At 42.2% G+C, this 144179-nt stretch overlaps 1 protein-coding gene and 1 long non-coding RNA gene across 4 annotated transcripts; one reads left to right on the forward strand and one right to left on the reverse strand.

The window, feature by feature from the left end:
• Positions 1-26713: 26713 nt before the first annotated feature.
• On the reverse strand, positions 26714-113313 carry KIAA1217 (KIAA1217 ortholog). 3 transcript variants are annotated; one of them, XM_023758583.1, is made up of 3 exons: positions 113199-113313; positions 103616-103899; positions 26714-26734 (listed from the first exon to the last, which is right to left on the reverse strand). In XM_023758583.1, exons 1-3 carry the CDS (start codon positions 113266-113268, stop codon positions 26732-26734), a joined length of 357 nt encoding a protein of 118 aa, XP_023614351.1. In that variant the 5' UTR covers positions 113269-113313; the 3' UTR covers positions 26714-26731. The 3 variants fall into 3 exon arrangements, with proteins under 3 accessions (XP_023614351.1, XP_023614350.1, XP_023614349.1); XM_023758582.1 differs by lacking the exon at positions 26714-26734 and adding an exon at positions 90736-91184; XM_023758581.1 differs by lacking the exon at positions 26714-26734 and adding an exon at positions 101009-101221.
• Positions 112569-118741, forward strand: LOC106698061. The gene is made up of 3 exons (XR_002830602.1): positions 112569-113223; positions 115827-115923; positions 118035-118741. It is a non-coding gene; the product is annotated as an uncharacterized LOC106698061 (long non-coding RNA).
• Positions 118742-144179: the final 25438 nt, after the last annotated feature.

Consider the following 144179-nt stretch of genomic DNA (forward strand, 5'->3'; position numbering starts at 1 on the left):
TTATAAATGAGGATTTATTTGAATGGCCAAAAATTGGGTGACAAATGTCCAAAAGGAGGGAAAACTATATTAAATAACAGAATTGCAATCATTACGTCACAGAAATCTGTGTTAATTAAGAGATACATAAAAAAGAGATAATATTCAAATAAAAGAAGTTGAGATAGAGAGGAAGGAATGGAGGAGATGATTATTGAGAAGCTACTATGGATATCAGATACCTGTCAGGTTCTTTCACGGGCAGTATTTTATTCAATCCACATATTAACACTAAGAAAAATATGCTATCTTCAATTTTACAGATAAGATCACCAAGCTTCAAAAACCTGCTTAAAAGGGCTGGTTCAGCCCTGGCCAGGGAGGCTCAGTTGGTTGGAGCGCTGTCCCATACACCAAAAGGTTGTAGCTTCGAATCCCGGTCAGGGCACATACCCAGGTTGTGGGTTCAATCCCTGGTTGGGGCTTGTGTGGAAGGCAATAGATTGGTTTTTCTCTCTTATATCGATGTTTCTCGCTTTTTTCTCTCCATTCCTTTCTCTAAAATTAATAAAAAAATATAACATAAAAAAGTCTTGTTCAGGCATAAATCTGTATCTAAATGTGAGTCACTGGATTCAGTTTCCTTCTATGCAAATGGAACTTATTCTAGAAACATTAGTATATATTCTTCTATATGTCCTTCTATAAGACAGTTTCAACATGATTTAACATGTTAAGATGAAATTATTCTTTCTTAAGAGTCATCTGTACTATAAGGATCAATTCTGTTTAAATTCCATAACCACAAGAACAAAGAAAAAGAAAGTAAACTTAAAATGCCTTAAATTGAGACTGCTTAAAAAAATATGTATTACTTCTAGAATCGGGAGAAAACATAAATTTATATTATATGAAAAGAAAATCCATTTCAGCCGAACCGGTTTGGCTCAGTGGATAGAGCATCGGCCTGGGGACTCAAGGGTCCCAGGTTCGATTCCGGTCAAGGGCATGTACCTTGGTTGTGGGCACATCCCCAGTGGGGGGTGTGCAGGAGGCAGCTGATCGATGTTTCTCTCTCATCGATGTTTCTGGCTCTCTATCCCTCTCCCTTCTTCTCTGTAGAGAATCAATAAAATATTAAAAAAAAATCCATTTCAAATAAATTTTATGTAGATAGAGAATATCTTGAACCTCAAGGTCAAAATTATAAAATACACTCAACATCTCAAAAACTTGACAGCTGCCTCTGTTTGAAGGATTAGATTTAGCCCAGCTCAAAAGCATGAATAATTTCATGAGGGCTTTCCAGCATGTCCACATTCTACAGGACTGGAGGAAGAGTATCTGTCAGTCCTCTAGAAGGAAGGGGCCGTTGATGTAATTTGTTTCAGGGCCATTTAGGTGTGACCTTCCAGGACTGGGGACTTGGGCTGAGGAGGATGCGTAAGGTCCAGATCCTCCAGAATGGGCTGTTAAATACTCGGAGAGGAACAGACAAAGACCCTGTACTTCAAACACTAGAAAAACCTGGAAGGCACCCTGAAGGAAGTCCTGATGGAAAATTTCACACAGTGGGACAGACGACTCCTGATTTCTGGTAACAAAAGGACTCGAGCATTGAGTTAGGCGAGTAGAACACTGAGACCCTTATGAAGGGCAGGGCATTTGCTGGCTGCCTTCCAGACTACAAATTCACTTCAGCTACATTTAGAAAACATGTTGAGAGATTACAATGTGCTGTCCATTGCTGAAAATGGTAAAAAATCTATGAAAAAGGCAAATGCAAAAACGTTAAGTCTGCAGATGAACAAACTGCTACGTGTCACGCGCTCACAAAGTGAGGTGTACATGGGCCTCCAGTCCAAGGTGCTGAGCCATAGGTCTTGAGAGAAATAATGTGCACACAGCATCAATTTTCCAGACCCCTCTCACGCGTCAGTACGGCATCCCATCAGTATTAGGAAGTCTTTGGTTTCTAATACTGAGCTAAACCTTCTTAGCTCATAAGGTTTCTTATGAGCTAAGAAATAGCTCATAAATCTTTCAAAAATACATTATTTGTAAATATACTTTTAAATTACCAAATCAAATGAATTAGTATAAAAAATGATTAGAATGCCACCACTACCCACCAAAACAACACTATGAAATCTCCCAGAGTTTGGCCCAGAGATAACGACCAGTAAGTCCCAGGTTTTACAAGTGTATTAAGCACTCGTGACAATGTCACCAGTTACTGCTTGGTCATTCAACAATGCTGAAGTAACAGCTGGAAAAGAATCAAGGTGAGGCAGTGCTTACACTGAGGATACTTATGCTGAGACAGGTGGCATGGGACTTCTATGGCAGACTTCTGTCTATATAAGTAACCACCATCATTTAAAAATAATTATTTGATATTGTGGTAAAATACATAACACAAAATTTACCATTTTAACCATTTTGACTATGTAGTGCTGACATTAAATTCATTTAACAATAGTTACAATAATGTGTAACTATAACCACCATCCTTTTAATCTTTTCCAAATGAAATTCTGTACCCATTAAGCAATAATGCCCCACTCCCATCTCTCCCTCGTCCCTAGCAACTGCCATTCTGCTTTCTGCACCTATGAATTTAACGACTCTAGAAACCTCATTAAGTGAAATCATGCAATATCTGTCCTTTTGTGACTGGCTTATTTCACTTAGAAATAATGTCTTCAAGGTTCTTCCTATTGTAGCATGTGTCAGAATTTCCTTCCTTTTTAAGGCTGAATAATATCCCATTATACCAGTGATGGCGAGCCTATGACACGCGTGTCAGAGGTGACACGCGAACTCATTTTTTGGTTGATTTTTCTTTGTTAAATGGCATTTAAATATATAAAATAAATATCAAAAAATATAAGTCTTTGTTTTACTATGGTTGCAAATATAAAAAAATTTCTATATGTGACATGGCACCAGAGTTAAGTTAGGGTTTTTCAAAATGCTGACACGCCGAGCTCAAAAGGTTCGCCATCACTGCATTATACAGTTATATATGTCATAGTTTATTTATCCAATCACCCAGAGGCAAACACTTGGGTTGATTCCATCTTTTGGCGATTGTGAATAATGCTGCTGTGAACATGGGTGCACCGAAAACTCTGACTCCCTGCTTCCACTTGTCTGGGGTGTATACCCAGAAGCAGGTTTGCTACATCATATGGTAATTATGTTCAATTTTTTGAGATATTCCATCTCATATTCTACAGCACCTGTACCATTTTACATTCCCATCAGCAATGCACCGGGGTTCCAATGTCTCCGCATCCCCATCAGCACTGCTGTGCTTGCACAAGTGCGCTGCCTCCCTTCCTCTCTCCCAGTGGCCACCCTAATGAGTGTGAGGTACTATCTGATGATGGTTTTGAAAAATTTGAATATTTTTTCAAAGCATTTCTAAGCAAGCAACTCTGTTGAGGTCATAACAGAGTCTGACCTGTTTTTAATCAAAACTTCCCTAGGCCTTTATATTTAAATATGGATAGCACAGCAAACATCTGTGGTCGCCTACCATGAGCCAGGTTCTTGGTAAATCAACACAGACTCAGTGCTAAACAGGATGGGATCATGGTACTTATGGTCTATGTTGTACAGGGTGAATCAAGCACAGGAATCCACACTTAGGGTCTTTCAGGCTAAGCACAAGATTAGGAGGTCTGCACCCAGTCCAAAGGGAAACAGCTACACTCAGCAATGCTAGTTTGGTAGAAAAGGCATTTGCCAGGTATAATTTTTAAATAGAGTTAGCCAGAGGCAAAACTGGACAGTAGAAAGTATTTTGAATTTTGTGTCTAAACTCCATGTTCTTCCTGCTCATTTTCTTGCTAGAGCCTTATCACCATGGAGCCAGGTGCCCCATGAAGATACCAGTTAAAATGTACAATGTAATGGATTTTAGTGTATTCACATGGTTGTACAACTATCATGACAGTCAATTTTAGAACATTTTATCATCCTACAATGAAACTCTATGCCCATTAGCACTCACTTCCCATCTTTCCCTAACTTCCTCAGCCCTAGGCAACCAACAGTCTACTTTCTAGACTATAGTTTGACTTATTTTGGACTCTTCATATAAGTGGAATCATATGTGGTCCTCTGTGATTGGCTTTTTTTCAATTAGCATAATGTTTTCAAAATATATCCACACTATAGCATATATCAGTACCTTTTTCCTTTTTTAAAAAATATTTTTTTATTGATATCAGAGAGGAAGGTAGAGGGGGTGATAGAAACATCAATGATGAGAGAGAATCACTGATTGGTGGCCTCCTGCACCCCCCTACTGGGGATGGGGAATTGAACCTATGACATCCTGGTTCATAAGTTGATGCTCAATCATTGAGCCACACCGGCCCAGCAATACCTTATTCCTTTTTATTGCCAAATATTCCATTGTATAGATGTACCACATTTTGTTCATCCATTCATTAGTTGATGAACATTTGGATTATTTCCATTTTGGGGTAATTATGAAAAATGTTGCTATTAACACTCATGTACAAGTTTTGGGGTGGATTTCATTTGCATATTAAGAGAAGATGAGTAGAGAAGAAGATCTTAGATTCAAATGACGCACAATTCCAGTAGTGGGATTTCAACAAAATACCCAAGATTGGGGAACACATTTCAATGACATTCTAGCCTCCAACAAATCTTTCTAAAAATGCCAACTTCCTAAGCCTTCAACCTTCTATGTCATAGTTCTGTCAATATTATCATTCATTCTACAAATATTATAACTGTGTGCCAGATAATGTGTTAGAACTGAAAGCACAATAACGAACAAGATAGACATGGTCTATTAATAGAGCTGAGAGGCACCAAGGAGACTAAGGAAGCAAATATTTTGAAAACTTAAAAACACCACCACAAAGGAATTACCTGGTAATTAGAAGAGAGCTGAACATATAGTTGTTGTGCGAAGAGGAAAGTGCCACTTAAAGCTTTATTTATAAAAGACCCTGTCCTTTAAAACAAATTCAGATCTTGATATATAGTTGAGATGAGAGGGTACATCTCCTTCCAGGTCTACTTCATGTCCAAACTCAAACACTTTAATAAAAGTACGAAATGTACTCCTCCCTAAAACATAATTGCTCATCATTTTAAAGATCTCTAGGAAAGCAGCACACATCTTTCTTCACTACCTTATCTCAGTATTTAATAAGGGGCACACTGTTTTCCTTTAAATTTATTTCAAATCCTTTATTTTGGTATGCATTTGCCCTCTTAGTTTGTCATAAAAAGAAATATAGATGTGTTTTTGGGAGTCATTCAGACACTTAACATTAATAACTTATCACAACATTTTTCCACACTATATTCAACTTTTGTTGTGCCTGGAAACCTTATTTTTCCCAACCTATTAACCATCTTTATGACTCTTTTCGATGTCTCCAGCCACAGTTTTATTTGTACAGATAAGATTAGATCCTTGGTTACCTAAGGCCTTAAGACCTGAAAAAATACAAGTTACTTTGTTACTTGACCTTGTAGGTTGGTTCTGCGCTTTATACCTACAAGGCCTTCTTGTAACTCTATTTAGAGGGCATCTGGTCCAGAAAGGTCCAACTTATATGGTTCAGAAAGAAATCATCTCAATACTGCTTTTGGGAAAAAATGCTATTAGCAAACAAACTCAAAACATATGTCTTCTGAGCATGAATTCAAATTATGATCATGCTCCTTATATATAACAATATAAGTATTCTCTTATCCTCTACCTGTCTGCCCTTGACATTACCTTCTACTATCTTGTTTTCAATGGTGCCGCCAAATGGCCACAATTATTCTGACCTAAATCCCTCCCTTCTCTCTATCCCCATCATTTTCTGTGTTTCTTGCACATCTTCCAGGAACATTTTGAATAAGCACTGGATCTAGCACTGATCACCTTAGAACATTTCTTTTGTATGTATGACCCATTTCGCCCACTTTGCTATGAACACTAATTTCTAATTAAACTTTCAAAGTGCTCCCATGAGGTTACCCCTCGAAGAGTTAAATAGTGAAAAGGAATTACTTGTTTGAGGTCCCATGGTGTGACCTCTGTCAGCTTTCCTGGAGAAACACTGTCAGCTTTCCTGAAATCAGACTCGTTCACTTCTCCCACTTTCCGTCAATCTACTATGTCACAGAGAGACCACGTCAGTCTGACAGAACTTGCTTTTTCAAACCATATGGGCCCACCTGCTACCTTTCAGCCTGAAAGTTGTTTTCGAATCAGTTTTGTGATATCTGCTACTTCCCCCCACACCATCCCCATTTTCTTTCAGGTCATAAAAACTTTCAGATTTGTCATTTCAAGGTCACCCTTTCTCCGTGTTACATAGAAATGGCATGGTGCTTCATTTCCAGCTCCATATTCTCACGATGACTGGTGTTCTGTGAGGCCATCATTCTAAACAACTCCTGTTGACCCTGGAACAACATGGTTGCTAGAGGCACCGACCTTTGCACCGTGGAAAATTCCTGTATAGGTATAACTTTTGACTCCGCGAAAACTTAACTACTAGTAGCCTACTGCTGACCGGGAGCCTTACCGATAACACACATAACTTTTCTATGTTATGCATTAGATACTGTATTTTATAATAAAGCAAGTAGAGAAAAGAAAATGTTATTAAGAAAATCAAAAGGAAGAAAAACTACATTTACAGTATTAATTGAAAAAACCCCACACATTTAAGTGGACTCGTGCAGTTCAAATCCTTGTTCAACAGTCTCTTGTACTTCAGTACCCGTGGGTGCCTACAGATGTTAATACAAGCAGTCTACTGAAACAGCCTTCGGCAGCTCTCCTAATAATCTTGCTTCCTTCCCCTACTCCCAGACTCTTTTAAAACAAAGAAGTTTTGCTTTTGGGGGGAAAAATAGACAAGTTGACCTATTGCTGTCATTTAAAACCAACTCCCTCCTCTACTAAACAGAGAAACGACATTTCCCCGTCCTGCTGCGTCTGATGTATTTAAAGAATATTTCCCTTGATGTGTTTTGAAAGTTGCTTCTCATTTCCTGCTCGAGCTTTCCTGACTTTGCTCTGCGGCTCTTTCTTTGTACTCCTCCTTGGCCCTCTGCCATCCCCTGCTCAGTTGCAGCATTCTTGTTCGGGCTCAGCTATTCAAGTAGTTCTTTGTTCATGCTGTTGGGTTTCCTCCTACCTTCCCTACCTTAGAATGGCCTCCTATTGTTTCCTTTAACTGAATTTCATTAAAGCAGCCCTCTGGGCTCTCAGGTCTTCTTCTATTCAATGGTGGTGGTGCTAACTTCCCTTAAATACCTGAAATTCACTTTCACAAAATCAACTTTATTAGTACTGCTGATTTGTATTTATTTTTTAATATATTTTTATTGATTTCAGAAAGGAAAGGAGAAGGAGAGAGAGATAGAAACATCAATGATGAGAGAGAATCACTGATTGGCTGCCTCTTGCACGTCCCTACTGGGCATAGAGCCCACAACCCGGGCATGTGCCCTTGACTGGAATCGAACCTGGGACCCTTTAGTCCGCAGGCTGATACTGTATCCACTGAGCCAAACCAGCTAGGGCAATTCTGCTGATTTTTAGCCAGTGAAGAGCCTAAGAAATACTAGCATTGCTCACAATTAGATACGGATCTAATTTCGTTATTTGGAATAGTTAACTTCAAATAGGTCAGCCACCTTCATTGATCCTTCCACGCTCTCCTCCAAAAGGATCCTGCTGTTTCTCTGTAGATTTGTGTGGTTTATAAGGCAGACGAGGGCCATGAGATCCCTGACACCACCTAGGTCTTCAAATTGATCAGATGGTCAGAAAGCCTGTGCCCGGCTTCTCTTAAATGAGAGGTCTATGTCAAATTCCCAGAAAAGATTCCCTCTGCCTTTTCTACAGTTTTCCTTCTGAAATGACAAACTTTCTGTCTGAGGATCTCCTTTGATGTCTTCTTAAATCACAAAGAGAATTGTGCAAATGATAACATAACCTTACTTTTCAAGCCTCCACCTATTCTTAAACAGGCCACATTTTAAAATTCTTAGATAAGTTATACATTAGACATGTCCAGCAAGGTCTAAGTCAGGAAGAGAAATTTATTTGCCCCCATTTTCCCTTATTTATGATATTTTAGGGAAACCAATAAGTCAGTACTCGCTTAGTGCATTTGCACAGCCTCTTGACATTATGATTTCTTTGCTTATGGTAGATTCTCCAAAACGGGTCAAGTTCCTTATGGCAATCTACTGATGATCAAACATAACACAGTAATTACTAACTTTCTCCTAGTAACTAAAATAGAAATACCCTGGCATCTCTATCAATAGAGCTGTTTCACTGCTCATTGGCCCAGGTTAGGTCCCAATCAGGGAGCTCCAGGTCGCACACAGAGATGTGACTAGCATTTAGCCTTCAGAATAGGGTGCACCATGATAACATGTGGCAGAGGAAGAACATCAGGTCCCAGAATCCGGGGACTGAAGGAATTAATGGCATGTAGGTTTATGACTACACTCTCCAGAACTAGCGTTTGAACCCTGGCCCTGCCATTTGTTAGCTCGGTTTTGGGCAAGTCATATAAATCCTCTGTGCCTCTACTTCCTCAGTAGCTAAATGGAAATGAAAACAACGTTACACATCTCAAAGGCTATTGAGAGGCATTACACATGTAAAGCACATGGGACTCAATGAGCAATTCGTAAATTTACACAGACAGGGGAGTTTACAGCAACTAACAAAATAGTAAAAATACTTAAAAATCACGTAGGTAACCAAATTTTGGGAGAGATTATTAAGACATCTCACATAATATGCCACGATTGGTCTGGATGCCACAGTGAGGCTAACCTGTTGAACGAACATTTCTGAAAAATATGCATCTGGCATCTTACCATGCCTTGTGAAGAGAGCACCCATGAAAAGTTTTATAAAATGCTGACAATTTCCGGGCTAGTTCTCACCAAAAGAGAAGCGACACCAACTTGGGAGACTACAACTAATTTGCATCCATCCCAATAAAATGTGATGAGTTTGCCTTTTCATCTTATCTTCAAAAAATAAAAATAAAAAAACAGATCAAAACCAAATACTTTATGTTGTCTATTTAAAATACCAAGAAGCAAGTATAATCCAATGAAAGGAAAACTAAAAATAGTAAGCATAAAACATTTCCAATGCAATTTACCACCTTTCTCTGCTTAAATTATTAAGAATCATTTACAAACCATCAGTTGTTTTATATCGATCTCTTAGTTACATCAAAACACCTGTCTACCTCAACTGTATCTTTCCTAGGTGTAAGAGTCTTAAGGGCCAATATTAATTCACATAATTGTGAAAGGGTCCAAAAGCAATTTAGATTTTCATTCCTCATTGGAAAATAAGAATGCCTCAATCCTTTGAGTGGGTAGCCCAGCTGAGAAAATGCAAAAGCATAAAAGTAGAAAAATCCATTTTAGTTTGAGATAATACATGATGACAAATCAAAAAGCATGACATTTAATAACATAGCACCGTTCACACCTATTTGATTTTGGTAACCATGCCCTTCACACCTTTAGCTTTGAGAAATGTTCGAACACACTGGAAAAAAATGAATTATGTAACTACAATGCCTGCGTTATGAAGAACTTTTGTCCATTTCTCTCAAACTAGGCTACTACAGGTATTGTCTTTCATGAGCTAGACCAAAGTATTCTGTGATCAAAATTTAATAATAGCACTCTCTGTAATTCTTATGAGGTGAGGGGGTAAAGGAGAAAGTATACATTTTGTGATTTAAAGTTTTCTCCTATCTGATATTAATTTTCAGTTCCTGGTGAAATGAACGATCCTAGGAGATGCAATGAGTAACATGACAGCCTGCAGGAATCTTTACAACTTAGAACATGGGAAAGCATCAACACAGGTACTCCAGTGATGCAAGAATTTGATGAAAAGGATAAAGAAGTAAAAACTGAATATAAAGTAAGGTTCCTTTACTTTCCCTGGTCCCTGAAGCCCTCATAAGGACACTTTCTCCCAGACAGTCCTGGAACTTGCTGAAATAGAAACACTAATCCCAACAAGAACTTAACAGGACAGGTTGTGATGCCTTCAACTGGCATACCCACACTTACAATAGTCTCTTGCTGGGGCTCAGGTCTGAGTTATTCATAATATCATAAATGTGAAAAGATTGTAATGTCTCATAATAATAATTTTATACATTTAAAAAATTAACACAAAGATCTTACAGCCATTAAAAAAATGGCAAGACATTAAGAAATAGAAACCTTTCGCCAAAACCGGTTTGGCTCAGTGGATAGAGCGTCAGCCTGCGGACTGAAAGGTCCCGGGTTCGATTCCGGTCAAGGGCATGTACCTGGGTTTCGGGCACATCTCCTAGTAGGAGATGTGCAGGAGGCGGCTGATCGATGTTTCTCTCTCATCGATGTTTCTAACTCTCTATCTCTCTCCCTTCTCTCTCTGTAAAAAAATCAATAAAATTATATTTTTAAAAAAACTCCATAAAAGTTATTAAAAAAAAAGAAATAGAAACTTTTAAATATGGTTATGAATGGGAAGACATTTCAGTCTATCTGTGGATAAATTTTTTAAAAAAAATATATTCTATTGATTTTTTACAGAGAGGAAGGGAGAGGGATAGAGAGTTAGAAACATCGATGAGAGAGAAACATCCATCAGCTGCCTCCTGCACACCTCCCACTGGGGATGTGCCCGCAACCAAGGTACATGCCCTTGACCGGAATCGAACCTGGGACCCTCCAGTCTGCAGGCCGACACTCTATGTAGGACAAGATTTTTTAAAATACTTTCTGAGTTTTCCATAATGGTTGTGATTTACTTTAAAATATATATATTTCTAGAAGATTCAATATTAATCCTTACTTTTGTGATTTACTTTTATTCAGTAAAAAAAAAAATGAAAATTTTAAAAAGGACAATTTTTTTGTGTGGAAAATCTATTAAAAAACAGCTGAGCTTTTAAAAAATTATATTAACCTCAAATTTAATAAAAGCTGATAAACAACAACAAGCTTCTATAATCTTTCAAATTCTGACACAGCCTATTAAATAAAAACTATGCTCCCAAGTTTCCCCCTGGTATGAGAGTTTGCCTATTAGACCTATTAGACCCATCCTCCCCTCCTCCACACCTATGTGCTCTCAGCACAGTGGTCTATATAGGGCATAGTTTCATCAATGGTCAGATTGAAGGCTTAAAGGTTAAACCAGCCAAAAACACTTACCCAGCACTCCCTTTCCAATGCTTCCTTGCCCTCATGTGGATCTATCCTTCATTCCCAATCCATCTTCCACATGTGCTCACTGTCCTCCACACCCAGCTCAGGTTCCGTGTCCAGCTTTATGATCAATTCCTTGCAAATATTTCCATTGGCCTGGGTCTTCTCTTCTGCCATTGTGCCAACTTGGCAATCAACCCAGGTTCAACCTAACTAACCATTTGCAGTGAGCAGCTAAAATTGCTGGAAGGAAAAAGCCTACACAACTTTGCCTAATGGTCTTACCTTAAATTCATTACCATGAATCTCAAACTAGCACTCAACTCTGCTAAATGATTCTTCTACACTTTCTTTGTTATTTCCCTTTTTAAGTTTTCTGGAATGACAATCTATTGTTCACATTTTCTTCTCTCCTCCAACTCCCTCTTCCTTCTTACTCTCAGCTGCTCACCTCCTTTCAATTGTCATTAGCACACAAGAACCACCTCATTCCCTCACCCTCAAATCCACCAAACTGAGGTGACCACATATGCATTTCCTACTCTTAGGATGGAAAAGTTGTCTCTGCTCCTGAGGCCCCTTTCACTGTGTGCTAAATCCCAGTCCTTTGGCTCCTTAATGTTTTCTCTCTTACATGCGTCCTTTTCTGTTCTCTAGATCATTCTCACAGCATACTGGCTTGCCTTGATATTGCTGAGCTTGAAAACAAAAATGATAGTTTTATCATTTACGTTTCCCTTTAACTATATAATGCAATGACACACACACACACACACACACACACACACACACACACACACCCCTACATATAATAGATGAAGTAAAACCAAGAAGTTTTAGCTGTTATGAAAATGACCTATCCATTAGCTCCTTTAACTTAGTAGTTCTAAGTACATGAAAACCAAGCAATTTTCAGGAAATTACTTAGCTGGGGAATATGCTATTTCTTTAACAAAGTAACACATAAATGGAACAAGATTGCATACAGAATGAACAAAATTTAAAACAAAAATGTGAGTCTAATTATTTGGTATTCACAAAGGAGGTTTTTCCTTACAAATTCATTAGCATGATCATTTTGGGAGAGTAGCTTCTCTCTCAAATGCATCGATGCCATGATGGGTGAATCTTCTGAGAAGGAGGCAGGATAAGTCACTGTGGGGGTGGGGTGGGGTGGGGGGCGGGGGAAGGGGTCTAAGAAGAAGGCACAATGGTGTTTTCAACCTCTTGAACAGGCCTGGGATCTGTTCCTGCCTGCCCTCCTGGGTTGCCTGGGAGAGAGGTTGTCCTGAAAGATGCTAGCACTCATAGTGGGCATTACAAGAAAATTGAAGCAATAGCCCACGACTTATGAAAGAAAGAAAGAAACACCAACACTCCAAACAGGGACTAAGGGGAATAAGTTCAGATTAATTCTTATGCTATCTCCTCAGGGAATAATATTCACTGCCAGGAAAAATCCATTTTGTTAATAAAAGGATCGCTAAAATTTAGAGCCAATTTTTCAGTAACATGTAAATTTTGTATAACAAATTATACAAATAACACCTGTTATCTACCCACTTATATTTCTAGGGTTTTCTCGAGCCAGGTACCAATGAAAAATCCAAAAGAGAGTGTCAGGGAAAGCGGTAGGCAACTTACCCTTGTCACTGAAAGTCATCATTGTAAATCCAGCAATGCAACCACCCAGAATGGGCAAGGGACTTAACCAGTGCACACTCTCCCACTTGTAAGCTCAAATAATTCTATGAACCCTGATTTCAGGAACAAGAGCGTAAAATTTAGTCCTATAGAATCGAAGCCAAATAACATAAACTCAAACAAGAAAATGGTCCAGGATAGAAAGACTACAAAATATTGAAATTGAATTTAGGAGACAAACTGGCAAATTGGCATATGTCTTCATTTTCTTCTCTTCAACACTCTGCCAATGTGAACATACATGTCCATCCATACCCACGTGCAAGGCAACCTTCACCCCATTACTTGCTACTCTGATTCCCTCACTCTGCATCAAGAGTGTAATTTTCTCTAATCTTGTAGCCAGACCAAACAAATCACTGAATTATAGTACCAACTGACTGCTTGTAATTAGCCTTTTCTGAGAGGTTTAAGAGAATCCATCCATTCTGTGGTGTAAAAGTCAGTTGATAAGGAGGCTGGATGCTGAGTTGTTAAATATATAAGGTGTTGGCTGGGAGCCCCGTGTTCTTTCTGGGGCCTCACCTGTAGCTTGAAGGGCTGAGACCAAGATGAACTTCCTGCTCTCATTCTTGGGTGCCCACCCAGGAACCACACATCCTTTGTTCTCATCCGATCTTGCATCCATATATTCCCCTTAAAAATTCCCAATTTATCCATAGTAACTCCAGGGACTACTGCCAGCAGAGTTAGCTGAACTGCCACACCTGCCCGAGCTTTCCTCCTTGAAATCAAAAGTGCTAAGCTCCAAATCAGAAGGAAAAAAAAATCCCCAACACAAAAAGCTGCCTCCAAAGAACGTGCAAAATCATTGTCCCACACGCCCCTAATGAGGAGATGTTGAAAAAATGAACACAAGTCAGAACACTGGGCTTCAATTTAAATTTACTGCTGATTGCTAGGTGGCTTTGGCATTGTTCTTTGGTGAATGAAAATGAGAATTCCCAGCATTATTTCACATTGAGAAGGTGGCCAGAGACCAGCACCTGATGGTCACCTGCTTACACCTTCCCCAACACAAGTTCTGCATCACCGGTATCTGAGGGCTCAAGCTCATGGTCACGCAGAAAGCAAGCAAGCTCTTTCAAGCAGTCTCTGAATAAAAGCAAGTATAAGCATTATTATGAACACATGAAAATCTTCGGTACCTATCCAAGATATTATTAGCACTATAGCAGGACAAGTTTGCAAGACTTGACAAGACCAGCATACAAACAAGTATTGACATCACCTTTTTTAAAAAAATAGGGTCTAAGACATGGAATGAAGATTACTGAAGAAGCATGACTACAACATAAGCAACTATTGAGCCATAGCTTGGGAAGACAAATCCAAAATTCTTACTAATACAGCACTCCCACCCTGCACTCAACCTTCTATCCACATTTTCTCCATATTTATAGTGGCTCCTGAACCTAAGATCTAATGCTTAACTTTGTAGCATTTTATTATTTTTAATAAAATTTATTTACATTTTATTATTAAAATAATTATTCCTTCTTTGGTTTTGGAATTACGAATTGGTATTCATAATTCTAACATTAACTAAGGCACATGAACTCTCGAATACTAAGGAAGAAATATGACACTCTAATTAGACACACAACCAAAAGAAGACATTGTCATTTGACGATCTTAATGCCACATAAATTTTCCTTCCTGAGGAAAAGATTCAGTCCGTCAATCCTTTTCCCTTCCCAGCACAGCTGGTTTTAAAGTGGCATTATAAAGCAGATGGAACTCTAACAAGCAAAAGCCAGGGGGCTGATTAGATTGTTTGCAATCTGCACTTCACAAATAGAGAACCATCACCGAAAAGTAAAGGTCACTCAAAATGAATTGTAGTCCATAAAGGGCATGGGTAGAGACACCGGGGCTACTAGCTATTATTGATTCCGCAAAATTCTCTGATAAAGGAGAACGCGGGATTGTCAGGGATTTCTCTTGGCACAGACAGACGGATGGACTCAATTGGGCTCGGCGTGTCCTGTTAGGTGAGCCCCTGAAGCATGCATAAAACTCTCGGTGCATGTGTAGACATTGAATTGAAACATCGGTCGCTCCATTAATCTAATGTTCAATAGTTGTTTCTGAGCCAGGAGAAGTATGGGCTCATGGGGAAATGAAAGGGTTGACGTCTTCCTCACAAAGAAAGAGGAAGAATCCCTTTTAAGCCACGTCACCAAGTCACATTCTTAAGCATCTAGGAACATGGTTGTATTCAGTCACCAGTCGCTGGGATAAAAGTGTATGAATGAATATGGTCTATTCATTCTGTGCTTTCCTTTTATCTCTGCCTCACTCCAAGCAGGAAGAAGATGTGTGTCCACTATCTTGCAGACTCTCTAGAGCAGTGGTTCTCAACCTTCCTAATGCCGCGACCCTTTAATACAGTTCCTCATGTTGTGGTGACCCCCAATTTCATTGTTACAAATTGAACATAATTAAAGCATAGTGATTAATCACAAAAACAATATGTAATTACATATGTTTTCCGATGGTCTTAGGCAACCCCTGTGAAAGGGTCGTTCCACCCCCAAAGAGGTCGCGACCCACAGGTTGAGAACCGCTGCTCTAGAGCAACCAGCGAGGTGAGACCCAGGACAGATGGTGCTTCTTCTGTCTTCTCTCCATGACAGACATCACCCCCTCTGTGTGTTTAGAAGGACAGTAACCTAGACGTGATTGAAATACCCTTCATGCCCACATGCACAAATAATTCATCATGCCTACAACTGGGTTGACATCTTCCTCACAAATAAAGAGGAAGAATCCCCTGTAAGCCTAGTCACCAAGTCACATTCTTAAGCATCTAGGGAGTGCTCCTTGGTCAAGGCAGTGGTCAGAGTCTTCTTCTCTGCTGGAGGGAGTTCACCTGCCATCCTCTCTCCTTCCTGGTGCTCAGCTCTCCCCTCCTGCCACCTGGCAGCGTGGGCCTCCCACTGCTGGTTGTACCACTTGGGTCCAACCTCTCCAGAGATCACCCCTGCTGACTAGACTAGAATCATCACAGCTTGGCGCCTGCTGCATACTAACTGGAATGGAAGGAATGTCTGTGGTGCAGCCCACTCCTCTGTTATTTTCGTTTTTTTTCAATTGAAGTAAAATAAACATTATATAAAATTACTACCCTAACCATGTTTAAATGTACAGGTCAGTGGTATAAAAGTACATTCACACTGTTGTGCAACTGTCACCCCCATCCATTTCCAGAATTCTTTCCATGTTGCAAAACTAAAATTCTATACCCATTAAATAACTACTCCCCCTGTCCCCAGCCCCTGGTGGCCACCATTCTACTTCTATGTCTATGAATTTGACTACTACTCTAGGTACCTCAGAGAGGTGGAGTCCTGCAGAATTTGTCCTTTTGTAATTAGCTTATAGGACTTTGAGTAATATACTCAAGATTCATCCATGTTGTAGTATGTGACAGGATTGGTTCCCTTCCTTCTTAGGTTGAATACTATTCCATTGCATGGACAGACCATAATTTATGTATCTATTCTTCCATTGATAGGCCCGTGGATAGCTTTCAACTCTTCGCTATCATGAATAATCCTGCCATGAACATGAGTGTACACATATGTCTTTGAGTTCCTGCTTTCAATTCTTTTTGGTATATATTGAGAAATTGCTGGGTCATAGAATAATTCTATTTTTAATTTTTTGAGCAACTGTCATCTGTTTTCTAGTAGTGGCCATACCATTTACTCAGTAGTTTTTAAGATGAGTCTAGGTGACTCTGATGAGAATGAGAAGGTAAATAACCAATGCTGAGCCCATTAGAACCATCTCCATCCCATTAAATCAATTAATGACGACTGCTACAGAAAGCTGTTTTGTTTATACACAGTAAAAATAGTTGTATTTTCTCTGTCATCAGGCAGCTCTGGTTATTCTGATAAATGGTTCGGTGCTGTGGTGCAATGAAAACTGCCCTGAGGAAGTACTTATAGTTTAATATGAGAACTCCTGAAGATAATACTTTAGCCGAAAAGGAACAACAAGTATAAATCATGATTAGGAGAATGTAAAAATTAACTTTATGCTTCTGAGTCATACTTCAAAAATAGCCTAAGATCTACATTCTTAATTGTACACAATAGACTGAGGAGAAAGTAATCAGCATGGAGCATGCAATGTATACCTGTGATTAGCCAACTCTATGTCTGATTTATGGCTTTTGGGTAGATGGGTACTAATTTATTTTTCCTTTGCAGGTCTCCATGCATAAAGTGTAATTACAAATTTGTTTGCATTTTCTGTGGTGCAGAATTAAAAACATAAACTTCTTGTAAACTTGGAATAGAATGCTTTCTTGTCCTTTATTTTTTCCTCATAATAAAAATAGTGCCAAATAGTGTTTCATCCATATCATAAGCCCACTGGTTCCAGCCACATGGTTCTCAAAATCACTCATTGTACCTGATGGAATAACTAGTGATGATAGTAATTGCAAAAAATCTGTAGTTTTATATATTTAATTTCTCTACCCTTTTGTTTTGTCACCTTGCTATATCAAAATATGGACTTTAGTTGTCACACAGAAACATTTTACCTGAATGTACAGTTAACAAAGCTGGATATATGACTCTTCTTGCAGGCAAATTAATTTCAATAAATACCAAGAGAAAGTGCTTTGGCAAAGACTCATGGTTTTACTGCTGACTGGAAAGACTATGGCTTTGAATTGAAGCAGGGCTTCCCACCATCAGCTGAGGCCCCTTTAAAGGACCAGTGGCAGGGATCTTGATCTTGTCCAAGCGCTGTGCTAATAAGGCTCACATCAGAAGTCCCACCCCGCTGCACTCACCTGTGCTATTCTCAGGCCCTCCCCATTATGGCTGCAGCCCAGACTGTATCCGCAAATTCCAAACATGCATGTTCTTTTTTTTTAATATATATATTTTTTATTTCAGAGAGGAAAGGAGAGGGAGAGAGAGAGAAACGTCAATGATGAGAGAGAATCATTGATCGGCTGCCTCCTGCATGCCCCCTACTGGAGATCGAGCCCACAAGTAGGCATGTGCCCTGACCAGGAATTGAACCATGACCTCCTGGTTCACAAGTCCATGTTCAATCACTGAGACACACTAGCTGAGCAAACATACATATTCTAAATGCTTGTCAATATACATGTACATTCCAAAAAAGAATTCCAAGTTGTTACCTCACCTCCAATATTCCAAAACTTAATTTCTTATTTCCTCCACCAAACCTATTGTCAATTTGACTTCCAGCAATGTTGACTTCCAGCAATGTATTTTTTAATCCTCACCACCCCTCCTTCCCATCCACCCCCTTCATGGAACTCTCTTGAAGCATAATATAATGATTTTTTCCCCTGTCATATTATAAAAATCAAATCAAATACAGACAGATTAAAGTTGTTGTCACAAATTATGGGTTTATAGTTTTTCAGGGGAAATGTTTTAACTTCTTTCATGTCTTCTCATTTAGACAAAGCAGTCAAGACAGGGTAGAAAAAGTACCCAGCATGGTGATAAAGATGTTTTTATAAGGAAAGTTCTCCTTGATTTAAGAAAAAACATTGCCTCTAATGAAACATTGTGTTGGCAGAAATGTCATTAAAATGCATCTTGACATGGCAAGGCCGTCCTGTAACAGTAACCTTGAGCCGGGCTCTGTCCCAGGGAGTGATGAGTCCGGCCTCGCCCAAATAGCTGAGTTTGTGGGTGGCTTCAAAGGCCAGTGTGACATTTGGCCTTCTAAAGTAAAAACCAAATGTAGGAAATGTGGGGGAAAACAAAAACATCCATTTTATCTATTTTCCCCTGAGAGCATATGTACCTTAGAGTAAAAGACAGACACTGACTACCACTGTGCAAAAAACTTTGCAAACTCTCTTTTTTCACTTATTTCTCATAATTAAAGCTGGAAACCACCACAGGAAGTTCTTTCCTCTATTATTTCTTTTTTTTGTTGTTGGCTATATCTGCTCTATTGAATAAAGATGTCATTTCACCACACATCGTAATATTTATAGCTCTGTCCTCCTAAGATACCAAGGCAATGTGATTTTTCTCTCAAAGAGTGGAGCTTGTTATTCACAGAGAGCAGTTGATTTGGCATAAAAAGAAGCCAAATGGGGCTCATTCCCATGGGGCCCCGGACTCCAGCTGAGGGAACGCTATCACCAGCCCTCACATACCTAGATGTCCGCAGCCCCGGAGAAAACTCAGCATTCTACAGAAAACAAAGAGCTGATGCAAAAAATAATTGACAGCTCAGAGAAAGCCCATGAAATATCTGGTTAATATTAAAAACTAGGAAGCATTACAATTTGAATGCATTTGTCTAACTGAAAAACAAGTCCACACTATGAGATGTACAATGAAGGCAGCAAAAAAGAAACTCAAAATCGGGGCTTTTTGGACAAGCAAGAAATGTGATATAAAAACACATTTGACAAAAGCACAACACAGTTAAATGTATTTATACTTCTCAGTTTATTCTCTCCAGCCGATGTATACATTTTTGGGCAATGAACAAGTGGAAAACCTATAGGCTGACTTATATATTATAGTATTTTTGGTATATGAATTTCCCCACCCGGTCAATGTTTATAATAATTTATAATTCCAGCATTTGCTAGACTACACAATCGTACCAGCCCCCCGAGACACTCAGAATAAACAGAACCTGATTTTTCCAACACTATTACTAAAAATAAAAGGACCACACAGTGAGTATCTCTCATTATCACAGACACCATTTGAACAGGCAACTTTCTTTAAATTCATCCCATTCAAAAGCCTTAGGAAAATTAGCAATTCTCCCTAGAAGCCCACAGAATGCTGGAGCCAGAAGCGATATGCAGGCACCTAGTCCCTGGCTTGGAAATATATTGTTTTTTAAAAATTGGAGCTGGCCTGACAGATGAAAGCAGTGACACTCTGGCTGAAGGAAGGGTGGGAAGCTGGGGGACAGGGAAGGTTGGGGTATCTGGCGCCTAAGCTTGCTCTCTGCACCAGTCTGCAAGAAGACAGCGCCCCCAAAGCCGGTGAGACCCATTCCAAAGCCATTTTGGAGGTCCTTTCCCTGGAGAGCAGGTATGGAGTTGGCTTGGCATGGAAACAGGGTATTTGGGGAAGGAGTCCACTCTGCACTGTCAAGTAGGTTCAAGAACATTTTGAATGTCAACCGCTTAATATTTTGAAATGTAATGCTGACGTTATGGTCAAATCCATTACCCCACGCAGAGTGAGAATTCATTCTGGTTTGACCAGGACTTTCCCATTTTAAACACTGGAATTCCCATGTCCCGGGAACTCCCTCTGTGCTGGCAAACTGGGACAGGACAATTCATTCCCCCCCCCACCCCACACACACACACACTACAAAATAGCACCTGCTGGCAGCTGATCTCACTCTGATGGGACTCAAAGAGCAGTAACCCAGCAACCAATGGAGAGCCAGGATGAAGAGTGCCTTCGGGGTAACACAGCACCCAGCAGGGGACAGGAACTGGGCGTCTCCCACACCATCAGGACGTATATGCACTTATGGAAAGCAGCAGCTGAAGGTGCTCTGGACTGGGCTTACACTTGTCCTTAGAAAGGAATACCTAAAGTGCTTAAAAAAGAGTTTTCAGCTCTTTGGGTAACTACAACAATAAAAGCATAATATGCTAATTAGACCCGACAGCCTAATGACCTTGCCGGACGACCTTCCGACCTTCTGGATGAAGCCAGGGCTGCAAGGGCCCAGGCAAGCAGGAATTCGTGCATCGGGCCTCTAGTTCTTTTTATAATCGTAATCATATCAGATCCCCCCTACTATTAGATAATACTAAGGTAAACTTCCTTCCAGTTACTGTTTAAATGATCGTAAGTTAAAATCATCATAAATAACAAAACGTGGCAAGTATAAGCTGATACCGCTTCCCTGTTCACATTTTTAAAATATTTAGGTCCCATTCTGACAACAGACAAAATTACAAACATTCCTAAGGCTCAGAGCCCGGTGGCAGAGCCCAGTGGCAGAGCGGGCTGATCCGCTGTGCCAACGAGGCCTCCTGGGCACAGGAGTGAGTCTGCCCTTTGCAAACAGGAAAGAGCAGTTTTCATGAGTAGACAAAGCTCCACCTCCTTCCTTTCAGATGGTCTCCAACACAGACAGCCGCTCTCACAAAGCAGCATACATTTGGTCCTGAGCTTCTATTGCCTATAACCAGGAAGCGGAAGACAAAAGGCAGAGAAAATTCCCATTTGTCCTGAGACCCTGTGAAACTCTTGAGCTAGTTTTCACCTTTGAAAAAAACACACAAACATACTCTGGGCCGACAATTTCATCTCCCTTTCTTTCAATGTAAGTAGCACCGATTTTCTGCAGTTATCTTTAACATCAGGACCTGAGGGGCTCCTGGTTGCTTCGCACCACCTTCTCCTCTTGTTAAGTTTCCTGCATGTCACCCCCTTTTCTACCACCCCCCTTTCTCTGCTCAGCCATCCAGCGATGCTCAGGGCATTGCTGTGTCCCGTGAAGACATGCTGCGCTAGAGAGCACCAAGACTAGATGGAGAGCCACCCAAGCCAGAGGAAGGCGTGGGTTCCTGGGTGAACAATGGCTTTATTTTGTAGCTGGTAGAGCTCATCAAATATCACATCTGAACCTCCATCAACAACCAAGGGACCTAAATGGAGCTGTAGGATGGCTCCTCATGCCACACACAGGCACATGTCTGTGCGCACAGCACCTGCTTACACGCTGCCCTGGTCAGATTGTACAACTCTGCGGAGCCTAAGAGTTAATTCCCCCGCAAAATGGTCTACAGCCATCCCCACCTGAGTCTTCACCGTGTTGTCAAAATGCTTAGGTCTTTGGCAGAAATGTTACCACAGATTAACGGGGCTAGTCCTCTGCAAAGCCATGCAAATGGCTCTCTTCATTTTATAATGTGTAAATAGAACTATGGAAGGAATTGCATAAGGGCTATCAAGGCAATAAGGATTTATTTTTAAATGAAATAATGGGTGTCTTTGAAGCTCTCTTGAATAGGATCCGTTGTCTTTCAGGGTGAATAAGGTTGGCTCCCTCGTTCCCAAGGACACGCACTAAACCCATGACCAGAAGTTCTAAAAATCGACACTCAGCTCTAATGTCATGGCCTATAACCTTTAGCCTGTCAGCACTTCCAAGCTGTGCACTGTCACTGGGTGGGAAAACACCTATCCGCAGGATCCTCTCTGACAAAGGGGTTGCACCAGCTTTCTGCAGATCTCAAAACAGTCCAAACAAACACATTTCTGCAGGTGGTATCCTGAAGAAGCAAAACAATCATTATCTAAAACCAGCCCCCTCTGTAGGAGGCTCCAAAGCCCGAAGGCTTTAACAACACAACCCACTGATATTTCCACAGCCACCCTCCCTTTCCTCTTAATTAGACTGTTGATGGGCCTGGGCTTAATATAATGGGCTCCTCTGAAAACAGCCACTCGGCTCATTTGGAAGTAAGAACATGTAATAATCACCAGGCTACTCTTCCTCAGCTCACCAATGAGAGCGTGCTGTCCCGCATTTATGTCAGAGCTTGTCAACAAACAACTACAACTTCACTGTCAGCTCTGCTCAGGTTCCCTAAAAATCTACAACAAAACTGCAAAATATGTCCCCCTCTCCTGTTGGTTTTCATCAGGAGTTACCGGGAGGAGATCACGGGGAAGAGGGAAGGATAGATTTCCCTTCATATGTTGTTCAACTAAAAAAATCTTTCTCCAGTTTCCACCCAATTCCTCCTGTCTCCGCTGCTGAACAAAGCTCAGGTGTCATCTGTCAAGTCCCTCTCTTTTCTAGTCTACAAGGAGCCCCTGCCCGTCCCAACTGCATTTCTTTTTCACCTTCAGAGAGTGAAAGGACTTTTTCTTTTTTTCTGGAAGACCTTTTTTATCCAGATGACAAAAAAGTCCCCAAATGATTTGCAACACTCTGACCCTAGATCCCAGGCGTCTCTTATGAGATATCAGGAACCCTAACTGAAACTTCAAGGCCATCACTGCAGGATCACCCAGTATGGGATCAGTTATAGGTAATAAGGAAGAAATTGTTACAGAGCGCTGAAACTGTGGACTAAAAAAAGTAACACAGTCAGCATCTTTGATTCATTCAGAGAGCAGCTCCCTAATGCTCCCTGCCTTTATCACTGTTTCCCCACCACACATAAGAGAGCACACAGTAGATACCCAAACACCTGCTGAGTCGTTCAAGCAATATTTACTACTTGACTGCTGTGTGCAAGGCAAGGTCTGAAGCTCAAAGACCAGTTCAACTAAGACCCTCTCACTGCCCTCAAGATGTTTAGACAACAATAGAGTATCTGGCAAAAGACAGGTTCCTTTCTTACCTTTTCAAATATAAACCAGTCTCACTCACTCTCCCAGTTGTCACAGGGCACAGGCTATGATCTAATATGTGATCCTGGGCTATACGGTGCATACAGAGTACAGAGCTCTGAATTTGGGGTCACTATAGATCACTCCAGAGAATCTGGGATCCTGGATTGCTGGAAAAGGGAAAATAGCAATTTCATATTTCAAGGAGACCCTTGCTCAAACTTTAAGTAATTGCCCTCTGAATATTTGCCAATATTCAATTACATGTCTGCAAGGGTATTTTCTGAATGAGATTATCATTTGAATCAGTGCACTGAGTAAAGCAGATTGCCCTCCCTAATATGGGTGGGCCTCATCCAATCAGTTGAAGGTCAGAATAGAACATAAAGGAATAAGAGAGAACTCTTCCTGCCTGTCTGCTTGAGCTGGGGCCTCAATTTTTCTTGCCTTAGGACTTTACCTGAAACATGGGCTCTTTCTGGGTCTCAAGCCTGCCAGCTTTTGAACTGGAACTCACACCACTGGTTCTTCTGAACCTTCAGTTTATTAACTGTAGATCTTGGGAATTCTCAGCCTCCATAATTGTATAATATATATTATATATATATATAATATATATATATATATATATAATATATATATATAATTTTTAAAAAGGTTTTCACCTAGATTTGGCAAGAAATTGGAAACCTCAAGGTTCTCCACCAGGTGACTTTCCAATCTTCAACTCATCCTTGTATGTGCTAATCTGCATGAGCTCTTGTCCCTGGGAGTTGTAGTCATCATTCATTTGCTAGGTGGCCTTAGGCTCCTAAAGCTTCAGTTTCTTCATCTGCAAAATGCAGATAACAGTGGACACTCATTGGGTTGTTGTGAGGATTAACTGAGTAATACACATACTGAATTTAGAGCAGTGCCCGATACATAATAAAAGCAAAATAAATGTTTGTGGCTGTTTTTCTTGTTATGTATAGTTTTGAGACAGCCATTTATTTGGTAGGTTAATAAAAGACATTGCCAGAAAGACTTTTCCTTTTTAATATCCAATTTAGAACTTAAGGGAGTCAAGGGAAAAAAAATAGAGAAATAATGTTGCCAAAACTTATAAGGCAATAGCACCAGCAAATGCAAAATAACTATGAGCCCTTTGCCATAACTTTCCTTTGGGAAAGCAAAATTTTTTTAAAGACTACCTTAACATTATGGATAGGTCCTGCGACTGTAAGGGAGGGAAATGACTGTAGCAAAACCAATTTTACTAGAGGCTAGTCGATGTAAACAAGAGTTAAGTTCCTAGGACATCTCATCAATGCTATAAGCAGTCAACATTGAATGAAAAGACATTATTGGAGGACCTGCTGTAATTATTCACATTTTACAAGTGCAAATAACAATTGTCTGCCACTGGCCATAGAGATTAAGGACAATAGGCTATATCCTAAAAAAAACACACCTATTGGTGGGTACCTGTATAATACAGAGAAATATAGTTCATCAGTGTGGAAATAAATAACATGCGGGATTATCCTGTGCTAGGTGCACAGAAGATGGATTACCTGCATTACCTGGTTTAATTTTCATATTTTATGAAATGGACATTATCTTCATCTTGCAAAGGAAACCAGAGCTTACTTAATTTGACTCAGGAATACACGGTGAGTTGTAAACCAGGATTCAAACTCAAGTCTATGATAAATTTTTAAATTTCTACCAGTGTTGGCCAAAGTGTGCTCAGTGGATTCTGGATGTAAACAGATATAAACCAGAGTTTGATGGCCAAATATGTTGGGAGAAAAGCTGAGTGAAATAAAGGTTAATCGGGTTATCTTCATTGCAGATGTTGTCAATGACTTCAGCATGCAAAGGTACACTGTGGACTCTACAGTGTGATATAGTGTGCAACATTTGTCGGATCACATAAGTGTGTGTGTGTGTGTGTGTGTGTGTGTGTGTGTGTGTATGAGATCTGTCATGGTCTACTGTTCCAGGGGACCCAGAGTTTGGTAGCCTCACACTCATGTAACTTCCCACATGGCATTGAAGGCACACTCCTTACCCTTAAAACTAGGATTTGTTGTTTTCATCCTTTTCTCCACTCGCTAACATTTTCCTCTTTTTTGACAAATCACTATTTATTTAGGCACTCATCCATTCATTCACTCAACAAATATGTTATGCTAGACAGTAAGCCAGAGACAAAGGAAATGAAGGAGTCATGGACATTGACTGATATCTATCAGACACAACTAAGAAGTTATTTCAGGACCTTGTTTCTGAGAGTGAAGGACAAGGGGGATAAAAGAAGTAATTGTATGGGTTGTTATGATGGATCAGCACAGGTTTTTCTGGTTGGATTTTATATCGTTGTCCCTTTCAGAGAACAAAGCTCAGGGCCTTGTTTGGATTAAACCTATGAAAGTTGATGACTTGCTCTATTCTCCATTCAATAGGACTCACCTCATTCTAAAAGGATAGGGGGAATTGCTTGTGATTTTGAACTTGGCCTTCATCCAGCTGCCCAGACCACCCTATTACTGCTTAACCGCCATCAATTATATGAGCTCCACCATTCCTTTGATTCCTTTCCAATCCAAATTCCCCCTTTCTAGGGTGACTTCTGGCAGTCTAGCCAGTGTATTATCTAACGGTGTATGGAATTTGGAAAGGTATTTTCATACGCGGGCCATACACATTCCTTTTCCAGGTTCTATTCTGAAACACATGTGCTATCAGTTAGCTCAGGAGGCTGAGAAGGGACATGGCTGAGGAAATGATGGGGAAGAAGAACCAAGAGAATTCAAAAGGAAGGCTGTCACACTGCTTAGCAACAAAGAACATAGTTCCCAACCAACAATTTTTATATGTATTAACAGAGAAAATAAATTTGTTTATTGTATCCAATTATGGTAGCTAGATTATTATTTTTTTTTACAGTTTTGGTCAGTAAAAAATCAAACAGCCTCCTCTTATCAGCAATATGGATTTCTGAAAAATACCTTTAAAAATATGGCTGACGAAGCCAGGGATTTATCCTATGACTCAGGGGGTGATTTACATTCCATTGTTTGCCTCAGTGATAAACCACTAAGCAGCTACTTTAGCAGGTACATGGAGATCCAGTTTTCCTCTACAGTGAGTGAGAAAGCCTGCCTGCTCCAGTGTGTGTGTGTGTGTGTGTCGGCGGGGGGGGGGGGGGATGTATGCTGTTCTGTCACCACAGGAAGGAGAGACTGTGGGGTCAAGCAGTGTTTACACAAATCCATCTCAACAGCGCTTGAGCTCTTTGCCAGGTCTGACAATGGGAAGCTTGACACAGGAAAGAACGCCGACGGCAGCTACATCTTCCAGTGATTAACAACCCCCACCAGCCATCCCTCTGTGCTCACAGAAGTAGGCTTCCTAATGTCAGAGTTCTTGAGAAGAAGCTTGACCTGGAGCTACTGGAAAAGAAGAAATTACATCCACTAGTCAATTAAGATTTCCAAAAGGAGACGGTGAAGATGTTCAAAATCTAAAAGCTGGTCTGCTCTTGTGCAGGAACTATGTACATCTATTATTAGAGCGTAGGATCTCAAAGAGCCTTCAGTGATGGGGGAATAAAATAAAGACTTAGGAGAAATACTGACATGAAAGTTGTTGCCTAGTAATTAATAGTGGGGGAAATGACAGAAGTAAAAGTATGAACATCTATGCTAGCGAGTGCCTGGCAGATCTCTGTCAAACCCTTGCTGTATGAGTGAATGGTAGACACGCGGAATGTAACATGCAAGTGTTCAAGAGGTGAAGACCCTCACAATATTAGACAAAAGGACAAGCAGACAGATGTTAGCCAGTTAAATTAGCGAGACCAGAAACATCACATTCCATCCAAACCGTGGAAGACAAGATGTTCCTTTGCAGGATATCAACAGAGGACAGGAAGTGAAAGGGGACACCTGGCTTCAGGGCTACTGACTAAAGCAGAGTTATTTTTATCACTTGGAAGATGCTGCGGCTGAAAGCACTATTTCCCACGCCTGTGTGTGACATGCAGCCAGCCTTCCCTCCTGCCATCCATGGCTTCAGAGAATAGCTCCTTCTAAAGGCTGACAGCTGCTTGCAAGTCACCGAGACACACCAAGTGGCCAAAGAGGCCGTTTTAAATACCTGGCTAAGGACCTGGAGTTTTGGCGTGAATTCACAATATGGAAATTTATTATTCCATGATATTTTTCAGAAATCCATATTGCTGGTAAGAGGAGGCTGTTAGAGTTTTTACTGTGGCATCTAGGTTTGGGCCAAAATGATGCTCTGCGTCAACTCCTTATGATCAGCGGTTCTCAACCTGTGGGTCGCGACCCCTTTGGGGGTCAAACAACCCTTTCACAGGGGTCGCCTAAGACCATCGGAAAACACATATATAACTACATATTGTTTTTGTGATTAATCACTATGCTTTAATTATGTTCAATTTCTAACAATGAAAATGCATCCTGCATATCAGATATTTACATTATGATTCATAACAGTAGCAAAATTACAGTTATGAAGTAGCAACAAAAATAATTTTATGGTTGGGGGTCACCACAACATGAGGAACTGTATTAAAGGGTCCCAGCATTAGGAAGGTTGAGAACCACTGCTTTATGAATCCTGAAATCTCAAGTACCACTGTGTTGCCCAAAGTTATAATTACTAATGCTTTGGGGAAGCCAGAACATGCTGTTAATTCTCTTTGAAGAATGAAGTTCAAAGTTGGTTGTGGTAGGTCTTCGCGGTAGGAAGGATACCTTATCAAGATGATTTCATTGAAACCAGTTGGCATTGCCTGAAGGGGAATCAAATAGCATATAGTCTCTCTCTTTTTTAAAAATTTCTTTCTTTTTTTAATCCTCACCCGAGGATATTTTTTTCCATTGATTTTCAGAGAGAGGGAGAGACAGAGAGAAACATGGATGTGAGAGAAGCACATCAATTAGTTGCCTCCTGCACGCACCACGACCCTGGGAGAAGCCTGCAACTGAGGTACACACCCTTGCCCACCATCGAACCCGGCACCCTTCAGTCTGCAGGCCAATTCTCTATCCATTGAGCCAAACCTGCTAGGGCCGTATAGTCTTTTTTTTAATTAAACAATAATAATGTAACATTTACCAGTTGGTTAGCCAGAAAATCTTGATGAAAGATTAAATCAACAAAAATTTGTACATAACTTGCTCCTCTTTTTTAATTCCAACATCAGTGGTAGTGCCATTTGTACCACAGAGACTCAATCCCGCATGTATGGTTTCCTCAGGACTCTTATCTTTGACCATGTTCTCCCTTTGCTTGCTATCTTGGGTGACCTCTTTCTTTCCTATCTAGATGTTGAGGACTTTTAAACATGTTCCAAACATGTTCTTCCAGGCTAAGGTCTCAGTAGAGCCTCAGAGCTACATTTCCAGCTGCCTGATGGTGGCTCCGGAAAGAGGATGTGCCCAGACAGAACTATGGCCCTTCCTCAACCTCCACCTAACTCCACCTGCTGCCAGTCCTGCAATGACATCATCGCTCATCCAAGTAGCTGTTGAAATTCTACAAGTAAGATGTCTAATTTGGTATTCTCCTCCCCGTTATAAATGTTTCTGCTTTCATTTATTTACTTTAATTTTATAAACACTTACATAGCACTGAAAGTGTGCCAATTACTGTTCTAAGAAATTTATGACCTTCATTATCTTTTGCCTTCAACACCAAGAACCTTCTTACCAGTCACCTCCCATCTATTCTTCCTATGGCAGTCATAGCTTTGCCTACAAATACCTATCTGACCCTAAACTTCTGACATTTCTATACTACTTAGCACATCCCATAATGGTCTGTATTACCTTCCTGTCAACTGTTCTTTCTGGCTGAGTTCTCTTCACACTCCTCATGAAGCTCATGTTGCAGCCACACCAAACTAGACACCTGCCCACTTGTTCTTCCCTCTGAGTTCGAAGTCTTTCTCCACCTGAAACCACCACCGTCCTTCAAGGGTCACCAGGTATAAAGAAATTTCTCGAGAGAAACATTTTTGAACCTCTACCAGAGCTGTCTGGAGGATCCCAAAGGCATATAGTAAAACTTCAAGTGGATCTAAAACAAAACCCCAAGTGAAAACAGATGAAGTTGTTGGTTCAAAAGAATAAGGGTCAATTGCAAGACTTTTCTTAACCATATGGCCAGGAAAAAAAAAAGAACCTAATATAATATTGCATATGATGAAGCAATGACAAACTGGAACACTTTTTCCATGCAAAACGAAAATGTAAAGGAATCACACAGCTGTAGTTATAGAAGCAGCTGTTGAGTCAGCCAACTTGGATGAGATCAGCATGGAAATCAAAGAATGATGATTTATGCTAATTTATTTATATTTGGTCTGTGTACTCTCTATTTTGCACTTCTAAACCTCCTGTCAGCATCATTTGTGCTTCTACCCATTTTCAGCAAGTTTCATCCTGCATTTTTTCCAATTGTCTTTTCTCTGCTTTTACAAATTATGATGAGAAAAAAACATGGAGATGCAAGTGGAACTGCAGGCCACTTTCAGAAAATCTTACACTCACAAATCTGAATCCTGTTAACTAGACCACAAGTGTTAGGTGTCCTATGAGCAAGAACTTCTGCAAATTAATTGGAGAATACAAAGATGACCAAGACATGGCTTTGAATCCAAGGACTCACAGTCTGGAAGGGAGACTCACAGCCAACAGCCTTGCATACCCAACAGGTACTTCAAATGCCTCATGTCCAAAACCCAACTGGAGTTTGTCTCCCATACTTGATCCTCACTCAGACCTTCCCATCTCAGTCAATGACATCATGAGTCTTCCATCTGCTGAGTCCACGAACCTTGTTTATAACCATTCCTGATTCTCCTCCTTCTCTCACAAGCCTCCATGGTGAGAACAGCAGCAAACTCTTTCAACTCTCTAAGCCAGGATCTAACTATTCTCACCCCTCGGGCCACCATGCTGGGCCTGGCCCCTGTTGCCAATCACAAGCTATTCAAGAGCCTCCACATGAGTTTTCCTGCTTCCAGACTTGAACTGTGGTAGACAGTTAGGCAGACATGAGTAGAGCAAAGACCATGGGCCAGGTACAGAAGGTCGCCATGGTGGAAAGCCTAACAAGGGACAATTTTAGAGTGACGTTTCCTCCCCTAGCATATTCTGGTCATGTGGTTCAGACCCCCTGAACTTTCCTCTCTAGAGATAATATCTAGGCCTCAATTGTGTTTCAGCTTTAGGCCCAGAAAAGCAGCAAAACCATACAAGCAATGCCAAGGCTGATCTCAGGACCAGCTGCATTAAATAATGAGCCCCTGCCCTGGTGCTGACCAATCAATCAGTGGAGACCCTGACCCTGAAAGGACACACTTGGAAAGCTGATGAATATTCTATTGAGTTCTTCTCCTGGAACCGCCCCTAAAATCTCTACCCCTAAAACCATTAGGATTAGGACCCAGCGCTCTCTCTCACGTCCTCCCCTCAGTCATATCACCTTTACCTTCCTCACTTCTAAGCTCCAAAGGTCCTTCCCTTTACCTCTATAACTTGTTTCCGAAGCCCATTTCTTTCACAAATTACTTCTTCTACCTCTGCGTTCTCTTGTAGTTGGAACTTTGGCTCTGAATTCTTTCTTAGTCAGAACTCAACTACCAAAGTTGCTGAACCCATGTCCAGAATGACCCCACCTGTCTAACACTTGGTGCTGGTCCTACCGCCCCTACCAGACCTATCCCAATGCAGACTACTCTTCACAGCAGCCCAAGCCATTCTTTTTTATAAAAAGTATGTAGGTCTTCAAAACCCTCCAACAACTTTCCTTTTTACTCAAAGTAAAATCCCAACTCTTTACCCAGGTCTCCTAGCACGACCTGACCTCGCCCGGCTCTGTCCCCAGACCTGCCTCCACACCAGTCCTCAGTCCACTGCGGCCACGCTGCCTCCTGGTGCCCTGTCCCTCACATACCCCAGGTGCCTCCTGGTGCCCTGTCCCTCACACACCCCAGGTGCCTCCTGGTGCCCTGTCCCTCACACACCCCAGGGCAAGTCAGAACTCCAGGCCCTTTCTGGCTCCTCTGCTCTGCAGGCTCTTCCTGTAGCCGGATAGCCACATAGTCGCCTCCCTCCTTCACTTCTCCGCTCTCTGCTCTGATTGCCCTTTCATTTGAAAGGCTTCTCTATAAACTGCACCCAAGTGTTCTCCATTTCCCATATCCAATATTCTTTTCCTCGTAGTCCTCACGTCACATGCTAGTTCTTCTATTTGTTTTCATCTGCCTCTCTTCACAGAAATGAGAGTGCTAAGAGGGCAGGCCTGTTGTCGTGTTCATGACTGCTCACACCTGGACAGTGGTATATCATATGCCCTTATTAAATATACACTGAATAAGTGAAAGGATGAAAGAGAAATTTGTAGAGAATAACTGTATTGCCAGATCAAAGGTCGTTCGTTTATGTAGAGACTATTCATGTTTAAAAAAGAATCCTTTGCCTTCCCTGAAAGTTTCTTTTAAACATTCCAATAGCATTCCCATTCCATTTTAAACTAAGGAAGACAGGAAAACTAGATAGACAGGAGGGATGGGACCATGAAGCGGGGTGGGGGGGTGGGGGGGGGAATAAAACCAGGGAATCTAACTAGGTGGAGTCACTAAGGCACCCCAGAGAAGGAAGGGCCGGTGAGAGACATGAGCTTTAAAATGTGTGAATGTTGCTAAGGCAGGCAGCTTGTTGATAACCAATCTTAAGACAGTGTGGCCTATAAGCAATCCCAAGAATGGTAAGGCAGAATTCTTTGAAAGGACCAATCAGGAACTAACAAGGTATATACAAAAAAGTGTGCACTTCCTCTTCCCTCTCTCCTGGTGCGCTGGGTTGATGGCAGGAGACATACTCCCCTGCACCCACGTGGCTTATGGCCTGTGGGCCTCCCCACATGGACTAATAGACTTTAATTAGCTTGGATGCTGAACTACTCCCGACTGTAACATGGAAAAGAAGCTCTGGACACTGGCCTGGTCCTGGAACCCCAGTTGCACTTTTTCTAGGACTGGCTTCTCTCAATAAACTTTGCCTCTGTTAACCATTTTTTTTTTTTGGTCCATTACTTCATTCTTCGATTTCCTGAGATAACGAACTCAGACTCAAACTCCACATCTTGGTTTCAAACTCACATGCAACTTTACATATAGTTAGTGAGGAAGTGATGCCTATCTGATTATTCATTTGAAACACACTGTGTAGTAACTGTGGCAGGCAGACAGTTTGGGACACAGTGTAGAGTGAAAGCTCAACTAGTTATCACCTGCCTTCAAGAAGTCTAGATTGCATCACATAGAGGAAGATAAGAATTAATATAAAAAAAGAAATGTGGCACTTTCATTGCCATTTTTGCAAGTAAAAGTCTTCCTGGAATTCAGAAAATGCCAAATCACTTCCAACTAGAGCGACTGTGGACCTGGCCTGATTTTCAGCAGGTGGAGAGGGCTGGGCTTTGGGACAGGTGGGGAGAGAAGGCCTAGTACTACTTGGGGAATAGAAGCTGAAGGTGCTTGCAGCACTGAGGGCTAATCTGGACATGGGACTGTGGTGATCTGGTGCAGGCTGCAATTCAATTTCAATTTTCCAGATACTGACTCCCTTGATTTGAAGTCACTCAATATACTTAATAATTCATTTATATTTAAAGAGAGATGTGAAAGGTTAGTACCCTTAATATTAAATGCTTCGGAAAATATTCTAGTCATTTTTAAGGCTTTTTCTTTTGGTGTTCTTAACACTTCAGTATTGAGTGCCTCATGGAAATGTCATTGATACAAAATAATGACCCGGGCCCAACTTTAACACACCAGGACCAGAGAGAAATGTCAGAACAGAGGGCATCATCCACCCAGATGCACTGGATTTTACCAAAATGTAGTGGAAGTATTAGCAAGGGCAGATGCCACTTCAAATGCAACAACAGCTTAAAGGAGCCACTCATGAAATGCTAAGAGAGAAGCCATTATAATAGGACAGGAGAGGGATATATTTATACCTCACTTAATTAAAGACAATCTGGCCAAAGACAAGATAAAAGAACCTCTGAGAACATGTTGTGACAAGTGACTAAAGAGGTGAAGCAGAGGAGAGAGGAAAGGGACAAAAAGGTCAGAACAGACTCCTGTGGCCACATGGTCACTTTTCTAATGACTAGCATCTAACTTTCAAAAGTAACTGAAATAATTGGGCCAGGAGTAAACTAAAGATCGATCTCTTTGCACAACAAAGTAGGGATTCATTGCTTTATCATTTAAAAAGAGTTTTAACGCAAGATAGTAACTCACATTGTCTTACAAAGATTCTCCATGCCTTCCGTGGGAAGAATGGGGAAGGGCCACAGAGCATCCCTACCTGCATATATTTAGCATCAGAATTAGAGTAAAGGGCTGGAGATGCTCCCCATGGTGAAAGGGATAGCATTCTGAAAAGGTCTGAAACACTTTGAAGTCCACCCTTCTTGAATTTGAAGTTAAACACACTGGTAGAGAACCTGCTGGACTCAAGGCTTGCCTAGGTGCTAGAAACTGGAAGAGAAGGAAAACAGAAAAGGCTGGGGTGGGGGAGGGGAGAGGGAGTGGGAGGGAGACACCATGCCAGTTAAATCCCAGAAGGAGCTGACAGGAATCCAGAGAGAAAGCTCCCTGAGCTGCAAGGCTGAGCTCAGGTGCCCAGGGGGTTCTGACTTGATTGAAGGAGCTAAGACAGCACCAGGGGGAATACTTTTTCTCACCCCTTCTTCCTTCATAAAATTGTAGTGACTACTTAAAAAACAATAACAACAGCTAACAGATGCCTAAAACACTTAAGTTGCCCCGGGAAGTCACAGGTTTGCTTGCGGGCTTGTAGCAATTGTATGATGTTTGGTGTAATTTGATGAAAGAGTCTCATATAAGCAAAACTTTATATGGGACTTTAGAGGGAGAAGGGTTCAAGTCAGGAGCTTTACCTGCAACTGGGTGTTAGTGTCATAATAACCTAAAGAACCTCGAATTTGGATTCTCGATCCAGTCCATCCCTGAGGAATAGTAGAAAACTTGGCCATGTCTCTGGAAGCCAATATATAGCTTCTTCCTTTTTTTAAGAAAATTATATTTATTGTTGAAAGTATTACAAATGTCCCCATTTTTTACCCACTGACCCCCCTCCACCCCACAGCTGCCCCTCTCAGGCTTTCACCACTCTGCATATATGCATAGCCCATGGGTTATCCATATATGCATATGTGTTCCCTGGTTATTATCTCCCCACCCACTTCCCTGACCCCTGCCATCCCTCTGAGATTCTCAGTCTGTTCTGGATCTATTTTGTTCAGTTTATTTTGTTCATTAGATTCCATATATGAGTGAGATCATGTGATACCTATCTTTCTCTGACTGGCTTATTTCACTTAGCATAATACTCTCCAGGTCCCTCCATGCTGTCTCAAAGGGTAAGGGATCCTTCTTTTTTGCTTTTGCAAAGTATTCCATGGTGTAAATGTACCACAGCTTTTTATCTACTAAACTACTGATGGGCATTTAGGCTGTTTTCAGATTTTAGCTATTGTAAACTGTGCTGCTATGAACATAGGAGTGCATATATTCTTTCTAACTGATGTTTTGGGTTTCTTATGCACAAGAACAGCCATCTAGACCAATGGAACAGACCAGAGAACCCAGAAATCGGCCCAAGCTATTATGCTCAATTAATATTTGACAAAACAGGCAAAAGCATGCAATGGATTCAAGACAGTCTCTTCAATAAATGGTGTTGGAAAAATTGGACAGATATATGAAAAAAAAATTAAACTAGACCACCAACTTATACCATACACAAGAATAAACTCAAAATGGACAAAAGGCTTAAATATAAGTTGTGAAACCATAAAAATCCTGGAAGAAACCATGAACAGCAAAATCTCAGACATCTCTTATAGCAATACGTTTATGGGTACATCTCCTAGGGCAAAGGAAACTAAGGAAAATAAACAAATGGGACTACATCAAAATAAAAGGCTTCTGCACAGCAAAAGAAATCAACAAAACAAAAAGGGAGCCCACAGTGTGGGAGAACATATTTGGAAATAATACATCTGATAAAGGGTTAATATCCAAAATATATAAGGAACTCATACAACTTAACAAAAGGAAAACAAACAATCCAATCAAAAAATGGGCAAAGGATCTAAATAGACACTTCTCCAAAGTGGACATATAGAAGGCCAAGAGACATATGAAAAAATGCTCAAAGTCACTGATCATCAGAGAGATGCAAATTAAAATGACAATGAGGTATCACCTCACCCCTGTCAGAATGACTATCATCAACAAATAGACAAAAGACAAGTGCTGGCGAGGATGTGGAGAAAAGGGAACCCTAGTACACTGCTGGTGGGAATGCAGACTGGTCCAGCCACTGTGGAAAACAGTATGGAGTTTCCTCAAAAAATTAAAATTGGAACTCCCATTTGACTCAGTAATCCCACCTTGAGGAATATAGCTTCTTTATTTTTCATTTTCAAAGAGTCACCCGATAGTAGGCAATCATATATATCATTTACAATTTGATATATACAAATTAATATATATATATATATTCATTAACAATTTTTGCAAGTCTGTGACAAGTGTTTTAAGATCATTATTGCTAATATTCACTCTGACTCTGCAAAGATGCCCAAAAGCCAGAGCTCGGGAGGCTGGACCAGCGCCACCCACTAAGAAGTGGCAGGGGAGAGCGTGGCACTCAAGTATGGTAAGCTCCAAGCCCACGCTCTGTCTCTTATGCCCACTATACGCATCCCCACCACAGCAACCCCATAATCATGCTTCTCTCAGCTTCTCTCATGTGGGATTGTTACCATCGTAATTAGCTAATTATTGTTAATAACAGGAAAAGAGCAAAGGGAAGGCCAGACAATATAAGCATAGTCATCTGGGTAGCTTCACCAGAAAGCTGCAAACTTCACACTCTCCAGGGAATAGCTGGTTGATTCCCTGCAGATCACTGGGGAAAGAGATCAAACACAGGAGATGGGTGCATGTGCAGTGAAGTTAGGGTGATGTAAGAAAGGTACTTGCCTGTCAATCTAACCTGGGAACAAAGATCATTGGCTAGGCGGGTAGAAGGCGCTGCAGGCCTGAACAATCCTGAAGCGTTGATTGGTTAAGCTCCCACTTATGACGCAGAGACAATGAGTTCCCGCTCTCTTGTTTCTCTTGCTTTGCTCCTGTTTCCTTGCACTCACTTGCTCCTGTTAGCTCACCATGTGGCCCTAGAAGCCGCATGGCCCATGGCCATGTGGACCCCACACACAATGGACTGCAGCTGGGAACACAAGCTAAGCTAGCCAGATACTGGACTGGAATGTGCTTTAATATGGAGCAAAGACTTTCCATATTAAAGCTCTAATCCTTGCCCTGCTGAAGACATGGCTAGACTTCTTTCATGGCAGGTCGGAGGGAGATGGCGCCTTGGAAGGAAACTCCCTTAATGTTACCTCATCAATAAAGCTTTCCACAGCACCTCATCGTCCTGTGGGGGCCTCAGAAAATTCTTCCCGAGGCACCCCAAGAGCTCCACTTCCACCAGTAACAGGTGGGGACAGAGAGGGCACCGCACTGATAATAGGATGTGACTGTTCCTATTCGTACATCTGAGCCTGAGCCTTTACAGTTACTCTTAGACAAGAACTAATGAGGCTGTCTGTGCCGGAGAGACTCTCCAACCTATCAGAGCCAACACCTCTTTTTACAGCCTGAGATATAATTAAGAAAAACCTTACCAAGTCATATACATTTAAAAAAATCAATGTAATGTCCTATTACCTAAAGGAGAAATTTACAATAAATAAGATACACTTCAATAATAAATGCTCAGGTACAACTTCAACAGAAGACACAGGAAGGCTTGGCACTCACTTCTAAGTAGGATCCATGTGAATTCAACAGCTACACATGCACACTGATAGGAACAGTGATGTTATTTTTCTGAAATAAGCATATACTAAAGCTCTGAACAAAACAAAGGACAATATGCTCTCAATTAATATGGTAATTGCATGCCTGGAAAATTCAGCATGTGTTTAAAATGCTCTTTGTAATATATATTCTAGTAATAAAAACACTCTTCACCCCCAAAATGTCTGGCCAGATGTTCTCAAGTTGTGGCCTCTTATGGGACAATTCTTCACAGTGTGAGACAATCTTACACATTGTAGAGCGCCCATGAAAATGTCACCTCCCAATTAGGCAAAGACGGCCCCACAAGTTCCACAATAGGCCACAGTGGGTGGTTGTTTTGTCTGCTATAATTTGTAGGCAATACCCCTCCTTACTTTATATGTTTCTCCCAACCTCCTTTTTATTTCCAGACAGCTGAAAACACTTTAATATCAAAGCCTTTAGTGCTTTAAAAATCCCAATATATTGTCATCGCCTTCTGGCTATTAGCAAGTATGTGTGAACCGGATCACTCAGCTTTTGACAGGGTGACAGAGAACCTTCTAGGCTTTAGTTGCCATCTACTTGGCCCTTAAGAACATAGCTGCTAAGATGACAAAATGATACACTCCATACTAGAAATTCTTTTTTGCACAAAACCTATATTTAGACCCAATTAGCAAACTTTCTCTCTAGACTTATTCACCTAAGGCCAATACTATGCTGTGAGGGCATTTAAAAAAATGAGGGGGAAAAGAGTACCCAAAACAAAAACCCAAACAACAACCAAAGATGACCTGAAAGTAACAAATCAAAGATGTTAAAAGGGAGAAATGGGTCTCCACTATTTATGACTGAAAATGGTCACAGAAAAGTGATGGGTATTGGCTCACATTTTTTATGTTTAATTATGAGATTATTTTCCCACAAGTCAATGAGAACAACCTTAGCTTTGAATGCTATTCATTCATCAATTCAACAGCTATCCATGGGTACCTGTTACACAGGAGGTTCTATGCGATGTAACATAACAGAGTACCTCAACTTTTCATGTGCATTGTATCACCTAGGGGGCCTTGTAAAAACGTGGGTTCTGACTCACCAGATTTGAGATGGGGACTGAGATTCCTGATTTCTATCTTGTTCCCAGCTGATGTCGATACTCTTGGTCAGCATGAGACAGGCTAGTAAGCCAGGTCAAGTGAGACAGGGAAACTGAGACAGTTTACAGCCATCTAGTGAATCACAAACCCTACCTTCCCTAACCAAGGACACAGAGTACATGGTTTACCCTTCTCCTCCCCAACTACAGGGTAAATAGCTAAAATCAGGGAGAAAGATAACAAAATCCAATTAGTGTCATTTGTGCCAACCATACCCAAGGCCTGATGAAGGCAGGGGAACAAATCTCATTTTAGCTCATCAGCATAAAGCTGATGAATATTCTATCGAGATCTTCCCCTAAAATTCCCACCTTTATGAACAGATAAGAACTCTGAAGATAAAGAAAGATCCAGGACGGGCTCGAACATGCCTACTCTTTTCTTCCCCAGGCCTGTATGTTTACCTTTTCTCCCTAAGTTCTAAGGGTCCCCAAGAACCTGTCTCCAAGGCCCCTTTTACAATGACTTTTCAGTGAGTTAAAAGCAGCCCTGCCTTAGCTCACTTTTTTTCGCTGTGACTGTTACTTCCAAGTGTAACAGCAGCCCACCCTGGCTCACTTCTTTCCTATAACATTTCCAGGGAGCCAACGCCGAGCACCGCCCAGGCTCTCCTGCTGCTTCTTCTACCCTAAGCCCTCCCTTTGCTTCCCTGTCCCCAGCTTTAATAAACGTGCTGGTGTTGTGGAATCTTTCCCGCAGGAAGTCAGGAACCCACACGCTACTGGCCAGCTGGAGGCAGACCTGCTCTAGGCCAGGGCCCTTTCCAGTGACAAGCAGACCCTATTTTGAGTAACAAGGCATTTTATGGAATGAAATAATCCAATTAGACATGGACCCTACTTTCCAAGAACTTACAGTTAGGTAAGGAGCTATACCTTCCAAATAGGCAGAAGAGCTCCATGCTGTAAGGACACTGGCTCGGGGTGGTTGGGTGTCTGGGAAGATATGATGAAGAAGGTGGCGTTTTGGCTGGTTTCTTAGGACTGGGCAGTAACCACAGGGAGGTTACATGGTCTGGAGAACATGGCCTGGCAGAGGGACCAGTGTCAACAAAGGGACAGACCTAAAAAAGTGCGATGTGCTGAGGTGAAGAGAGAGAAGTCCCGTTGGGAGGTGATGTCTGTAGGAGGTGCGAATAAAATGGTGAAGATGAGGTTGGAAAGTTGCCTGAGAGAATCCTGGGAAGCACCCAGCACATCCGGTCAGAACACTAGAGCGAAGCTTATGGCAGCGCTCCGCAGAGCAGTGGGAAGAACAGATGAAGGGTCACAGGAAGACAAATAGGCTGACAGTCCGATGAAGAGGCTCCTGAAATAGTACAGGAGAGAGACAGAGAAGGCCTGAAATAGGGACAGTCATAAATCTTTGATAAGAAGAAAAAAAATGCCGAGCCATTTATACCTGAATTTCCTATATTGGGTTTTACTTTGAATAATGATCTACTTTCTCCTGATTACACAAGCAAAGTTACAAGCATTTTTAGAAAGTCTTGGGGAAAACTGATACGGTAATTAAAAGTCATAAGATGAGAACTCCTGGGTTATATTGGAAATAACTAAGAAATGCAGTTGTGTTTTTTTTCAGAGACTTCAGACTTAAGTTCCCTATCCTATTAATAAAGAGCTAATATGCTAATTAGACTAAACAGCAGAATGACTGTTCAGACGACCTTCCAGACGAAGCCGGGGCTGTGAGGGCCAGCAGAGGCTATGAGTGGCTGTGAGGGCCGAGACCCTTGCATGAATTTCATGCATCGGGCCTCTAGTTAATGAATAATGTCCCACCTAACTTGGTCATTTTTCATTCTCAGAAAGGTGGTCTCGGTGTCATTAACCACATTTCCTCTTACTCCAATGTCTGGGTCTGTGTTGCTTTAGCTCACCCCAGAAAGAGATGTATTTCCAGAAAAAAAAGCATCTGGTTTTGAAATAGAATCAGAGAGACTGCCTCCAAAACATTAGTTTATAGAGTGGGAGAATGCAAGGTGGGAAATATTATAATTTCAAATCCCCAATTCCCACATTACCAGGCCGAGTCTATGTGATTTAATAGCATCATAATGTGGACAATGTTCAAATGATGCTTCAAGTTTCAAACCAGTGACTTTTCCCATCTCAGCAGGAGACCACAGAAGCCCCTGAAGAATGCAGTGGACCAGACAGATCTTAAAGTTGCAGTGTTCCTTTCTGAATCCTAATTAAGTGAAAATTCTTCTTCGGAATAATTTCACTGTGAAGCAGTGTGTCGAACTGCACGGTGCAGCAGAGCCGTGTTCTGTTACGGAAACAGATGCACCAAATACATTTCTGTTTACGGAATACATATTCAGGAGTCTATTTTCTCATGGGTGTGAGTGCATGTAACTGCCATTAACTTACCTAATGGAACTGCGCCAGGCACAGCAAACGGCACGCCCCCGATGGATGGGAACTGTGCCATGCCTGTTGTTCAGTCTCCATCTCAATGACATAAAAAATTGGAGTCTTTAGATGATTGACCACTAAAGAAGCATGTATCTGAGTAGGCAATTAGATTAAGAATTGAACTGAGGGAATCGAGTGAAATGGGAAAGAGTGAAATGTACATGAAATAGGAGAAAACTGCCTGAACCAAGGTGACAAAGGTGGGATCCCCTAGAAGGGGGCTATGAGAGGGGCAGCTCTGGGAAATTCTTCATGCCAGGATGCCAGCAAGGCTGACAACACAGACCCTGCATGGATTTCTGTGTCCCGGGTGTTCATTTCATTAATGGGCACTCAGGACTGAGAAACCCCGTGTCAGCTCCAGAAGGCCAGTTGCCAGTAGAGAGAAACTATTAACTGAAGACACGGTTGATGATGCAGAAGAACAGACAATAGGGGCTTCCAAGGTTCAAGTACACGCATGAGACATCCTGGACCTCTAAGACCATGGGACATGCTCGGAGCGACACGCTAGGCGTGGAGATCAACACAGAAGCTTTTACGCTGAGCCCCTCCAATCCCGATGGCTGCCAAGCCCAACGTGCGTGGTTACAAGTGAGAGAAAAGTCCCTGAGCGCATGTGTTCTTTCCTGGGTGTAGAATGAAAGATACAAAATGCCAGGTGCTTTCCTCTGATGAGTGGGAGGGAAGAGAAAGATAAAGGGTGGAGGGAGGCAGTGAGTTCAGGGGCTGCAAAGGCAAGACAAAGTGCATTTAGTTATTGCCATTGAACAGGACTTCCTGAGCATACAGTGAGGTGCAATTTGAAGTGCAGCGAGGAGGAGGCAGATTCCTGGTTCACGGGATGCTGCAACCAAAGTCCTACATGTCTGTATATTTCCAGAGATTACTTAATAAGAATATTATAGACAATGGTTTTTTGTTTGTTTTTTGAAAAAAAAAAAAAAAAGGGAAGTGTTCTGTAATCCCCATCTCCATGGCTGCACTGGGCGGGGCCTGTCTCACACTCAGGCTGCAATATCCTAGCTGTTTAGCCTTAACTCAGTCCCCCTCAACCACAACCTGATAGTTTTTTCTTATCAAGAAAACAGAACAGCGAAATGAGTTTTCCCATTTTTGGACTCAGCACATTAGCTACAAATCAAATTTGTAGATATGAATTCCAGTTGATATGAAAAATGTACCATAAACAGTCTGGGGCAAATTCTGCCAGGATTTTAAGAAGTTAATAGGATATGTTTAACTCTAGTGGAATGTAAGAACACCCACTGCCTCCACACCCTTGTCCTTAATCTGTTTACAGTTACACAGAATAAACCCCTTTTACTCCTGGCTAGTGAGGCAAGTGGACTTTCTTTACAGCTGGAGCCAAAAGGGTCTTCAGGAAAGTTTTGTGCAACCAACTTGAGCTGCCAGGACACAGGAATGGGTATTAGGATGGGCCGAGTTTGAAGAATAAAATGAGTGATACTGAGCTCCAGGTTATTGGTCCAAATCTGTCCAATTCAGTTCCAGGGCCCATCTCCTGGAGTTTCCATCAATTAAATCACTTCCATAGCAAACTGTTAGGACAATTTACAAGTAGATCTAACTCCAAACTGTATCAACTCAATTTGGAGGATCCTTTTTTTTAATACCACCATAGTCATCTATAACAACTTTGCATTGTTTTGACAGTTTTACTTTCTCACTCATATTTCTTTTAGTTGTCCAGCAAGCCTTTCCTAATTAGAAAAGAGCCAGAAAACTCATCCAAGCATCTCTGTTAGAATGGTATGAGTGTTATTCAATTTTTAAGCCAGTAAATAAAAATTCTGCAATATTGTTTCATCTGATTTTAGAATTAGACTCTATGCGTGCTACAGAGTTAGGGACAACATATAACTATGTTTTAGCTAAAGCCATATATATAGGGTGTCCCCAAAAATGTATACACTCATTTTGAATAATTATAAAGGCAGTGTTTATTAAAATACACTTTCTTTTCAAAATTGAGCTACCAGCTGTTAAAGTGTTTATACATTTTTTTAGGATAGCCTGTATATATGAGAATTTAACATGTAATAGATGAACCTAAAGTCTTCAAATTCTTAGACTTTTGAGGTCTCTTATATTTAAATAATAGCTCTTAGTTTGAAAAATCTGCAAGGAAAACATATTCTTTGGTAGGATGCTTTTTCAAATTGGGGTAGAAAATGGTTCTGTTTGCCAACTCCCTGGTATTAGTAGAAATAAATGGTGCAGTTTGACCAAAAACATACTTTTGATAGAAGCTCATGAGTGAACAGGAACATAAGTCGCTGTCCCCACAGACTGCCTTAGAAGTGTCCAAATATGCCAAGGAGGAAGGAGAGAGGAGAAGGGGTGGAATGACTGGTCAAAGTTTTCTAAGATCAAAGCTGGTAGGAATATTCCATGGTGGATCAGGCTCTGGGACTGGCCATGGGTACGTGGCAAGAAAAGGTAGCTTGGCCCTAGCTGGTTTGGCTCAGTAGATAGGGCATCAGCCTGCGGACTAAAGGGTCCCAGGTTCGATTCCAGCCAAGGGCACATGCCTGGGTTGTGGGCCCCCCCCCCCCCAGTAGGGGGTGTGCAGGAGGCAGCCAATCAATGACTCTCATCATTGATGTTTCTATCTCTCTATCTTTCTCCCTTCCTCTCTGAAGAAAAAGAAAGAAAATGTAGCTTGACTCTCATTGTCCACAAGACAAGCTCAGGGGCTGCGCTTTCTATCCCAAAAACCATTATAGACAATGGGGGGGGGGCATTGTAAAATTTAATATGAAACAGAACAACCCACATAGGAGATGGATAGAAAACAAGCTTTGAAAAGAGAGGTCAGCTTGCTATCCTTATTAGATATATTTTATTATGGTTTGTCATGTCTATATTTTTATTTTTTAATTTTATTTCTTTTTTAATTTAAATCATTTTCTATTTTTCAATTACAGTTGGCATACAATATTATATTAGTTTCAGGTGTACAGTGATTAGGCATTATATAACTTACTAAGTGATCATCCCGATAAATCTAGTATCCATCTGACACCATACATAGTTATTAGAATATTCTGTAACAATCAATTTGTACACCCTCGTATTGTAGTTGAAACTTGACTGCTGTTGGCACGTCAGTGAGAGGGATTCACCCCCAGGCCAACGGGCTACAAGGACTGCCTGTGACCACCAACCACCATGGAGGATCAGCTGTGTAGTGGCCCACAACACAGAGCAGGACTTATACTTCAGCAGGATTCTGGTCCCCTCTGAGTTCACTCCTTGAGTATGTTACTGTGGAGGTGGTTTGGTGATGCTGGGAAGTGGTCTGAAGCTGTCCACTGAGTGCACTGGCTCTTGATCTGCAGATGGCTGTTACTTATCCTGGGCTTGGAGGTGCCCAGGAGAAGCCGCTGCTAGTGTTGGGTCTGGGGCAAGAGGTACAGGGCATGCTGAGGCCAGATGCTACTTGTTTGAGAGATTTTAGGAAAGTCTGTAGTGTGAGCTGACACAGGCCATTCATATAAAAAAGCCACTGGAAATAGCTTGGGTAGGCCTGAAAGTTGGGTGGGACAGGGTTTCAGGAAACCACCAGGGTGGGGCAAACAGTAATAGCCAGGTTGATGGAGACTCAGATATGGTACCTATCTGCTGGCTCTGTGGAGGGCGGGGGGAGGGCTTAGAAAAGGAACAATGGCCTCTGTTAGCACTTCTGTCTGGGAGAAAGTTGCCCCCCAGTTCTCATCCTAATGCCAGACAATACAGTTCCTCCCATATATCCCTGGTGTCTTTTGAGCTTCTATCCCAGTGTTGAAGCTCAGAGGAAAAGTCAGAGTAAGTCTATGTCCTTTAAGAGGAACTGCCCAAGACTCTGGTAGCCCTCAGTCTCACTCAGCCTAAATTCCTTCTGGGTTTTATGGCCAGCGTTATGGGGACTTCTCTTCCCAGCTGCCATCTTGGTTGGAAGTCTCCTACCAGATATGATTTAATGCTCCCAAAATAAAAAATCTTAAGAGAGATATCTGTTCATATTCTCTTCTGTTAAAGCCTTCTTCCTGCTATATTATTGTAGTAAGGTAAACTCAGCAAAGGAGAAAAAACCGCCTCTTTTTGGAAACAATAAAACCACCTGAGAGATGAATGACAGGGAATGATCCAGAATTCCAACAGATTCCTACTTTTGGGCACTTTAACCTTTTCCAAAACCCTCAGATCCATTGTGAGAAATTGTGATTAAAATCAGATTTTAAGAGTTACATTATTTTGAATGCAAGTAAGAAGCTTTCTTTTACAGGGAGCACATTCCAGTTAATTAATCCTCACTCCTATTTGGATAATAACTCCATTGTTCACTGATGATTTTGGAACCCTACTCCCACTTTCTCTTCACTCTAACTTCTGTCAACACCCTGCTGGCTTCAGTGTCCTTTGGAAAAGCCTTTCACACTTTTGCCTCCAAGTTGTTTGGCCTTCTTACTTTGAAGGGTCCTTGCCTGCACTCCACCCACATAAACAGACATCCCTTGGAGCTTAGTATAGCTTACAACTGCTCCACGTCTGAAATCTTCCACTCTAATTCCTCCTTCTGATCACAGCCTTTCTGTTCTCACAATCTCCTACTCGGACCCCATCTTATCTTCTTTTAGTTTCCTCACTGTTACATATCTATTCTTAAACAGATTGGATATCATTATCCATCACTTGTCACACTTCTCTCAAACCCTTCAACTATTTTAACCACTTATCCTCTCCCACACCCACACAACCAAATCTCTCTCATCAGTCCCAATATCACTGACCTTCTCTGAGCACTGCTGAATAAAATCCCACAGCTTTGCTGGTGGGTGCCATTACCTACCTGTGGTATCTAACCTTGCTGGGCTCTCACAGGGCCTTGATGATAATCTTCTCAACACCCCCCATCTCCTTCCTACACAAATACTGCCTCAAACCTTGACTTTTCTCTCAGGCTCCTTCCTCACCAGCTCCTTCTACCATTACCAGTAGGAGAGCCTCACTGGAAAACCAAAGGCATGCCACAAGCCTTCTCCAACTTCCTATGCTGCCACAGTCTCATGTATATTCAGCCCCAAACTCCAGTTTTCCTTCTTCAACAGCAGAAAAAGATCTTTCCATCCTTCCTCCTACTCTTGCCCCCATAGAAAGCAAAGCCACCCACCAAGTCTCTCCATGCCTTCAGGTTTTCTCCTCTCAGGCTTCCTTAGGGACCACACACTTATAATCTTCTGTGGTTTCACAATAAGGCTTCCAGAAAGAGTGTCTGTATTACACACCTCTTCCTCAATCTTTCTCACCTCCCAATTGATTTCTGACCCCCTGCTCTTGTTCCTCAACTGAAATGGCTCTTTCCAAGTTTAAATGACCTCTCAGTTGCTGAATATAACCGAGGTGGCACTATCCTTAATGTATGAGTATTATTTTATTTATAGTATTGGACTTAGTCATTGGGATGGGATGAGGCAGAGAAAACCAGTAGAGAGAAAGGAGTAGAGAATATAGGAAAAAGTGCATGGGTATGCTTAGGTACACAGTAGGGCTCAAATACATGGTAGCTATATAAGCATGAAGGGTAGCTAGACACAGCTTTATAAAAAGGTACAGCCCAAACCCTTCTCATTGGACTTGTGATCATGCCACTTCCCTAATTATAATCTTTCAGTTGTTTTCCATTGTCCACAGGATGAAGTGTAGACTTCTTAACCTGAGACATACCAGGTACTTCAGTGATCTGTCCCAGCTCTCTCTCTTCCCAGCATGCCCGAGCTCCACCCACCCCACGCACACATGCTGTGCTGCAGGCTCATTAAATTATTTGCACACCACTTCTTAGACACAATTAATTTCCATATTCACATCATACTCTCTCCACTTCCAACAGACTTTTTTGTGTCTGACAAACTCTGACCCATTCTTCAAGAATCAGTTTCAGGGTCAGCCTCTCTGAGCAACCTTCTCTAATCCAGAGCCTGTCTCTCATCTCCTTGCTCCCTCCAGGATTAAATGCCCCCCAGCTCAGGTCTCACTCCTTGTTCTGTCCCTTGGGTCAGCACCTACATCCTATAAAGCAATCCTGTGCCATATCTCCCACTAGACTTGAGAGCACAGGCTGAGCGCTGTTCATACTTGCAGTTGAATTGCCTGGCATGTGATTGTTGCCCAACATATATATTCATTGAAGGAATGGCAAACAGAAGTGAAGACTCTGAGAAAGTGCGCTATAGTGTCGTTGCCTTGTATGGAATGCAGTGAATAGAAGATAAAGTTAAATGGACACCTAGCCCCAGGAGCTTAAACCCATCAAAATCATATCTCTCAGTTTACTAATCTGTGAAATAGAAAATGCTCAATAGTATATTTGGACATTTTCAAATTAAAATAATGCACAGAAAGAAAAGAGATAATCATCATGTGGTCCAATCTCCATAACAATATCTTTCAAGTAAGTCAGTCATCTTAGCAAATGAATAATTAGAGTAACATTAGGGGGTAGGCTCCCAAGAAGCATGTCTACTACTTTATGAAAAAGTCCTGTAGAACGTTTCGGATGAGAATACATTTCAAAGGCGGGCTGAGTTTCAACCAGCAGGATTCTATCTGGAGGCTTTTAGAACTGACCTAAGATGTCCTTCCAAATCCTTGTGTTTCTCTGGTGGCTACCAAATGCCAGAGTGAACTTTGAAACAAAAACAACTCTCATGTTATTAAGTGAGATACACATTAAAATTCTAACCAGTTTGGAGAATCAAATTATGGCTTTATTTAATCAATGTTCAACACATACAATTTAAAGCAATTTATTGGTCACAGAAAGAGGAGTATGGGACTTTCTAAATATCAGAGGTCAGATATCTAGTTCATTTAAATCATGACCAAAGCAACTATTTTCTTTAAAAATGCTAAGTCACTTCTACCAACATGCTAAAAATCCTATTAACTATTCTTTGATTTCGACAAAATTCATTTCCATATTCACAACATGAAGTTATAAAGTTCAAACTATAAGCATGAAGGAAGATAGTATTTTCATAATGAGCTTGGGGAGGTGGATATAAAAGACAAACAAGCTTCCCCTAAAGAAAAATGCCTTTAATTGCATCTACAGTAGATAGTGATTATTTCCTGTAATCACAAACTTGATGCCAGTCTTCTCAAATATGAGTGTGGTCATTTTGACACACAAAAGTTCTCACTGACCTAAGCACCCTGATTGAAAACAAGTGAGAAAAGCTTCTGAAAAGTAAAGGGCAAGATGCCATAAATCCTAGTCCATGGGCATGGACTGGGGGATTCCGCATTATTTGCTTGAATCAAATATGATTATAATTCCCCTGCTTATGATTTAAAGTGAAATAACTGGGCTGACCAGGTGGCCTTCCCATGAGTGCTGGGTAGAAGCAAGAGGGCAGCACCACTTTTCTTCCTGGAGGGGACAGAATGCGTTGGTAAGAAACTGCAGAGCAGAATCGCAGTCCTCAGCCTCAAGTACAACAAAATTACTCAAAATTGGGATTTTTACTATTCCTTCAGAGAACGCAAAAGAGCCTCCAGAAGACTTCTAACGTTGCTAAAGTCAGACTCAGCAAAGGGTGAAGTGGATATTAAGTGGATAATGTCCTTGAAACTTTCTGCCTCGTTTCCCATCAAATCAAATCGACAATAATACTTCCCATTGGCTCTTCATTCTAAAAGTAGGGTCCGTGTTTGGCCCATTTGATGTGTACAAATATATATTTGCTGAAACTAAATGAATAAATCTTCTAACCTGTATTAATGGAGGAAGGGTAAACTTTATTTTGAATCAATAAGAAATTCTGTAAAGTGCGATAAGTTAAGATCTCTTAAAATATGCAGAATATTTTGGTTGTGAAAAATATGTGAGAGTAGCCCAGCTTGTGTGGCTCAGTGGTTGAGCGTTGACCTATGAACCAGGAAGGTTCATTTCCTGGTCAAGACACATGCCCGGGTTTTGGGCTTGCTCCCCAGTGCGGGGTGTGCAAGAGGCAGCCGATCAATGATTCTCTCTCATCATTGATGTTTCTATCTCTTCACTCTCCCTACCTCTCTGAGATCAATAAAAATATATTTTAAAAAAGAGAATGCTACAATGCAGAGATTCCTATGGCAACGTACAAGAACAATCATATAAAAAATACGTAAGAGTATATACTAGCAGAGAACTTAAAACTTGACAAAAAACAAAACCCATCATCATCATTATTATTCTGAATTAGCATGAATCACATGAAACTGTAGTTACTGAACTGCTTTTGACTTATTTAAATGTCAATTTTGTATGGTTCCATTGAAAAGACTCCAGTGTTCCTTTTTAGAAAAGCACCAATGATCATCTGAGCACAGAGGAAGAAGATCTGAGGCGACAATCAGCCCCCCGGAACCCGAGCACTCCCTCACATTAAAACCAGAAAGGACTCATGTGTTCATTCTAGTCAGGAAGTCATTTCTTCACCAGGAGGGCTCCTCACTGAGCCCTCTACACCATCAATTTCCAAAGTGGTTTTTAAAAAATCAAACATTAAACTTGGAGAACCATATGGCAGAGAACTGCCTGAGAACATCAGACCTGCACCATTCAGATGAACTCTTAACCTCTCAATACCTCTCACCATTTTTCTGTCCACTAGCAATGCTATTTGCACATTTTTATCATAATAACATGTTTTATTTTTTCCCTTCTGGCACTGCAAAATACATATTAACATGCATTCCCCCTCCACCCCTGGCCCAGCACTGCAAAAAGAAGCAAAAAGCTTTAACTGGAGTTAATTGGTGAAATCTTCTATTTTGGATTTACTATATTTTAGTTTTATAAGTTTTTGCATAAATTCTGGGTTCTTAATGATAAGCTCTAACTTAGATAATCTTTTTAAATTGTAATATAATATTGTCATAGAGATTTATATTTAATTTGCAGAATTCATAAATCTTTGGTTTATAATATTTTTCTCATGTGCTTGTTTGCAAAAATCCTTCATTCCTTTTCACAGAGACCTCATTTTCTGGATAAATTTTGCACATACTCATTGATCAGTAATATCATCTTGTTCAATGGTAATATCTCCACTTGAATAATATTGTAGATTTCACAGTGATATATTAAAGACAATTATGACTGAGCCAGATGTCAGCATGCTAAAGAACTTTGAAATCAAGGATGCTACTATGCTCTTGGCTCTAGCATATGATGGACCCTGCAAATCTTTTATTTATTTTTAATTTTTTAAAAAATATTTGTCATATTTACAAAACTCAGATCTAAGGGACTAGAAGCACAAGTCCCTATTCCTAGCCTGTTTTATGCCCAATCATCCTCATTAATTTGAGCTCCCCTCCACAGATTCAACGGCCCCAGCTCTTCATTGTCAGTAATGATGCAATGCCTTCACTGTCAGCAATCTTCAATTTCTTTATTATAAAAGTGAAGAGAGAGGTGGCCACAGGATGGAGGTAAATTTCTATCTAGCATGACAGTGTAAAGCACACTGATGGTAACACACCAAATGTATCTGGCTAATGGAATTATTGGACTAAAAAACTATTGTGCTTGGGTTCAATTCTGATTTCTAGAACATACCTCATGGCTTGAGCTAGCATCAGTGGTTTACATTAGCCAACCACCACCTGTGTACCTGCATGTGATGGATCCAGGGGCAATACTGGCTCCTGTTATGCCAAAGCCATATATTTGAGGGATTAAAACCAGTTCATTCATCTGCAGTGTAAATCCTTGAAAGTAGGGATTGTACAGGGTAGTTCTCTATTGGTTGGGGGATGGGGGAATACTTTGTAAATTCTGTGGTTAATTAATGCTTCACAATAGAGGCAGTGACAGTTACGATATGCTACATATCCAACTGGGATTTTCTGCAAGTGAATAAAATAAATAATGGACTCCAGTTGCCCATCGCATATTAACCTGATATCCCTGGTATAAGTGAGGCAAAAGAATGATAATTTTTCCTAAAGGTATTATGACAAGGTAATTTTACATTTATTACTTGAAGACAGTCTCTAAGGTTGAGGTTTACTGAGCAGCAGCAAAGGAATTAGAGCACTGAAGTAGGGTGAATTTTCAGTTTTAAGGAATAGGAATGAAGTTGAAAATGTATATTCCTTACTTTGATGACTTGAGAACATATTCATGAGATGTGGTCAATTGTGAAGGATTGGAGTGTTCCAAAAGATCCCACTTTTGTCTAAAAATACCTAAGCATAGGTAGAATACTGAAAATTATAAACAAAAATGTGAACAAGCATTACTTCTTGGGGGTGAGACAATGAGGGAGTATCCTATATAATAAAAGGGTAATATGCAAATTGTCCCCTCAACTGGGAGTTCGACTGGAGTTCGACCAGGGGGTAGGGCTGGCCCGCCAACTGCCCGGGGCCTCTCCTTCCGGCTGGCCCTGCCCCTGATTGCCCCCCACCACCCCAATCAGGGGTGGGGCTGGCTGGCTAATCTCCTGCTTCCCCTCCCCCTGGCCAGCCCGACCCGATAGGCCCCGATCGGGGTGGGCTGGCCAGACCTCACCTGTGCACGAATTCCTGCACTGGGCCTCTAGTTTTTTATATTTTTCCAACTTTTTAATCCAGAATAAAGAAAAGCTTAAAAATTAGCACTGATGCCATTCCACAAAACCTAGTGATGTCCACCCTAACAAAACTGAATCTTGGGATTTAGACTAATTCCCTTTGAAATGCATATTATGTTGGGCAGGAGGGGTCAGAATAGAAAGGATATAGCATGAGAAGGTACACTTTAGGTATGGAGAGTGTGGGGAGAGTCAAAATGCAAACCATCGTGTCCACATGACAGGCAGATGTTGGGCAAGATGACTGATGGCTTTGGAAAAGACCCACAGCATTTCAGTACTCTGCCCAAACAGCCTTAACTCAGAAATTGCTCCAATCTATATATATGGGCAGAAAATTTCCTAGAAAAGTCCACGCAGCTGCCTGAAACAAATTAAACTCCATGCGAGGGAGACTGAAGCTGCCTAAGACTCAAGAAACTAGACCTGGCAGTGAGCACGCAGAAGAGTATAAAGATGTCAAATTTTAATGTTGTACACTGAAACTTGTATAATGTTATTAAGCAGCGCTACCTCAATAAATTTAATTTTTTTTATAAAGAAAGGGTTTCCATGGCTTTCCTAGTCACCAGAACCTCAAACATAAATGAGGAACGCAGTGCTACCTCATCTCCAACTTGTTTATTAATCTCTAGTCATATCACTAACATACTTATTGTAAATTAAAAAGATATGAAATCCTGACATGGTGCCACTAATCTGTAAGTTGAAGCCCTGTAGGGGGTCCTGATTCAGGGTACGAGCAGGCCCTTGTAGTCTGAGTTACCTTGCTAAGAAATTAAAGTGCCTATTGGACATGGCAGTCGCTTTGTATTCTTAGCTTTCCATAAGATCTAGATCATTAACTCTGCCAATTTCCTCTGCAGAAACTACTTTAAATAAAATGTCTCAAATAGAAATGCAATTTAGAGATAATAAGAGAAGAGCAAGTTTTTCAAAGACAGAACACAGTTTTGCCAGCGTGCATTCTGGATGGTTTTGTGTAGCCTTCCCTGGCCCAGGGTCTGCAGCACAGACTTTTAAAGATGTTAAACTGAACACCAGTGAACACTAAGAAGTCTCCTTTCTTGTACACATAAAGAATCTATCCTCACTGCTAATCAGACAGAAAACCTTCACGAGACAGACAGGTGAACATAAATGCCAAGTACCCCAAGCGCTAATGTTTATTCCTGCACCCTATCGACGAACCTGGAGAGCGCCAGAAGTTAAAATCAAATTGTCCGCCACGTTAGTGAAGGGACCACTAATACAATTAAGAACAGCTGTATTTACCTGCAGAATAAAACTCTTTCGTTCTACTTTGTTTGCAAAGTGAGAGATGCAAGTGAGGCATGGCTAGGAGAGCTCAAATCCTACATTCTGAGATAAATTAAATTGATCTGCTTCCCTCCATCCTTCCTGCCACCACCTCTACCCTGAATCAGCCTGTATAAATATCTTGACTGGCTACTGCAACAGCCTAATACCAAATATCCCCACCTGCTGTCTTATAACCACCCACCTCCACCCTGCAGCCAATGGCCTTTCTAAAAGCAAATCGGTGCCTTCAACCCTTCAATGGCTCTCTATTGCCCTTAACATAGACTCTCTGGCCTGGCCTCCTGGCTCTGCTCATCCCTTCTCTGCCCCCTTCCCAACGACGCCATTACACCTGATCTCTATTCAGATGCATAAAGATCCAAGCTCTCTTTTCCCTCCATGCCTTTGCGTACCCTTCTGTGTGTCTGGAAGGCCAGCCCTCCCTCCGCTTGCCTGGCTAACTCATATTTCACAGCTCAATATAGATACTTCTTCCTCATGGAAATTTCCTAGCCCCACAAGTATGAGTTAGCAGCCCCCCTCGGTGTGTTCTCATGTCACTAGCTTCTTTGGTCATGGAACTTCTCACAGTCTATTTTAGCTACCTGTTTGTTTGCTATCCTCTTATTCCTTTTGTCTCCCCTGTGCCTAACGTGACACCACACCAGAGTCAGCACCAAACACTGACTGACTGGTGAACATGGCTCAGTATAAGGGAGCTGCCCCTGACCGAATGCCTGCTGGACAGCTGCACCCTGCCTGATGCTCTTATCCACACAACTCTGGCAGCTCTGCATTATTTTGGAAGTCAGTGGGATTAAACAGCTTTCTTTCTCTAAGCACACAGCATCTAAGTGAATTGGAAACCAGGTCTGTGTAGCTTCAAAATTCCTGTTTACCTCACTGCAAACACTGCTCCCCCTGTGGCCCGTGCACAATGACCTGAGTTCTGTGCATCGGGCCTCACAGAGTAATTCTAATCCATCTTCTACCCAACAGTCTTTCACAAATGAACACTTCCCAGAAGCTGGTAGTGAGGCTGACCCCTTGCACCCCCACTATGCCTGAATGCTCTTCTTTGTAGTGCCAAAGGCCCTTCCCACGGTGACTCATCAGGGCCTGGCTTCTCCTCACTGTTTTCACACAGAGCCTAGAGACAATGTCACCATGTTTTTGTTTTTTACATGTTTACTGATTTTTAGAGAGAGAGGAAGGGAGATGGATAGAGAGATAGAAACATCAACTGCCTCCTGCATGCCCCCTACTGGGGATCGAGCCCAAAACCTGGGCATGTACCCTGACTGGGAATTGAACCAGTGACCTACTGATTCATGGGCCGATACCTAACCACTGAGCAACACCAGCTGGGCCATCTAATCCACGACAGCTTCCTCCAGCTGCCAAGACCAGGCCTCCACAGGACAAAGGGGCAAATCACACAGCTGCCATCCAGGAGCTTCGTGAAGAAAGGCCAGCACAAACTGCTTTGCACAGGGAACACTCCACTCCAGGCGTCTGGTAGCCAGAAGTGCTGCCGCTGTCCTGCGGCTCTTGTCTGCCTCAGGCGAGTGTGATTCAGAGAGATACCCTGGGGAGACCCTGGACAGCAAGTAGGCAGTGTCTTCCCATCCAGAGGCCACACAGTACCTCCCGACTCTGCGTGGGAGGCTCTCCTTTAGGAGGGAGACCGGCCACGGACAGGCTGGCTCCACTTCATGGGGGAGCCACTCCGGCGTCCACCTCAGAAGCATCTGCATTCTTGGAAGTAAACTCAGCAATCCAGAAACAGCCATTCTCTGGAGCCAACACTCCCAGGCTGACAGCTGACATAGCCTGTATTTGAAAAGTCACCCACTTGTAAATAGGTAAGAGTTAAGACATGCAGAATGGCTATCATCAATAAATCCACAAACGACAAGTGCTGGAGAGGATGTGGAGAATGTGGGGAAAAAGGAACCCTCATGCACTGCTGGTGGGAATGCAGACTGGTGCAGTCACTATGGAGAACAGTATGGAGTTTCCTCAAAAAACTAAAAATGGAACTGCCATTTGACTCAGTGATCCCACTTCTAGGAATGTATCCCAAGAAATCAGAAACACCAATCAGAAAGGATATATGCACCCCTATGTTCATAGCAGCACAATTTACAATAGCTAAGATCTGGAAACAGCCTAAGTGCCCATCAGCAAATGAGTGGATTAGAAAACGGTGGTACATCTATACAATGGAATACTACGCTGCTGTAAAAAAAGAAGGAACTTTTACTATTTGCAACAGCATGGATGGACCTGGAGAGCATTATGCTAAGCAAAATAAGCCAGTCAGAGAAAGATAAATATCACATGATCTCACTCATTTGTGGAATATAATGAACAACATAAACTGATGAACAAAAATAGAACCAGAGTCATTGAAGCATAGAACAGACTGTCCAACCTATGAGGGAAGGCGGGGGGTGAGGGGGTAAGAGATCAACCAAAGGACTTGTATGCATGCAGATGAGCATAACCAATGGACCCAGACAGCAGCGGGGGGGAGGGGGAGGATCTGCTGGGGGGTGGGGGCGGCTGGGTAGAGGTCAATGGGGGGAAAAGGAGACTTATGTAATACTTTAAACCATAAAGAATTTTAATTTTTTTAAAAAAGAATTAAGACATAGTTTGAACATAGAAAGTATTTCTAATCTATAAAACTAGGAATTGGATTTTAAGAGGATAAAACATTTGAATTGGTTTAAAAGTTTTCGAAAAATTCAAACCCAGATTTCCACAGGCTTTAGTAGCTATCTTGGGAATTATAAAGGATGCTCTCAAACCAGGCAGAACTAGATGAAATTGTAAGCCCTTTGTCTTTTACATTTCTGGAAAGACCTTCCTTTTTCAAAGGACATCAAAGCTGAAATGCCACATAATTCCCTTTGTGTGTCTGCGTTCTGTTCAGTGACATCAATAAGACGGATGATTGGCAAACAGCATCTAACTCCATTTGTACTATTATTAGAATAACATGTGAAATGATACAAATGATCTGATTCCAATGACCTTGTAGTTCAATTCAATCACAGTGTTACTAAATAAGCAAGATCAACCGTACTCAAACTTGCATTTATGAATTAAATTCAACTCCTTTTCCACAATCTGCACAGGCCTGGGCAGAAAGAGAGGACTGGAACAGCAGCTTGCCTTCCCTACCATATTCATGACAACACTGCCAAGTTCACCAGAGGGCTGAGTCTGGAAGGACAGGTTAGAAAAAAATATCAAAGAAGCCAGGAAGATAGAAGTGATGGCCAGGACTCCTTCTGCAGTCTGTTCCTGCCATGTGATAACAATGGCAAGTGGACTCCACTTTGGAAAATTCTATCGAGAACCAAATTACACTGATGCTAAAAGTCAACAAAGCCAGTAGCATTCATCTCACCTGCATCTTAAGCAAAGGCTTAAAGAGAAAACAAAACACTCAGCTGAAGTCCAACAAGGTGATGCTCTGCCTTCTCGCTTCAGCTCTCAGACTGTAAAACGGTGTCCTTTTCAAGGCTACTCAGTGCCACATTTTTCTGCATTTTTTTGCATTTTTCGTGTGTGTGTGTGTGTGTGTGTGTGTGTGTTCACTATTTAAAATGGCCCCCAAGTGTGCTGAAGTACAGCTCAGTGTTCCTAAACACAAGAAGGCTGTGATGTGCTTTATGGACAAAATATGTGACTTAGATAAACTTCCTTCAGGCTTAAGTTAGAGCTGTTGGCCATGGTTCAATGTTAAAAAAAAATCCACAATATATATATATTACATAAGGTGTTTTTAACCAGAAACACACATAAAACAAGGCTTTGTGTTGACTGGTTGACAAAAACATAACCAGAGGCTCACAGGAACTTAACCCCATATTTCACCTACGAAATTCAGAAAATTCAGTATTCACTAATTCAGTGTTTGCAGCCACTATACAGAACATCGCTGCAGCAAATAACAAGAATTGTCTGTGTTTTCAAACTACAGCAAAAAATGTCATAACTATATAAAATAGGACTTGGAGGGGGGAAAAAAGCAAAGGATATTTAGGTGTAGTATCTTCATCATTTTTACCTTTTTTGCAGAAATTTGACAATTTCTGATCACTGGCTTGCATTGGAGAACATAGCCACCTTGTATTTACATGGTCCTCTATAAACTGTGATGGTGTATTAGAAATTAGTCATTATTTTTATTATTAACTAGAGGCCCGGTGCATGAAATTCATGCATGGGTGGGGTCCCTAGGCCTAGCTGGCGATCAGGGCCGATAGGGGCCAGGCTGATTAGGGCCAGGCCAGAGAGGATGTGACGGTTGCCAGGCCAGGCATGGAAGGAATGGATACTGACGCCGATGCCAATGCTGCCATCGTCAGTGCGCTGCCACCGCACGGCTCCCCGCCTCCCCACCCTCCTTCACTCACCACCATGCTGCCACCACAGTGGGTGGGCAGTGGGCTGATCAGGGCCTGCCAGCCAGGGGGAGGGACGGGGCATAGGAGGTTGGCTGCAGGCCCTGAGGAGGGTGCCAGCCCTTGGCCCCCCTGGGAAAGGGGCCATGTCTGCCACCACCTACCCCTGTTTCCCTGTCCCAGCCCGGGGGCTGGCCCCATCAGGCAATCAGGGCCTGCTGGCTGTGGGGGAGGGACTGTGGGAGGTTGGCTGGCTGGGGGAGGTTGGCAGTGAGAGCGCACTGACTACCTGAGGGCAGCTCCTGCATTGAGCATCTGCCCCCTGGTGGTCAGTGCGCATCATAGCGACCAGTCGACTGGTCACTTAGGCTTTTACATATATATAGATTCCTAAACATAATGTATTATTTTCACCTTTAGGCCATTGCGTCTATGTGTGAGCAGTGTGGTTATACAGTTTTGGTCACATTGCCACTGCTCTCCAAAACCTATTGTTTATAGAGAGCTAAATTTCAACAATTATGTGGCTAGAATAAAAACAGACAAATCCTCTTAATATAAACTATGTAAAAGTTACTTAACACTGTGTTAACACCTTTGTAACCATTTACTTTTGTCTCACTTGGGTGCCACTTTGTGAAATCTATTTCCAAATTTTTAAAAGTAAGCCACAGTTGGATTTTCTTATCTCCAAGTCTTTGAAAATATTCATTATTCCCCCAAATTATCCTATAACAGTGCACCAATCTGAAGATAAAAATTAGTCACCTCAAGTCTTCCCCTAACTCAAAAGTTTCTAGCTATATGCATAAAATCAATTCATATACACATGCGTTATTAGAATGACTCTGGTAATATGTGGAACACCAACCATTACCTTATCATTTATGATATTTCAGTTGTCTTTTGGTTTAAGGTTGTATTTCTAATTCCCTGGTACTGTAATGGGAAAATTTGCTTCACTAAATGTCTGCTCTGGTTGGGTTCTCGATCTAACATTTTTATGTTTGGCCGTATTATTTATGTTCTTCAATTAAGGTAGGAAAGGGGCTGCCCCATGTCCCTCTCAAAGATAACCTGGGTCTTAATTAAGGATGTGCTGTGGGACAGCTGTACTCAGAGAAAAGCAAAAAGCCTTCAAGTGGAACCTCATTGATTTGGGATAGTGAGCTGGATGTGAGAGATTCTGCTGTGTCATTTGCCTCAAATACTCCAAAAGGGAGAACTTGAAATTGACGATGAAATCAAAGTTGCAAGGGTATATTTTGCTTTAAAGAAGACTGTTCATGCCTAGCATGGACTCTCTAAAGCAGTGGTTCTCAACCTTCTGGCCCTTTAAATACAGTTCCTCATGTTGTGACCCAACCATAAAATTATTTTCGTTGCTACTTCATAACTGTAATGTTACTACTATTATGAATCGTAATGTAAATATCTGATATTCAGGATGGTCTTAGGTGACCCCTGTGAAAGGGTCATTCGACTACCAATGGGGTCACGACCCACAGGTTGAGAACCGCTGCTCTAAAGAAAGGGGAATAAAGGAAAGAGTAATACTTAATTTGATAATTATTTTTCAAGTGTTTTTCCCTGTTCACACTTGCAAAAGTTAGTAAGAGTTTGATCTCTTGATAGCAACCATAGGCAAATTAATCAGTCTCTAAACATAATTTTTTCTCTCCCCTGAGTTGGGGAAAGGGAAGAGATATCTCACATAGAAAATGCCAGCTTCTCCCGCTTATATATTTAGTGTCATTAAAAGAACTCATAGAAAATGAACTATTTTTTAATATTTTCTCTTCCCAAAGGCTGATCTCCAGAAATAATCAACAGACCAACTGTCTAAGAGGCAGAAGGGTACACCCTTTTACACAGTGGGAGCCCCTGGCATTCCTCCGGGAGTCAGAGACTCCATTCTCAGAGCCCAGACACCAAAGAAAGAATTGGGGTGAAAGCTGTTCCCATGTTTGCTCTTTTCATTGAAACTTTTCAAAGAAGACTTTATTCTAACATGCATTTAGAAGGAAAAGAAAGTTAAGAATTCTTCCTCCGGGCAAATAATTCATAAGAGGAAAAAAATCCTTCAATATGATTTATTTCATGGGGACCATTGACGAGTGTGTGGAAACAGATCTCAGCTGAAATTCTAGAATGGCTGTTAATGGTTACTGTGAAAGAAGTAAAACAAAAATTAAAGACAACTATTAAAGAAATCTGTTACTGTTTTAACAGCTATCTCAATTTGGCTGGAACATGGCTAGATTTTGAGGGTGTACATTCATTTTGACTAGAATTTGACAGTCAACCGCAATATTGTGTACTCAACAATGACGGAGTGGCCTGTTGAAGGTAGGGCTCCCTAGAGGGTGGCTTCGGGAATTCATAACCTTCTCAATGTGTCACGTGTTAGAGGAATGTTAGAGGTGAAAGAAGAAAACTCAAGACATCACTTAATCGTCTATGTAATGTGAACATTTTTTTCAATACATAAGTTTACTGAGGCCAAAAAAAGTGACTGAGGTTACAGATCAATTACAAATAGAAGTCCTGCCTCCTGGTCTGGGGCTCCTACCTCAAAACTGGATCCATGGCGAGCATCATTGTCATCCCTCAGTGAGTAATGACTTTCCTGGTAGTTCTCCCTTATCTAATTTTACTGCCTAAACATAGTGCCTTTTGTTCCAGGAGTGGGACACCAATCATGTGGGAAGAAGGAGGAAGAAGCCTGAGGGGCCTTCGGATGTCATTGCTAGGTAGAGGGGACAGGTTGCTTCTCCAGCCCAGAGCCCGTCCCACCACATTGCTCTCTCCTGCAGGTGTCCCTAAGGGCCTTGGTCTCTGTGCTTCCTGTGACCAGCCTAAAATGAAGGCAAGTTCTGCATGAACCTGACAATGAGCACGTCTTTATCTTGCATGAGGCTGGGTCATATTTTTGAATGAAACAATTTTTCCGTGAAGAGGTTGGGAGGAGAGGGGAAGAGGGAGAAAGTCCCAAGGAATATAAAAGAATGAGCCCTTCACAGGGGAAAAGATTGTTAAATGCCTATGTATGTACAATTTCATTATTCCTATTTTCTATTCTCTTAGTAAAAGGCAAGTATTAACTAATGAAATGGTTATTGTTAGAAACAAAATTAGCACAGATAATCTGAAATTTCAACCAAGATCCAGCATGTTGTTTATATTGTGAGAGATTTCACAATATATGTAGCTACTAAAGTTCATTATGAGGGAAGTAATTACAAGCTTAATTTAACTGAGTTTCTTACCCCAAAATGTGTTAACATTTTCCCCTTCAGAATATATTTTATGACAATCAATATAGAAAATAATCCTAAAATTAAATATCATTAAAAAAAATAATTTTGATGCCAAATTGGAAAAGAAAGATACAAAAGTTCTTTGAAAGTGGCACCAAAGTTAAAAAAAAAATTACAGGCAAATTGAGAATATGCTTTTTCCAATGACACTGAACTCAACAATTTTCTCCATGATGATTTAAAAACCCTATAATTCTTATAGAAATCTAGCAATGTCACCCATTTCCTCTCAGCAGAATAGAGAACTACATGTTGTGTTCTGTAGTTCAAAGATACATTGCTTTAAAATGGAAACTGGGGCAGGGGGCACATGCCAGGATTACTCTTGAGTGTCATCAGAAGAGAGCAAGCTAAGCTACGCTTCACAATGCAGTAGCTTAATTCAGCACCTTTATTTTTCATGCTTGCTAACTGGAAAAAAGTTGAAAATAACAAAAGATGCAATGGACTGTTTCAATGGAGTGTGTGCAGGTGAACTGTCTTTACCATGACAGAGGGATAGCTTGTGAGTATTTATCTAACAGTGCACTTGTAACAAGGAGAAGAGCATCACGGGAACCTGGTGGTGGGGGAGCGGAGGACAGAATTCATGCGAGTGTCACAGAGCTAGAAGAGACTGTGCTCAGTGTCCAAACGTCCTCTTTACATTAAAAACAATCTGGGCATTCATCCAGTGTAATCGTTGAAAACTTAAAAGATTTACTAAGAAAGATGATGAAAATCAATTGTTCTCTTTTGAAAATCAAGTCCATTGCCAATACCCTTGTTAGGGAAATTGGCCAGACAAGTGACTAGGGTAGACCTAAACCCAGAATTCAGCAATCAAACTGGAGTTGTTTCCATCACCCACTGCTCTCTCCGTGGCGGGAGGGAGATTTTGCTAATACAGTAAAATCTCCATATAACGAATTAATACGGTGGATGGGATGTCCTTCAAAGCCAAAAGTCCACTATATAATAAAGTACTTTTCTGAATGCATATGTTAAAAATTTGACAAATTAGTTTACCTGTTTTTACTTATGCAGACATGTTTGTGTAATTAAAATTAAGTATTTAGGAAAAGTTTAGTTTCACTGAAAAGTTTTCTTTATGTATTACTGTAATTTTTAAAAAAGTATATTTTCATTGATTTTCAAAAAGGAAGGGAGAGGAAGAGAGAGATAGAAACATCAGGGATGAGAGAGAATCATTGATCGGCTGCTTCCTGCACAACCCCCACTGAGGATCCAACCCGCAACCCAGGCATGTGCCCTTGACCAGAATCGAACCCCAGGCCCTTCAATCAGCAGGCTGATGCTCTACCCACTAAGCAAAACTGCTAGGACTATAATTTTAAATTTATTCTGAACAGGTCTAGTAAATGCGTGCATTCACCAATCACCAGGAATAAACAAACGCACATGGCAGTGGCACAGCTTAGTGCACCTGGGAACATCCCCATCACCCATTAAAACTGCTGCAGAAAGTCACACCATTGGACAATGGAACCAATTACTACATGTGATGCGGTATGATCACAGGCTAATCATTCACAGAACATTGTTTATGAGCTGTGACTCTTGAATTTAAATATGTAGACTATAGTTGTAGATATGTAATATTTATTTATGTGAGCAAAATTACTGCAGTGTTTTCTCCAAACATATGGCCTATTTGCTAAAATTTGTTAAAAATCACAGTGAATTAATAACATAAAATAACTTGTTAATTCAACCATAAGCAAATCTTGGTTAAATGCATTTGAAAGTTAACAGGGTGTTAATTTTCACATATGACATATGGTATGGATCCCCAATGTTTAGGTGTGTGGGAGAGATGGTTTGGCACTCTACTATTCCTAAAAGTGCCCCTTGATAAATATCTGCATTGTTTGAACATATTACAGAACTTCTTGAGATAGTTCTGTAGGCCTCTTTGTCCCAACCAAGTAGTTCTCTGAGAGAAAACCAACCCACTCATTTTGCCTTCAGTGTGATAAGCACCAAGTGAGTGGATGCTCATCTATATATATAAAAGCCTAAGCGACCGTTAGGACCAGAACAACTGGTCGACCAGTCGCTATTACATGCACTGACCATCAGGGGGCAGATGCTCAATGCAGGAGCTGCTCCCTGGTGGTCAGTACGCTCCCACAGTGGGAGCGCTGCTGAGCCAGAAGCTGGGCTCATGGCTGGCAAGTGCAGCTGCAGAGGTGGGAGCCTCTCCTGCCTCTGCACAGCGCTACCGAGTGGCAGCCACAGCAGGGTAGGATGAGCGTCACCATGGTGCCCGGCCCCAGCTCAGGCTCCTCTCTGGCCACCTGCAATTCAGCACTATTACATCCTTCAGGGGATGTCAGACTGCCGGTTTTGGCCCAACCCCTGCAGGCCCTGAGGGCACAGACCAGGCTGAGCGACCCCACCCATGCGTGAATCTGTGCACCAGGTGTCTAGTATCCAAATAGTACCCTTCATGTTTCTGTCAAAGTTTAATATTCTATGTGTTGGTTTTTTAAAATAATATATTTTATTGATATTTTACAGAGAGGAAGGGAGAGGGATAGAGAGTTAGAAACATCAATGAGAGAGAAACATTGATCAGCTGCCTCCTGCACACCCCCCACTGGAGATGTGCCTGCAACCAAGGTTGTGCCTTTGACTGGAATCAAACCCGGGACCCTCTAGTCCACAGGCCAACACTCTATCCACTGAGCCAAACCGGTCAGGGCTCTATGTGTTTTTTTTATTAAAAAGTTTTAATGTTAACATTTCTTTGTGCTTTTTTGATGAATGTTTAAAACAATCCATTTTAAAATGAACACATCTTAGCAGGAGGTTAGAACGTCAATTAATTGGCAGGGGGAAAGTATAGCACACTTTTACTCATCATGTTACGAGTAATTTCAAATATAACAGGTTGTTGACATTCTGTACTTAGGGAACTGCTAGTTTTCCAAAAATGCAATATAAGAAATCTGACCTTTCTACCCAAATGAATTATGGAGCAGTGATTTGCACCAGAATCTTGCCCTGTTCACTGACAGCATTTTTTTAAATAGCACCTCCCCTAGTAACTTACTGTTAGTGAGAGTCTAAGTGCACCAATCATGAAATAACTGCTGGAGAAGGGAGCTTTAGGGCACAAAAACAGAGGTAAAGGGTGGGCTACCACTGCCAATTACAGGTAATCAGAAAGCATACCATTCCCTTAATTAAAAATAAGATAATGGTAAATGCGATTGGATCTATGAAAATTCAACCCACACCCAAATATCAAGCCTCCATTAACTGCATGTTAGGCAAACCATGCAGCAGTGTGAGCAGAACAACCAGTTGTTTCTGGACCAACAATACAAAGTACCAGCCTCGGTGAAAAGAAAACAGGTTTGCTTCAAGTGGTGCTTTTTCTCTCTCTACAGCATTATTACTCATATTAGGTATTAACTACAAAAATAATTTAACTCTTGAAAAAAAATTATTCAGCTATGTTAACAGTTTATTATTCTTTCTCTTTTTAAATATATATACACTAGAGGCCTGATGCACAAAATTCGTGCAAGAGTAGGCCTTCCTTCCCCCAGCTGCCGGCACCGGCTTCCCTCTGGCACCCGGGACCCAGGCTGGCTTCCCTCTGGCCCCAGCTTTGTCAGAAAGGATGTCTGGAATAATGTCCAGAAATGTCCGGTCTAATTAGCATATTACCCTTTTATTATTATAGATATTTTTTAAATTGATTTCAGAGAGGAATAGAGAGGGAGCGAGAGACAGAAATATCAATGATGAGAGAGAATCACTGATCGGCTGCCTCCTGCATGCCCACACTGGGGATCGAGCCTGTAACCCAGGTATGTGCCCTGACCGGAATTTGAACTGTGACCTTCTGGTTCATAGGTCAATGCTCAACCACTGAGCCTCACAGGCCGGGCAACAGTTTATTATTCTTTCAAAATCAATTCAAACATCCCCTTCTTTCTGAAGTCCTTCCAGTTTCCCTCAGATCCCCTTCTTTCTGAAGTCCTTCCAGTTTCCCTCAGATGGTAAGAACTCTCAACCTGTGGGTCGAAACCCCTTTGGGGTCGAATGACCCTTTCACAGGGATCACCTAAGACCATCAGAAAACACATATATAATCACATATTGTTTTTGTGATTAATCACTATGCTTTAATTATTTTCCATTTGTAACAATGAAATTGGGGTCACCACAGCATGAAGAATTGTATTAAAGGGTCACGGCATTAGGAAGGTTGAGAACCACTGCCATAATGCCTTATCATACACCCTGCAGGTTTACTCCATCACTTCTAAGTATATGACCCTTTCCCACTGGACTGAAGATCCTTGAGAACACAGTTCATCTTTATATTCCCATCAGACACGTGAATTCCTGGTGCTTAGTGGGTGCTTAATGAAAGTTTATTTAATTGTATTTACAGAGAAGGGGACAAACATGAAGTTATAAATAACTGAATCTTATTATAATTAAAACTGACATATTTCCATTCCAAACATTTCACTTCCCATTACAGCTAGTCACATAGTCATAATAGCACACTAGCAGACTTTTTTTATTCCTGTCATCCGGGCACAGGGGCAGTTAATGAGTAGCACAATAGTCAAGAGAAAGAGAAAAGATGAAATATTTGGACAACCAATAAAAAATGATCAGTCTTCACAGATTCACAAATTTGGAGTTGAATATAATGTGGCCTCCAAGGTTCTGTATAAAACAAAGCATCTTTTACCCTTTTTCCTTTAGAATTGTATTGCTTTCTCCTTCATCTCCTCTAAAGATAAATCCCTGAGTTCTTTAATTTCATCTCTGGCTTTACTTATTTAGACTTCCCTGACTCCTCCCACAGACTATGTCAGCTCCCCCATTAAGAACACTCCTTATCTTAGCACCATCCTTACAATTATTTAATGTTTTATCTCCCCCCCACCCTCCCCCGCAAGAAGAGGGAACCCTTGTCCATGTTGCTCACTGTGCTCATCCTGCTCAGTGTGCTCATCCATTGCTTAGCACAATGCCCAGATAAACAGAGCTACCCAATCTCTTTATTTGGTGAATGGAGGGAAAAGGAAAAGAAAGGGAAAGAAAAACTTTCACATGGAAATAGGAGAGATAAAGACACTGAGAGGGAGAATAGACACGTATGCCTGGAGGGGGAGTCTCTTCACCCTCCATTCTTTCAACTCTCAGCTGCTTCAAGAAAGAAGAATGTTAGATTCCACATGCATGTGACAGACTGACATATTTCAGAGGGAAGCGTGGGGGGAAGAGATTAACCAATGAACTTATATGCATAAATGCATAGCCCATGGACAAACAATAGTACAGGGAAGGACTGGGGGGGTGGAAGAGGGTGAGATAGGGTGGAGGGGGAACACTGGGGCGGGGGGGGGATGTGATATCTGTAAAACTTTCAACAATAAAGATTTAAAAAAAGTGTTTGTTCAGACACTGTCTTGGGATAAAGACACTAACTTAAGAAAGAGAGCGAAGAGGAAGGCTGAGTATGGGACAGTATGTATTGTCCTGGGATGAAGAAATGTGCACTAAATACGAGGGTGAAGGCCGCAGTTGTCAGTTACAGAAAATTTCTTCATATTTTCTAAAGGATCACACACATGATACTGGCATTATCAAGGTGATTATTATTTGACTTGAGTGAAATGTTGGTGGATCTGAAATCATGTACAAGACCAATTTAAGCATTACTCGTGAAGGTACAAAGTCTTCAAGTCCAGATAAACTATAAAGGCCCCGGCCAATGTCTGCATTATCAAGACCAACACAACTTTGGTGATAATGAATGCCGTGTCAGACAGTTCCTTTCCTTGTCCTTTACAAACTCCCCATATTGTTTTATACTGCAAGTTCTTATCCTAGCAATTCACTGAAACAAACCTTTGAAGGAAAAGAAGGAAACATGTTATCATCCACGGCTCAATGATTTCCTGGAATGTTCTGTGCAACTAACTCCCTTTGTGAACTTACTTTCCTTTTTTAAACGCTAAAGCCGGTATTACTGGTTCAACACATTATCACAGACTTCACCTTTCATCTCCTTACACAACTGTGTCAACCTGATAAAAACAGAACCTGTCTGCTTTTGTTCCTTCTTGCCCACCCTCTCCCCAAATGCCCATTTGGGTATGTAACTAGCAGATCCTTTGAAAGGGATTTTTTTTCCTGTCCCTCCCCATGTCTCAGAAATATAACAGAAATGGGCAAAGGCTGAATTTCAAGCCGTCTACCACAATGTTGACTATTATATATGTTCTACCCAGCCCGCTCTCCTCAGAGCAGAGAAAGAAAAATCACCCTGTGCTGGTTACATGCATCTGAGGTGTATAATTGATAGAGTGTATCTAGTACCAAATCTATAATTCCCTGCAAAAGCTTAAATACTCCCAAACCTACTATTCAATGGACAAAAAAAATTATTTCCCCAATAAAAATGTTAGAGGTTCCCCACAAGATGAAATATAAACGTAACTGGGCTCCTTTGGGTAAAGCCAGTCAGTAACGGTGCAGGCTTCAGAAAGAAACTGTTCCTCAAATCTAAACCACTCGATGCTTAGTGGGTAGTCTCCCAGACACACTTGGGAGTCAGCTCATTTATCTTCGCTTGGTACGGAAAGGTTAAAACACCTTTCGAGAGTCAGGATGAGTCAGTGACGGCAGGAGTGGCGGAAGGGGAAAGCGAATCCAGAGCCCCTTCTGAAAGACATCAGAGACCCTGCTGACATCTCCTGCAGTGGCTGACACCAGGAAGGAGGTAACGCAACATGGTGTGGCAGGCTTTTTCTGCAAGAGTTAAGCACAATGGAGTGAACCAAGCTTTCATTTTCAAGCCTCCCCGCTTCCCCTCAAAATGGGCTAGCATTTGCACATCGACAATGCTAAGCTAACTTCATCCAGACACCTCCCTCACGGCCACCAACAAATAGGAGTTGCAGTGAATTGTTATTAAGGAAGTACAACTGGAAAATTTACAAATAGATGCTAATCTTCCTGTGCATTTATATTTAGAAAGAAAGGGAGGAGAGAGGGACAGAGGGAGGGAGGCTGGCTGAGCATGCCAGGCTCCGGGTGAAGGCTGGAACGCGTACACCCACCCTGTATCATGTCTACCTGGGACAGAGAAGCGGGAAGACGGGAACGGATGACCTCAGCACAAGGAGGTGCCAAGACACAGACAGAAGAGCTTTCCCATTGGGCGCATGTTAAATGTGAGTGGACCTTGGCCCTCACCCACGATACTAAGGTTATTCAACAGTATTTAATAAGGGATTTTCTTCTTAAGGAAACCTCAGGAGGAACTCCCACTTTCTCTAGCACCTTAAGTTGGAACTCCCACAAATATTTAAGACAGACAATCATTCAGCCTTTAAAATGACCAGCAACCTACCTACTCAATTGGTAACATAAGCCAATGTGTTATCATATGGACTCTCACAACTTGATCCGGCAATATTTCGCCTTAAAGCCTTCTCTCCTGTGCGGCTCACTACGGACATGCGAAATGATGTCTGAATCCTCTTTAGAGCAATCCGTCATAAACTACCAGACAACAAATACATCTCCGTCAGCCTTCTTTCCCACAACATCCCCAAATCCTTCACCTTTCCATTCTTTCACCATTTGTTCTCTTTGCCTCCTCATCCTCTGAGATTACTAAAATTGGAGGAAACACTGAAATATGGATCCAATACATTAAAATGATCCTTTTATGTCAACATTTTCCCCCACATACACACAGCGTTGAGGTTCTTTCTCCTGTGAAACTGGATCTTTGTATGTCAAAACTGAATTCTCAAAGGCCATACACCATTCTGTCTCCTGTGTCTTGGCTCAGTTGCTGGAAAGAGCTCAGGTCTCTAAGTTTAGATTTTTCTCATGGCTTATAGCTCAGGCAAATGTCCTTGCCAGACAACACACATGGCAACAGGCCCTGCAACTCTTCCCAGTCATCAACTGCCCCAAGTCTATCTGCAGGGTCCTGGCTAAAGTAACCAAGCTGACACCACCCCATCCCCAACCTCTACACAGCAACCCCCCCACCTGTCCCTCTTCAAAGATAGAGTCTTCTCCCGTCCACCATAACCCTTCTGAAGACACCACTGCAGAGGTTTCTTCTTCCCAACCCTATTATACACCCCAGGAAATCCCTTACTAATAACACAGCTTCACTACCCACAGCACAGGGGAGCGGGTCCCCTCTCACATACCATCCCCCCATCACCCACTCTCCACTGTCACAGCCCGGGAGAGAAGTGCTCACTATGTCAAAAATACAGAATTAGGACTCAAGACCCATTTTTCATTTTTTTAAAAAAATCAGAAAAGCCACCGCTCGGTAGGTCAGCTAAACTGCACATTCAATGCACTTCTGTAGGACTATTTGGAAGGGAGGTGCCAAATTCCATACAACTAGCTTAAAAGATAAACTTTTATAGCAACAGTCATTTAGGGGATGACATGTACAATCCCAGAGAGGTGTTGATACATGTTTCCGTGGCATTGAGATCCCCTACCTAGAACTGACGTTAAACACTTATGTCCTATGGCTCTGTGACTAGGTCTCTTTATGAAGAGGCATTAGACTCTCCACCTCCAATACTGTGACTGGATTATTACTTCGCCTTTCCTCATGGTGGTCCTGCAGACTAGGAAAAGAATAGACATCTCTATTCACAGAGCGGGTGAGGCAAGAGAAATAATATAACATTCCAGCATATAAAAATCTTTGTCAAGTCTAGAGAAAATGTTGTAGTCTAGATAAAGCTACTTGTGGACTATTTTATATTAAAGTACCTTTTTATTTATTTTTATAAAATATGAATTTCATTATAGGAACTAGGCTTTACAACAATTGTGGGAGGTGGCGAGGAAGGAGAAGTCCAAAAAGGATCAGACAAACATCACTAACCATCCCTGATATTGTCAACACGTCAGAATTTGCAGGAAGCTAGGCATGTTCAGCTATTAAAGTGCAAACACAAAGAGGCTCAAAATATCCTTTTCAAATATGCTTGTGCCCTTCATAGCATAACAACCACACAATTCAAATGTTGGTTGTGGCATGAATGAACATAACAGGGCTAACAAATACCTTGTGTTTTTCATGGTGTCTCGCCTAGTCAGAGGTTCCCTGACCAGTTTTAGGGAGCCTTTGTAAGGAACATGTATGAAAACAGGAGGCCTGAAGCATAGCCACTTGTTTTTGCATGCTCTTCGTAAATTCTTCAGAGATCTGACTCTCTTCTTCATTTTCCAGCTGGTGACACACACACACACACACACACACACACACACACACGAAATCCAGGTTATGATTCTACAATGAGAATACTTTGCTTTAAATGATCTTTTCTTCCTACTTAGGCCCTCACAATGAGGCCTAAAACTTTGTTTCTTTACAGGGTGAGAAAAACACACCCAAGGAAGGCTTCCAGCTTCCTACAAGGGACAGAGCTGCAAGACCAAATCTTAAAACCATGGGGAAATTCCAAATTCAGACACCTGAGCTCTTTTGAGCAACTGAGTCAAAACCCAGATGGAATGGTTTGGCCTTTCAGAATCCAGTTTCACCAGAGAAAGCATCTCAACCTCAGGGTGTGCGTGTGTGCGTGTGCGTGTGCGTGTGCGTGTGTTGGGAGTTGGGCCTGAAGGGCAGTGAAGGAAGTGAAAGTTTGTTTGCTTTTACTCTCACACCCTCCTCTTTCTCCTTCTGGGAGAGAAGGGGCGAGGGGAGTGGGAAGCCCTGAGAAAGCATATATTCAGTATTAGCCTGGAAGTGACCCCTCCACAGGCGGGTGGAGGTGGGACCCTAGCAGTGGGCTCATTGCGAAGTTACCCTGTGAGTCTTCCACCTTCAAGGCTCCCTGAGGGAGGGAGTGGGGGCGACACAGAGTTCATTTCCAGACTCCAGGACTTTCCACAGGAGACCCAACTTAGGGCCTATTCTCAACACCAAGTATTTTAACAAAGTTCCCATTAGGGTAATTCCAAGGAATTCCAAGCTTTCAGTGAGGAAAGACTATGAGAAACTGCCAACATTTAATGTGTGAAAAACCTGCACCCTTATTTTCCTATGGAAAGAAATGTTCACCCACCCAGACACAGAGACAGATCACTCTATTTTAAAATTAACCAGAATCCCCTGCAAACACAGCCTCCTGATTCCTGGCTTTACTTAGAATCTCATCACAGTTGAACAGGAAAGAAGCAGCTTAACTTCCCGCCATGTGCACCTGCCAGAATCAGACAGTGCTTGTCTTGGAAGAGCCGCCCCTGAGCCCTGGGCTTTAGAGGAAAATGGCTCTGGTGGGAAAAGCTACCTCCTCCGTGATGACCCGGGGCTGACAGGCATCTATAGGCTCAAGCATAAGCCCCTGGATGCCAGGAATTGCTTCTAAGCGCTTTTTGCACCCTGTGGTGGCTCTAGTATTAGTCCCCCTAATACTTAACTTCGACAGACTGTACCCCGAGTCACAGACTTCCATTCTCAGCCTGGACCTTCACAAATTTGCTTTTTTATATTCACCTTTCACAGAGCACAAGTGTGAGCCCCAGATATGAAAGCCAGTCAGGATTTCAAACATCCTATCCCATTGTGTGACTATGTACATTGATGTATGTGTGCATTTCTCCGCTTGGGGTTTGGAGGACACAGGAAATAACCCAGTGTGATATTCTCCCTTTACCTACAATTGCTTTTCTTTCCCCAGCCAGAATCTCAGAATCTGTGTGGCTGAAAACACTTATCAGGGATAGTCCAGTGGTCCCCCCCTACCTGTGGGGATACATTCCAAGACCCTCAGTGGGTCCCTGAAATCTCAGATAGTACTAAACCCTATATAGACTTATGCTTTTTCCTATACATACACCTATGATAAAGTTTAATTTATAAATTAGGTGCAGTAAGAGATTAACAACAATAACTAGTAATAAAATAGAATAATTATAACAATATAATGTAGTAAGTTATGTGAATGGGGGTCATCCTATATAATAAAAGAGAAACATGTAAATTGACCATCCCTTCACTACGCTCACCAGCCAATCAGGGTGAATATGCAGATTAACCTGACAAAGATGGTGGGTTAATTTGCATACACAGGCGCCGGGCGGAGAGCAGAAGCAAGAGAGCTGGCAGCTTGGGGAGACGTGACTCCCTCAGTTGCTCCCTTGGTCGCTCCCTTGGGGGGACATGGCTCCCTCGGTTGCTCCCAGTGCGGAGAGCACCAGGAATTCTGGGAATAGTAGTTCTGATGGCAGCCCCAGGACCGGAAGTGGAAGCCCAGAGCGCGGGGAGCACCAGGAATGCTGAGAATTGTAGCTCTGGTGGCAGACGGATCTCCTAGACACTAGAGAAAAGTGAGCCTGGAGCAAGTTACTGTTGCAGTGGGGGATGGAGGGAAAGCAAAGATGAGAGACATAAGTAAAATCAGAGTGTCTAGGAAAAATTAAAGGGAAGATATCCTAAAACTTCCAGGAAATCTCCACCAATGAAGCAAAGAAAAAAAAATATGCCTCTATTATTCTGTGAGCAACAAACCAAACTGGGTTGGGGGTCTCAGACAATTCATTCATATGATTGCAAAGACAGACAGAAACTCCCGGATTAAAGAGGGCTCCCCTGAGGGCTCCCAGATTGGAGAGGGTGCAGACTGCAGTTGATCGTGGGTAACTGAGACCACAGAAAGCAAATCCACAGATAAGGGGAGGACTACTATGCTCACCACCAGCGTTCTTCAGAGAGTGATGCACCAGCACTGGGAAGCATGCTCCCTGGGTAGGACCACCACTCAGCTCTGTGCTACCTTGTGTGGTCCTCGAAGGAAGAGCAAGAAGGAGTCAGGAAGCGGGGCTGACCCAGGTCAGAGCATAGCAGAAATCAGGATACTAGGGCACAGGGGAGACACTAGGGTATGTGTCCAAGCCACCTGTCCAGAAACCTATGTTATCTGCCCTTCCTCAAGAACGGTCATGAGCTGGAGGTGGGGGAGGGGGCTATTCTCAGGAAGCCCGAATAAGTCACTACCTAAGCTTTCCAGACACCCTGACCTCACCTGGCATTTGGGGGTGGCTGGATATATATTTCAGCTCCCATGTTCTCTTAAGTGAGATTTTGGTCTGAGCTAGTTTTAATTCTCAGCTTAAAACTAAGAAGACGTAACTAGGTGGGAACTCAATGGGACAAGGGTCTTGGGACTGTGTGAGGGAACCAGAGGCCCAGTCGGATCCAGGTCTGAAGCGAGAGGAAGACAAGGAGAAGGGAGAAGGTCCTGTATCCTATCTGGGCTACACTCCCAGGTCTGGGGGATCTGCGTGAACCCGTTCTGCTCAGCTCAGGGGAATTCCGAGTGTGGTTCCAGGCCCCTCCCCTCCGTGCAGATCCATCTTCCCTCGAGAACAGGCTTGTCGCTTCTTGCCAGCCACTTCTCTAAAGAACGAGAGCTTCCTTTTCATTTCCTCACGGACCCGCGTTTCAAAAAGCGATTAGAAAAACAGGTAGAGACTGAGGGGCCTCTCCAAAATGGCATGCTCTCCAACCTCTGCTCTGGCAGAACTGCAGTCTCCACGTAAGTGATGACCCGGCCTTCCTTCTCCTGCCACCGATACCATGGTACCTCACTCCACTCACACCATCTTTGAAAACCATTTTTTCTGACCATCTTGGTTAAATATTTTTACCTGTACCCAAACCCCTTTGCTCTGCCCAGTCCAAATTTTATAGTCCCTGGGCCCCGGGCCTTTCTCCTCTTCTCTAGAGGACAAGCATCCTTGGCCAGGTAACTCAGTTGGTCAGAGCGTCATCCCCATACCTCAAGGTTGGGGGTTCGATCCCCACCGAGGGGCACATACAAGAATCAACCAATGAATGCATAAATAAGTGGAACAACAAATTGATGTTTTTGTTTCTCTCACTCTCTCTTTCTCCCTCCCCCTCTCTCTCTAAAATCAATCGATAAATAAAAATTAAGGACTAGCATCTGTTTTCTCCTACCTATGACCTGTAGTTATTCTCCACTGGCACAGCTCCTACACCTCAACCCCTAGCCCTTCTGCTGCCAGCTCGGTATCCCCTCAACCCGAAGATGTCTGAAGGAGGCTCACCGGCCATGCTCTGTGATTGAGAGCAGCAGGAGTGTGAGCCGAAATGTTCCAATGCTAAAACACACACACACACACACACACACACACACTATCCAAATCCTCATATTGACAATCATTCATATAAAAATTTAAAACTCGAGCCTTTATAAAGCACTATTGAGTCAGTTCCTTCTGGAAAATACACCCCCCCCCCACCTCAATACGCTCTGTTCCTACATCAAACTGGGTAACTGTGATACATTTCCTAAGGTTTCTATTCAGAACATCTTAATTCTGGCAGTGGGTAGACAGGCACAGATATAAAACTCATCAAATGAATTCCCCTAGTAGGACTCTTCATTTTTGAAGCTTTTCTCTTTTCTTTCTATGAACCTCAGCCTCCACAGTCTGACCATGTTTTCCTCACGGAAAGCTAGCTGGTCTACTTCTCATGCACTGAGAAGAGGTGAAGTTTCTACTGTCCAAGCTGGGCGGGCTCCTGAGGCAGATCAACAACGCTGTGAGTGGGGATGAAGTCAGGAAGGAACAAGAGGGAACATGCCAAACCTCCCCAAGCTTTGAAAAGCTGATCCAGACCGGTTCAGAAGCAGCCGTGCGTGTTTTCAGAGACTCAACCAAAGTGCTGTGGCAGAACCAAAGGGAGAGGAGGCTTTTATTTTTCCCAAAGGAGGGAAAGCAGGTTTGTGGGTTTTTGGTTTGTTTTGGTTTGGTTTCAGAGAAAGTTCTTAACTGGAAGCACTTAGATTCTAATCTTTGTGGCATTTGCAAATTAGAATCCCACATACTTGCTTAATTCACAATCCAGCAAGGTAAGGACAGATTACACCTAACCTGGAGACATTCTGTATAGTCATAGAAAAATGCTTCTGCCCGGGCCGGGTGGCTCCGTTGGTTGGAGTGTTGTCCCGTACAACCAAAAGGTTCCAGGTTCGATCTCAGTTGGGGAGAGTACGGGAAGCAACAAACCAGTCGATATTTCTCTCTCTCCCTTCCTCTCTCTTTAAAAATCAATAAACATACCCTCAGTGAGGAATTTTAAAAATGCTTCCTGCCTTTGTACAGAAAATAAGATGTTCCAGAGTAAAGCAAAACAATTTAATTATCACTAAACCAGGCTTAACTGCTGTGGGCAATCATCCTCTGTGCCGAAGCACGATTTAACTTAAAAGAAACCACGTGACCCAGAACCCTCTCCTGCTCTCACTTGGCAATAAATGGCCAGGAACAGCTCAGTCCAGGTGAGCTGCCCAGGTAGCCAGGAAGGCACTGCATAGCAGATGAGAGACCCCAGGGAGAGGCAGCAACCCCCGATCACCCCACTTCTGTACCTCGCTCTTGTCTGCTGTGCTGCAGGGCCCCTGACAGCAGAAACTCAGGAAGCCGCCTTCCTTTCTGGGCCGTTCTACAGGGGGACACACAGATGGCTCCATGTGCAGACCCACAAGCGGACATCAGCAGTCACCTGCCTGGCCCGCAGGCTGCAGGACCTGCCCCGTCCACGCTCAGCTGGCCTTCAGCTGAGCCCATCCTCCTCCGAGCTGGCCTGGCACACCCCTGTCGGAAGAGGCCCAGTGTTTGAAGAGTGATTCACATAGAAAATACCGGTTTTTCATTGCTATGCAAATGAACCAGGGTGGGGTTTAGCTAAATCCGGATGTGGGCACCAAAAAGGAGGGCAAGACTGTGCCTCTTTCTCATATGTCTCACTTGGCCAAATGGGCTCAGGCCACACACCACTCATGAAAGAAAACTGGAGTCGAATGGAGTGGGTCGGGCCCATCTAAAGTTCACCAGCACACATTTGGGCAGTTAATAGTCACATGCACTTTCATATTTAAAAGAGACAGATCTTTGCTTAGTTCATATCAAAATTTATTCTTGTGTCTCTACCATCATGAGGCAAAGCCCAAACTGCCAACAGTCTCAACATCAGTGTTTAGTAAAATTGCTTTATCTGATAGGCAGTGCAGTCATGGGATGTTTCATCTGTGGCCATATCTGCCTCACAACCCACTAGGCTGGACGGTCTAGAACAACTGCATAAAGAGGCTATGACATCAAGATGCTCGAGAGCCACCCCGGAGGACACGCCCCACTGCCTGACAGCACAACCTGTGCCACCCATCCCACCCACCAGTCTCAGAACCATCTCCAAAGAACACGTGCTGGTGTGAAAGGGTCGCTCGGGGTTAGGAACCTGGGTCCCAGACTCACTCTGGTGCTCACAACCTCTGAGGTTGACCCAAGTCACATCTGTTCTGAGGCTCAGTTTCCGCAGCTATAAAATGAGCGAGTGGAATGCTACCTACTGGCCTTCCCAGCATTTCCACAGCTTATACAAATAAGTCCAAACTGAACAACACCCAGCATTAAAGGTGCCAGTGGGACTTGCATGGTCTCCACTGCAGTGTTCAGCCAACCTTAGCAGGGGGCGGTCTGAGGGCCCGGCCTGAGCTAGGAGCAGCCAGGAGCTTCCAGTGGGCTCTGTGTGGAAGCTGGTGGATTTGACTGTTGATATCATACTTCAAATCGACTACCACGAAATGGAAAAAAAAGAGAGTTGGAGTCAAATATAAATAAATGATTTTTTCTTTATGTTGAAAACAGATGAAAAGGCAAAGGATAGCTTTCTCATAGTGTCACTGGGAAAACCCCAAATCAGGGATGATGACACGTGGATCCCAGATATTATTGCATCAATGTATACCCTTTATTGTGGTTGAGAGTAAACATTTTAGTGACCAGAGAGTGGACACTCTGAATACATGAGACCCAATGACAGTGTTGAGAACTGGGGAAAAATAAGTAAGAAAAGAAATACCAGCATTCAGCTTTTGGGTTAATAATAAGAACACAGGATTGCATGTTTGGATAACAGGCAGGAGACCCTGAGTGGGGTCACAGATCCTCAGGAGCCGTACATTTCCTGCATGCGGGGTCTTCACAGGGTGCCAACGGCCCTTTGGGGACAGTCCCTGAGGGAGAGGGCAAAGCCAGCTTAGTTAAAAGCCCCCTTACCCCAGCCAAAGGAAGCTTCTGCATAAAATTAGTGTTTAAACAAAAGCTAAAAATATTCTATCACTCTTCTGCTTAAAATCCTTTGCACTATACTAAGAAAAAAAAAATCCAAACTCCTTACGGTAGCTTACTAAACCCAGACACCTCTCCTCCGTCACCACTTATAGGTAATTTTTTTCAATAAGTACTATAAATGTATTTTCTCTTCCTTGTGATTTCTTTAATAACATTCTTTTCCTCTAGCTTACTTTATTGTGAGAATACAGTATAGAATACTATAACATAAAAAATATGTGTTAATCAACTGTTATCCAGTCAACAGTAGGCTACTAGTTGTTAAGTTTTGGGGGAGTCAAAAGTTACACATGGATTTTTCAACTTCACAGGGGCTTGGTGCCCTAACCCCTGTGTTGTTCAAGGGCCCAGTGTAGTTGCTTCCATGTGTGGAGCCTCTGGTACATGCCAGGTACTGGGTTATGTGCCTCTCATACTCTCTCCCACCTGCACACCACCTGGCTGCAGAAATGGAAGCTTCCTTAGGTCAAGTGACTTTCCCAAGGCCACACAAAGAGGAAGTGGTAGAATGAATTCCTGAAATTACGTCTGTCTGAAACAAAGGCCGGATTCCTCCCATCTCACCACCGCCCTTCACAGGAGCAGGTCTATGAAAGACAGTAGGACTAGCTTTGATAGGTGTCCGGCAGGTAAGAGAGACAGGTGTGAGTGGGAGAGCGTGGGGTCCGTGGGACACCTGAGCACCTGTACACCCTTTTTAATGGAACAGCTGCTCTAACACAAGTTTTGACAAAGGAATTTGAGCCCAGTGTTTCCTGGTCATCTAATTTCTTGCTTCATGATGTAAAAAAAATTAGAAATTTATGTAATACTCTGATTCTACAAGGTTTTGGTGGCTTATCAAAATTTGCAGAAACCATTGGGCAGGCCTTTCTGGAAAACCTGGCCCCAGGCCTGGTGTCTTCTGGCACAGGGATTTACCTATGAAAGTTGCCCAATCTGTCCCTTCAAGTACAGTGAGAACTTTCCCAATCGCACATAAAAATATTGGCAACAAATCCGGGCCACAGAAGTAAGGGGTAAGTGTGTTTGGGGTTTATCATGAAAAACATGTGAGCAACACCATTTTGTGAACGGAGATCTATGGACGCCGCTCATGCCTTCTCTGGGGTGAATTCTAAAGGTCTGCTCACGAGGGCAGGTTTCTGAAGAAGGAATCTGACTGAGGCACGCAGCTTTCCGCCTCTAGTGCCAGGAAGACGGTTGCTTAATAAGCACATTCCTGACGGGCCAGCTCCAGGCTTGACTTCAGAGGTACCGCAAACAAGTAGCAAAACCAACCGCTGTTCCAACCTCCTCACTTTCTTCAAGTCCCCCCTTTGGGGTAACGTTGGAATGGCAGAAACGGTAGGCATTGTGAAAAAGAGCGGGAGGCTACAGAGGCAAGAAGGAAATCATTCCCTGAGTGATTACATTGTTTGGAAATCCACTTTCATAAAATGACCAAGATTTCAAAGCAAACACCTCAGGCATGCTATCAAAATGCCTCAGGCTTGCGTCAGAATTGTGGTGTCCAAATCCTCTTGTTGCCCAAAGAACCAAGTCTTGAGAGACCTCTGAGCCTTAGTTTCCTTATTTACATGGATTCATTTGTATGGTTTTATTAGAGGACTGTATGAGAAAATTTGTGTGAAAGTTTCTGGTATATAGGAAGTAATAATACTTGTGGGCAATCTAGTACTTGTAACTATATTCACTTGGGCAGGACAACTTAAATTATGGCTTTTCTCGTTTTGTACGTCACAGACACTACTCTACCCTTTTTCCTCTAAGCATATTCATCATTATTTTATAGGTTTACCAACTAATGTCAAGCATATATGTTTATTCACAAAATACCACATTCAGAGACATTTACATGTATTTTCTTTTGCAACTATTTGCAATTAACTGCAGAACTGAGATTCTTTATGAAGTAGAAAAAGAATGTATCTGGGGAAAACATGAAGTTTCCAAAGTAGCTGTTGAGAAAGAGAAAGGAATAAAAGTCTAGTTACAGTAAAAATATGTACTGATTGGTGCAAAAGAAATGCATATATCAAATCTACTTCACTTGTGGTTCTGATACATTCTGTGCATCTGAATTAAAAAGTAGTTGGAGTTTAAAATAATGTCTGAAACTTTCTTCAGTGATTCTGAATTATAAAGGTATTGCTTCTTTTCTTTCAAAAGGTATCCTATGATTCTATTTTACTTGTCTTGCTTTAGAAAACTAAAGTATTTCAAATAGAAATATTCTGTGTATTAAAGTTTGTTTTCATTTAGGAAATTGAATCATAGTTATATAGTTATATACTTAATATGAAAGCCTAAGTACCCTTTATCCAAAACTGATTTCGGTAACTTGGCAAAGGAGGAAGTTTTGCTGTAAACTTGAACTTGAAGTGAATGTTTTATACAATGGGGAAGAAGATACCCAACAACCTGCGAAGGTGAATTTACTGCTTTTGTTGAAAATTTCAGGCAGCTTAAATACATTTGATCAAAACACACCTGATACAACCCCAAACAGCATTTATTTAGAAAAGCGGATCCTAACTGGAATGAACTGGTTGAGGGAAGAATCCATGGCTGAAAATGAAACTACTAATGTCATCAGAGTGACTGCTCCAGGGAAGATAGACAAAAAGAGAATCCCTTTCTTTCTGGAGAAACAACCATCAGCGCACAAATATGCTTCCTGATTGGTGTGTGGGATGAAGAAAGTCCCTTTCGCCGCCTACCTGGCAACTGCTGGTCTCCATTGGAAGAATACACATTACACTCCAGGGCAACTGTTTTCTTACAACTAGTTTCTGAATTTTAAAGTAAAGTATATGACAAAAATAGAAGTAGTAGATAAGTCCAGAAATAAAAAAATAAAAGCTTTTGTTCTCACTAGCTCATTAATCCTTCATTCCCGTTTATTAGGCATCGTTCTAGAAATGTTTAATGTATAGATGAGGACACAGAAAATAATGGATATGCTCTTCATTCAAATAGGATTCAGCCTTTTTAAAATAAAAGGGATCATACTATCTATGCTGCTAATTTGTGTTGCTTATTTAACATAACTTGGTTATGTGTCCATACCTGCACGTAGTATCTATTTCATATATTGTCATAACTGCAGGGACCTGTATTTTCTGAATGTGCCACAACATACTCTCAAACATTCACAGTGACAGAATAAATTGGTAAGACTTTTTGAGAGAAAATTGGGCACTACCACTCAACACTAGTAATCCCAGTAAACTAGTAGTAATAGACTAGTAATTTGACATCTAGAAATTTGTCCTTCAGATTAGCTGACACGTGCACAGTTACACAGAAGGTCATTGCAGCTGTGTTTATAACGGGGGGAAAAAAGAAGCAATCAAAAGAATAATTAAAAGAGGTCAAGTTAAGATATTATAGGGCCACTACTATAATTGCTCTGAAAGGAGAATAGTTTTAAATCAGTTTGTGCTGTTCTCACCATCATAAACACAGACACACACACACAAACACACACACACACACACACACACACACACACGTGCTCACACTCCACAGAGGAGAAACAGAAAATTGTCCTTAATGAGGCTATTTGCTAGAGTTGATTTCTTCTGCAGGCTTAAAACTGAAAGAGGATTCAAATAAAGTTACAGGTAAAGATGAAGAGAGCCCATGCAATCTTTCCTTGAGCAAAATTCAAACAGATGATATATTTTTTAAATTGTCCCTTTGGAACAGAACACATGTTCTTTCCTAATGACTGCTAAACCACATGCATTGACATCCACGTGACATTCTCAGGGGTATTTACAAACATTCTTAGTGCAAAGACCGAACATACCCAACATTTCATCTGAATCTCTGTTTCCTCAGCCATTCCAAAACATGTGCGGGGCAGCAGCCTGCTTTGCTTCTAAGTGGCAAGTAGTAAGGCCAAAGAAAGTCCTATTTGGACAGCTTACAGTGCCACCAGACGGACCCATCACAATATCTCTGGGGTGGGCCTTTGCTCCCTCCCTTCCTGCGCGATCCCAGTAGAGCACAGAGCATGGCAACCAGGCGGTGTGGGCCCACAGCTCTGAGGACAGTCCCACCATTGGATTTGTGGGGGCCAATGTGATCATCTGCACTTACTAACCTAGAAAAACTGCTCGTGGGAAACACCACTATCGCCTCTGTTGCTTAATCATGAGCAAGTGGACAGGAGTGGAGGTGAAGAGTGCCCTGCAGTGGCCCACAGGGTGGGCAGTGGCACTGCCATCCAGAACCTAGGCTGTATGCGACCACTAACGCTGCCACCTGACTTTACCAGGACTGACCACTCAGGCCATCACACAAGTCAGCGATTTCTCCAAATCTGTGATATTTCCCTTCTGCCTTGTCATTCATATAAATAAGTAGTTCAAAATTCTTTCGGCCTGTAAGTCTGTTGTCTGATGCCAAAGCAAGAGAGCTCCTGCCATTAGGATAAAGCTCACCCCTATCTCCAGCCTTTGTCCTTCCCTGCTCCCTTCCTGAATAAGATTGTCCTGAACCCCACTCTTTCCACCACAGCCCAGGGGTCCCAAGGCCTCCAGCTGCCCAGATGGCACAACTGTCAACAGAGATCAAGGAGAATTTGCCATATAGGTTCATAGCAGATAGATTTAGTAACCCCAGAATCCTGCCTACCTTGACATTATGCCTCCAGAAAAAACAAAAATCTGTCTCCCCATATTGTCTCTCATGAATGGTTAGAAGTTAAAAGCAAAGTTAGGAAGTTTATGAAAAGGACATCGATATTGGAATGACTTCCAAGGAAATTCGCTCTGAAATACGAAATGGCCAGATTCACAGGCATGTCGGATCATAGTGCTTCTGCGTTCATAACAGCAAGTCCCCAACTCAGGCGGCCTGAGGAATTTTAGCTTCCACTAACTCCCCTCTTTACCTGCTTAAAAATAGGTTGGGGGAGGGGTGACATCAAGCTTGATTACCGGCAGGGGAAAGCCCCTCCCGACTCTCAGAGGCCACACATCTCAAGAGAAGAGTGAGGACAGAGTCTGGGATGGCACCATTTCCCAGGATGACTTTTTTAAAATAGATTTTTGCAAACTACTTCCCATCAGTTTCAAAACAGGAGTGTTTCTGATCATATTAAATTGATAAATAGCAATGATAAAGCTGAGTTGTGAACAACTTCTAGAAAGAGCTTCCCTATTGCATGCAAAAATAATAATAAAATGAAAGAAAGAAAGAAAGAAAGAAAGAAAGAAAGAAAGAAAGAAAGAAAGAAAGAAAGAAAGGAAGGAAGGAAGGAAGGAAGGAAGGAAGGAAGGAAGGAAGGAAGAAAGAAAGAAAGAAGGGAGCTTCCCTCCCTCTCAGAGGAACCCAGGGGGAAGCATATTTCCAGTGCCTTTCTTTCTGAAAAAAATAATTTTCATGGGAATGCCAAAGTTTTTAAAAGAAAAAAAAAGTAATATTTAGAGATCATTAATTCTGTTGCTCAAAGGCTTTTTAAATTTCGATGCTACATTTTATTTGGAATATGAGTAAACCTACATATATTCTTCAGTGGGAAATCTGTGCAACTAGTAAGTGATGGAGGCAGGACTTGAATCCAAAAATTTGGTCCTTGGATCACTGTGCATCCAGTGCTTTTGATGCAACAGACCTTCACTAAACCCTGCTGGGCACAGAGCAGATTTCTAGATGCAATCACCACTTCTTAATCAAGGGATCATTTCTGAACAATACAACAATTAGAGTAATAAAAAGCTTTATTGGAACTTCTAAAACATGGTGTGTGGGTAAAGAAAATAAATGTGTGAGAACATTCATTGGCGATTTTGAACCTATTTGGAATGCTGGGATCCTACAGCTATTTGATTTCATGACTCTTTTCTACTTTAAACTTGTTGCTTTGTGGTTCATATTTGGAATATCAACTTTGAATGAAATAAATATTTGCTTTCAGACTCATAGATTTTGCCCTTGAGGTAACTAGTACTCCAGACCAGGCTGGGAACTGGAGTCCCTGCCACAGGCGGATGCCCTTCACCTCACCACATTTCAATAATGTACATAGAACCCGGGACAGGGTGAGGTCAGCCTCCGCAGCTCGGAGATCAGAACACCTTAAAATCCCACCCAATAAGCCGACCCAGTACTCCTGCTAAGAGCCTTCTCCCAGGAGTGTGGAATCTGAATAATTCTGACCAGTCTGATGTGGAAAACTTGAAAAAATTGAAAAAGTCATCAGGAAAATCCTGGAATTAATAGAGTACTTTTCCCTGGCTAGAAGCACTGCTGCTAAAAATAACACAATGAAAAACATATTTCTTTCTCACATACAATGGACATAGACTATAATTACGGGCTGTTTAGATCTGGGATGTAGACAAGGAGGGGAGGTGTCAAGGTCTAGAATATAAAAGGAAAAAGGCAGTGTGTCCAACCCCTTGCTTCCTGTTGCAAGTCCCACAGCCCTTGGTGCCTGGGTTTCCTGCTCAGGATCTCTGTAACAGGTAAACCTGACTCTTCTTGCAGAACCAAGAGACAACAGAGGCAGGTAAGAGTTAAAATTGTATGTCTGTGAAGTAACTGGAGCTCCTACCAATTGGTGCCAGTAAAAGGGAAATTAACCCCACTTCCAAAGCCTACCCAGAGAAAGTGTCACAGACATAATTAATGTAAAGCCACGACTATCCTGGCTCCTTTGAAACACTTAATATTTTGCTTTTTAATTAATTTAGAGAAATAGTCGTTGCTGCTGGGAGTTATTTCAGTGACACACTGATTTTTTTCTAGACCTCTAAAATGGAAAAAAAAAATAACAAGAAAACGTAGCAGGGCTGTGTATTGTGTATCCCTCTGAGCCACAGTTTTTCATCCGTAAAGGAGGAATAAAACGATTCTGCTAATTTTACTGGGCTGATGCAATGATAAGAAAAAGTAAAGGATGTGAAAACACTATAAATAGTCCAGTGCCACATGAGTAGTGAATAAAAACAATCGTTACCATATGGAGCATGAATGTTGAGACCTGCGCTATAAAGATGTTGTCATTTCATCCTCACAACACCGCTATCATCACCCCTATTTTTTGAGGAGAAAACCTAGGCTTAAAGACATTATTTTACTTTCCCAAAGTTATCCAGGTAGTAAGTGGGGAAGCCAGGACTCAAAACCCAGGCATTCTGATTGAGGAGGACAGTTCTTTTGTCACTCAACTGTGCCGCAATCACTGTGGTAACACAACAATCTAATATGAGTATCAATTAATCCACATAATCTGACTACAACCTTCAGGAGGTTCGCAGTATTACCTACTCAAAAGTTTTAAAAATATTTTACTGCCTGCCCATTTGCTCCTAAATAGTTTTGGTTTCAAAAACCCAAATTCCCTTTTCACAGGTACCTTTAATGCTTCTTAACCCTGTGCTTTAACCTTACCTGGTGTGTGAAAAGAAGCAAATACGTTTTTTGTTTCTTTGTAAGCTTGGTGGGCCTAACTCCTCACAGCACAGCCTGATGTCCCCAAACTAACCCCTTTAAGTCAACTATGCAGGTGTAGAGCTGCCGCGAGTGATTTTTATCACATCCATTTCACTGGGAAGACTGTTTACTCGGTCTTACCAGTAACTGATGCAAACAAAACCCAAACCACCAGCGAAGCGAGGTTTCCTAAACTACCTTCACCAACCATTGCCTGCACCCTAGAAACCTTTATCTGCATTTTCAGAATGTATAAGTACTGCTTCCCTCAAGTCCAAAAACTGTGATGTCTCAAACACGATATTTTTCTGTATAAAATGCTTCTCTGAGAAAAGTCTACAGGCACACACCAAAAAAGTGCAGCAGTCATAAGCCTGACTGTTTTGGTAACATTCCCTGGGTTTTATCTTTAGCATTTTAGAACTTGAAAACACAGAAATACATGTAGTCCCAATTCAGGTCTGCTCTAAGAGTTTTTTAAAAATCTGAAAATAATCCACAAATACACAGAGTATCTCAAGTCTCAGATCGTCCTTCTAACCTTTATCTAAGGCATTTTTATAGCATTATTTACAGGGTATAATCAGCATAATGCATAATGCACCACTTGTTTTTCAGCTCTATTCAAAAATCTCAGTTCTTTCAATTAAAAAAAAAACACCCTGAAAAAAATAGCCCCGAAGCACAACCATTCCATGTGGGAAAGCTGTGCTATTGATTCCGCTCTTCCTGCCAAGAGAACAATGCAGAGAAAAAGACCTCAATGTTCCAAACAATTTTTGGCAATAACTCGGAAGAAAAAATGCATATTTACCTGTACTCTGAGCTCCACAGGTGAGGCAGCAGTTACAGTAGAAAAGCTACTGCTTTTTCTGAAAGTCCTTAAAGGATTCGGGGGTCATCCTTCCGAGCTGTCAGGTAAAGCCCCCTCCATGTCTCTCTACTGTTTTCTTTTGCCGTTTTTTCCCCCAGTGAAACTCTTGTCATTTGCATAAAACCTACTTCTAGCCTATAGGACTTTTTGAGTAGCTACTTGTTAAATTGGCTGTCTTGACATGCTCTTTCAAGCATGACATCACAAATCTCCATGGAAACCCTAACCCCACTTTTCTATGTGCCAACATTACCTGTCAGGCAAAGACTTAAACAATCGTCTGAAATTGTTCATTAATGAAACCTTTTTAGGGGCTTTGGATCTCTGCACAGTATAATTTGTGCTGTCGGCAAAAACTTAGCCAAGAAGGATGGCTTCATTTTCAAAGCCTGAGCTGTTTTGTAGAAAACAATGATCAAAATTATAGGCATTCGTTAATCTGCCCCTCCCTGTCTAACAATGCACTTAATCGGTTGAAGAAAAACCTACAGTGGCACATGTGCCTCTCTCTGAAGGATAAGGTTACGCTGAAAATGTAGGTTCTGAAAAACCTTCAATCAATACTCCTAAGGCTTTCTACTCTGCTCTCCAGTAACCCCTTCCTACTTTGACCAGTGAAACTTGCAAAACAGGTTCCTTGCTGAAATGAGTGTGTGCATTTTCCCTTGGCCTCTGGCTAGCAGAGGTAGCAGGAGAAGGTGTTGAGAATGTTTTAACTCTTTCCTAACGTTCGTCTTTCGCATGTTTGTCCTAGCTTGCATAAATTACGAGAATAACATCAAAATCAGTGTTCTTAACTTTTCTTGGAAATGGTCAGCAGGCTCTAGCATATTCAGTCCTTCCTCTTTCACTTTCGCTGTCCCAGATGTGATAGAATCCCTGATGTCTGCATAAAGCTTTAGGCATATTTCTGCCAAATTTGTGCCCAACCCTTGTTGGTGACACTGGGGCTCAGGCCTCTTCCTCTCACCTCTAAACTTACTGTGGACACACCCAAGTCCAAGACTGCTTACCTGGAAGCCCCAGAAAGGTTGGAATGGGACTTGTTCCAAACCCATGAGAGTTTATAATGATGTTATCAAATGGCTAGCAAACGCTGCAGCGGAGAGCTCAGAGCTGGAAAGCAGTTGAAGGCAGCCTCCAGCGGCATCTCAGAAGCTGCTTGCACTTGCCACAGATCTGCTGCAAACCTCAGTCAGAGAGCAGAGATCAACCTCCACGCGTTGCTGAGCCTGCAGGTGCATGCAGAGGGATCCCGGGTAAAAACAGAATGGCTCTTTCCGTAGAAGGATTGTAAATGCTTCCGGCCCCTTCCTCTGACTGTCCGGGGAATTCTGCATTGCCACAGTTCACAGTCAACAGATGGGGCATCACCTTCCAAGAAAACCAAGAACTAGCCTGATTTGGCATCCCCGAGGTGAAACACTCCTCAAAGGCAAGACTATTGTCAGAGATTCAATTACTGTCTCTGTGAGATGAAAATACATCCAGATGAAGCCCGAACTGTGCTGTACCCAGTGGGGCACAAACACAATGGGAAACAAACAAAAACAAGATATAACCAAAGCTAAGCTTTATTCCGTTGAAATCTGATAATGGGGTGGAGCACTATTCGACTTATTCCTCAAAGTTCCATTAGAGAGAGGAGTCTGCGAGAGTTGATTCAGCAGTCAGAGTGGTTACCAACTACACGGCATCTTTTCTGTGGGTTATTCAGGAATCTATACTAGCTTAGCTTTTACTTAGTGAATTCAAGCTTGGAGAAGAGACTGAGAAGAGTCAGAATCCTACTGTCAGGTAAGTGGCGATAGGAAGATAACTCGGATGTAACAGCAACCTGATTAGCCCATTCGTGGGCAGGCAGGCAAAGGTAAAGACTTACAGAGTAATTTGTAACTAGTGATGACATCATTATGGTGATGTGAGGATCTTGAAATATTTAGAGTGGACAAGTTTTGGACAAGAACAATCTCAGCAAAAAGGGCAACACATATGGGGGAGGGGGGCAGGGGCGGAACAGAAATGCTAAGATTTGCTTAGAGGTGACCAGTCCAGTAATGACTTTTCCTAAAGTCCCTAAATGAAACTAATAAGTAGGACTTCGCTTTAATAACATTTTGATTTGCCTGACAGCAACTGAGTACCACACTAACCAAATCAGAGAGCCATGAGTCATGTAGCTGGAGTATTTTATTTCTAAATTTAGCAACATCAGAGGTATCTCTGTTTGACTTGGATAGCAAATAAGATTCTTTCTCTTGGATTTGTTTCATCAAACCTAGTTTATAACAGACATAGAAAACTGCTCACTGAAAAAAGCCCAGGAAAATATAAGAATACAAATAATTGGTGAAAGAGGTTGGAGTTAACCACTTATGTCATGAATTTTTGTTTCTTAAAAAAACATGAATTATGCCCTAGCCGGTTTAGCTCAGTGAATAGAGGGTCGGCCTGCAGACCAAAGGGTCCCGGGTTCAATTCCCGTCAAGGGCATGTAACCTTGGTTGCAGGCTCCTCCCCAGCCTGGGCCCTGGTCAGGGCTTGTGCAGAAGGCAACCAATCAATGTGTTTCTCTCTGACTTTCCCTCTTTCTTCCACTCTCCCTAAAAACAATGGAAAATATCTTTGGATGAGCATTAACAAAACAAAACAAAAAAACACATGAGTTAGAAGTTGTCATGTAGAAAAGAAATATTGCTTTGAGTAGAAAAAAGCAGTACTTTTATAATTAAAATAACCAATCCTTATTTCATTTAAGCCTCACTACAATAAATAGCATGATGCAAGAACATTTAATATCCCCCATGTTACAAAGAGAGAAAGTGAGCCTCAGAGAAGTTAGGAAATTTGATCCATCGTACACCATAAGCGTCTATAGATGCAAGCGGCGGACCTTCCCCACATGCCAGGCGTGTCTATAAAAAAAAAGTTTTCCCTAAGTGGCAGCCCTGACCAACTTTAAAATCATTTTTCGTGAGAATTTGCAGCTGAAAATATTCAAGAACACCCAAATTGTGAGTAATGTATTTATTTTTATAATATTCATGGCAAATTGATTTTTTTAAATTAAATTCAAAATATCGTGGCGTGTGGGGATGGTTTCCATCTTGGACGCGTGGCAGTTAACTGGTTGAATAAGTTTAGATGGCTACGAAGTGTTGGAGTATTGATTTGAACTCAGGCAGACCCAAGGTTTGAACCCAAAACACATATGCTTAACCCTAGTTTAATAAAATTGCTCATCATTGGAGATACTGAAATCGTAACTAAACTAAGCCAGGCTGGAAGGATTTATTTAGTAAACTCATTTGAAAGTACATATTAGATTGCAAAGGGTAAACAGAGACCTTTGCAGATCCTCCCAGATATACCAAGTCAACAGATGGACGGGGTCTGGAATAGTCCAGACCGGGATAGTCTGTCAGCACAACAGCAACAGTAGAGCAGTGGTATTTATTTAGCTTTAAGCTCTATGGAGGCACAGGGTAGGATTAACATGTTACAAATCATAACTGCAGGACAAGCAGACCGCTAGGATACAGAGAAGACTAATGAAACAGCAGACACTCGGGAAATGTTTGCAACCTGAAGTTCTGATCTAAAGAAAAACTGACAAACACTAAAAAGAAAAAAACAAGCATACATTTTTGTGTGTCAAGAACACACCTTAAATATCACCAAAAGAATGGGGACACTGGAGTTTCTCAGTGAAGTAATGGAAACCAACTGTGGTAATTAATTGCCTAATGCTAAGTCCTTGAACTTTGGCTCTGTTTTTATTTGTAGTTATTGTTCCTTTTGGAAATTATCCACTCACATTTAGTCAACTTTTTCTATGGTGCTGAGGTAATGGCTAATTATGTGTCTAACACCAGTTCGGATGTTGCTGTGAAGGTATTTTTTAGATGTGATTAATATTGAAGCCAGCTGATTACCATCTATATGTGGGTAAGCCTTGTTCAATCAGTCAATGGCCTTACGAGCAAAATCTTAGCGCTCCCAAAGAAAAAATTCTGCCTCAAGACATGCAAACCCTGCCTGTTTCTACCCTGCAGATCTTAGACTCAAGGCTGCAACATCAACTCTTACCTGAATTTCCAGGCTGCCAGCCTGCTTTGCAGATTGCAGATTTGCCAGTTCCTACAATTGTGTGAGCCAATTCCTTAAATTAAACCAATCTCTCTCCCTCTCCTTCATTGTCAGTCTCACTCTCTTCTCTAACTTACTGGTTCTGTTTCTCTGGGGAACCCTGACTAATAGAGCAGATAATGCCAAGATGTAACTGTTCAGTCATGTTTTCTGGCTTAGGTTCCATTCCTCTTCTACATCCAACTTTCTGGCAGTCGTTTTCACTTGGAGCACCTACTGCCATTTCAAACACAGCTTGTCAAGACTGAAACTCAAGTAATTGTTTAGTATTTCTTGCACAGGACTGTATTTAATAAAGAAGAATAGACATATTTGCTGTCAAATTAAGTTGAAGGAATATAATAAAATTCATCAGTTAATACAGTAGATATCAATGGATTGAATTCTCCCATTAAAAAATGAAGACTAACAGAGTGGGCTAAAAAATCAAAACCAAGTTATATGTAGTTTCTAATAAACATACCCATTTTATTAAACAAAAGTTGAAAATAGATGGTTAAATGTACCAGAAAAAATGCAATGAAAGGTAAAGCAAGAATGATAATACTAATATTTTTAAAAGTTAACAAACATTAAAGAAAATGAAGTCATTTGGTAATGTAAAAAAAAACCCGCCATAATTTATGGAGAAGGAATGATGATCCATAAAACTGTTTGCAACAAATAACAAATAAACTAAAAAAACCATAAGGCAAAAATTCTTAGGAATGCAAGACCAGGAAAACAATACAATTATAGTGATATACTTTATTATACTTCATTCAGAACTGAATAGCACTGAAAGAATAAAATAGGGGATGAGAAGAAATGAATGATACAAATAACAAACCTTACATATATAATACATATAAAATAGATAATTTTTATGAATATTCATGGAAACTTACAAACATTGATTTTGTACTTGACAATTCATAAGAAAAAAGCTTCAACAAGTCCTTAAACAAACTGAAAAGTAGGAATTATACAGACTTCACTCTGATCGCATTCAAAAAATTCTAAATAATGCTAATCTCAACTACTTGGAAATGAAGTGTATCTGACCATCCCTGAACTCCAAGAGAAAAATCAAAACAAAAAAAAATTCAGCTTTCTTTAAAGCAAAGAAACAGGAAATATTTCATATAAAATTGAAGGACACAGCCCAAGCTGATGTCAGGAATTATATGCCCTTAAATGCCTTCATTATCAAACAATAAATACTCAAGATGAATAAACATGCTACTCATTTAAAAAATAATAAAAGACAACACATAGAACTTTAAAAACTAGAAAAAGCAATTAATTATGAAAAAAGTAAACAATCTGAAAAAGATAAATATAAGCTGACTCTGAAAAATTTAATAAAAAAGATAAGCCTGAGAGAGTGCAAAGAAGACATTTGCTCTCTAGCAGCTTACATGGGCACTAAACTTCTTTGTACTTAACCAGAAGCAAAACAGATGCTGTATGAAGAAACCGGAGAAAGAAGCATGGAAATGGGACACATACAAGCTGGACTTGGAAGTGCAGTGGTCCTCACACTGAATGAAATGTTTAAAAACCAAAGGAACAAAAGAAGGAACAAAGAAAGGGGTATGGGGAGATAGAGGGAGGACAAAGAATGCAAAAGATAACATCAGTCAACAGTAATTACAGCACATTCATTTCTCATGTACAACCACTATCCATACCACCACACCAGCAACCTGCTCTCCTTTCAGCATCTTGGTGCTGTCTGAGTAGAATTCATGACCTTCCCAGCTATAATCTCGGTGAGTACACATGAAGCACAGTCCTTCACATCCCATTAATCCGGAAATACTTATTGGTGCAAGCCTGACAGACATGAAGCCTCTTAACTGTAGTGTGCTGCGCCCCACGCGACATTTTGTCAAATCAATGCTTCAGTTCAAAGTTCCATCTGATAGGCCCACAACATTACACACTCTTCACCACTCACCTTCACATGTGTGCAGGGTGTGCAGCATACTGCCTGAAAACCTTGGTTACGAAGGAGAAGAAAGAAGAAAGGGCAGACTTGATAAGACAAAAATGCTGAGATGGGTGCTTACGTGGGGCCCTGAGAGGACAAATCTGAGAGTGTCTCAAAAGGAAGATACTATAGAGTTTTGCTGAAAATCCATTGAGGAAGGTTTTAAGATGGTAGTGAAGTAGATGGGTCTTTCTCTCACCTCCTCCACAACCAAAATGGAATTAAAACTAAATTGGGGAATAATCACCTTGATTACCAACTGAGGACTAGTGTAAGAGGATGTTTTTTATAAGAAAGGGCAGAAATCACCTTGCCTGGGGTTGAAAGAGGGGCTGGTCCAACTCCCAAGCGTGGCAGGCGTGAGTGAGGAGGGATGCTGTGCCTGCCAGGGTTTCCCACTGAGCGGAGAGAGGCCTGAGCAGTCATGCAAAGTAGAAATTCATTTATTTGGGGCTAACCAAGCATGTCCCCAAATGAGGAACTTTCTCCCTACTCTCCAAACAGCTAATTAACAGACTGGGGATCTAGGATTCTTGTACCATACTTTTACAAGATTCTGGTCTAGATCATCGCAATTTAGAATGCACACTGTTTCAGGCTGCCCTAACAGAAACGGAATCTGACTTCCCAAGTCAAATGCCTTCCCCTTAATGAGAAGAGTTTTAGCATGCTGTCAACATCCATTATAGTGGAGAAACATTGCATCTAATCCTCAGAATGACAGTATTGTCTGTCGCATCTCTACGGTTAAGAAAAAGCCTCAGAGAAATGGACTGGCCTGTCTATAATCTCACAACTGTATGTCCTAGCATATATAAACTCAGTTGTATGGAACCCCAAAGTCACTACCTTTCCCACTAAAGTCAGGTATCCTTTGCAGGGTAGGTGTTTTGTACTCTGCCCAATGCCAAGCTCACAGTGTAGATCCCTGATAAATAACCATTTGAATAAATTAGTCCAAGAAAACCCCTGCAGGAGAAAGGATGAATAACAGCAAAGAAGTGAGCCTGATGAGTGAGGAGAGGAAGGACAAGTTAGACATTTGCAATATGAGTTCTGCATCAAGGTGCTGGACTGCATCATACTGGTCTTTTTTGGATTCAATACCGAAATTTCCATCTCATTTGGTGACAATTTTCTCTAGGTTTTGCTGATTACACTTCCCAGGTGTCTCTGCCTCTGCATAGCTATACCTCGGTTCCTGACACCCCTTTGCTTTCCCTCCTACTCCCAGGCACTCCTTAGGAGGTTTTCCAGGGGCATCTTATTTTGATTTTCTGCAAAGCTCTTCTTAATATAGCACTGTTCTCAAAATGTGTTGTCTTGCTCTTCCACAACACTAATTAAAACCAAAGCTGTCACAGCGGTTGGTGGCACCCAATTAAACCACAGATCAAGAGCCATGTGTTATGAACGATTACCATTTAGGACTCTTCTCTTTTTCTCTGTCTTGTATGATTAATGTCAACTTGAAGTCAATTTTGCAAGTAAAATCATAACCCCTTGAATTTAGTCTTATTGATTGCTCAATCCCTAGGACAATGTGTCCTATTATGTAATATTCCAAATCTAAAATGCACTTCTAACACCCTTTAAGTTGCATTTCAAAATATCAGTCCTCAGGGAAACATTTCCCAGCTAACTCCTTCATCTGGTCCCTTGAGTAGCATCATCTGTTAAGCATTAGACTGCTCCTTCTGCTTTTTTTAAAAAACTATTGTTTCTCATCACACCCAAATTTAGATGATTATTATTTCTGATGACATTCTGATTGCCCTTAGACATAGCTAAGATTATTCTGAAGACTTTTTTTTTATACTGATTCTTTCAATCCTATCATATTCTTTATCCATGGGTCTCTAGTAGTTCATTGAACACTCACATATACACTAATATCAAGTTTCTAAATGCAAATTATAATTTAAAAATTTTCTCAATTTTTATCTTCTCAGAGACTCACCACTATTTATGCCACTGCTTCTTTAGTGCCAAGTTCCTTTTCTTCCCCGAATTATTGAAGGCCAATGTCATTAGGACACGGCACTTCAGCCATTCTAGGATCACCACTACATTTTATACTTATGGGCACAAGCAAACTAGTTCCTTCTCTGTTTCCTCAGCATTTCAGACTGTCTTTCGATTCTGTCACTCATTAGACGATATAATCTGTAGGTTGAGAGCAAGGTTCCCGCAAACAATAGGACACATTGTCTACATGCTCTGTGCTCAGTTTCCCATTTTGTTAAGGAGGGTTAATAATAGTGCCTACCCCACAGGACTGTTGGGAAAACGAAATAACGTGTAAAGAGCAATAGTGCCACAATTTTAGCTGATGCCAATAGTATGTTTCTCTACCTTTTCACGACTATAAATAGTAGCTGATGAAAACAGTACTAAAGGAATGCTAATTGCTTACCTAACATTCTCCATGTTCATGGCAATCCACGCAGGGTATTTCTTCCCTCTTTCTATTGTTATTTATTCCGTATACATTGTGTTATATTTCTTAATTACCAATAAGTTTCCTTTTCCCTTCAGGTTTAGGTAAAAGACTGGTCTGTAAAATCATTACTTCAAAACAGCTAAGTGGTTTTGCTACTAAACATGGCTATACTCTCATCATTTTTCCCTTTGGATTATAATAAACGAGGCACGGTACATGAATTCATGCACCATGAATTCATGGCGCTGAAACCAGCTCTCCGACATCTCCTAAGGGGTCCCGGATTGCGAGAGGGCGCAGGCCAGGTCGAGGGACCCCACCGGTGCACAATTGGGCTGGGGAGGGACGCAAGAGATTGGCCAGCCTGGGAGGGACCGCAGGAGGGCTCCAGGACATGTCGGGCCCATCTCACTCAGTCCTGATCGGCAGGACCCCAGCAGCAAGCTAACCTATCAGTCAGAGGGTCTGCCCCCTGGTGGTCAGTGCATATCATAGCGACTGATCGACCAATCGACTGTCTGCCCCCTAGTGGTCAGTGCTCATCATAGCGAGCGGTTGAGTGGCCTTAGCATATCACTAGCATATTATGCTTTAATTGGTTGAACGGATGACCAGACAACCAGACACTTAGCATATTAGGCTTTTATTATATAGGATTAATAACTCTAAAAAGAAAATTCTTAGTTGAGTCTATTTCCTTTAGTATAATTCATAAACTTTAAATTTATGTATGCATTTATTTACAAAACACATATAATTTTTTAAAATTGATCCCTTGTACATACTAGCCTTTTACCAGACCCTCACATAGCCAAAGTCCTCCACTAGCTGAAAGGTCTACCAGTGGATCTTTAGTTCTATTAGCCTCACCTTCCAGGCTTCATGGATACATATATCCATGAATATAGATGAATATTTGTGAATTTAAAAAAATATATATATGCCAGAGTTAGGACCAATGTGGTAGGCAAGACCAATGTGGTAGGCAAAAATCTAATTAATTTGGAATTTTACATGTTGGAGGAACTATGTCTATTCCCCAAGATACAAACTGGTACTGAGATCTACAGCATGAGGAATAATTCAGTGTGATAGAAGTTCTATTATGATACAATTAAATTCATCAAAAATGAGTCATAAAGAGGCCATTACATAAATATATGTTAATTTATATTATATAAATGTGATATACTATTGTACAGATAGGTGTAAAGTGCTATATACTAGTACAATGAAGGTGATGAAATCATTACTTATATTTGGGAGTATTGATATAAGTAAATGGGGTATTTCCTTCCTAAACTAGACTCCACAGCTAAAATCTGAATAAAGCAAACATCTGAGCAGATGCCAGAACCAAGAGCTACAATGAAGGAAAGTGGCATATGCCACTTCTTGGCTAACAGATTTAAGAGCTTGTGTAGAACCCACTATCTCTCTCTTTCTCTGGCATGTGACTCGTAATCCATGTGTTAAGATGGCATTGTTATAAAATGGAAGTAGCCTGAATCAATAAGTCATTTCAAGGACAGCTTCTCTAAAATGTTTTGTATTATAACACACACACACACACACACAGGAAATTACCACAATCCACAGGGTTTATTATGCAGCATTATCAAGACTATCCTGATTGATATATCAGTGTTAAGGTATGTCTCCTATTGGCTCCTTTTTTATTATAACTCACATTTGAATGGATAGCTACTGAAAACTAGATTGCAAAAGGAAAGAGCCAAGCAAGGCATCTCTGGTTTGTGATATCAATGCCTTTGCCACAAAAATGTTACTTGCTTTGTCCTAAACACATGTCACCCTCACTCTTCAGTTTGCAGCATTCAATGTTTTGAGGCTCACAGCGAAGCTCTTAATCACAGCATTCTGTGATTGCACGAGTTGTGATCTGGTAATACTTCTCTCTTTCATTAACCTTGCTCTGCATCAATAAAGCTCCATCTATTGAAGATGAGGTCAAGATCATAATGTTGTTGGTAGCACACTTTCCTCCTTTAACTCAGCTTTTCTTTCTATATTCTGTGTATATGGGGTCCTGATCACTTCCTTGTTTTATTCAAGAGGGGTATTTTTTCCTCTTTCTAATATTCCTGATTATTTTCAGTGTGTTTTGATGGAAGAGAAGTAAAAATGCCTGTATTCTACCAAATTGAAGTAGTGTTTGTTTCTTAAGACCTGGTCTTTTGATTCAAATGCAGTTAAAGACTTCTCTTGTTCTTTGTTTTTAACTGTGTCATTTTCCATGATTCTGACAAAATCAAGTATATACCTTCTGAAAAGGAGATGTCAGACAAGGGAATGGATAATGTTGAGTCTGACCAAAGCCTCCTGTTCCAAATTCCATTGAACAACTCTTCACCAATGAATGCAGTTCTTGAGAGATTGTTAAAAAAGAGTAGCATAAACTAGAACTTGGATGTTTATGAATACACAGGCTGATAGATATTTTCCTGATTTTCATTTTCACAATCGGTAGTACAGTTACACTTGTGCAGATACCACAGACTACAGTAGACAGTGGTGAGTGGTGCCAAACTCACCAGGCACAGAAAAAACAGCTCCAGTGCTATTTCCGCACAAACACAGAGAGGGGCCTGCTGGGCACTCGGCAGCACAGCGCCGGCTGAGGAAAGGAGCTGGGCAAGAGGCCTCCTGGCATGAGTGATGCCATTTCAGATGGTGTTAATGTTCATGGTCTTACCTCCTTATTGTGGCGATAGTCATGTGAAAGGAAAATTCTCCTTCATATCTTTCTTACTCTTTGTGTTGAATGAAAGAACATATCAGACTTTTAAGTTAAAATACATTACTCTTGACTCCTAAGACTTGACTACATTAGATATAAGAATACGTATTAACTACTTGTAACTGCAAAGTGGGTACTGTTATACCTAGTTAAATAGAAATTCTGTATGTAACTGAGAATAAAGGTGGACAAAAGGTTTCTGAATCTAGGAGTAAGAAGCTTGTTCATGTAGGTGAGAGGCCACCTGGACATCTGTTTCTTCATTAGTGAAGAAATGAAAGAAGAGCATTTCTGCCCTGGCCTATGGCTCAGTTGATTGAAGCATCATCCGTACACCAAAAAGGCTGCGGGTTTGATTCCTGGTCAGGGCACATACTTAAGTTGTGGGTTCGATCCCTGGCTGGGGCACGTATGGGAGGCAACTGATCTATGGTTCTCTCTCACATCAGTGTTCCTCTCTCTCTAAAATCAATCAAAACATATCCACAGGAGATTAAAATTAAATAAATAACTAAAAGAAGAGCATTTCCAAATTGTGTAGTTACACAGTGCCCAGGACTGCGAGAAGACTGCTGAACTACAGACCTTTCTGAGCTCAGAGCTATTTCAGAAAAGTAACTTTCAATGTAAAATATGTGTAGAAATCCATTTTCTATGGTCACCTCAGGCACTCTGCAACTAAATAAGATTTATCTTTTTAAAGAAATGACAATGACATGTCTCTGTTATTTGACCCACTGTGATCGAGTAATCTGTTTCCAAAACATTAGAAAAATTTAAGGTGAAGGGAGCAAACGCCAAGGTCACTAACAAGTGGAAAGACCAATTCTGACCTTGGTTCAAATGCTGGCTTCTTGACTTGAAGGAAGTTACTTGGCCTTTCTTGGCTTCTTAGCCTCAATCTCTTCTGATTGCCCCAACTGCAACCAATCTCAATTCCCCACCCCTCTCTATCTGTATCACTCAAATAGTATCTATCACCTTCTAATTGTATTAAAAATATTGGCTCATTCATTCATTCAACAAAAATTGATAATGCCTAGTTTAGGTTGCATACTCCTTAAATGCTACATTTACAAAGGTGATTAAGACAAGGTTTTTGTGCTCTAAAAACATATTCTAGATGGAAGAAACATAAAGAAATGTACAATGAAGGCATGATTATGTGCCAGAGTACAGGTACCGCATGATGCTGTGAACAGCTCACAAGGTGGGACATTTGGGCTGGATCTTGAGAGATTAGCCTGGGTACATGAATGTCTTATTTCTTTTACTGGTTTGAAGGCAGGGGTCATGTCTCATTGTTTGTATCCCTCACAATGAGATTTATCATTGTAAGTGCATATGTATGTGTGTGTGTGCGCACGCGTGTGTGTGTGTGTGTGTGTGTGTGTGTGTGTGTATACTAGGTGTACCAGTTAATAATGCGGATTTCTTTCAATAGATGGAGTTACACATATGTTGATATATATGTGATTTGATATGTATGCTATTTTGTTGTACTGACAGCAAGCTTCAAAACTTCATATGTCAAATTTGCTGAAGGTGTTAACATCATAGATATTTTTTCGCTTAAAAATGTCAAATTTTGTGCCCAAAAAAGAGCATTTGCAAGAAGTTTTAATTCATTACTTTCTTTTGAAGAAAAGTGCTGGGGAATACTTTGGGAAGCTTATGGTGAACATGCTCCATCTCAAGATACTTGTGAACACTGGTTTGAATTCTTTAAAAGTGATGATTTCGATGTGAAAGACAAAGAACGTCCAGGTCAACCGAAAAAGTTTAAAGACCAACAATTACAAGCATTACTGGATGAAGATACGTGTCAAACTCAAAAACAACTTGCAGAAAGATTAAACGTTGCTCAGCAAACACTTTCTGATCATTTACAAGCAATGGGAAAGATTTTAAAGGAAGGAAAATGGGTGCCACATCAACTAAACAAAAGACAAATGGGAAACTGAAAAGTCATCAGTAAAATGTTGCTTCAACGGCACGAAAGAAAGTCTTTTTTGCATAGAATTGTGACTGGGATTGAAAAGTGGATTTATTTTGAGAATCCAAATGCACAAAATCATGGGTTGATCCAGGTCAACCATCAACATCGACTGCAAGGCCAAATCGCTTTGGAAAGAAGACAATGCTCTGCGTTTGGTGGGATCAGGAAGGTGTGGTGTATTATGAGCTTCTAAAACTGGGTGAAACCGTTAATACTGATCGCTACTGACAACAAATAATCAATTTGAACCACGCTTTGATTGTGAAATGATCAGAATGTGCCAGAAGACACGGCAAAGTAATTTTGCATCACACACTTCAAAACCAGTTAAAGACACGTTAAAAGATCTTGCCTGGGAAGTATTAACCCAGCCACTGTATTCACCAGACCTTGCTTGTTCCTTCAGATTACCACTTGTTCTGATCATGGCACACGCATTTTCTGAGCAGCACTTCAAAACGTACAAAGAAGTGGAAAATTGGGTCTCTGAATGGTTTGCCTCAAAACAAGAAAAGTTCTATTGGGACGGTATCCACAAATTACCTGAAAGATGGGGGAAATGTGTAGCTAGCAATGGACATTACTTTAAATAAAGCACTTTTGATGTTTCTCTTGAAATTATCATGTTTTCTTTGATTACAAAATCTGCATTATTAACCGGTACACCTGGTATATAGATATTTACACACACACACACACACACACACACACACACACACACACACACATATAATGAATAAGTGAAAGAAATCCAAATTTTAAGTTTTCAAAGTAAGTTTCAGAAATATAATACAATTTTGTTCTGTCAATAGGAAAAATAAACTTTTTCGGGTAACTTAAATATGTGTTAATAAAAAAATAAAATGAATTTAAATACTAATTTGAAAATAGAGCCTCTGAGACTCTTCTTTAGGACATCATAAACCAGAAGAGTATAATGCTAAGAGCTGTCATTGTAGCAGTAAAAGGATCCATCATTTTCTTCCTCAATACTCTATGATATAGTTATTATTGTCTTGTGACATATAAGGGAACTGAGACAGAGAAGATTAAGTCATTAGCTCCAAATCACACAATTAGCACATGGATGGAGGCTGGATACCAACTCAGCCCTGCCTGACTCCAGAGCCAAGCCTTAGCTGCCAGGTGATAGAGCATCACAGTCTGATTGCCCTGCACAGAAGCTTGGGGGAGTCAGTGATAATGACAGCTGCTATTATGCAGATAAGCACTATGCTGCAATAATAGTCATCTGCATTTTTTAAGATAATGGAAAGAAACCTAGTTTGCTTTACAATAATTTAGACCTTAGAAAATTCTTGGTTGACTAAATTTCAAAGACTTGAATATAAGTTTTCAACCATGAATCTTCCAGTGCTTAAATTCAATTTTCAAAATATAAAGTTTGCTCTAATTCTCTTTTTATATAATACCAAGTAATTAGAATCTAGATTCCCTTAGTATCAAAATATTTTGTGTAATGACTAGAATCTAGAGTCCCTTAGTATCAAAATATTTTGTGTAATGGGTGAAAAAGTTGAAGGGGTTAAGAAAAAAATCATAGGCACAGACAACAGTATGGTTATTTCCAGAGGGAAAGGGGGGTGCTACTGTCATAATTAGCTAGTTATTAATATTAATAGGAAAAGATCAAAGGGGAGGCCAAACATTACAAGCATGGTCATCTGGGCAACTTCACCAGGAAGCTGCAATTTCATACTCCCTAAGGGACCACTGGTCCATTCACTGCACATCACTGGGGGAAGGGGTCCAACAAAGGGGAAGATGGGCACATGCACAGTGAAGGCAGGTGATGTAGGGAAGGTGCTTGTTTGTCAGTCTAACCTGGAAAAAGACAATTGGCTAGAGAGGTGGAGCCACTGCTAGCACGAAAAATCCTGAAGGATGAATGGGTTAAGCTCCCAGTTATAACCCTGAAACAAAAGGTTCTCTCTCTTGTGCTCCTGATCTTTTGCACTCTCTTGCTTGTGACCTACACTTGCCCATGTGCTAGCCTGCCATGTGGCCTTAAGCGGCCCATGCCCATGCGGACCCCAAGAGCAATGGGCTGCAGCTGGGAACACAAATTAAGCTAGCCAGATGCTGGACTAGACTGTGCTTTAATACAGAGAGGCAACTCCGGGCACTGGATTTAATCTTAGCACTGCTAAAGACAAGACTGGGCCTTTTCCATGGCAGCATGGAGGGAAATGGGGCCTTGGAAACCCAGGGGTTTAATTCCACAGAAATCAATATCACTCATCCTCCTGTGCAAGTCTCAGAAAATTCCTCTCCTTGCTGATATCGCAAGAATTCCACTTCTACCTGCAACAGGTGGGGACACAGAGGGCACCCCATCAATAACAGGGAGGCAGAAGGAAATAAAGGGGGGACAAATGGTGATGGAAGGAGACTTGACTTTGGGTAGTTAACATACAATACAATATACAGATGATGCACTATAGAATTGTACACTTGAAACCTATATAATTTTGTTAACTAATGTCACCCTGATAAATTCAATAAAATTTTTTTAAAAAAATATTTCATGTAAGGTGCTAGATACAGCATTTTCAGCATCTTATTCAACGGCACTCTCCTCACTAAGGCCACTTCTCTGGGAGGATTTTTCGTGCTAGCAGTGGCTCCACCCCTCTAGCCAATTATCTTTTTCCCAGGTTAGACTGACAAACAAGCACCTTCCTGGTGAAGTTTTAATAATTTAAACTGATGACAAAATACCAGAAGAGAACATGGTATTGAGAATCTGGAGAAGAGCATCAGACGTGTGCTATTTGAATTCCTCCTCATGGCAGCTAATGTATCTTCCTGCAAAGGGGGCCTGGAATAATCCATTGTCAGAAGGTCAGGGAGAAACAAAGGGTGTCATGGAGCAGAGGAAAGGACAGAGGAAGGAAAAGAGAGGCAGGAGAAAAAGAATGGAAAAGGCATTAGAGAAAGTGCTGTTCATAGGAATATCATACACCCTTGCCTGAGCTTATAACTGATGTTTACAATGCTTATTAAGGTTCATTTGCAACAAAGCAGTGGAATAAAAAATGTATATACAGAACAAGGCATCAAAATCTTTCTCCTTTTGGGCGGTCAGCTTGGAATACACAAAAATTCATCCTGATTTACCAGCAAAGGCACAGCTGCCAGGCCATGGCTGGACTGCACCCAGGGCAGAGATATATGTGACAAGAGATCAGAGCTTGAGGCCACTAACCTACATCATTATTCCCTGTCATCTGACACCATGTGCCCTTTACATCCTTCTAGCTATATTTAGGCTCCCCGTGTAATTTTTTAACCTAAAAGCACCATCATCATAGTAGTAGCTATAATCATGACATCACAAATAATAACAGCAATGATAATAACTGGAATATTTTTGACATGAAAAACATACCATTTTTGACAGACTAATTTCTATATTTCAGAAAGAAAGTAATATATTTTAACATTAAAAAATATTTTCCCTCTTCACTCAATACATAATCAGTTTTCTAGCTTCATTTACCCTGACCCTTGTCCCCATGGTCACATGTGCATGTGCATGCATGTACACACACACACACACACACACACACACACACACACTCCATGACCCTTACATCCCAGATATAGACCATACTACCTTGTCTCTATAATCAGTGATCTTCCACTTACAGAACAGTGGAATAAACAAGGATTCTGAGCTCAAACTTATCTGGATTCAAATCCCAGCTTTCTTCTGAGCAAATTGTGCAATTATAACTACTTCGAGTGAGTTTCCTCTATCGGAACTGCTTTATATAAAATATGGTGTCTCACCAAAAATGTGACATAGGGAGAGGTACCGATTCTAGTACTTAAATGGATCGTGACTCTACTTTTAATAGAAAACAAGGGTATTTATGTTATATATCAATTATATCTCAATAAAACTGGGAAGAGTAAAAAATAAGTAAGTACAATTTAAAAATAGAAAATAGGGGTATTTTCTATATACAGGCACACCTCATTTTATTGTGCTTCACTTGATTGCCCTTGACAGATGTGCTGTTTACAAATGGAAGACAAGACTCTCTACCAGCAAAAAGATTATGACCAGATTTATCGCAGTGGTCTGGAACCCAACCCACAATAGCTCCGCAGTATGCATGTATGCTTGAAATGAAAAGATAGCCTTCCTTTCCTTAATTACCAAACAAGTGATCTGCACATCTCGACATCAAACAGGGCTCCCATTTCTTTTCTCCTCTCTAGGTCAACTGCCTTTTGGCAATGTGAACAGAAAGCAAACACATAGTCCATAAAGCACGTCACGGTTTTAGGCACTCTGATAAAGATTTTATAGTTTAGAAGGTTGAATTTAAGGGGAAAAAATGAAATTGAGATAAAGCATACGTTTAAATAATTTAAACTGATGATAATCTCCACTTCCATGGATGCTCAAAAGTTGAGCTAGTTAGACATCACTTTTGTAACTAACTTATTTGCAAGATAGCAGACTTAAAACACTGTGCTTGCCTCTCTACCTGGAGGGTAGAAATCAATAACAGCTTGCCCTCTTCCCTGACCACCCAAATCACTAAATGCTCTGAGTCCTTTGCTATGTTCCCCATCTTGAAAGGTCAATCTGATAACATGCCTGTGAGGTCGACAGAGAAGGCCTCCCACCTCCTGTCAGCTAAAAAGTAATTGCACACAGACAAGAAACAAAAACACCCCAAGCCACAGTTGGGTGATATCTGTCTGGCTGTCAAGATAACCTGAGAAAACAGGTAGCTGAAGACAGCAGAAAACCAAGCATGCAAAAGGAAAACATCTGTGATTAAAAAGAAAAAAGTGAGCAGAAACAAAACCCTAATGTCAGCTTCTTAAGGAAAAGGGGTTTATCTCAAGTTTATCCCTCTGTGCTCTGTTTTACCCTGAAGACGTATTTATATACTCATTCATTCACTGTGCCAAGCACTCGGTGCCAACAGGGTGCACAGCAGTTGATCCTATGCTTTACTCAGTCAAGCAATACTTCCCTGCCTGCACTTCAGATGCATTTGTGGGTGACCATGGGGACCCTTTTCGGAGAACTGCCCACTCTCTGGATCTCTCTTCTTGAGATCTGGAGCAACTTAGTGGTGGGCACAGTCCACTCAATTATTTTTCCCCTTTTAAACCGAAGGTCATTTTGCTTTCCTTCATGTTCATTAAAGAATGAGCTTTGCAGAGCGAAATGGTAGCACATTCGTACCTGGTCTCTCAGCCTCTCCTGGTGGCCCATGATTGCTGTGGCATGATGGGGGTATTTCTGCTTGAGATGTTCCAGGAAAGCTTCTCTCTTCCTATCCATCTCAGATGTTTGCATTCCCAGTATTTCTTTGGAACTTCGGGGCCCACCTAGGGTGTGTCTCCGCGGGATGTTTCGGGAAGCCTTGGACACTGAAACTCGACTGTTCCCATTAGAAAGGCGTTCCTTGGTTCTTCGGCATTCTGCATCTTCTAATGACGTTACATGCAGATTGCTTTTTCCTTGTTCTGGAAGACAAAAAAAAAATAGTTTAATTAATGATCTCACACTAGAAATCTCATTTACAGAATACCGAGAGGGAATGTGGCAGCTGTGTATGTATGAATATAACCTAGCAGATTTCGTGTGTGTGTGTTTATCAAGAAGAAAAAAAGTCAACAATCATGAAATATGAAAAATCACACTTTAGAAATAAAGATGTTGCAGCAAAAAACTGCTATTTCTGACTCTTTCCCTGCAGTTATTCAAAATGAGACACTTGTTCAAATGAGTTTGCAGGCAATTGGGTTAGCTCTTACCTTCACCTGTAATTGGAGAAGAGTACTCTGGTGAAATAGATTATTTCTTTATTTTTTTAAAATACATTTTTATTGATTTCAGAGAGGGAGAGAGAGAGATAGAAACATCAATGATGAGACAGAATCATTGATCAGCTGCCTCCTGCACATAATTGGTCAACACTCAACCACTAAGCCATGCCTGCCAGGCTAATTCTTTATTTTTAATTCCATCATCCTGGTAACAGGATCTTTAGATTTTTATATCTGAAGGTGGTTTCTGAAGCATTTGTTTCATCTCCAAGATCAAAAATAGCTATTGTAATAACTGACAGGCCAACCGCTTACAAGTTCGATTCCCCCCATTAACATAAACCAAGCAAGCGTAAGAATACTATTACAGGTAATAACTGAAGGGGCGTAAAGTAAAGGCTTAGACACATTTCACTTGAAGTGGACTTAATCTGAAACACACACTGAAGGGAAGAGACACACGGTACATTCTAGAGGCCTCTGACCTGGTAGGGTCAAAACGGAAGCAGGCAATGACAAGGCTCTGAGTGCAGGACATGAGTAGGGCCTCTCCATTCCTTCTCAATGGTTGGCAAATGGGTGCCAGGTTGGAATATTCCACTTAACTGAGAAAAGGGAGTTACTTCTTTAAAAGCCAGAATAGGAAGGGAAAGTAGTGCACATTCAGAAGCACTTCAGGAACTCGCCAGGTTCTGTCACAGGGAGCAGCTCTTAAACAATATTACAGATGCGGCAGGAAAACATCCTTGGCCACCGAGTTCCCTGGAGAAAGCACTGGGCTGGGTCTCAGGAGTCCTGCCAAAACCTAGGCTTCCAACAAGTAATGTGACCTCTCAGACTCACTCTCTTCATTAACAAAAGGAGGATGTGGGACTAGCATTAGATATGCAAAGAGCCTTCTAGATCTAAAGCCTATAAAGGTACCCTTAACTATTTTTTAAAAATAAGTTTCCAATGCAAGCTTATTTGCCAATTACTTATCTCTAAAAGGAATGTGTAGAGAGACCCAATATTTGAGAGTTTTAGATTTGAGTCTCAGATAAACAGAGAACCAAACATTCATGCCAGAAAGGTAGAGCATCAGGTGTCCAGACTTAGGTGTAAGTTAGTGCCTCTGAAGGCAATGCCACCAACAGTTTTCTCCGTCATTGCCTAGAAACATCTGTGTGTGGGACTCTAGGCATGACCCCCTTTGGTTAGGCATAGAGAATATTTTAACTCAGGCTGGTTTTCCTGTTCCATCTTCCGTCCCTCAATGCATGTTCTGGGAATAATTCTTCTTGTTTACCCTTCACTTCTCATTACATTGCTAATTACAGCATCTCCATCAGACATTGATGAGAAAAGGGAGGGGGACAAAACAGCCAGACTCCTTAATTCTTCTACTTTTCATTAGTCTCAGCAGTACATTTAGAAGGCAAAGAAGATGGAACTATTGGTTTAAAAGATAGTGGGAGATAAACTGTAACTTCATTGATTTTGCTTACTTTCTCATTGGGTGGACTCACAAGATGGCTACCTTTTTTGTGGCCTCTTCTTTGATAATACAGAAGTAACAGAAACCATGGAATAAAGCTAGATGGAGAAAATGCCATATCTCAGGCTGGTAAAGATGTGTGCAATCTGAAGAGATTTAGCTTTATCCTTTGAGTGTGCATGTGAATATGAGTTTTGTATTAGCCAAAAGTTGTGTGTTTGACCTAACAATGTTAACTTTTAAATGGAGTATTAAGATCACTTTTAACTTCATTAAAATAATATATTTTTTGGGGGGGAGGGGAAGTATCCAGGACAGCGAGGCTAATTAGCAGGACAATCTCTAGAAAGGGGATTTCTTTACACGGGCATAACACACAAACATCCACACACACCCACATGGGTATACACTCCTGCGCCTCAAATACCGACAGGTGCAGAAAGTCCCCTCTGCAGAGCTTTGTCGCAGACTCACACGAACTATTGTTTCATCCAAGACTCCGAGGAAGAGGTCAAGACAGCCAGAACAGTAGCCCCTTGGAGCTGGAAGGGAGTTTTCCTCTTTCTCCTTTGAAATAAATTGGGAAAGGCGCGAGGAGGGGCAGTGTGGAGCCAGCATCAACCTTCTGTCAGCATTCACCTCCCAGCAGCCCCCACTTACTGGCCCTCTACACCCCCACTCTTTTCAAACACTTAGCACTGGGAGGGTCACATCAACCTTCCTTCGCTTTTCCATTTTTTCTCTGTCTCATGGATTCCTCTAAATGTCTCCAGTTGCTTAACAAGGTTTAATCCGCTTTGGAGAAAAGCAGCAAATAGCATCAGTGGTTAATGCACCAATGGCTAAAGGCACAGTCCAAATCTAATCGCCCTCGAAGCCCGCTCCTTCCTCCGGTCCCACCTTCCCGCCTTGCGCTTTGATCCAGCTGTCAGCCCCATCGGCCCCCATCCCACCACCAGGACCTACTCCGCTGCCACCAGCACCCACAGCAACCCCACACCACTTTGCCCACACCGCTTTCCTCAGTAAGCTTCAGCGCTCAGGAGCTGCCAAGCCCATGCCTGAGGGAGAGTGACCACTCTCCCATTCCAGTCATTTAGAGAGAATGTGGTCTTTCAACTGAGGGGGAAAACTAAACAGGGATAGACACAAACAAGAGAGGGAGCAGGCAGAGGACGTTCTGTCACAACTCCATGGCCATGGAACCAGAGATCCGAGTCCTGCCAGTTCCTCATTATCCGCATGAATAGATGATCCAAGCCATCCAAACAGAAACACAGTTTTATTTCTTGTCCAGAAGGCTTTGGTGCTAACATTTAAATACGGGTGTGTCTAGTTGTTTGCTATTCTGGGAATCCACCTCAGACAAATAAGGAGGCTGCAGTATGAAGACCAGGCTTCCAGTTTCCCCTTCCGGGCCCTCCCAGCCTCTGCACAGCCTGGAGCAACTCCTCCCAGTAGCTCACTTCTAGCAGGAGCTGGGGGCAGAGAACAGCCCCTCCAGGAGCAGAAGGAGGGACAAGGCAGGAGTGTTAGAGAGACAGGCTTCTGAATTCCAAAGGGCTTTCTGGCTGGGATGGACACATTCTGGAAAGTGCAAGTAGAAGTGAGGAACGGGGTGAGTCCTGAGTAGGCCGGGAAGATGGGTCATCCACATAACAAGCTGCCCAGCAGGCAGGCGACCTCAGGAGCTGCCCAGGCTGGCTTCCTGGCCACAGCTCAAGTTGCTTTGGCCGGATCAGCTGACCTGCAACAAGGAACCCGGGCCTTGTACATCACTGAGGCATGACATGCCTGGTATCTTTCTGAGAACCAGCAACAGGATTGACAGGCTCCCGGGCCAAGATGAGGTGGGTCACAGTCTCTTAGGGAAGAAGTCACTTCTTTATGGTCACTTCTTTATGGTGACTCCTGGCTAGCTGCCTCTAAGATGTAGCTTTTTAAATTGTAAGAGAGGCTCTCGTCATAGGAACATCATGGGGAGCTGCTGCTTTGCCTGGCTGTACAACTTACCTGGGCCTGTCAGACTAAAGAGGGGTGGGGAACGTTCATCCCTCGGGCCATATCAGGCCCACAAAATCATGTGGTCTGGCCCTGCCAACGCATTAGGGGTGAGTTAATTAAATGTTTGACCAAATATAGGAGGCTTATTTTTAAGTTGATAATTTTGTATGGCTCACAAATGATGTGATAAATATCCAAGTGGCCTTGGCAGAAAAAAGGTTCCCCACTCCTGCTATGTATTCAAACCATAACGTCCTCCCATTGCACACACAGGAAGACTGTGTGTTCCGGTCCCCTCACCTAGCTGGGGCCCTGTACTAATTCCAGCCAATGCAGAAGTGTGAGCCATCTTTAGTCCTGGCCCCTGGACCTCCTGAATTATCTTTGATGTTCGTTCTCTCTCCTCTCTGGCCAGTTGACTGTGGAAAGTTCCAGGGAGAGCCTCCTAGGCCTTGGGGAATGGTGTCCTGACTCTACAGAAGGTGCCTGGGTCCCAGAGTCAGCCTGGAGGTGGACCGTCCAGGAGATCCACATTCTACTGTGTTTGAGAAATAAACCCTGATTATGCTAAATCACAAGGACTGTTAGAGCAATCAGCCTATCTGACTAATGTATATCCTGTGTGCTGCTGGGGGCGCACAGGCTTCACCAGTTTTCCAGCTCCCTTATTCATATCACAAAGATCACCATATGCAAATTAGCAGAGAAGGTACACCTAAAACTGGGCCGTTACATTCCTCTAAAAAAACTTTAAAAATTAAGTGAGGAAGGTTTTAGGCAAAATCCTATAGATTTTAGGCAAAATAGGTACAGCCCCTTCCTCACCCAGAAAAGCATTTTTTCTCAACTGTAGGTTAGTTGGTTAATGAATTCATTCTTCACAAAAATATTTACTGAGTGCCTGCCCTGTACACTGAAAGGAGTTAAGACACATAGTAAAGTGGTGATCAAGAGAGACTTAATTCCCTTCCCTTATGGTGGAGTCAACATTATAATTAGGGAGGCGGATAAACAAATAATATGTAATAGAAATGACATATCATGATAAGTGCTCTGAAGAATAAAACAGGATAAGGAAGAGAGATTGATGGGGAAATTTTAGAGCTGACTTCTGAGCGAAGACCGGAATGTCTGGGACTCCCCAGGCTTGCACTCTGTGGGTCTGCCAATTCTATTTCTTTTTTCCAGCTTCACTGAGATGTAATTGATCTAATATTGTCTGGGTTGAAGATGTACAATATATTGCTTTGCTGCACTTACACACTGTAAAGTGATTGCCACCATAGTGAATACTAAGTATCTTCAAACACTGGCAATCCGGAGGTGGGGGAGGCAAGCAGGTGGCTGGCAGCACTTCACCAGCATAGAGATTTCAAGGTCTCAGGGGCCAGACAAAAGCAGACCCTCAAGGGTGCTGTAGGCAGATATACGCATCCCAAGGAACCCCCAAGGGCCACTCTGAAGAGCCCATAGCCTCCAAAGGGAACATGATATAGTTAGACTCAAATTCAACCAGTAATCATTGAGGGCCTGCTCTGCACAATGCACTTGGCAGTACACTTTCACCCTATTACTTACCTAGTCACCTGCCTATTCAGCCATGGAAATCTCTTTGATTAGAGCTATTCCTGAGGCAACCATATGCCCCAGTTTGCCAAAAGAGATCTGGGTTACAACTGTTGTCTCAGAGAAATTATTTATAGTGTTCCCTTTCACTCTCAAAAGTGTCTCAGTTTGGACAATAAGTTACATGATCACCCAAGGGGTCCTTATCTATAGTAGATGGATAAACTCAAAGCCTTTGTTCAACAAGTATTTCTCCAGTGCCTTCTGCATGTCTGATGCTGTTGGATTCTGGGAATGTAAGGATGAAGACAGGGTCGGTGCCCTGGAATACCACATTGTAATTGGTTGAAACACATACAGTACTGTTGGGGTCCAACCCCAACGGGTCCAGGGATCCCCAAAGGTGTGGACGGAGTCGGCGAAGAATGAATGACATGGAAACTGGGTTCAGTTCATCAGCATAGCGAGGTTCTCCCTCCAGAATCTCCAGCGAAGTTCTGGTCAGGATCTCCAACCAAGTTCTGGTGCCATGTTCTCTTGCTAGGTTCTCCAGCCAGGTTCTCCATGTTCTCCAGCCAGGTTCAGTCACCAGGTTCTTTTGCCATGTTCTGTCTAGGTTCTCCAGTGAAGTTCTGTAGCCAGGTTCTGTCCAGGATCTTTTGCCATGTTCTCTGGCTAGGTTCTGGTTAGGAGCTGATGAGGATCTGATGAGGATGTGATGAGGATCTGATGAGGATCTGATGAGGATCTGATGATTATTGTCTTGTTACATCCGTATTTATACCAGCCGATTTTAATCCTGTCAATTTCTATTACAAAGGTTAGGGCGTTTCTTATCTCCATTCCAGGGAGTAAAGATTATGTAGCTTAACTACCTGCCTGGCACTTAATTAAGGGGTTGTATCCCCTCCCTAACCTCAGGGAAAAATCCCCACCTGGGGAAACAACCTTTCTCGGAGAGGTGACCTTGGTTAAAAAACATAGTGCTAAGGGGAGCAAACATATTAAGAACAGTATGCTATATATACCAGGTCCCTTGAAACATATGCTGTGCAGATGTTTCTTTCCTGCAGCAACTGTGTCAAGCAGCAAGGATGGACTGGCTTCCGGCACAGTACATAAACAATACAATGGAGAGGGCAGTGACCGGGATGGACATACGGTGTGATGGGTGATGTGGGCATCAGTGGCCTGGCCTCCCTTTTGTGGTCCTTGTGCTGATCAAAAAACTGGAAATGAAGCCACATTCCTTCACAGCATCATTCTTAACCCATAACTCTATGGGATCTTAAAAATCTAACCTGGATTCTTATTCACCTTTCACCACCTCTCCAGCCACCCCTTCCCCGATGCCTGACCTCTAACTGCTGGAGTGTTCCAGGGCACATCTCCCGACCTTTCCTTTCCTTCTGCACACAGACCCCATCCTAGCACAACTCTCAGTCCCCAGTCCTCTCTCAATTCCAGTCATGAGTACCCAAATCTTAATCAACATCCCTACCTGGATGCCTGATAAACTTCTCAAATCCTAACAACCCAAGCCATAAACACCTTTTCATTTATTCCCCTCACGTGCTTTCTGGTTTAAGGAAATGGCAACTCCATTCATTCAGCTGTGCAGACAAACATTTTTGAAGTTATCTTTGACTCCTCTGGTTCTCTGATGTCCCACATCCAATCCCTCAGCAAATTCTTTTGGCCTTACCCTCAATGGACATCGAGACCATTTCTTGTCACCACTTGATGCTCTACTACCTGCTGGTCCAAGCTAGCGCCGTTTCTTGCCTGTTTTACCACAGAAGCCTTCAGCACAGCACCCAGTATTACCCTTTGTAAGACAAGTCAGAGCCGCCAGCAGCTCCCCACCGCCCTTGAAGTAACAGCCCAAGTCCTTCCCACACTGCCACAGTCCCTGCATGACCTGGCCTGGGATTACCTCTTAGCCCCTGTTCCTCCCATCTGTCTCTCCTGTTCTTGCTGTTCTTTGACCATGTCCTTGCTATTCCCTCCCTTGCCTTTTTCAGATGTTTGTTCAAATATCACACCAATGAGGCTCCCCTTAATAATTCTATCTGTAGTTTCACCTCCCCCCACCCCCACCCCAGCACTCCCTATTCCCTGCCTTATTCTCCCCCACAGACTTAATAGGGCTGCTAGATAAAATACAGAATGCTGGTTAAATTTGAATTTCAGATAAATAATAAATAATTCTTAACATAAGTATGTTCCAATCGTGTATGGACTATACTTATGCTAAAAAAAATTATTCGTGGTTTATCTGAAATTCAAATGTAACTGGGCATCCTGTATTTTTATTTACAAAACCTAGCAATCCTGCCTTCTAGCATGCTATATATTTTACTTATTTGCTCGTTATCTGTCTCTACCGCCCCCATCTGCCCAAACTTAGCCCTTAGAATGTAAATTCAATGAAGGCAGGTACTTTTATTAGTCTGTTTGCTGCTAGATCCTCAGTAGCTAAAAACAGTGACTACTACAGAACAGGTGCTCAGTATTCATTGAGCAAATGAATAAATGAATAAAGTGGTCACACTCTCTCTTTGTGACCAGCTCAAGTCTCTCAAGCATCTTTCAATTGCTGTGTTTGTTTGAAAGTTATTTCTTAAATTGGTCCCATTCTAATTGCCCATCTAGATTCTGAGCCATTTATTGCAGCAAAGGCCCAGAGGCTGAATTCCTGCCTTAGGATTCGGTCCTATCAAATAAGGGTGGGGGAGGGGCGGGAGGCAGTCTTATCTCCTGCTGGACCCTCCTGACCAGGCGCCTTCAAGGAGAATGCTCTGCTTTGGAAGTGCAAACCGAAGCCAGGACTGATGAATACAAGACTCGGGGATTTTCCAGGGGTTTCTAAGCTTAAAGTTTCCTGCATTTCACCGGGGGTAGGGGGGTGAAGAGGTGGGGGGTTGGGGAGTAAAGAGGTGGGGGGTTGGGGGGTGAGAGAGGGAGAAGGAGGGGAAGCTCTACCACTTGTAATTGCATTTTCTTCTGTCTGGCTGACTTTTGCATTTTCAGTGTGGATGAGTCATTTGTTACTTCCCTTCAGTCTTAAAACACACACACACCTTTTCCCCTGTGCACAATCCCTACTCCCACACAGCGTTGCAGTCCCGAAAGCAAGACTTTGAGTTGCTAACTGGGCCCAGATGAGCCTGGGGTGGGTGGGTAGGGGTGGTTTATGAACAGCTGTCTGCATGGTGCTGCAGGATAGGTTCTGGCGGCAGGCTCTGGAGAGCAGATAAGTCTTTCCTCTACCCAACCCCTCTGTGAATTTTTTTTGGAACAACATAAGCTTCTGGAAATTCCCTACGGAAAAGACAAGTCTATTATAAAAACAATTAAAGGGAAACTGCCCAAAGAAAACTCACCAACATTGTCTAACAACTCTCAACTTTTGAATTAAAACACACAGAAGACTCAGAGTCCCACCTATCATCCAGATGTACACGGCTCCCCGGCTGTTCTGATCTGTAAAATGAAACATCCCCAAACTCTGGGATTTAACTCGCAGACACTACAAAACTTGCACCCACCATGCATTTGCCTCGTGAAATCCCCCAACCAATGAATGGGAATGCTGCCGCCCCAGGGAGGGCTCCAGAGAAACAACTGCTTTCTCCCGCGCTGGAGCAGGGAGTAGGAAAAGCTGCTTTTAGCGACACATTTGTCATTGCCTAGAGATACAGCAGCCACTGCCTGCTGACTGTGCTCCAAGAGGGACATCACCACGCCACTTGCGAAAATCCTGCCGGAGATAAAGTAAAAAAAAAAACCCAAGAAATCACAGCTCTCCGCTCAGTTCTGAAAACGCACCGCCCCAGGAAATAACTCCTTTTCTTTGCCCTGAGCCCTGTCTCCACTTATAAAACGCAGCCAGCGGCGAGGGACGCGCGGAACCGTAACTCCATCTTTGAATGACTCTGTGACTTACCCCGCGTGTGTCTGCTGTCTGCTGGGTAAGGAAGGCACGGCTCACATTTCTGGCTTTCATTTTCTTCCATTGCCCCTGCTTACAGCACCAACTCCCATTTGCCTTTAAAATCCCCAGCGCAAGTTTGAAAGCTATACAAACAGGGTCTGAAAGGGATCCTGTGGTGGGGGGGAAGGAGACGGGTGCGAACACCCCGCCCTAACTAATCTGCACTCCCGTGCGAAGTCTCTCGCGCTGGAGAAAAAGTGCATTCCCTGCGCCCGGGCCTCCCCGCGTCTCCATGCGGCGCCCCCCGCCCTGCGCTCCCGCCCCGCGGACAGTCCCCGGAGCGACGGGGGCTGCGCTCCCAGCCGCCGCCGCCGCACCCGCGCCGCGCGCTCCCGAGGCCCCAACAAGTGACGGGCCTCCCTCCCAGGGACACGGGCTGCCTGTTTCCACCTCGGCCAACCGCTGAGCCCTCGCAGCCCGGGGGTGGGAAACATTGCACCGGGATCACCGGCGCGAACCTTCTGGTCTCTTTAATCTCAGACACTGAGTCAGCTTCCCACATAGGCTGCTACACATATTTATAAACAGCCAACTGCTGAACGGACCAAATTTCAGTGAAATCCCTTAAACTTTTTTTTTTTTTAAAGAAAGAGTGTACGCTGAATGTTGTTAAGGAAACACTTTCTGGCACTACTTGCAGCCTGATGAGCATACACAGCGGTGGTTTATTTTTGACACGGTCCATTTCAAGCACTTAAACTAGACTTTAAGAAGTCTGTACTCATTTGCCTACACTTTGACTCCGGACCTTTCCCCAACACACACACACACACACACACACACACACACACACACACACCGTGGATCACAGAGCTGAAAAGTACACTTAGTGAAATCAACCTTCTGACTCTCTCAGGTTAATTAGTTTAAGATATCTGAAAAGCAACTAAAATGCTTCACTTTGGATGGGCAGAGGTATGTCCGACTTACTTTGTCCTTTGAAACTACCTACAAATATTTATTTTGTTTTTTGCCCAGTCCTTGAAAAACTGGCAAATTTCCCAGAAAGTGAAAATAGGCACAATGTTCACAAAAAAAGATGGAAAAATAATCTAAGCAACATCAATATCTAAAAGTAGTACAACCACTAGTAGGAAGAATGTGATATTGTAATGTGTAGTGGGCCCCTTCAGTTGAGGGGGGAACAGGACAATGGTCAGCCTGCTGACCATACCTTGACCCAGGTCACAGGCCAATCAGGCAAGGCTTTAGATTAATTTAGATAAAGAATTGGTGCAGAACAATGGCTGGCCTATCCTCCAGATTCTGACCTTGGGTCCCTGTGCGTTTGGCCGTGTGGGGGACATATTTTGGCCATTTAGGGCAAACAGATGCGGAAGCCCCTAGAGGACAAAGGATATAGACCAAAAGGAAAGTGGACGTGCCAGGGAGTGAGCCAAACACACAATGGAAAGGGAAGAAGAAACTCCGAACAGGACTTGCCCTGAAATCTAAGATGTGGTGAATCTCCTATGAATGCATGCACGTAGGTGGGTGGACAGGGCAGGTACTCGAGGTCTCCATGATTTTGCAACGGAATTAGTAGGTCATCTTGCTTTAAGGAGGATCTAATCTTACACAGTGTCTGTACTGGTGGCCCTCAGGCAAATGCCAGATGAAACTTGTTTTAACCTTACTATGTCTTCAGGTTCAGGAGGGATCTGCGTTCAGTCCCTCAGGTCCAGGTTATCCTGATCCTTGTATAGCTGTTGTTATTTGTCTTCAAATTATTAATGTCAGAAGGATGGGGGGTCTGATGAGAGAGAGAGAGAAAAGGAGGGGAGAGGAAGGGGGGAGGGGGGGGCAGGGGCGGGGAGAGGAAGGGACAGGAGAGAAGAGGTTGCAACACCAGAGTGTCAGTCTAAACCAGATGTCCCTGGTCCTGGGGCTGGAACACCAACCCGATTTGCTTTGGTGTGTGAACAGCCTGCTCCTAGCAGCTCCTCCTTGTCACTTGACATAGCACAGAGACAAAATCCCCAGAGTGAAAGAGATAAGAGTGCACATACTACACACAGCACCCGGCCCTGCCCCAAGTGTGTGTGAGTTCCTAACTAGTTCGATCCAAGCAGGAAAAAAATCCATTTTTAGATGCAAATGATACTTTCTTGGGGCTATCTGGAAAGTGTGAGAACAGCCCTTCAGGGGCCCCATTAACCCCCAGATGGACATAATGGGGGCAGCTCTCCCACTAGTTCTGAACTCCGTTTAGTTTCCAGGCCGCCCCAGGCACCCCCTCAGCAGACCACGTGCTGGGACCCTCCTCTCTCCAGTGGACAAAGCAGACTGCCTCCTCTGTAGATATTCCTGAAAGCCAAACTCTATGTGGAATGCACAACAGAGAAAGGCATTCCCAGTGAATTGACATAAATCATCAAGGACCATGAAATCTGGACGTATATTACAGCACGACATGTTCTCTTGAATAGTTCAACTTCCTGACCATTCTACGGGGAAAAGCTTCTTTTGGACTGGTTACTAGCCCTTTGTTCTTCCTCCCTGAGCACAGGAATGGAAAACAATGTGAGAAGGCGCTGTATTAATGCTGTTGTTGCACTGACTCTACATTTCTCCCCAAAGCACACAGAACTTCCTATGAACATTTTGCTGAATGTCAGTTTTTCTGAGAGGGGACTCTGGAAAACAGTAACTGAACTCTGCCATCGACATAAGCTCTGTAAGTCAGATCTTCATGAAAAATACGATTCTTGTCATTGCTGTTGCTGTGGAGATGTTTTCTGGAATAAAACTATTTGAAGTACACCATGCTTTTCGGTTTAATGTAATTTCTGGGCTTAAAAAATGCCATTATAAACCAATCTGCCTACTGCTATCCTTTGAAATTTGCTGTGAAAGGCAGAAGGGAAGCGGGAAAAACTTGAAATTTGATTTTCCTCCAGTTATATAGAGAGCTACAATAATGATACCAGGGGCTAAATGTTCAACCCCATTTCTGTTAACCAAGGAAGGTGCAAGACTATTTCTTGGTTAATCACTCCATGTTGGCAATTCATGACTCAAAATGAACTAACATACCAAAAGAGTGTCATTTAAAAGGAAAGACAAGCCCGGCTAGTGTGGCTCAGTGGTTGAACATTGGCCCATGAACCAGGAGGTCACGGCCAGGGCACATGCCCGGATTTTGGGTTCGATCCATAGGTGCAGGAGGCAGCCAATCAATGATTCTCTCTCATCATTGATGTTTCTATCTCTCCCTCTCCCTTCCTCTCTCTGGATCAATAAAAAACATATTTTAAAAAATTAAAATAAAATAAAAGGAAAGGCAAGTGATGGGATGAAAGATGGTGATTTTGCAGTCTGGCTCCTTGTTGGTTTTGATAACACAACTTAAAGGGGTATCTATCATAATGGACATTAATCATAATTACATATGACTTCTCAACAGCCCAATTAAATTACAGGACTGCGGCCCTGACCAATTTGGCTCAGTGGCTAGAGCGTCAGCCTGTGGACTGAAAGAGTCCCAGGTTCGATTTCCGGTCAAGGGCATGTACCTTGGTTGCGGACACATCCCCCAGTAGGGGGTGTGCAGGAAGCAGCTGATCGATGTTTCTCTCTCATGGATGTTTCTGACTCTCTACCCCTCTCCCTTCCTCTCTGTAAAAAATCAATAAAATATATTTTTTAAAATAATTATAGGACTATGGAAAGCATGTCAACCTCCTTTATGTAAGTTTTTCAAGAGAGAAATCATTGCTAGAACCAAACATACGTGGAATTACTCTGATATGTTTCAATTTTTCTTTTAATCCTAAGGATAAGATAGCTTCAAATCACAACATTAGGACATAAAAGAAATAACCAGTGCTTGCTGAGGTCATAAATGTGATTTTCAAAGGCACTGATAACCGTGAAAGAAAAACAAAACAAAGTGAAAAACAAACAAAACCAAAATGTTTCAACCAGAGACCTCATGTTTGATGTGTTACATGTCGCCTTTCTAAGGGACACATTGCTGTATGTCACCCTGTAACTCATTAAGGACTTTTGACAACTGGGAAAACATCTGCTTACATGGATGACCTGGTGATTGAAATGTAGGGTCTTCAGTCCTAGTGTTGCCAGCAGTGTGTCAGCTGGCCAGGGTGACCTTATACTTAGATGTAAACCAAAGGGCTGGTGACAGAGAATGGGGGCACTATTAATAATGACAGTAAGACAAGATGCAGGAACCATTGCTGTTCCTGGCAGCCCAGCCCAGATGGTCACCCACGTGTAGTCCAAGATAAGCCCTAGTGCTCCTCAAGTTTCCAAATGTGAAATGAGCATAACAGTGCTGTCTGAGTTTCCCCACACAGACCTCGCCAGAGAAGTTTAAGCACTAATTAAAGGTGTGAACCTCATTAGAGCTGTATGACAAGCCTCACCAACAACTTCCCACCAGGAAACACAAATTCCATGGTATGATTTTCTGCATGATTCATTCGTCAAAACAGCATTTTAAACCAGGTCACCATTTTCATCTGGAGCATTCTCTCCAGAAGGTCACCCATCTCCCTGCTCTTCCTTGCAGTCCTTAAGGTCCCAGCTGCTCAGAGGAGAGCCGGCTAGCCAAGAGAAGTGAGGTAGCCCCGAGCCCCCACCTCTCAAGTCTCTCTATTTCGATGTCTTGGAACTTTCTTCCCACACCCCATACAAATTCCTCATGCGGTTATAAATATGAACTACACTTAGAGCCAATGTGTTAATACTTTAAGCATATCTGCTTTCTTTTCAAGAGACTCCATTGAAGTCCCTTTTTATCGGGGTTCTTTTTATCTCTGTTAGGTTGAAAGATGCCGGAAAGCAAAGACCACGTCTGCAAAGCACTGGAGCTGGAGCTGCCATGTGTGCAGCAGGTCGGGGAGAAACCCACGCTCAGCTCTGCTTCCTGGCCACCGAAGACCAAGTCTGGATTCCAGGTGGCAACTTTTAAGTGAAAATTGCAACTTGTATATCCTGGACTGAGCTAAACCCTGACATGTTCTACAGAGTTCCCAAAGGCCCAGGATCGAATCCATGAGAATGCGAGAACTTCCACAGACACAGCACCCTGCGTGCTTCCTCGCTGAACCCTTTCAATTGAGCATTTGCTGAGGCCTCACTGGAAAGGGGGTTCTCTGGCCTTTTCTGCCCCGACCCTTCCCCACATGCCCTCCCTCAAAGCTACAGTGAGCTGTGCAGGGGGCACAAGAATTATGGGGAACAAGTTGCAGCGCCATGAAATCGGGACCATGTGGTTCACCTCACCCGAATACACTCCCCCATTTTGCAGGTGAGCAAACTGAGGTCTAAAGAGTTAATTCAAGTCATGCTTCCATCTCTGCCATCTCCTGTCAGTCTTCACTCTGTTACACTTGCTGACTACTTAGGGCCTTTTATCCTCTTTTCTCACAACTGCCTAGGGCAGGGGTGGGTAAACTTTTTGACTCGAGAGCCACAATGGGTTCTTAAACTGGACCGGAGGGCCGGAACAAAAGCATGGATGGAGTGTTTGTGTGAACTAATATAAATTCAAAGTAAACATCATTACATAAAAGGGTAGGTCTTTTTTTTTTTTTTTTTAGTTTTATTCATTTCAAACTGCCGGATCTGGCCCGCAGGCCGTAGTTTGCCCACGGCTGGCCTAGGGGATCCCTCAAATTATTCTAATTCCCTTTGCTATGCTGAAATGGAGAATAAAGTCAGGGAAGGTTAAGGGAAGGGTATACCTATTTTCTAAAACCCCTCTCTTCTCAACCACAGAATTGGGTCTGGGACTAGGTCTGGTCCTCTTTGGGGGGCATTGCTGTACAAGCTGTTCATTGAGCCTGGTGTGTGCTGTGTGCCGGCCTGTGTGCTGTTCTGTCATGCCATGAACCTCCCAGGTGGGCAGGGCTTCCCTGAGGAGATGAGGCTGGGATCAGCCATCACTGATGATGGAGAGGAGGCTGGATGTGGTCAGATGAGGGGAAGAGCCTGTGAGGTGAGCCAGGGTGCAGGCATGGCCATGAGGCTGGATGTGGTGGTGGTGGGTGCAGCAGGGGTGGGGTTTGAGGGCTCTGGGTGCTCGGCCCTTGTGGTGACCTTGATCCGGCAGAAAGAGGGATCTGTGCCAGGGCCCTGGGGTCCTGGAGGGGGGGAGAGGATTCCTTCATTGCTTCTCCAGACCCTTTGCTCTCCCCGCCCCAAGCGCTAGAACTCAGAGCTCCGCACCTCCCCTACCAGGGCAGGGGAGCCCCATTTGAAACTGGACTGATGGCCTCTATATCTTCTCTGCCAAATGAACTCTAACATAGGTTCTGTTTCAATAACTCATCTAGTTTTTGTGTTTTTTCACTTTTTCGTCAGTTCTTAGCCTTAGTAATAGTCACGAATTTTATTTTTAAGAGACACAGACAATAGCGCATGGAAGGCTCATTGCGAGTGCATGCCTTCCCTTCCACCCGCTGGAGGCTGTGAGCAGTGACCAAGAGAGGGTGCGGGGCAGGCAGGGTCATCCCGCACATGGAGTGCACGCTGTGGGCACTGCGAGGGCGCAGGGGCTCCTTGGGCACTGGGAGTTCTGAACATGTGTGTTGGGGGGGGGGCTCCTAAGGTGCGGGGGCTCCTATGGTGGGGATGGGGCAGGTGGTCCCCAGGGCCACGGGCTCCGCAGGGGCGGGGCTACCGCAGCACATCCCACTGGAACCTCTGCTCTCCAGCTTCCCCTCACACCCACGCTCCCTCTAGTTTTATCGTCGTTTCTTGAAAACCAATCATGTGCTTCTGAACTTAAGTATTTTTACAGTGAGCTCATTTTCTCTCCCCACTCCAGTCCACGGAATTTACGGGGAGGGGAGAACTTCTGTTCCTTGCAGATGGGAAGAACAGTTTTCCTGAGGAAGGATCTGCTTGCTGGAGCCGAGTGGGAGGGCGGAGTGCTGAAACTGGGGAAGTGGAAGAAGACCCCCCCCACACACCCCATCACCCTGCACTGACCAACTCTTCTAGGGCTCAGCTTCTCTGACTTTTAGCCATGGGCAACTTGGTGTTTGTCTCCACGTGCTACTAGATCTTAGCATTCATTATTTCCCAAATTATGCTATTTTCTTTAAATGCACCCTTTTGCAAACTTAGCAATTTCTCCTTCCTTCCTTCCTTCCTTCCTTCCTTCCTTCCTTCCTTCCTTCCTTCCTTCCTTCCTTCCTTCCTTCCTTCCTTCCTTCCTTCCTTCCTTTTTTGGTTCTGAATCCTCACCTGAGGATTTTTTTCCCATTGGTTTTTAGGGAGAGGGGAAAGGAGGGGAGAGACACACAGAGAGAAACATTGATGTGAGAGAGACACATAGACTGGTTGCCTCCCACACACTTTGGAGACTGGGGCAGGGATCTAACCTGCAAACAAGGTCTGGGCCCTTGACCGGAATCGACCAGAGACCCTTTAGTCTGAGGGCCGACACTCTATCCACTGAGCCAAACTGGCTAGGGCTAACTTAACAATTTCTTGACTGGAAGGTTGAATGAGATACAATTTAATTAGAGGTCAGACCAGGGTGTCCCTAACACAATATTAGGAGTCTACTCTGTGTAACATGACTGAATTCATAAAAGTGAAAAGAAGGACATGATAACCAGTAGTTTCTACCTGCCTCCCCCCCCCCCCATATACACATTCCCCATTCCACATACACCTCTGCCCAATGTGCCTAAGGACCCCAGGACCTTGGTCAGTGACAAACGGGTGTACAACGTGACACAGCGGACCAGAGAGGAGCTGATCATATTCCAGACGTGCCTTGTTCACAGGCTCCAGCTGAGGAACAGCTTCTCTGCGCCACCCCAAGCCTCACCTGGGTCCCCTCTGCAGGGATCGGCTTGAAGGTGAAGAGCACAGGTGCTCTGGGCTGGGGCGGGGCCAAGAGACCCCGTCATATCTTCCCTCTTTTTTCTTTAGGAATATGAATGAGATGTATGGAAAAGGAATGTAGAGGTGACCAAGAGACCCAGTTGCCCAGGACTTCAGGTGTCCCCAGGTTGCAGAAATTTTGGTGCTAAAACCGGGAAAGTCCTGGGAAAATTTGGTTCAGTTGATCACTCCAAACGCAGGCAGTACGGCAAAAGCTGAGACCCATAGAGACATTAGCAAGCAACAGCCCTGAGGCAGAGAGAGGGAGAGCAGCAGCAGGCAGAGAAAAAAGCAGGCAGCTAGGGAACAGTGAATGAGGGACAAAGACAGATCCCTGCTGGTTTCGCAGAGTTGCTGTCATCCTCATGTAACTAGTGTTGTATCCTAAATGTCAAAGAACCCTGTTCGACTGTTCAGGAGCCTGGGGAGGCCATTTCCCGTTCTTCCCACTTCCTCATATCAACAACAACCCAACCCATGGGCAGGCCCATTCCTCGTCACCTAAGCAGGTCCCAACCTGTGAAAATCAGGACATTCATGTAGAGAATGTACAGAATCCCTTTTGAAATGACATAAGTTCTAAATATGTTTTGGTTCATCTTCAAAACACACACAATGTTCTTAGTCTTATCTTTTTAACGATTTAATTAGTTAAAAATTCCCCTTGGTCATAAGCTTTCACAGTACAATGATTTATTTTAAGAGGTTCCAGAAATTCTAAAGGTAAGTTTATGTAGACTGGATTCAGGAAAGGAGTAAACCCTAAGGAAAAGGAAACAGTGAAAATTACTTTGTTTAGGTCAGTATTTCTCAAACTTCAACAATGTTTTCTGCCGTCAAATTGATACATTATCTTAGTATTAACGTCATATGTATAGTATTGTTAAAAGTATGGGTTTGATAAACAATTATATGTTTTCTTACATACAATATAGTAAATACAAAACTTTTTTAAAAGTAAAATGTTTTGTTCATGTACCTCTTAAAATTGCCTCATATAACTGCAGCCTGGAGTACTGATTTAAGCTAACGATGACTGATTCCTCTGTCCCATATTAATGCACACCTCCATTTGTTCAGAAAATGATTGAGCCCTGACTTGCCATTGGTGGATGCTACAAATGCTGGAATTGATAAAACAAGCCATCGATGTGTGAACATTTATCATACTGCACAGTATTTATTTGCTTATATGTGAGCCTGTCATTAGATTATGAGCTCTCAAAGGAGTAAGATAGCTTTAGTCATCTTTAAATCCCCACATGCCAAGATGTGAGTAAAATTTTTTGCATGGTGGGATTAATGAAAAGATGATAAAACCATGGATTAGGAAGATACTATCTATATTCACTTAGAGAAAGAAGAGTTCTAATCGATATATAAACAAAGAGCAAGGAAGATTGAGCAAGTACATTTGTCAAGAACAAGAAAGGCTTTGGAGAGAAGGTGACATGTGGTCTCAAAGAATGAATAGAGTTTCATCAGGTGGCTCACTGGGGAAGGAGCATTTCACCCCAGGGAACCCCAAGTACAATAGCCAATGCCTGGAGAGAGTGTGAGTGTGGTGTGTGTGCTGGGGGCTGAAGGGGTGGGGGGTGGGGTGGGAAATAATGGCATAAGGTAAAGATATTTTTTAAAATTTATAGTGGGGACAAGGATTGGCAGATTGATAAAATAAATAAGGGCCATTTTTGAGGATTCTTGTATTCTTGTATTTTAAATTGGATCCAGGAAGCAACCAGGAGTGAATGGGCCAAACCTGTGCTTTGGAAAAGTGATTCTGTTGGCACAAAACTGAGTGGTGGTGGGGAGGTGGGATGAGGGAGATGAGCAGCAGGGCAATTAGGAGCTGTGGCAAACTACTGCAGTCAAGGAAAACACCCCTCCGTTACCCCTCCTCTTCTCCGTATGTGCTCATGGGAGCAGGAGGCCTGCAACCTGCCCACCCTGGTTTAAATGTTCTCCCAAGTTAAAGCTCATTCATTACACTCAAGTTCGAGTCACTGTTCTACAGAAATTATGTAGATGATCACATCAGCATCTATGTTTATCCAATAAAATAAATAACATCAGCTCTGGCCTGCTGGCAAAACTGGTTGGAGCATCCAACCAAAAAGGTTGGGGGTTTGAGTCCCTGTCAGGGTACATACGTGGGTTGCGGGTTCCGTCCCTAGTCCAGGCACATGTGGGAGGCAACTGATTGATGTTTTTCTCTCACATTACTCCTCTCTCTCTCTCAAACCAATGAAACATATCCTCAGGTGAGGATTAAAAAAATAATGAATGCGGCAAATGTGGTCTGGTGAACAAGAAATCCAAAGATAACCAAACAGAGGCAGGAAGCTAGTAATTCACCAAGTGTGTTGGGGAGCACAGGAGACTTGGTTGGAAAGTTGTAAGGAGGACATTCTGAGAAAAGGGAAGTGTGTGGAAGGCTGCCTGCCCTGTTTATCAGAATTCTGACTTAGGGGAGGCTTAGGGGAGTGTCAAAGGCGGCGCCCCTAATTATTCCTTGACCTTTCCAAAGAAGTCTGTGCATGTGCAGACCCCTGGGTGTTTACTGGAATCCTTATGCTTAATCCCTGGATGCCCTTGCCTGGAGGACAATGTACTAAACACATGTGTCCTCCCAAGATTACTCACCCTACTGCTTGTATCTAAAGATAAAAATTCCAATAAAAGCCTAACAAGGCAGGCAATCAAGGCTGCTTGATCACTTTGACCAGGCCGTCCCTTAGCCTCTCTTTCACAGCAAACGTTGTGTCAGAGTAATCCATTCATTGGTCGTTCAGGGGCTGCTGGTCAGCCCCCGCACAAGCGCTGTTTTATTCAAGTTCTCCATTTACGTGGACGCAACCTCATGCTCACTCTTGAGCTGTGTGATCCCAGGTAAGTGGTTATTTAACCTCTCTGAGCCCCGGGGTTTCTCATCTGTAAAATGAAGACTTTAGGCCAGATAAACTATGAACCTCTCTCAATTGTAATATGATATTCCAGTTCTCTTACAACAGCTTTCCCAGACAACCCAGGTTCACATGTGTAAGGGCAGATACATGCTGGGGCCTCTTCCCTCCCTAAGCAGCTCTTCCATCTGCTGCCCCAACTGTCCTAAACGCAGGGAGTAGCGTTAGCTTCGCTTTGTCTTGGTGGTCTTCCTTCAGTGCGAGTGCTGACTGTGCATCCTAGTACAAGGCTGCGGGCTTGTGGTGTTTGAGGCCTCACCTTTACACAGAAGTTGAGGAGCGGAGCGCACACTGAGCTCTAAGGTAAGGGGAACCACAAGGTTGGTGCCATCCTAAGCCGCGACTATTTCTGCAAGCGCGTCAGCAGGGAGAGAGCACAGGCTCGGAGTCCCAGCCCCAGTCTCTGCTCCACCCCTTGGCTGCTGTGCAAACTTAGGCAGGTACTTCAGTTTTTCTACTTATAACCTGGGAACAGTAATAGTACCTATCTTACAGGGTTGTTGCGAGGATGAAAGAACAGTGCCTGGCACGTTGGAAGTGCCATATAAGTGTGGTACGTGAATAAATAGAATGCGATACAGTTCTATCAACCTGGGTTAAAACATGATAAACCGACCTTTATCATCCCCACATGAGTCATGATCCCCGAGGCAACCCAGACATGTGACTAAAGCCGTTGGGTTTAAGTAGAAAATGCCTGCTGGACAGATCAGCAAAATCCATTAGTGTTCATCAGTTCACTCCAACAGTGCTATTCCCTCTCTGCTTCACAGGGAATTTATTTTGGCACTTTTCTTCAATGCTTGCAGTGCTCTGCACAAAAGTAAAAATGCAGTGACCTCAGTAATCTAAACATAATAGAAATATCAAGCATAGATTTGAATGAGGCATGCCCAGTGGTATTAGATTTGCAACACTGCCTGGAAAATGAGAACACATAGAAATTCAGACACTGTAGGAAGCATCTGCTGGGGAAGATCTTGCCTCCCCCCACCCCTTTAGAAAGACTGGGAATCCCCACCTCACCCCATTAGTAACCTTTCAAAAAAAAGAAGAAGAAAGAAAGAACAGACCTTTGTAACCAAAGCATTTCTACTCTATGTTGACATCAAAATCCAATGAACACAAAATCCCTGCTCACACAAAGAGAATTAGCTAGAGAACTCCGCACAGCTGGAGGGGAGGATGAAAGGGCAGGAAGCCTCTGCAACCTGATAAACATATTACTCACTGCTAATGGAGCTCTTAAAACACAGTCAATACAGATTCATAACACGTTTAGAATGAGACTGTCACCTCAGGGCTAGCTGCACAAAAGAAGATTTAGATATTTAGATATTCACTTAACAGGTCCACAAACCAGTTCTGGGTGCCAGCAAGACCCTCGCAGGGACACGGGAGGAGTGATGGAGTGATGGTGGATGGAGCTGGACAGGTGGCATCCCCCCCTCGCCCCCCATGCACTCAGTGTGCAGAGAGCTTGACCTTTATCCTGCAAGCACTGTGGAGCCAGACACAGGGTACAAACAGCTGTGATATGATCATATTTGTGTTTTAGATAAGTCTGTGTGGAGAATGGATTTGACAGAAGCAAAAAAGGAACTACACCAAACTGACTATTACAATATTACAAAAGATGTCAGAATCTGAACTACGGAGGTAATAAGTTAAAGAAAAACAACTACACAGAATTGAGAAAAACTAGGGATAAGTTGGCGTGGCGTAGAGATGAATTGAATGAGGGATAGCAGAAGCCGGGAAGATGACCCTGTACAGCTGGGCAAACCCAGGTAACACATCGTATCCCACCCAGGTTTGTGACTGGCTTAGTTTGGTCAGTGCCACCACAAACAGACCCAGCTATTTTCAGAACAGCTTCATCGCTCTGATAGAATTTGTTGGCACATTCTCTCCGTGCCAGCAACTCAGCATTGCGTGTTCCAGGCAAAAGAAAAAAAAATCAACATTCTCCCAAGATGCTCTTTTTTTTTCATATAGTTAGGAATGGCTCTAGGCACATCACATAGCATTAGTTTTGTATTATATTCAGTTTGATGGATGACTGTGTGTCCAATTAGAAATAATTGTCGAGAAGTCTAATGGCCATTGATCAAAAAGACGCTGTATGTGTAAGTTATAAACAAAGGATGTGGCAGAAAAATTAGGACTCAACTAAAGATGTGGTACTCAGGTAGACCCTTTTACAATTCTAAAATTGCTGTGCCTTGCGGTGTGTTCAATTCACCTTGGGTGCAATCTCTAGACCGCTGGGCAGACTTTTTGGTTTAACTCCAAATCATAATGAAATATATCAGATGTTATGCCCAACACTTAGCACAGTGCCTAGCCCATATTAGTCCAGAAATATCTGTCGGATAAACGAATGAAAGGAAAGGCATCCGTGGACGGATTCAATCCCAGAGTCTGAAGCCTCACCCAGAAGGAAGCAAGAGGCTACGGAGAGAAGCGCAGCGTTCTGCACCTCGTCCTGGGATCCCAGCACCTCTCAGGCTGGCTTTCCATCTGCACCAGAACCTTCCCACCTTTTCCTTAATTATGACACTTACTGCAGAGTTAGAGCAATGGAGGACTCCCTGGGAATGAGAGACTGTAACCAGCAGGAACCCAAGCCCTTGTTCAGGCATTGGCCACTAGGGGGCAAGAGAGCCAAAAGCCTGCTTCTGCATGTCTGTGAGGCCCTCTGCGGGGCGGCGGGGTGGCAACTTCCATGCTTCCTATGTGGCATCCTCAGCATTTTTTTGTTTTGTTATTTACTTTAATAACTAACTAGTTAATTAAATTACAGTTGACTTACAATATTATATTAGTTTCAGGCGTACAACCTGTGATTACACATTTATTTACTAATAGTCCCCAATTTCAGTATGGCAGGGCAGTTTCACCCCAGAGCAACTTAAAATATTGACTTTGGGGATACTTTCCTTTTTATCTAATAATCATTTAAAAACCCAAACAGAAAACAACCAGGACAATTTCCCCAGACTGACCCACCAGGACTCCATAAGAAGCTGTGAGGCCGGACCTGCTCCTTACAGCAGCCAGGTGTGCCCAGAGGCCCTTGGCTGCAGGCAGGAGAGCAGGTAACATGCAGGAAGCCCAGTAAAAGTTGAGTTTCAGATAAACAATGAGTAATTTTTTAATATAAGTCTGACCCAACTGGGGGGAAAGTTTGTTATTTTTATTTGCTAAGTCTGGCTGCCCTCCCTGCATGGGTAACTTGTTCTTTCAGGATGCACCAGGTGACGATGGTCACTTCTCTGCCTTTGCTCATGCTACCTCCTCATCTGGATTGCTGTTCATCTACTCACTTCTCCACCTGTATCACACTTCTATTCAAGGTCTGGCTTGAATGTTATCTCCTGCTTCCTCTTCAGTGCCTGTGGGGCCATGTTTACCTGTGTGGTGTAGCATTTATCACGCCTGCTTAGCGTTCCTGGTAAGTGTGACTGTCCCATGGGATGGATGATTTGCAATGGGGGCCAGAGGGCGGGGACAGATTTGGATCACCTGGGAGGAGGGGTTGTTATACGGGTTCTATATGGGAGTCAGGACAAGGTTGGAAACCACCACACTAGATTTCTAGCCACTGGGGGGAGTTGGGCCCTATTTATTCCTAATCTTTGTGTCCCTATGATTAGCACAGAGACTAGCTCCTAGCAGAAAGGCAACTCAGATTCATATTTTTTTTAAATAGTCAGCTAAACTCTAGTTCTTTGTAAACAACAAAAGAAATCCCCATGGTTCCCTTTCTGGCACATTTTACCTTTTGGTCTCCCTCTCCTCCCTCACCCACTTCTTCACCTACTTTGTGAAGGAGAATACTCACTTAATGATATGCTATCAGATTTTCTGAGGTTCCTACTTTCCTGGGAGCATTTCACTCATCACCTTATTGGCTCTGCCACCCCCTGACCCTACCCTCCCCTCTGTTTTTACCGGTTTTCTGTAGGTGGATGCCCCAGAATAAAAATCCTTATCCCCGATTCCAACAGGGAATACCCAGAGGGCCCCCCAGGGCAGGGCAGGGTCACTGGCTGGATCCTGCACAAAGGCCTGTGTGCCCAGTGCCTTGGACAAGGCAGCTCACGGGCCCAGAGCCATCATCCAAGGACAATTTGAGCTTCAGTTTAAATAAGGACAAATGCTCCTGGACCATCTGCCTCATGCTGTCCAGGCAGGACCCAGGGTAAGAAGAGATGGCATCCTGACCTGGTAATTGGAGGGAGTTTAACAAAGGGACCTTGGTGTTCCCATAGGGGTGGGCGGGGTTCAGAACATGTCACAAGGGAGGCTGCAGGAGGCCTGGGTTTCTTACTTTCCAGAGACCTGAAGGAGCAAGAGGAGGGAGCATTCACCAGCCTGCTGAGGGAGTCCCTGGGAAGGGCTGCCTGGCCTGTGGCCTTGCCCAGAGGGACTTAGCCCACCCATAGTGACCCAGCAGGGAGGGTGGGGGAGGGCCACCTCATTCTTCTTCATCTCTAGTTTTTGTTAATTGTTTGTTGAATGGAAATCAATAGCAAATGCACCCATTTGGGGGTAGAAGCGCTCTTTTGTGAAGAATGGAGAGGGTGTGATCCAGAAAGGCCCACTGACCAGTCCCCACTTCCTCTCTGGGCTCCTGGGACACCCAGTGTCTCCTGCCCTCTACCTGTTGTGGGGCGTTTCGTGAAATCTGAGAAATGGTGTGAAGCACACAATGCAGAGGGCACTGAGGAGCGTGGAGGGAGAAGATGGCCGGAGAGAAAGACCAGGTGTATGAAATCAATAGAGCGCTCCTGTGAGGACCAGTGAGCGCTACAGACCCTGGTTTGGGAGTTGAGCAGAGAGTGAAAATAAAGGCCAGGATGGGCAGGCAAGTTTCATAGAAGAGTTGGCAAGTTAGTTATAGTCTCCTTGGAGATGATTTTCAATAAAAACAAACAGTACTCCTTCCTTCAGAAGCTTTGTTGAGGGCTGCCTGTGCCCCAGGTCAACTACATCATGATGTGGGTTAAGCATGAAGTGTCCACAGTTTAATGATAATTGTTCTCAAGGAGCAATTACTTTGGCAGGAAAGCACATCTGGCTTTGATTTTCCAGAAGGAAGAGTTTTCCCCAACCCTCTGCCTCACCCCTTACCCTTCCTAGAGGGGATCTGTACGCCCAGGGCAATCCCAGTTCTCTCTCTCTCTCTCTCTCTCTCTCTCTCTCTCTCTCTCTCTCAGCCCCATTTTGGAGAGAGGCCTACAGAGGTCCATGGTGTCTGGAACTAGAATTAGCTTCATTCTGGGGTGTAGCCCACGGTTGCCCTAACCCTAAGTAATTCAGCATTGGCTTTATCAGTAAACAGGCTATTTTAGTCTCTTTCTTTCTTACTCTTTTGTTTACCTTGTAATTTTCTCAGAATTTGGGTAGGAAAAGTGATATTATATATGAAACCTTTTAAAACCAGAAACCACCCCCTAGTGTGTTAGTCATTGTTTTAAATTCTTTACATGTGCTTTCATATTTAATCCTCACTACAACCCTAGGAAAAAGGTGCTGCTATTATTGTTATTTTATTATTATTATTATTATTATTATTATTATTATTATTATGCAAGTGAAGAAACCAGACTTTCATTAACTGGACAAAGGTCACACAGTTAGGAAGGGAAGGAGCTGAGATTTAAACTCACAGTCAGACTGTAGAGCCCAGCAAGTACCTCCAGCTGCTGCTGCCTCTGCTAGGATTTCTTTTGTGTTATAATCCTCTCTTCTGTTGTTGTTGTTGTTTTCGCCAAGTTATTTCAAATTCTCTTTAATTCAACAAACTAAAGTACACGTATGTGAGTATTCCTTTGGTTAAGAAAATACTGAAGAGGGAGAAAACACCAAGACAAAACAAATGGGCTTGTTGAGAGCTAAGATCTGCTCTAACACCTCAAAAGTTAGGACTTGAGCACTTTTTCTCATCTGCTGTCTAGATCAGCGCATCTAGCAGCTCACTTACTTCCTCAAGGAGAGACCATTTAAGCCACCGTTTTTGTTCAGGCTTGAGAATTCTCAACAATTTAGAGAATTCTCACTTATTGCCAAAGGAAGACAAGTATTATGTAACCTGAACTGGGAGAAGACAAAGTCTCTAATGCTGTTGTTATAACTCAGCAGGACAGGTGGTGAATCCTACTCCTGTCTGCACAGGACTCAGCATTTGGACCACTGGTCAGTTGCTCAATGGTTAGAGCGTTGGCCCATGGACCAGAGGGTCAAGAGTTAGATTCCTGGTCAAGGGAACGTACATTGGTTGCAGGTTCCCCAGCCGTGGTAGGGGCGCATGCCAGAAGCAACCAGTTGATGTGTATCTCCCCCCCTCTTCCCTCCCTTCCACTCTCTAAAAATCAATAGAAAAAATATCCTCGGGTGAGGATTAAAAAACACACACAGAGCTTCAAGATTTGTTTGAGACAAGTAAAAAGTTCCTTGAGGGAGTTTTATTTTTTGAATTTAAATTATTTCATTTTTAAATTAAACTTATTGGGGTGATATGGGTTAATAGGGTCATATAGGTTTCAGGTGTACATTTTTATGATGTGTGATCTCTGTATTGCATCGTGTACCCACCACCCAAAGTCAAATCATCGTCCATCACCATATATTTGGCCTCCTTTACCCTTTAATACCCCCCCCCACTCTCTTCCCTCTGGTAACCACCATACTGTTGTCTGTGTTTATGTGTTTCAGTTTTCTATCCCACACATGAGTGAAATGATATGGTTCTTAGCTTTTTCTGACTTGTTTCACTTAGCATAATATTCTCAAGGTCCATCCATGTTGTCATAAGTGGTAGTATTTTATCTTTTCTTATGGCTGAGTAGTATTCCATAGTATACATGTACCACATCTTCTTTATCTAGTCCTCTATCAAAGGACACTTTGGTTGTCTCCATGTCTTGGCCACCGTAGATCCAGAGCTTTTTAGCCATTATCCAGGTAAGCCTCCCAAGGTCTTGCTGTAAACACTACCCCAGCTATTGTTAATACTCCTTCTGGTCACAAACACAGAAAGAATTCATCCGGCCCTATGTTTTTCTCCGATCCATTAGGGATCACGCTAGTCCTCATCTGGGTGTGACTTTTAGCACTGGCTGGAAAACCCTACCACAGCCCCATGTCATCTGTCTCAAAGGAGCTTCTCTTAGACGCCTGGGCATGAACAGGGGGATGTGAAAGCACATAGCCTGTGGGGATGGCTTTGGAAAAGAAGGTTACAATGATTACTTCAGTGCCTCCATCTTTGATTCTCATTTGGATTTCTTTGGCAGGAATTTCAAAACCATAACTACCTCTCCTGAACGGAGAACTCTTCTGTTGTGCCCATTAAATGGTTCTAACTCCTGACCAAATCAATCGAGTAAAAAGGCAAGTCTTTAAATCACATTAAACAGAATAAAACTGTGCTACGAAAAAAATAGACTCTTGTGGTGCAAGGTTGCCTGATAACTCTTGAAGAAGACAGCATGAGAAACCTACATCCTTGTTATCTTTTATTTCTAGAAAATCAACTCTTCAGAGAACTTCACTTATATAGATTACACGTTGTTTTCTTATAGATTCTATCCACATGGTAGCTAATTGCAGAGTTCTGGCTGGCATTTCCTGGAGTACATGCCAAAGGACGGGAAGATGTTAAGAAAATAACTAGTCAGCAGCCTGCCTACCCTTAAACATGACATCTTCAATAGCTTGTTCTAATTCTGGAAATCCTAGATAGCACTGGGGGACCGGAGAACTTCTGGGCTCTTTATGTTTGTCAGTTGGGGCAACCCTGCTATGGGAAGTCCCTAAAGCTAACTTCTAAACTCGCTGAGAATCCAATGCTGCTTATCTTTCTACCAGGAGTAGGTAATTTAGTGCCCATTCAAACCAAGTTGTTCTGGAAGTTCAGGCTTTAGAAATAATGATGAGAAATGGCTACAGTACAAGACCTATAGGCAGAACCTTCCTCCACTAATTATTTTCCTATCTCTTGGTAAGAGTGTATGTGCATGTGTATGTATGTGGGGGGGTGGGGGGGGAGGAATGGGAAAAATATATTTTTCCTTTGGATAATTTTTTATTTATTTTTAATTTGTCCTTATTTTTGAAAGTCTTACAGATGTCCCCCCCTTTTTCCCATTGACCCCCTCCACCCTGCACCTGCCTATGGGAAAATCTTTTAAGTTATTATATTCATTGTAGGAATTATGGAATTAACACCATGGCAATGAATTATTGCCTGGAGCTGTCCCCTACTGTCTGGGTCACATTTTCAAAGTATTTTGAAACAAAATGAGTTGGGCTCCTCCGACGATCTCTCTACCCTTTCCTTCTACCATTTAGTAGTAGGAACAGCTGTTGTTTAACAAGTGCATACTTTGTTTCAGGATTTATGTTGAGCATTTTCATAGGCGGCATCATTTATTCCTCTGCACAACCCTCTGAGGTAGGTATAATTATCATCCCCCTATTACTGATGAGGAAAATGAGACCTTCACAGCTCAAATAACAAGCCTCAGACTCACAAATGCCAGGGGGATCCCAGGGTTTGCAATCGGGCAGTTTGATTGCAGAGTCCCCAGTCCCAGCCCATACTCCTTTGTTGGAGTAGGGACAAGTGTCTGGTTTCCTTGAGGCTGGAAGGGATGACCAGAAAACACCTATTTCAATAGCTGACGCCTGACACCACAGTGTAAACACACATTAGAGTTGACTTTTTAAGGCCCACTTCCATCTTTCAGTACAGAAAACAATTGCATTTTTGTTAGAATGTGCCAAAAATAAGCTAAAATAGGCAGCGGCCTTTTGAATGTAGCAAGGAAAGCTTGCAACTTCAGTTGCAGTAAATTTCACATGCAATCACTGAATGCCAAATATGCACCTGCTACTATGCTAGAGGCCAGAGACTCAAAGATTCAAATAAGAGGCTCCTTTTAACATGTGAGTTATTTATACCCACGAAAATCCCCAGCGGCATGCTAGAAAGTACTTGAAACCTCATTATTAGTATGGCTTATCACTTTGAGGCTTCAATTTTACTCAGTATTGGAGGTAGGATTGGGGGGGGGGATTAAGTAATTTAATAGGCGAGTAATTTAAAACATTTTAAATACTTAAAACAAACACAGATACTATGAAGTTGAATAAAAATATCGCCTTATTTTTAGATAAAATTCTGGGCTTCCAAGAAATTGGGTGAAGTCAACCTCATCAGTTCCCACACTTGAATTCCCAAGGGAACTTATTCTCTTTTCTCTGTTGATATGGGTTACTTCATAACTAGGTGGCCACATTTAAAAAGTACAGAATTCATTAATTAGTGAAGGGAGACAGACACATATAGACAGTGATATTTTCTAGAAGTTGGACCTTCCAAACTGAGAAAGGAAATAGGTGACTTGAGAGGTAGGAGAGAGGGAGAAACTGTGAGGAGCCTAATTAGGGTTAGATCAGTTAGCTACAAAAGTTATGTGAGAAAATATAAAAAGAAAAGAACAAGAGGAAGGGGCTCAGTGAAACCATAATGTTGTGACAAGGGAGGAAGCTCAGGCAGGAAACATTGAGTGGAAGATGGGATCAGGTATTCAGGAATTGTTTATGAACAGATCCTAAACACATCAGCTAGGCTGGTAGATCAGGGCTGTGAGCAAAGTGTCAAAGGCACAAAAATAAAGAAATGAGGTAATGTTGGAAGAGAAAAAGAGAAGGAGAGACGATGCTGGGTGTTGAATCTCAGAGTGTAGACTTGAGGAAACTGAAAATGAATTGGGCAAAAAAAAGAGTGAAAGTGAATAGATAAAAACTTATCGCTGCTGCCGTAACCGGTTTGCCGTAATCAGAAAGGATATATGCACCCCTATGTTCATAGCAGCACAATTCACCATAGCTAAGATCTGGAAACAGCCTAAGTGCCCATCAGCAGATGAATGGATTAGAAAACTGTGGTACATCTACATGATGGAATACTATGCTGCTGTAAAAAAGAAGGAATTCTTACCATTTGCAACAGCATGGATGGAACTGGAGAGCATTATGCTGAGTGAAATAAGCCAGTTAATGAAGGAAAAATACCACATGATCTCACTCACTTATGGATAATAAAGACCATTATAAACTTATGAACAAAAATAGATACAGAGGCAGAGCAGACTCGAACAGACTATCAAACTACAGCGGGAAGGCCGGGAGGGTTGGGGGGCAGGAGGGGGGTGGTAAGAGATCAACCGAAGGACTTGTATGCATGCATATAAGCATAACCAATGGACATAAGACACTGGGGGGTAGGGGAGGCCAGGGGATTGTCAAGAGTGGGGAAAAAAAAGGAGACATATGTAATACTCTTTGTAATACTTTAAGCAATAAAACAATAAAAAAAATCCCCCCCAAAAAGGTAATGGATAGAGCGTTGGCCTGAGGATTGAGGGGCCTCGGGTTCGATTCTGGTCAAGGGCATGTACTTTGGTTGCGGGCACATCTTCAGTAGGGGGTGTACAGGAGGCAGCTGATCGATGTTTCTAACTCTCTATCCCTCTCCCTTCCTCTCTGTAAAAAATTAATAAAATATATTTTAAAAAAACACCTTATTGCTGAGGAAAACAAAAGAGATCCAACTTCTAAATAATAGGTATCTCTGGAGAACACCAAATAAGAGAAAAAGGTATAATTATGTCCAAAGATAATTCAAGAAGCTTTTCTGAAGTAAAAAGATTTGAATCTACAGATTGAAATATAGACTAAGAAAAAATGGATACAGATCAAATCATAAGAAGAAAAAAGTGAACTTTGGAAGGCAGTAGATAATAGTACAAAGACTTCAGAGATGTCGAGTGTGACTCAAGAATTTTACAGACAACACTATCACTCAAGTATAAAGGCAAAAGATATTCAGTGTTAAGAACTCATGAAAATACTTTCTGTGAAGCCTTTAGAAGAAATATTAGAAGACCAAACCCCAGTCATCCAAGAGAGGATTGGAAAAGCTGGAGTGAAAGGACTGCCTTGAGGACATCCTCTCTAAAACTAAGAGAACAAATAATAATATTGCTAACACGTATTAGGAAGTGGAAGGGAAGAGAGTATATATGTTGATCTCCCAGTTTTTCAAATGGAGGTTCAGAAGGCATTCCTTAAATCTGGTAAATCAGGTAACAGAAGCGTGAATTGGTACTCTGATGTTTTTATTCATCAGGTTACTGTGCAGAGGTTACTTATTAAATAAATGAATAATAAAATATCATAGTTACAACAAAGGAAGAGGACTTGCAAGGAGCATGCTGAAGAGAATGTCTTGGAGGAGATACTTAGTAAGCTTTTCCCAACCAAACTAGAACTGAGTGTGTCCTGGTACATTCACATGTAACTGACTTCAGCTGAGATCCCCTATACCGCAGCTTTAACACCTCACATATCTTCTTGGAGCATGACTATTGGTCAAATATTGAAATGTTACCTGTGGCTTTACAGCGTACACCATGAAAGTGTGAAGACTTCTACAACAGTGACAGGTAGGTAAATGGTGATCCCAAGAGCTCACTCTTTAGCAAAGAGTTGCCTCTTTTAGGTTATAGATAAATGGAGACCAGAAACTGGAAGAGGAGCTTCTACTTGAGGGTCTTCTCTTTCATTTTAGGATAAACTTTTAGGTCAGTGTTTTGAAAAATATTATTTCAGCATCGCATCTTTTTCTCTTTTGACATATAGGATTGCCTATGTTATAAATGTTACACATATCTGTACAGTTCTATATAGCATATGTAACAAGATAAATCATTTTTTTCTAAGATAATATATTCTTTGCCCCTGCACCAACCAAGAGCAGGATTCACCAGCACTAGTTACTGTGATTTCCTTCTTGTTTTAATGACCATCTACTAGTATGGGGCTAGGGCTCAAAACCTTGCAGGGAGGATAAATAAAAAAAAATGAGAAATCTTATGCTGCTCCTAGTTTGAGTGTAACTCCTAGTTATGGGGCTAACTTTCCTTTCATAAACTGGAGTAGAGAACTGTGCCCTTGGAAGGTGCTTTGTCAATATGGATGAGTCTGAAGATTCTATAAAATGGAAGTTTATTTGCATTAGAAAAAAAAGATCTGGGCTTTCAAAAACATCTCTTCACGAAAAGAATTTGCTAGGTATACTAAAGAAAAAAAAAGAAACAACACAAAACAATACCATGTAAAAGGAACATCTGTTACAACAGCTGTTCCTAAATGCAGATTAAGGTACAACTGCCACATAAAGAGTGAAAAAGGGAAATATCTTCCCATTTTACTATGAGGGGATAAAAAATCCCTCCTATTTATTACCTAGTAATTCCACTGGGATTCAGCACATTTCATTTCCCACAAGTGAAAATCCACTCTGTACAAACCAAATATAAATATTCCACCTGCCTTGGAATGTCGAGCTTTAAAAACAACACACATTCCACACATCCCTCCATCTACACGCCTTGTTTCCTGTTTAAAACTAAAGTGTTTGTCATTAAGCATAAGCACAAGAACAACTGAGAGGCAGCTGTCTTGCTGTACATGGCCCTGGTCAGTGTGGGTGTCACTCAGACTGACAGTGTAGGTGTCTGCATTTGAGAGGGCCCAAAGCAGACATGTTTTTGTAAAGATGGTGAAGAATGTAGAAACTGTGCCCAATGAAAATGTATTTGAGGAGGCAATTGGAGATATTTGGTTTGCAGAGGAGAAGGCTTGAGGAGAATGGTAGTTTCTTAATGTATTTAAAAGGCTATCACCTGGCATGTAGAATAGATTTATTTGGTGCTGCTGTGAGGTACAGAACCAGTGTCAGTGAGTGGGCTCATCTCATTCTGACTTACTATAGAAAAGTATTCTAATTGGATTTAGTACCAATATTGGTTGATTCCTAAAATAGAGAGGGAGCTCCCTGCTGTTAAGAATAACCAAGTAGAATTGAGTTAAGCATTACTCAGGGATCTGAGGAGAGGTTTCTCTTACTGGAATGTAGGACCAACCCAATGCCTATATCACTCATGCTTAGTTATAAAGCCTTCTGTGTAATTTTTAAATCTAAGAGAATAATGATGTGGGATAATTAATTTTAAGACACAGTAATTTAGCCCTACTGCTTCTTTATTCATTACTCTATTTTGTGAAGATGAATGAGAAGCAGGTGCTGAACAGAAAAAGGGGAGGGAAATCAGAGGAAAGGGGGTAGAATGAGCACCTACAGCTTATCTGCTCTTTCTTGGAAATTAGCCTATATTTGAGCAGTCATATCAAATGTAAACCATTGGCTTACTAGAGTGCACGTTCATCAAAGACCAACTCATACTTGCGAATAGTCTCCTAAAATTTCTCACTGGACATGAATTTTCACTGGCAGCACTGTAATGATGGCACAAAATGACAGAGGCCTTGTTTTTATTTGTTCTCATCATGGAAGTTCTCTCTCATCTTTCAGTATAGTCGAGCTCACCATAACTAGTTAATATGCTACATTAAGAAAAATACAGGTTGTGTTTACAAGTTAGCTGCAAAGAACATACACCCCTCCACTAAGCCTGCCCACCTGCAGCCAAAAGAACAAATACATGCAAAGAGCATTATTGACCCAACCCATTTCTTAAACAAAACAAAATTAAAACAAACAACCAAAGCCATTATAATCTCGTTGGAGAAAAGAGTCACTTTTAAAGATAAGAACTGTGAAACCAGCTGATCACCAAATATCAAGTTAGAAAAAAAAAAAAAGGACACAAAGAAACCCCATTGAGTTTGAGTGTAACTCCTAGTTATGGGGCTAACTTTCCATTGATAGCTAAACGTATTTATAGTCTTTTAACTGTATCTCTATTGGTACTCATCTAAATTACACAATTCTCTCAAGACCCACTTAAAGTCCACCTCTCCCATGGGAAATATGAAAAAAGTACATCACCGGTTCCACCTGCATGTTTCATAGGGACTTTGAATCTGTGCACCTGGAACTGAACTTATAATTTTGTCCTCCCAGCCTGGTCCTCTCTCAGTGTTACTTGGGTGTGATGACTGTTATCAAAACAAAAGTGAAGGACAGCCTTGACATTTCCCTTTCTCTCACCCCAATATGCAATGAATAACTTCATCCCACCTAATCTTCTAAGTACCATTTGAATCCATCCTACCACCACCATCCTGGACAAAACCATCATCTTCTCTCTCCTGGACAATTGCAAAAGCTTCCCAGTTAGTCTCTTAGGTACACGTGTGCTCCATTCTAGAGCTGAAATGATCTGGGAGACAAACCCGATCATGCTACTCCACATCGATGGCTTCCAGCTGCCTGTAGGATAAGTTCCAAACTCTTTAGCCTGGCCTCATGGACCTGCAGGAACTGGCCACTTGCCACCTGTCTAGCTGTCCCTCTTATCACTCTCTCCCTTCTGCTTCAGGGCTCACATTATGCTCCCAGTTCCTTCAAAGAAGGGGCCATACTCATACCCCCCTCAAAACTTTATACCTGCTATTCCTTCTGCCTCTCCTCCTCCTCACCCCTTACCCCCTCTCCGGTCACCTAGCCAAGTCCTACTTTTCCTTCAGGTCCAGATTGTCAAGGAAGTATTCCCTGACACCTTCCCCTGTCGGGTTAGGTCCCCTTCTTTAATGTTCCCACAGCTGTTTGCAACTCTCCTGGGTAAGCCACATCATCACTTTATCTCCTTGTTCACTGTCATTTCCAAAACTGGGTTAGAAATTCTTGGATCATAGAAACCATGTCTGCCTCAACCACTGCAGTCTCCCTGGTACCTAGCACCCAATTTGTGCTCAAATAGTTGTTGAATGAATAAAGGCATGAATGCTATGCACTGTCTAAATCAATAATTCATGAACTTCCCTGTGCAGAGGAATCCCCTGGGAAGCCAGGTTAGCAGATCCATAATCAGCCCCAGGAATCTATCTTTTCAACGGGAACCCTGGGGGATTTGACGCAGATTGACCTTGGCTCACACTTTGGAAGGCAATGCTCCAGGATACCCCCAGCAAGGGAGACAAGCAGCATTGAGGTTAAAGAGACAAAAGGGAGCAAACTGTGAGAAGTTAAATAACAAGAGAAGATTGATGTAACTGTTCAAACCACCACTGAAAATCCAAAGCACTAAATGATAGATTGTCCAAATAACGCCTCAAAAGGATAGCCCGAAATGGTTAGAAGAAGCCACCTGATGTGGCTGTAGGTGTGAGGAGACATTAAAACAGGAAAATAAATGCAGACTTGTGCTGAAGGATGGGTTAAGTTGGAAAAAAGAAGAGTAGGGGCAATAGTATTGTAGGCAGACAGACCAGTAGGGACATGAGTCCAGAGGGAGGGAGGTATAGGGCAAGACATGAAGCATTTTGCTGAAAAGCATGCTCAGAAATTGAGTGGTGGGAGAGATGATTAGAAATAAAGGGAAGGGCCTCACTGTAGAGATCCTTGAAGTTAATGAAGGGGGTCAGAATAGGCTACCTCAAAACAGGCCACTTGGGCGTAAGGATTATTTGAGCTGAAGGCAATTGAGAAATAGCAGATGTGGGGAGGAGCTCTCTGCTCTCTCCCTTTCTGCCTAACAGCAGGGCATAAATTTCTTTTTGTGAGGATATCCCCCACCCCTCTCATACCAGGAAGAGAGATGATTGACCTGAGTCTGCATAACAAACTTTGCTAAATCCTTATCTTTCATTAGTTTTTCCCAAATATTTACCTTTCCACAATTAAACCCCTCCCCTAGAAGCCCACACCTCTTTTTCTTTGTCTTGTCACTGCTCCACAATGTCTCACCTTGTGATAAAATCTATGTAATAAAAGCCTAAGTGACCATTACGGCAGAACGACCGGTCGCTATGATGTGCACTGACCACCAGGGGGCAGACACTCAACACAGAAGCTGCCCCCTGGTGGTCAGTGCGCTCCCACAGAGGGAGTACTGTTCAGCCAGAAGCCAGGCTCACGGCTGGTGAGCGCAGCGGCAGTGGCGGGAGCCTCTCCCACCTCTGTGGCAGCGCTAAGGAACAGTGAGCCAAATGGTAAGCAGCGAGGTGGGCGGTAAGGAGTGAGGGATCCTGGATTGTGAGAGGGATGTCCAGGGGGATTGGGCCTAAGCTAGCGGGCAGACATCCCCTGAGGGGTCCTGGACTGCGAGAGGGCACAGGCCAGGCTGAGGGACAACCCCCCGGCCCCCCGCAAGAATTTTGCACACCAGGCCTCTAGTGGTATATAAGCTTCCTGGCCTAACCAGGCCTAGGATTTTTCAATTCTTTTATGTGAGGTTTCTTGTGTGCATGTGAAATAAGCTTTTCTTCTGTTAATCCTCTGTCAGTTTAATTCACAAGCCCAGTCACTGAACACAAGAGGGTAGATAGAGTACTAGAAGTTTGTTTTCTTCCCCTATATTATGCAAAGGTATGACAGAAGAAAAACTGCCCAAAGTAACACTTGACTTGCAATTCAAATAAAGGGTCAAAATACTCTCTTTTTCATAATATGCCCCATTTTCCTGAAGCACTTAAAGACTTCTCCATAATGTAGCCTTCACATGTGTTATAAAAATATAGGACAAAAATTTGAGGTTAGAGAAAAAGGGGCCATGAGTGCTGAAAAATTTCAAACAAAATGGAACAACTAAAATCTAACTTTGAACTCAGTTGATATAAGAACAGTGCCTTTTCCCACCCCACTTATTTCATGTCAGCTTTGATGAGTGGCGGAAAGGAATTGGAGAGGATCAGGAAATGCCAATTCAGAATATGCCACTTTGGCATAAAGATCATGTTGAGCTGCAAGCAATTAAGAAACAGCAGACACAGGAGGACTCTCTGCTCTCCCTCTTTCTACCTAAAAGCAAGGCGTACACCTCCCTTCGTGAAGGCATCTCCTGCACTGGTACCAGGAAAGGGAGGGCAGCGCTTATCACCAGAGACAGAGAGTCAGCATCGGCCCCAGTCTGCATAAACACACCTTTCTAAAACGACACTTATCTTTCATTAGTTTTCCACATCTATTTCCTATTTACTTTCCCACAATTTATTGTCTCTTGAAACCCAAACAAAGGAAAGCCTTTGTGAAATGAGATATAAGCCCTTGAGTCTAACCACTCCTTTGAGTTTTACTTCTTTTCTGAAAACTTCCAGGCATGTAAAATATTAATAACATTTGTATTCCTTTTCTACTGTTAATGTTTTTTGTTTGTTTGTTTGTTTGTTTATTTTTGGGGGGGTGGCAGTCAAATCTGCAGGCCCTTGTACACTAACCCTAAGAGAGCAGAGAATAAGCTTTTCCTTCCCCAAAGAATCTACTTGCTGAAATTAGAACGGCACAATCCAACATGCAGGTGTCCCCAAAAATGTATACACACAATGCCTGAGGATTCTATTACATTTTGAACATGAAATGTATTTTAATAAACACCGCCTTTATAATTATTCAAAGTGTGCATAGATTTTGAGGGGACACCTTATATGGTGACTGACTGAATCAAAGGGGGTTGTGAAAAGGCAGAAAGGGAAACTCCAGAATGTCACCCTGACTCGATCCTGTCACAGTCCCACAGACAGCACCTGAACTTCTGTGGGGAGAATTTGCCGGTACTGCATGCAGAGATGGAGCTCAAAAGCCTGGGCGTTATCTCCTGGGCCCACCACATCCAAGTCAGATGGATTTACCTCAGCTCAACTGCAGGTTCTTCACCTGTGAAATGGCGGTACAATTTCTTGCCATCGTTACAGGTTTTCAGGACCCAATATGAAAACATGTGCAACCTATAAGTCACTTTAGAAGTAGAAGGCATTGTTAAACTCTATAAATAGGTAAAGCAGTTAATAGCTCCCAAGGAGATTTATTTATTTTTCTTAAATTATTTATGCAAGTGACATTGAAATAAACAGTTGTAGTAGATGATATAAGGTATAATGGTAAAAAGAATTCCGAATGACACATAATACTCTTATGTGCCTACTTCATTCACCTCTTTGGCCTCACTTCATTTTCTTTGCTGAGAATAAACATCTTAAAGCCCAGCAGTACATCACTGTGACTCTCCAAGGGCTAAATACTGAGGGAGTTTCTATCTGATATTTAGAAGAAGTGCCAAACCTGGCCATATCTGTGCACACATTAGATGAGAGATTCAGCAAACAGATGCTCCTTCTTGCAATCAGCCAAGAACTTCTAATAGTCTGACAACTTGTTAATCAACCAACATATGGCATCACTTTAGTACACACAATGCTCATCTTTGGCTTTTTACAAATCCTTTTCTGAAGGATGTAATCGTCCTGACTCATCAACTCTATTCACTGCAAATCAAGTGAAGCTAGCCTCCACCGCCACCTTGAATTGGTCTAACTACTTGGGGGGCGGAAATAAATATAGGCATTGATTTGGATTTTGTGCTTTTATAATCTGAGTTGAAATTTTTTTTAAAAAGTCATCCTTTAGACATTTACTAGAGTAGCAGATGCCTTTATTGTGCAGATTTACATATATCCAATGTCTGTGGTTCCTGTGTTAGTTTTCTAGGGCTGTTGTTACAAAGTGCCACAACTGGGTGGCTTACAAAAAGGCAAATTTATTTTTTTACCGTTTTGGAGGCTAGAAGTCTGAGTCCGGCTGTTGCCAGGGCCAGGATCCCTCCAAAACCTCTACGTGAGAACCCTTTCTTACCTCTCCAGCTTCTGGTTGTCCTATGCCTGTCTTGGCATGTGGCACCTAACTCCAATCTCTGCCTCACCTTCCCATGGCCATCTTCCCTCTGTGTCTGTGTCCGAATTTTACTTTTATTATAAGAACAACAGTCATAGTGGATTAGGGCCCACTGCATTTCAGAATGACCACATGTTAACCTGATAACATCTACAAAGACCCTATTTTCACATTCACAGGCATGGATAGGGTTTTGTCGTCAGCATATCCTTTTTGGGTACTTAACACAACCCATAGCAGTTCCAAATAGCACAGATCTCATCCCATGAGATGATCCTATAAGGCGTGCGTGAGGCTTATCTCCCAAGACTATTACAATAGTTCCCTCTTATCCATGGTTTTGCACAGTCCAAAAATGTTAAATAGAACATTCCAGAAATAAACAATTCATATTTTCAACTGCACACCATTCTGAGTAGTATGACGAAATCTTGAGATGTCCCACTCCATTACTCCAAGGACGTGAATCATCCCTTTGCCCTACTGTCTCCATCCTGCAGACACTTCCCACATATTAGTCACTCAGTGGTCATCTTGGTGACTGTCCAGTATTGCAATATTTGTGTTCAAATAACTCTTATTTGCTTAATAATGGCTCCAAAGCACAAGAGTAGTGATGCTGTCAATTTGGATATGCCAAAGAGGAGTTGTAAAGACCTTCTGTTAAGAGAAAAGGTTTGTATGTATAGAAAAACCTGTGTATATATATATAGGGTTGGGTAGTATCTGCAGTTTCAGGCATCCACCGGGGGTCTGGGAACATATCCCTCTGGGATAAGGGGGACGACTGTGCTAGAGGTCACCAGCCTGTTTGGGTCCCTTTAAACAAGCCCAGCTGGCTGATGTCTTGAGCTCATAAAAACCCTTCTTTGTACATCTCCCTCCCATCTCAGAAATCCCTTAGCACTGTCTCCTTTCTTTTCTCTCCACTTTCCCCCTGGCTTCTGGATACCCTCTTGCTTTCACTCTTCAATTCCTAATCCTTGCCTCCACATTCTACCTCATATATGCCTTCACTCCTGTCCTCTGGTACCATGCAACTGGCAGCACCACCTCCACCCCCAGTGCCTCTGAGGAGTGCAAAATCCAGTTCCTTCCAGTGTGAGGTGAGCCGGCCAGGCACTAACCAGGCTGGGGTGGGACAGCACCCTTTCCAAGGTTTTCCCTACCACCTGATATCCCAATGGTTAAGCATATAGTGACTGGAGATAATAGCATGCTCATTGTCATTCATCTAATTCTTCATTTCTGAAATCTCAGCAATAGTGTTCACCCGACATTTAAAAAAAATTACTTATTTATTTACTTAATCCTCACCCAAGGACATGCTTAGAGAAAGGAAGGAAGAGAGAGAGAGAGAGAGAGAGAGAGAGAGAGAGAGAGAGAAGAGAAAAA

The sequence above is a fragment of the Myotis lucifugus genome, unplaced genomic scaffold (assembly GCF_000147115.1).
Source record: "Myotis lucifugus unplaced genomic scaffold, Myoluc2.0 scaffold_132, whole genome shotgun sequence".
Taxonomy (NCBI): Eukaryota; Metazoa; Chordata; class Mammalia; order Chiroptera; family Vespertilionidae; genus Myotis; species Myotis lucifugus.

Excerpts from the sequence above, each read along its gene's own strand:
- KIAA1217 (XM_023758581.1), bottom strand. The coding sequence starts at position 113,268 with ATGGAAGAAAATGAAAGCCAGAAATGTGAGCCGTGCCTTCCTTACCCA. Across the intron at positions 103,900-113,198 it reads AGACAGCAGACACACGCGGG|AACAAGGAAAAAGCAATCTG; the intron begins GTAAGTCACAGA and ends TTTGTCTTCCAG. Across the intron at positions 101,222-103,615 it reads AGGAGAGGCTGAGAGACCAG|GCCCCCTTTGCAGGAAGATA; the intron begins GTACGAATGTGC and ends GGATTATTCCAG.